The sequence below is a fragment of the Natrix helvetica genome, assembly GCF_964273705.1.
Source record: "Natrix helvetica genome assembly, chromosome: W".
In the NCBI taxonomy this organism is placed as follows: domain Eukaryota; kingdom Metazoa; phylum Chordata; class Lepidosauria; order Squamata; family Natricidae; genus Natrix; species Natrix helvetica.
Window position 1 is genome coordinate 57098643 of NC_138555.1, and position 144179 is coordinate 57242821.

The window sequence follows — 144179 nt, forward strand, 5'->3', positions numbered from 1 at the left end:
ATCATTAACTCATTGAATTATGAATGGAAAGATGCCATTGCAAAGATTAATCATGTGCCTATTGCTCAACGCACAATAGATAATGTTTGCAGGCTCTTAATTGAAGAAGGATCACTCATGTTAGCCACACCACATTTGCAATGGCCGCCCGCATCAAAGGCTCCAGCTAGACGTCCCTTCCAAGGAAGAGCCTATGCTCCAAGGATGCCAAGATGCTACATCTGCAACCGTATGGGACATGACACCCGGGATTGTCCCCAACGAGTTCCAGCTCCTGTCACATACCAGCCCAGAGGAACAGACTCCAGAGGCAGAGGTAGAGGCGGAAGACAAGGTTGTCATGGTCCAAGGCATGATCCACAAGCTCCACTCGCAACATTGGCCATAACCAACGTTCCACAACCTGATCCAGAGTACGACAGACGTCTTTTGTGGACTTTGGACAGTGGCGCAGCTTTACACGTTACCTACAGAAAGGAACTTTTCACAGAGATGCGCGAGCCGGAATCCGAATTCCGAGAAATGTACTCCTTCTCCAACCACCCTTGTAAGGTCATGGGAAAAGGAACTGTTTACGTTGAAGAGCTCGATACATTCATCCCTGATGTTTATTACATACCTTCAGCAACCAGTAATTTGCTTAGTCAAAGTCACTTGTCTAGAGAGTTAAAGTTCCAGGTTCACCACCTCGAGAAAGCAAGTTACATAGTTAAAAATGGAGATATTGTTGCTGAAACCATGCTAATTGGTGGTGTTTATTACTTAAAGCCAAGAGCACAGGCAAGTATGCAAACTCCAAAAAGGGACAGCATGGGCCCAGAGAGAGTTGGTTCAGAGAGAGAACCCGTTGCTACTCCAAAGTCTCCTAAAGCCAACAAACAAAAAATAAGGAAGCAGGTTGCTCAGAGCAAGCCTGAGGTTCCTCATGAAACTGTTAATGTTGAAAATTCACTAATTGGTAAACCTTTGCATTCCAGGTGTATTCACAAGTGGCATAGAAGATTGGGGCACACCAGTTTCCGTGTTCTTAGAAAAATGCCGGAGTTCGCAAACGGTTTGGATCTAAAGGGGTTTAAGGTGTTTTTGGATTGTGCAGTTTGCAGGAAAGCTAAATCCAAAGCAGCTGCCATTCCCAAGCATGCTACATGCCTGTCAACACACATTTTTGATTTGGTACACAGTGACATAGTGGGTCCTTTTCTACCAACAATTGGTGGTAAAAAGTATTTTCTAACAATTGTTGATAATCATTCTAGATATGGATTTGTATATCCTATGAAAGAAAAATCTGAGACCTTTCAGGTCTTTAAAGACTTTGCAACTTTTGTTTCTACGCAATATCAAGTTCGCATCGCCAGAATCCAGAGTGACCATGGTGCAGAATTCATGTCTCAGCGTTTCCAGGACTGGATGCGTAAGAATGGAATTCTTCATCAGACATCTGCTCCATACACACCGGCTCATAACGGAGTTGCAGAACGAAGACAAGGGGTTCTACAAACCATGAAGCGTTGTCTCCTAGAAGACGCCAATCTCAGTAACATATACTGGGGTGAAGCAATCAAATATGCAAATTACATTGTCAACCGTACTTGGAGCAGTGTAATAAATCAAACTCCTTTCTTCATGATGTATGGCTACAAGCCCGATCTCAGGAATCTCCATGTTTTTGGTTCATACGCTATGGTGAACATTCCCTTAGCTCAAAGAAGAAAAGGAGGTCCAGTAGCAAAGAGACTGAGATTTATGGGTATTTATGATAATTCAAAATGGAGTAAATTTATTGATCCTAAACATGTAATTGTGATTTCTCAATCTGCTAATTTTGAGGAAGGTATTGACTGGTCCAGGATTCATTCCAATGATCCTGGAGTTTATTTTCCTAGAGATGATGTTGCAGATGCCACGCAGCCTTATGACCAAGATTCACAGGCAGATATTCCTTCTACCAGTTCTTCACAACCTGAAGCAAGGAAAAATCAAGCTGCTAACAAAGAAACCTGCCTGAGGCTTATTCCACATTCCTGCCAGATAGAGATAGTGAGATAATGAGCCTATAGAAAGTTTGGCTCCATTCACACAAACAGGCAAACAGATCCATAGAACACCCATTTAACACAGGATATTTTGACATTTCCCCATGGCAAGATTTGGCAGCTACAAAACAGAGTAATAGAATCAGAGTAAGCAGCCCCACACTCAAGATCCGACACAGGACAAAAGTCATTTAGCCACAGTGGGAATCATCCAAACCCTTTAAGAAATACAAAGCCCATATTGCACAAACCCCAAAACTTCAAAAACATAGAACCATATAAGATTCCTTCCTTTTATCCAGTTTGTTGTTCAACTGACCCAGAAACAAACTGCTGTATGTTTGCAGCATTAAGACTCGTGGACTTCAACTCCCAAAATTCCGCAGCCAGCCATGCTCAGTTTGGAGACCCTGATTTAAAGCAACAGCATTTGTTTTTCTACTTTGCTGAATCTCCTGGCTGAAAAGTGAGTCCTCTTTCTTTCTTTTACTTTCTTTTTCTTTCTCTTTCTTTCTCCCTTTCCTTCCTCACTCCCTCTCTACCTCCCTCCCCCCCCTCTCTCTTACTTTTTAAAGCCTTTTTTCCCTTGCCTGAACGGGCAGGGAAAAAAGCCTTTAAAAAGTTTTTTAAAAAACAACTTCTGAGGATTGCGCATGTTCCGTTTTTGTGCCTTCAGATGGAGCAGAGCACAGAGCCAGGATGTCGTGCTTCCCTGCACCCAAAGGCACAAAAACAGAATGCAAAAGGAGGAACCCGGGGAGGGGGAGTGCCACACGTGACTTCAGGGCACAAGCACCCCCACCTAGCCACGCCCACAACACCGGTGAAAAACTGGCCTGTCCTCCAACACTCCGTGCAGCAGGGGCAGTGAGGGAAGGGTGCAGCAGCGGGGGCGGCTGGAAGCCAGTTCTTGGAGGAAAGAGGCAGGGACTTGCTTCCCTTAATGCTCTCCACCCCTGCCCCTGCAGGACAGAGCATTGGAGGCCAGGCCAGTCTCTCCCACCTGCCTGCTCGCTTGCCGCTTTCCCTGACAACCACCCAGTTGACCAGGTTGGGGGGGGGGGGATAGGCTAGCGCAAATGCTGCTTACCTGTGTGTAGGCAGGAGCCAGGAGGAGGCAGTTCTATGGATCCACATAGTGAAGGTGAGGCAGGGTGAGCGTTGGAGCGGGCGGATGTGGTCAACCAGGGCAATAAAAATTGCTCTGCGCATGCAAAAGCAAAACCCAAGGCGCCACCAGGAGAACTGGTTTGGGGGCATGGCCAGGCTGCCATTACTACCAGTTCGGAAAAGTATGCCAGTTTTTTAATACTTATTCGGCCGAACCGGACCAAACTGGTAGGAACCCGCCTCTGATCCCGGGTCGCATCTGGCCCATGGACCTTGAGTTTGACACCCCTGCGCTAAAAGAATGCAAATGAGCAGCTGTCTGCAAGGAGTATAAATCCATTCCCTGCCATCCAGTCAGAGCTGAAGAAGCTTCTTGGATGAGAAGTGAAACGTCTTCAAAGAAAAACCAGAAAGTTCAGTTGTCTCTTAAAAAAACACATTTGGGACATTCCTGGAGGCTTTCACCATCCAGGGGGGACAAGGATCTAACGGACAGGTGGTGGCACTGTCCACATCAAGGACCCTGTCCACTTCATCAGGGCCAATCAGCTCAAGCTGTTCCCAGTTAACAGGGCAAGATCTCTCTCCAGGCATCTCATATGAACTATCTTCATGCATGGGGTCCAACTGAGAACAAATCTGGGTGGCTGTGTCTATCAGGTGCTGAACAAACTCCTCTGCCCGGCCCTGCAAAAGATTGCCTGAGCCCCCCTGACCTAGGAGGGAATGGGTGACCTGAAAAGGGCCTCTGGGCAGCACTCTGAGGACACGAGCGGAGAAATACTGCTGTTTTGCTGCTTTTACAGCCACAAGGTAGGCCTTAATAGCGGCTCTAAGTTGTGACTGGTCAGAGTTAATTCCTTGTCTTCCTCCAGAAGCTCTCTAGGCATCTCTTGGCCCTTTTCAGAACCCATAGCGGGCGGGGCCCTTGCGCGAGCCATGTGTAGCCGAAGGCGGGCGGGCGGGCGGCGGCGGCGGCGGCGGCCTAGTTTTGCGCGGGAAGGCCTTTGGCCTTCCCTCGCAAAAGCCGCGACCTCGCGTAGCCGATGTGGCTGAAGGCGGGCGAGCGGCGGCGGCGGCGGCCTTTCCTCACGAAAGCCGCGGCCTCGCATAGGCCACGTGGCCGCGGGCGGGCAGTGGTGGCCTAACGTGCGCGAGCCGCGACGTCGCGTAGCCGATGTGGCCGAAGGCGGGCGGGCGGCGGCGGCGGCAGCGGCCTTTCCTCACGAAAGCCGTGGCCTCACATAGGCCACGCGGCCGCGGGCGGGCGGTGGCGGCCTAACTTGCGTGAGCCATGGGCTCGCGTAGGCGATGTGGCCGAAGGCGGGCGGGCGGTGGCGGCGGTGGCCTAGTTTTGCGCGGGAAGGCCTTTGGCCTTCCATCGCAAAAGCCGCGACCTTGCGTAGCCGATGTGGCCGAAGGCGGGCGAGTGGCGGCAGCGGCGGCCACGGCCGCGGCCTTTCCTCACGAAAGCCGCAGCCTCGCATAGGCCACGCGGTGGCGGCCTAACTTGCGCGAGCCATGGGCTCGCGTAGGCGATGTGGCCGAAGGCGGGTGGGCGGCGGCGGCCTAGTTTTGCGCGGCCTTGCGAGGTCTTCCCTCGCAAAAGCCGCGACCTCGCATACGCCCCGCGGCCAAAAGCCCCCCCCCTTCTCCAGCCTTGCCTGGCCTCGCCTGGCTAGCTAGCTAAGCCTGCCAGGCGACGTGTTTACTCGATTTCTTCTCCGAATTCAGGTGTCTTACCTTTCGTGCTGCCAGCCAGTCTCGCCATCCATCGCATCGGAGTCCGGAGCGGAGTCTGATCCATCGCATCAGAGTGCTGCTGATTCTGCCTGCTGGTAAGTGACCTGTTTTTTTTTCGTTTTTTTTAATGTATTTTAAAATATATTTTATTTAAGAATTGTTTTAAAATAGTTTTACTTAAAAGTATTTAGCATAGAATATTTTAAAATGGTCTACTTCAATTTATTGTGTGTGGATCTTTTTTTAAATTGTCTTAGACTATTTAAAAAAAAGATTCTATCCCCAATAAATTAAAATAAACAATTTTAAAATATTATATACTCAATGCTTTAAAATGTATTGTGCATAGAATTTTTTAAAATAGTTTTATTGTAATTTTTGGTGTATGGAATATTTTTAAATGGTTTCCTTTTTAATTGTATGTGGTGAAATAACTTAAAATAGTTACAGTGTAAGTTATTGCTGGTGGGAATACTTAACAAAAGATTTTTTTATTTATAGATTTTTTTCTCTAATTTTTTGGGGGGAATTTTTATTTTTTATTTTTTTAAAGTTGAAATTACTGCAATAATTTATTTATTTGTTTGGGGTTTTTCAAAATGTTTTCTTTGTGATGCACTATGTTGCTTAAAAGTGTTCAGACCAGGTTTATGTGCCTCAAAGTGGCTGCTTTTCTATGGGCAGGCCAGGTGCAAGGCAGATTTAGTGTGTTTCACCCTTCTTGTTAGGTAATTCTGAGGTGGTTGATGGCTCTGTGAGCTTCATGGCACTGTCCTTTATAATTTCTCACAATGTCTTGATAATTTCTATTCCAGTGGCTTTGTCTTTCCTGTCCTTAGGGTGAGGGGAAAATAACTGGTTTCATTTGCAGTCTTTTTTTTTGGGGGGGGGGGTATTATTTTTTGGTTTTCTCCTGGCACTGTCATAGTTTGTATGGGTGTGGGTGTGTAATGTCCGCAGGTAGGCTTAATTATTGTTTTCTTTCATATTTTTTTCTGTTTCCGTTAGCAATTGCTAAGATCCATGTGACAAAGTATTCAAAGACTTCTTGATTTTAATTGTCAATTTATTTATTCCTGCAGATTGTAATATTTATTCATTTTCTTAACTCTGTTTTTCCACTGTTGTGCAAACACAATTGCAGCAACTGCTAACATGTGTAAAATTAAATACGCATTGTACTCCCTTTCAAATAGCCAACAAAATATTTCTGGTTTTAATTCCATATCTTGCTTTACCATTGCTTCTAACCACTAACTTCTGAATAGCTACTTGCATATATTCTTGTTTTTTGGAACTGAGAACTAAATCTACCTATGACATTCATTCTTGAACTGAAGACTATATCTTTCCTGTTTCTCATCCTTCCTGAAAAGACTATACATTCTTGGTTGAAATCAGAGGTCCCTTCTGTTAACTGTAGTCCTCAGCTTACAACCCTCAGTCCAATATTGTTTTATTTCTTTGGCAGGCAGTTAGTATTACTTATCATAATGAAGAGGCAACAGAGTATGACTGCTTTCTTCTCCCAAAAACCAAGAGTTGAGGAATCAGCTGATCCAAAACAGGCACCACCAGCAGCGCCAGCACCACCAGCAGCGCCAGCACCACCAGCAGCGCCAGCAGCGCCAGCACCACCAGCAGCGCCAGCAGCGCCAGCACCACCAGCAGCGCCAGCACCACCACTACCACCAGTTGAGGTCGGCGAAAGCAGCAAGTCCATCGACTCCACTGTAGTTCCACAACTTCCTGATTGCTGGAATTTGCAGCAATACAGTAACTTCAAGGACAAGTATGATGGACTGGCAGTATCCGACAAGAAGCTGGGTTGTGAGTACTGTGCAAAACCCATGTTCTCGTTAGAGCAAGGTATTCATGTTTCCAAAGAGTGGAAACATTTCCAGGTGGCACCAGCAGGGAAAAGCAAGGATGTACAACAAGCATCACTCCGAAAAAAATTAAGGGAACATTTTCAATCAAAAGCCCACCTTATTTGCGTGGAGACCAGTAAGCAACGGGAGCAGGAAGCTTTTACCAAATCCGTGGATAAGTCAACTGAGAAACATTTATCCACTACTTGCACAATATTTACTACCGTTTACGATCTGGCGCAAAGATGTAATCCCTTCTCAGACATCGAAGCGCAAGTAAATTTGCTAAATACAGTTGGAGTGGATGTGGGAGTTGGCTTGCATTCACGGAGATCTGCAGTGAAAATCGTTGAATTCATTGCAAACCAAATCAAGACCACCGTGTTTTCAAGGATTATTGCAAATAATCAAAAGGTGTGTCTAATTATTGATGAAGCCTCAACACTTTCAATGAGAGCAGTGCTGATAGTTTTCGTTAAAGTTGAGGATCCAGAGTGCCCAGCAACCATCTTCGTTGAGCTTCTGGAATTACAGAGACAAGATGCAGAGACCATATTTTCTGCAGCAATGGAAAGCTTGCATAGAGTTGGATTTACCACCGGATATCTACGCAAGAATTTAATCGCTTTCTGCTCCGATGGTGCCAACGTTATGCTTGGAAGAAAATCTGGAGTCAGCGCCAGAATAGCTCAAGAGTTCCCAAACATCATCATCTGGCACTGCCTGAACCACCGCCTGCAACTTGTGCTGGATGATGCAATAAGAGAAGTGAAGCAGATCAACCATTTCAAGATCTTCCTGGACAAAGTACACACCACCTTCCACAAATTCTGCAAGAGCCAGAATGAGCTCTTCCAAATCTCTGAACAATTGGGCATAGAAATTGTGAAGATTGGCAGAGTTTTGGGACCAAGATGGGCTGCCTGTAGTTTAAGGGCAACCATGGCTGTGTGGCGTGCTTATCCAGCGCTACATCAGTTTTTTCAGGGAAATGAAAGGTTCCCGGGCATGGCTTCCCGTTTTGAAAATTTAAACTTTTTGCAGGATTTGGCCCTGATGATCGACATCCTAAATGAGATTTCTTGGCTGTCAAATGCTCTACAGGGGAGAGAGACAAATATCATCATGGCCCAAAAGTTAGTATTGCGGACAATCGATTCTTTTGAAATCCTTAGACGGGGTAAGGGCAAATGTGAAAACGAACTTGTGGAATTGCTAAAAACAGAAGCCTTCCAAAACATCAACTTAGCTCCAAATCACCGATTTGTTGCCCTTCCTCGTGGAATACTTTTGGAAAGCATCATCACCAATTTAAAGAAAAGGCTGATGAATTGCGACCATCTAAGAACAGGTAGCCTATTGCCAACACCAAACAAATTGCACTTTATCACTTATTACAGATTACTGGCACATTGAAGATGTAGTCGTTCCATGGGCTGAGGCAGAGCAAGCATTGGATGCATTTGGCAATATTTTTAATCACAACATTAACATTAACGACTACAGAGATTTTTTGGAAAATGTAAAGAAAAATCCACAGAAGTACAAAATTCCTGCCAATATCCGGAAAGCTAGAGATATTGTCAGAACAATTGCTGTTAGTTCAGCAGAGGCGGAAAGGGGGTTCTCAAAAATGAACCTCATATGTTTGGAACAAAGAACACGCCTAACTGTACAAAACATAAGTAATCTGATGGTGATAAGTGTTGTTGGCATACCTGTTGAAAGATGGGACCCAATTCCGACAGTGAAAGCTTGGCTCAGAGCGCACCACCACACAGCTGAAGATCCACGAGTGAAGACGAAGAAAGCTGCAACAGAGGAATCTGGAAGCCTAAGAACACTATGGAGATATCAACAACCAGAAAAGCAATAAAACAAGTAAGTACTTGAGTGTATCTCTTTCATTGTGCTATTCTTATGTAAGGTGCAAGTGCAAGCAATTAAGGTCTTGCTTCCTGTGTCTGTCTTTGTGCAGGTATTTCAATACGCTTCTATTGAAAAGGTGGTGTGCAGAAGACGGGCAAGCTGGTCATCTCTCCTCTGTAAGTAGCTGAGTTTATTGCTGGCTGAGTGGTGTGGTCTGTGCTGTGTTCATCCTTGAGATGGTGAAGTGCAAGCCCTTCATGCTTCCTGTGTCTGTCTTTATGCAGGTATTTTTGGCTGCTATTGAAAAGGTGGTGTGCAGAAGACGGGCAAGCTGGTCATCTCTCCTCTGTAAGTAGCTGAGTTTATTGCTGGCTGAGTGGTGTGGTCTGTGCTGTGTTCATCCTTGAGATGGTGAAGTGCAAGCCCTTCATGCTTCCTGTGTCTGTCTTTATGCAGGTATTTTGGCTTCTATTGAAAAGGTGGTGTGCAGAAGATGGGCAAGCTGGTCATCTCTCCTCTGTAAGTAGCTGAGTTTATTGCTGGCTGAGTGGTGTGGTCTGTGCTGTGTTCATCCTTGAGATGGTGAAGTGCAAGCCCTTCATGCTTCCTGTGTCTGTCTTTATGCAGGTTGTTGGAGCAAGGTGGTGCAGAAGACGCAAAAAAGGACAGTAATTTTCCTTTTCTATTCTTTTGTGTGCTTGTTTCATCCTAATGCAGTGCATGCAATTAAGGTCTTGCTTTCTGTGTCTGTCTTTATGCAGGTTGTTGGAGCAAGGTGGTGTAGAAGACGCAAAAAAGGACAGTAATTTTCCTTTTCTATTCTTTTGTGTGCTTGTTTCATCCCAAACTGGCAATGAAAGAGTTCATTTCTGTGTGTTTTCTTTGTGCAGCCCATTCACTGGAGTCCGTGATACTGAACACTGGCAAGAACAGTCATCCTCCTTCTGTAAGTAGCTCTTTTATTGTTTTTGTACTTATTTTAATCTTATTGTAGTTCACCCATTGGGGCAAAGAATTCAGTGACATCATCTTGACCACTCCCACCAGGTCACATGGTCGGCAAGCCACTCCCACCAGGTCACATGGTCGGCAAGCCACTCCCACCAGGTCACATGGTTGGCAAGCCACTCCCACAAAGGAGGCCACACCCACAGAGTAGGTTCCAAAAAAATTTGAAACCCACCACTGGTCGGAAACTTTGAGTCAAGAGAGGCCACATGGGTAGGATCCTGTCCAAAGGTGAGGCCGCCCTTAAATTCCAAGTCGCCACCACAGCTTCAGCAGGACTATGCAGCAACACCTCCAGGATATCCCCCAATTCTTTCTGGAACCTATCAGGGTCCATCAGTTGTGGGGAGTGGACCATCTGAATGGGCCCAGCCTCCCTGCAGAGAGGGGCAGCATATGAGAGCCTCAGGGACACTAGGGGGTGATCTGACCATGACAAGGGGGATAATCTTACATCCCCCACCAGGTCACATTTCCATTGCTCTGATAAAAAAAAATCAAGTCTGACATGTGACCACTGTCCCAAGTTGGGCCAGTTATAATCTGAGATAGGCCCATGGCCACCATGTTGGCCATGAACTCCTGGGCCGCTTATCAGACCACACCCAAGGATGGCAGATTGAAGTCCCCCAGAACCATAAGTATGGGGAACTCCACCGACAGCTCGAGATGACTTCCAGCAGCTCAGGCAGGGGCGTTGCTACACAGCAGGGACGCTGGTATACTAGCAACAATTTCATATGATCCCATGAGCTCAATTTAAGGAACCAGGTCTCACAACCAGAGATTTGTGGAGCAAGGCCCCTGAAAGCCAATAAAGACTGTCTGATAGCTACTGCCACCCCACCTCCCCTGCCTTTGGCTCTTGCCTGTTGCCAAACCTGAAACCCGGATAGACACATCTCCACATGGGGAACCCTCCCCTTCCAGGATCAGTCAGGTCTCAGTAATGCATGCCACTCCTCTTCAATAAGATCTTGAACAAGAGGAGCTTTATTATTGACCGACCTGGCATTCATCAGCAGCAACCAGACCGCAGGGCCTCCAGGGTTCTGCTGTCCAGGGACTGGGGATGAGCTGGAACACACCACCAATATTAAGCATCGGGGGTGTCTTCCCCTATAACGGCCTCTGGCTCCCATAGCATCCCCTGCCCATCACCACTGTGATACCTGATCCTGGCCTATGTCCCCCAAGATAAACATTCCCTCTTCCCCCCCAACCCCCTCCTCGAAGAGCCAAGCGCTCTGCCATCCCCCTCCAATCACTCACATTCATACTCTCAAACATTCCAGGGAGTCAATGAGGTAGGGAGCCCCCACGATGCTATAGTAAAAACCAAGAATTTTTTACAAAAGCAAGGGGGCCAGTTGATTGGGAGTAGAATCATCTGACAAAATCCCAGAGCTGCTGTTTGTTTTTTACTTTAGCTGTGCCACAGCAGACAAGATGGTTGCCCCTTCCAGTCATCTCCTTGTGTTCCAAATCCATGACATCGGAGTTGGAGGAAGTGGGTAAGGATGCCAGTGAATTGCCATTTTCTGTACTAAAAATATGGAGGGGATTGTCCTTCCTAGTGCTTTTCATACTGAATTTATTATACATCCACTATCCACAGAAGCTGCATCGTATCAGAAACACAATATAATGCAAGAGCTGGTACATCTATCTTTCTATAACTTTTGTAAAAATAATTATAGTTTAGTGTGGGTGCTAACTAAAATTTGTCAGAAATACCTTTTGAACCATTTTGTATGTTGTCCTGCTGCAAAGTTTTCTGGACCTGCAAAATGTTAAACTAAAGTGGACCAAACATACTGAAACTTTTCCATACAACTTACCTTTATTGTTTGTAAGAATTAATGCATGCCAAGCTTATATACACTGTGTGCACAATTATTAAGCAGGTTGTATTTTGGAGGATTAAATTTATTATTGAACAACTACAGTGCTCTTGGTCAATCCAAAATGTTAATAAACATCAAACCTGAATGCAGGTTTGCCAAAAAAGCAGCAGCTGCCAAAAAAGCCAACACAGTTCTAGGCTGCATAAATAGAGAGATAGAATCAAGATCACATGAAGTGTTAATACCACTTTATAATGCCTTGGTGAGGCCACACTTGGAATACTGCATTCACTTCTGGTCGCCACGATGTAAAAAAGATGTGGAGACTCTAGAAAGAGTGCAGAGAAGAGCAACAAAGATGATTAGGGGACTGGAGGCTAAAACATATGAAGAACGGTTGCAGGAACTGGATATGTTTAGCTTAAGAGAAAGAAGGACTAGGGGAGACATGATAGCAGTGTTCCAATATCTCAGGGGTTGCCACAAAGAAGAGGGAGTCAAACTATTTTCCAAGGCACCTGAGGGTAGAACAAGAAGCAATGGGTGGAAACTAATCAAGGAGAGAAGCAGCTTAGAACTGAGGAGAAATTTCCTGACATTTAAAACAATTAATCAGTGGAACAGCTTGCCTCCAGAAGTTGTGAATGCCCCAACACTGGAAGTCTTTAAGAAGATGTTGGATAGCCATCTGTCTGAAACGGTATAGGGTTTCCTGCCTAGGCAGGGGGTTGGACTAGAAGACCTCCAAGGTCCCTTCCAACTCTACTATTGTATTGTATTGTGTTGTATTGTATTGCATTGAATATTTAAGAAAGTAAAAGTGAAGTTTTGACTTTTTTACGAGAATATCTATCTGTACGCAATTATTGGGCAACTATTTTGTTATTGTTTCCCCGAAAATATGATCTACCCCCAAAATAAACTGTAGCCTGATTTTGAAGAGTGTGCCTTAATACCCCCCAAAATAAACCCTAGTGAAGAGGGGGCATAGCCAGCACAGGACGCAGCGAATGCGCGCTGGGTGACACTGTCAGGCAGAGGCGGGGGGAGGTACACGATCTGGATATACCACAGGGGCCTCGGGAAAGCTGATAGGCAGTGAGCCAGAGAGGCTGGTGGGTGCAGGAGGCTTGTTTTCATGTGGCAGCACCAGCAGGAGATGGACACACAGGCGCGGGGGGTGGGGGTGGGGGGAAAGCAGGTGACCCGGATGCACCACACAGGCCATGGGAAAGCAAAGAGTCAGTGGGTAGAAGTGGGCGACCAGCCATGGTGACTTGTCTTTGCACAGCAGCACTGGCAGCAGATGGAGCAGAGTCATGGGGGGAAGGCAGGCGATGTGGACATGCTGCACAGGCTGCAGGGAAACTGAGAGTCGGTGGGCCGGAGTGGGCAGGCGGCTGTGGGAGGATCGTCTTCGAGTCTCTCAGCATGCCTTCGGCCTGCATAGCGCATCCACATCACCTGCCTTCTGCCCCATGCCTCTGCCTTCATCTGCTTCTGCTGCCGCCGTGTGACCCACTGACGTGGCTTTCCCATGGCCCTCATGGCGCATCCAGATTGCCTGCCTCCCCCTGCGCTTCTGCCTCTATCTGCTGCTTGGACAGCAAATCAACTCACATGCAGTGCCCAGGCTGCGCAGCCCCAAAGTGCAGACCAAGGAACTGGTGTGCTGCAGCTGTTGCCAGATACCGTCAGTCCACGCTCACCTGCTGCCTCTTGTGCACTGTGGGCAGGGCGCCCAGCCAGGCTGATCACCCTGAAATTGTGTTTCCCTGAAAATAAGCCCTAGTGCTTATTTTGGAGTCCCCAAAAATATAATACCAGGTCTTATTTTCAGGGAAACATGGTATTAGTGTGCAGAATTATTAAGCAGCTAAATGAAAAATGAAAATTTGCCCATCTCACTCATTTATTTGCATCTGTTAAAGTGACAATAATAAACAAAAAACTCAAAATGTACAAATAACCATTTCTGACATTTAAAAAAATAAATAATCAGTGACCAATATAGCCACCCTTCTTTTCAATAACAGTCATAAACATTCCATTCATGGAATCTGTCAGTTTCTTGATCTGTTGACAATCAACTTTTTGTGCAGGAGCAACCACAGCCTCTTAGACACTGTTCAGAGAGGTGTACTGTTTTCTTTCACCGTAAATCTGGCTAGCCACGCAGTGGAGTACTTCAATGCATGTGATGGAGCATTGTCCTGCATAAAAAATCATGGTGTTCTTAAAAGATGTAGATTTTTTCTTGTACCACTGCTTGAAGAAAGTGACTTCTAAAAACAGGCAGTAGGTTTTGGAGTTGATTTTGAGTCCATCGTCAATCCGAAAAGGTCCCACTAGTTCATCTTTAATAACATCAGCCCATCAGGCGCAGGGCAGAGGCCCATTGGACAGGGCAAATGGCTAGGGGAGGTCCAGCGGAGGAGGAAAGCTGGCTATAAATGGGCGGAGGCGGGAGGCAAAGGAGGCATGGCCAAGGGTAGGAGAGGAGGTACCAGAGTCAAACCTTGGCAGGGAGAGGTGGGGAGAAAGCTGGGACATCTCTCACGAGCGAGGAATGGCACAGCAGCAAGAGGAAACGTTCCTCAACCAGCAGCAATATACTGTATTGGTTTTCCTAGCAAGCCAGCCACATTCTGCACAGGTGCTCACTGGCAGCGAAACAATTCATCTGGTAAGCCATGGTCCCTATGCACTTTCAGCTTCTCCCAGTAGCTGATTGGCTTCCAGGACAGGTGGCTATTTGTGCCGCGTAGCCAGTTGACCAGGGAGAAATTGTCCCTCTGCAATTTGCCTGGGAGGAGGTGGTGAGGGACTAATGCTGAGTGACCAATGGCAGGGCAAAAACACCAGCCGAGGGCCAGTCGATGATAAAACCCTGATGGGTTGGCTGTGGTGGGGGCCTCACAGTGAAGTGGGTGTGGCCAGGCAGCAGCATTCAATTGTCTAGTACATTTACAGTTATTTAACGGTTTTACTTTTTATTTGGTAGAATATAGTGTGCATGTCAACTCCAAATGTTGTCATAGTGAGAGAAGGGGGGCAGCATTCCACGCATACTGTTGGCTGAAGTTGGATCTCAGATTACTGTAGCAGGCTTGGGAGGGGTGCACCTCATTGGGGAATGTGATTTATGACACAGACTGAGGGAAGGGAAGGAACAGGGTTAAAGTTCAGCTGTAACTCAAACAAAGCTTAGACCTGACTGCGAAAAGATCTTGCTTATGATGCTCCTAATAAATGACTAGTTTTGTATTAAATCTTGACTAGATGCTCATGAATCAATTCGGGCATTTTTAGGAAACCTGACAGTGCAAGCTTTTTCTTTTTTTCTACTCCAACTGCTCAAATGGCTAGGAATGTGCTTTTTTTCTATATTTAGTTTTATTTTTAATTAAAACTAGGCTTCTAACTACAAGCCTGAATAGCAGGAATCCCTAACTTGCTTCCTCGGTTCCAAGCAGCAGTAAACCACTTAAAGATTCAGTTCCATATCTCCCCCTACATGTTCTTCCTGCTGCCAGGAAATTTCTTTCAATACTACCAAAATGTAATGGAGGTTCCAAGCCTCCGGCCCAGCTATCTGACCCGCTAATGTGACTGTGCTATTCCCCCCCCCCCTTGCTATCTCCCTCCCATCATTCAGCCTCTCCTTGGAAGAAGAAAACAGGTGAGTGTCACTCATTCCCCACCATTCCACACGACCCTTGACCCACCCGTTCCTCTCTCATTAACTTCTACACCCATCCCTCCTCTGCACACTTTCCTGCCCCATGCTCTTATCCATTGCTGCCACCCGCTTCCATGCACACAGCTCCAGAAGCTGGTTTTCTGTGACACATCATCACCAGTTTGCATGTTGCATTCCCACTATCCTTCCCTTCTGTTGTTTCTGCAGATTATGAGCCAGCGATGGGCACTGATAAGAAGCAGACTGTCTATCAGATGGCTTTGAGTGAGTCACAAACATATCTCAGCACAGTAACCTGGTAGCAGTGGTGGGTTTCAAAAAAATTTGGAACCTACTCTGTGGGTGTGGCCTGCTTTATGGGAGTGGCTTGCCGGCCATGTGACCGGGTGGGAGTGGCTTGCCAGCCATGTGACCAGGTGGGAGTGGCTTGCCGGCCATGTGACTGGGTGGGAGTGGCTTGCCAGCCATGTGACTGGGTGGGAGTGACTTGCCAGCCATGTGACCGAGTGGGAGTAGCTTGCCGGCCATGTGACCAGGTAGGAGTGGCTTGCCGATCATGTGACCGGGTGGGAGTGGCCAAGACGATGTCACTGAATTCTTTGCCCCAATGGATGATCTACAAAAAGAAGATATAAAAAAGGAAATTTATTATTTTGTGCACTTACTACTTAAATAAGATTAAAATAAGTACACAAAACAATAAAAGAGCTACTTACAGAAGGTAAGTAGCTACTACTTACTACTTGTATTTCAAAGGGAATACAATACATATTTAATTTTACACATGTTAGCAACTCCTGGAATTGTGTTTGCACAACAGTGGAAAAACAAAGATATGACAATGAATAAATATTAGAATGTGCAGGAATGAATAAATTGACAATTAAAATCAAGAAGGCTTTGAATATTTTTTCACGTGGGATTTGTTTTATCAATTGCTAACAGAAACAGCAATTAGAAATCTAAAAGTATGAAAGAAAACACCAATTATGTAAGGAAAGGTCACTAAAATGTATAAGGAAATATTATTAGTACTAGATCATTATTAATGTGTAGATAACTGTGGGACGTTACACACCAAACACACAATGGCAGTGCCAGGAAAACACCAAAAATCAACAATTTCCCCCAAAAAGACTGCAGATGAAACCAGTTTTTTTCCCTAACCCGAAGGACAGGAAAGACAAAGCCACTGGAATAAAAACCGTCAAGGCATTGTGGGAAATTATAAAGGACAGTGCCAGGAAGCTCACAGAACCAGCAACCACCTCACAATTACCTAAACAACCAGGTATCACACAGAAACACACAAAATCTGGCAAAGCTGCCTTGCACCAACCTGGCCTGCCCATAGAAAAGATGCCATTTTGAGACACAAAAACCATGCACCAACCTGTACACTTGAAAGCAACATATTGCATGACAAATAAAACATTTGCAAAAAGGAATAACATTTCTTGTAATAAACTTTCTATAAACAATAAATAAATAAAAATTCCCTAAAATAATTTTTTTAAAAGATATTCTACACATAATAAATTAAAATAAAATCATTAAAATATTCTATACACAATAAATTAAAATAAAACCATTACAAATATTCTATACACAATAAATAAAATTTGAGATTGTGGAGATGTAATTCTAAGGCAGGTCATTGTGGAAGGTCCTGATGAGGAGATCGTGATGACCACGAGGCAGGAGGCATATAAATTTGATAAATGAAGAAATAAATGCCCTGTGGTCTTGATGGCTTGCTTGCAGATATTTTATTGTCATTGGTGTGATATACCTAGCTGGGTGATGAAATGTCTGCAAGAAAACCACCAAGCTCAGGGAACACCAAGGACCCCACTGTCGTCTCCTTCCTCCCCCCCCACCCCTCTTCCTCCTCTCAATATATTCCACTCTTTCTAGCACTGATGATGTTACCTAGTTTAGTAATGAAAAGTCTGTAAGAAAACCACCAAGCTCAGAAAGCAGCAGGGACCCCACTTTCCCCCACCTCCTCTTTCTCCCTCTCTTTCTCCTTTTCGTCCTTTATCCTCCTTCCCCTCCCCCACTCCCTTCTAGCACTCATGATGTTACCTAGGTTAGGGTTACTGGGCAACGTGTGTGTGTGTGTGTGAGGCTGGAGTTACGCCCCCCCCACACCCTCCCTCCAGGGGGTCGAAGCGCCTCAAAGGGACAAGCAGGCTGCCACAGCTCCACTGAGAAGACATTTCTGAGAAGAAAAACCTCTCCGGTCGGGCTGCACCGGAGCTGGTGGAGCACTGGCAACAGCCTGCCTGTCCCTTTCAGGAACTCTACTGAGAAGACATTTCTGAGAAGAGAAACTTCTCCAGTCGGGCTGCGGCTGTGCGATTGGAGCAATCACATGGTTCACCTCACTGACTGTCTCCCTGGTGACGGGCCGGCGATTGCCAGTGCTCCACCAGGTCAGCCGCGACCAGATAAGTTTCTCTTCTCAGAAATGTCTTCTCAGTAGAGTTCCTGAAAGGGACAGGCAGGCTGTTACCGGCGCTCCACCAGCTCTGGTGCAGCCCGACCGGAGAGGTTTTTCTTCTCAGAAATGTCTTCTCAGTGGAGCTGTGGCAGCCTGCTTGTCCCTTTGAGGCGCTTCGACCCCCTGGAGGGAGGGTGTGGGGGGGGTGTAACTCCAGCCTCACACACACACACACACACGTTGCCCAATAACCCTAACCTTCGCGCTCTTATCCGCGCTCCTCACAACTGCAATAGATGTCCAGAATTGGCTTTTGGGGCGAGGGTTTCTGGCCCCCGCTGCTTCTGGATGTCTATTGCCATCGCGAGGAGCCAGGGAGAGCACGGAGAAGAGCGTGAAGGTTCTTGGCGCTCTGGGAAGCCGCGAATTGGCTGGGAGAGGCGCGGGGCTTGGTTTAGCCTCCCTGGACATCACAGCAGCAGCCCCAAGTGCGCCGATCTCGCCATTTTTTGCATCGGGGCATGCTGCAAGGCGGGGGGGGGGGGGGGAGTAAAGACCTTTTCCAGTTGGCACAAAGGACTTCCCTGGACTTGCTTAAGTGAGCACGGGCCCGCACCTCCACCACCAACAATCCGGAAAAGGTCTTTACTCCCTCTCCCTTGCAGCACGCCCCGATGCAAAAAACGGCAAGGCCTTGCAAGGTCCCCGAACTTGGGCCGGCCGCGCCGCGTAAGCTCCCCCCACCGTCCCCACTCCCGCCCTTTCTGACGGCCCTGTGGCCCTGCGCTATAAGCGAGCCCGGGATCCTTGCAAGGCCGCAAAAGGTCACCGGACTCGCTTATAGTGCAGGGCCACGGCAGCCCCCCCTCCCCATGCTTAGTTGCAGCTTACTCCGGGAAGCCACGAAAGTGGCTGGGAGAGGCACGGAGCTTGGTTTAGCCTCCCTGGACATCGTAGCAGCAGCCCCAAGTGCGCCGAACTCACCATTTTTTGCATCGGGGCATGCTGCAAGAGGGGGGAAGTGAAGACCTTTTCCAGCTGGCGCAAACGACTTCCCCGCACTTGCTTAAGTGAGCACAGGCCCGCACCTCCACCACCAACTGTTGTGGCCCAGCCGGTGCCGCTGTCACCAGACTCCGAGAGTGATACTCCATACGAATCAGCTCCAGAGGAGATGGGCGATCCTGGACAGGATTCGGAGGCTGAGCAGGAATCCGAGAGTCTGGTCGGCCACCAGGTTGCGCCAGAGGCATGGAGCAGCGGTGAGAGCCAGAGGAGGAGGACTCCCGATGTCCTGCCTTGGAGCAGCGGAGAGGACAGTGACTCAGGACTTAGTAGGGCGTTTCTAGATGCCCGTTTCCAGCGCGCCCACAGACGCAAGGAGCGTGGGCGTAATTATAGGCAGTAAAGAGCTCTCAGGTGCTGTTTGGGAGACGCCCTTTTTAGGTTATAAAAGGGTTGACTCTGGAGAGGCTCTGCGTAGCAATCAACAAAGGACTTAAGCCAGCAACTCTAGTCTGGGATCCTGGCAAGCTGGATAGCTGCTTTTGTGTGTTCTGTCTCTGTGAGTTCTGTCTTGGTGGCTTGCTGCCACAAAACCTCTTGTCTGTTGGTGTAATAAACCTTGTTCCCTTGTACTGTTCCGGAGTGTGTGTGCTGTGTGGGCAACGGAGGAAGGGGGGTCAGAACAACCAACAATCCGGAAAAGGTCTTTACTCCCTCTCTCTTGCAGCACGCCCCAATGCAAAAAACGGCAAGGCCTTGCAAGGTCCCTGAACTTGGGCTGGCCGCGACGCATAAGCTCCCACCGCCATCCCCCCCCCCGCGCTTTCTGCCGGCCCTGCACTATAAGCGAGCCCGGGATCCTTGCAAGGCCGCAAAAGGTCACCGGACTCACTTATAGTGCAGGGCCACGGCAGCCACACACACACACACACCCCGCTTAGTTGCATCTTACTTACCTCCTCGGAGTCAGCAGGCAGCAATAGAGCGCCAAACAGAAAAAAAAGGTAAGTGGGTTTAGATAGGGTTCTTAGAGGCAGGTGGGGCGATTGGTGAGGTAGCCAATCAGTGAGTGGTGGGCGGGGCTAGGATAGTGCAGACGGGCGGGGGGAAGCGAGCAATGGAGCGGCTTCTGGATGGGCAGGGGCTAGCGAGCGAACGAGTGAGTGACAGGGGCGGGGCAGGAACTTACTTCCGGGTCCATTGACCATCCTGTTCGCCCGATCCGGTGCGAACCGGCAGAAACCCACCACTGCCTGGTAGTATATGGAACAGGCAGGTGAGGGTCTGGGGATAACTGTAGTATATCTGTTTCAGTCAGCATTGCTGAAGGGAAGAAAAGAGGCACCAGTTCCTAGTGATACCAACTCCATGCATGTATATACTACCAGCCTACTATCTGATACTTCAAGTAGACTTCTGGCTGAAAAGATTGAAGAATAATATGCAGTGGCTGGGTTCAAATGTTGCACTAAGTTAAATCACAGCAACTAGATTCTTACTGTCTACCTACTTGCTATGAATCAAGACTACATTTGACTTTAGAGTAGATTGCCCAGGAGTTACATGCTGAAAAAGCAAGTTAATTCAGGACATAACCTACATTTGATTTATTACTGGCTTAGATGCTCACATGGTTTGTAATAACATGAGAGAACAGGCACCCTTTGGTTCAGTCCATGGAGTTACAAACTATGAGCCTATTTACGGACCTACCTTGTGGCATTGAGAGCGGCCAAACATAGACATTGTGCCGCTCTTATTGCATCCGCGGATAACCGCCCTGCTGCCCTGTTTAGGGTGACCCGCTCTCTCCTGTCACAGGGGACGCGGGGGGCACCCTTGCAGGGTAGAGCAGAGGAGTTTGGGGAATATCTGGCAGGGGGGCAGAGGTCGACCCTGAGGTCACTCACTTGTGGGGTGCCACAGGGGTCGGTCCTCTCGCCCCTCCTGTTCAACACATATGTGAAGCCGCTGGGGGAGATCATCCGTGGTTTTGGGGTTGAATACCATCTGTACGCTGATGATACTCAGCTGTACGTTTCAACCCCAAATCACCCCAGCGAGGCTGTCGAAGTGATGTCCCGGTGTTTGGAAGCCGTCGGGGTCTGGATGGGGGACAACAGACTCAAACTCAACCCCTCGAAGACTGAGTGGCTGTGGCTACCGGCACCTCGGTTCAGTCAGCTGACTCCAACGCTGGCCATAGGGGGCGAACAACTGCCCCCTGTGGAACGGGCGCGCAATTTGGGCGTCCTCCTAGATGCCCGGCTGTCAATGGACGACCATGTGGCAGCCGTGGCTAGGGGGGCGTTCCACCAGGTTCGCCTGGTGCGCCAATTGCGCCCCCTTCTGGACCGGGATGCCCTACGCACGGTCACTCATGCACTGGTGACGTCTCGCCTGGACTACTGTAATGCTCTCTACATGGGGCTTCCCTTGGGACGCGCACGAAGACTGCAGCTAGTCCAGAACGCAGCCGCGCGGGCAGTCATGGGGAGTACTAGGTACTCCCACGTAACACCGCTCCTGCGCGAGCTGCACTGGCTACCTGTGGTCTTTCGGGTGCGTTTCAAGGTTTTGACCACCATCTTTAAAGCGCTCTATGGCATAGGGCCTAGTTACCTGCGGGATCGCATCCTCCCACACACATCCCTGCGGCCAATTCGCTCTCACAGGGAGGGGCTTCTCCTGGTGCCGTCCACTAGGCAATGCCAATGGGCGACACCAAGGAGTAGGGCCTTCTCTGTGATGGGCCCAACCCTCTGGAATGACCTCCCCCCCGACATTAGAACCACCACTGACTTCCGCTCCTTCCGGCAGAAACTGAAGACACACCTGTTCCGACTGGCTGGCCTGGCATAATTCTTAACGTCACCTCCTGGCATATATATTTCCTACTGGTTTTTTAGGGGACTTAATTTTATAGGACACTGGGGTTTTAAATTTTGTATATTTTAAATTATTTATTTAGCAATTACAGTTCTGTCTATTTTATCCTCCTCTTATTTATGTATTTATCCATCTAATAATTTTAATTGTTTTTATGTATGATGTTTTTGATATGGACTGTACACCGCCCTGAGTCCCTTTTGGGAGAGGGGGCGGTCTAGAAGTCCTAATTAAATTAAATTAAATTAAATTATTTGGAGTTGTATTTGCCAGTGATTACAGTATTAGATTCTCTGTAGAAAAATGCAGCCTGGAATATCTGAACCCCAATGGCAACAGCTATGCCATCATTGCAAGCAATCCCCTGTATTGCTTCTCATTTCCCAAGAACATGTTTGAAAAATACAATGGTAACCAAGCAGGGAACTTTCCTTGATATGGCAACATTACAAATGTATCTGAGAACTATGAGTAAAAAATAAGATTTTTCAAGAATTCTTAGAACTCAAAGAAAAAAATGAACAATTACAAGGTGAGCTGACAGGAAACCTGTTCATCAGTGGAGGTTTCTAGAACACAGTATTTTTTGTAGCAAGCCTAATTCTTTCTTGTATGAATACTTTAAATATGGAAGCCTTATTTGGCAAGATTTTATTGTGGTTTGGCCATGTTTAGATGCTTTGCCAAATAGATGTCAATGATGCCCATGTAATATCTGTAATTCTATAGTAAGAATATTTATGGTCTATTTTATCTGTTCATTTGGACTATAAACTAGATTTCTAATACTGTAATCCTTTTTATTTATACCAGGGATGGATGGCATGGGGGAAGCCACAACACTTTCCCAATAAAATTTCACGAACCACAAAGATTAATGAGGCTGTGACACATCCACCGATCTTCTACCTTGAATGTCCTTGAGTGTTCTCTTTCATTCTTGTATATCCATTCTGTTGTATGCTTACATACATACAATGTGGGATTGCTGAAGAGAACAGAGAGCTTTTAACCTGATCCTCCTCCTCCCTTCCTCCACCTCCCAGCAAGTGAGGATCACCATGTTCTCCACTGTTAATAGCTGTTAGTAAACAGCCATTTTTCCAGTGGTGGGTTTCAATTTTTTTTACTACCGGTTCTATGGGTGTGGCTAGGTGGGGGGGCATGTGACTGAGTGGGCATGGCCAACTTGACATCACTCACGCACACACACACTCAGTCACATGCCGCCCCCCCCCCCACCTAGCTACGACCATAGAACCGCAACAATTTCTGTTTTGCCAGCTGGGAGGCTGGCAAAGAAGCCTCATTTTCCCTGCCACCCACAGCTCTCGGAGGAAGGAGTCAGGGAAGTGAGCCCCGGGTGGCATCTCTGCCTCCTTCCTCGAGAGCTGGCTTCAGGGATGGCCAGCCTCTCCCGCCACTTCACTTGCCTTCCACCCGGAGGCTCTGGTGGCGGGGCGCCTCCCATTTCGCCTCCTACGAGACTGGGTGCGGCGGAACATACAGCGAAGATGCATCCATGTCTACTATTACTATCACCATCAGCAGCAACAGCGGGGTAGCAGCGACGGCGGCTGCTCTCTGCTTCTGTGGCCGTGGCTGCTCTCTGCTCCGCATGGTTTGCAACCTGGCTGAAGATAACCACCACTGAAGTGGCACTTCTCTTGCTGCAGCTCGGACACCGTGGAGGCAGAAGTAGCGCTGTCCAGGTTTGGGGAATGGCGGCCAGGGCCGGGCTGCTGCAGCCGATCCTCCACTGACCCCTAAAGAAGAGGAGGCAGCAGATGATTTGCTCATACAACCAATTATACGCCACCCTGGCACCCCCGGGAGCTGAGTGGGCCGAGTGTGGCTTGGGAGGCTGAAAGGGAAGCTGCAGCCCCCACCCGCCAGGCACCCCCTCCCCTTCTTGCCAGACATTTGGAGCGTCCCATATCTTCCCTTTGGAGATATTTGGCCATAATGCACAGTGCCATGTTTGGCAAAAACCAAACACAACATATCAGCACAAACATCTCATATCAACCATCAAGCACAGCAGTGGAGGGGTGATGATTTGGGCTTTTTTTGCAGCCATAGGACCTGGGCACCTTGTAGTCATTGAGTCAATCACGACCTCTGTATACCAAAGTATTCTAGAGTGAAATGTGAGGCCATCTGTCCGACAGCTAAAGCTTAGCCAACACTGGATCATGCAACAAGAAAATGATCCCAAGCACACCAGCAAATCTAGAACAGAGTGACTGAAAAAGAATAGAATTAAGGTGTTACAATGGCCCAGTCAAAGCCCAGACCTCAACCTGATTGAAATGCTCAAGAGAGCTGTGCATAAAGCTGGGCCAATATTCCTCCACAACGATGTGAGAGACTGATACAGAAAACAATTACTTCAAGTTATTGCTGCTGAAGGTGGTTCTACAAGCTATTGAATCATATGGTGTACTTAGTTTTTCACATGTGACTTCTCCATTTTGGCTTTCTTTTTGTAAAATAAATGATGACATGGTGTAATATGTCATGTATTGTTGTTCACTGTGGTTGTATTTACCTACTTTTAAGAACTGTTAAAGACCAGATGATTTTTACTATGTCCTGATATTTAAAACCATAGAACTCAAAGAGGGTGCACTTTCTTTTTCACATGACTGTATATCAATAGGACTTGGGGATTCTAATGAATAGTAATTATACAGTGAATAATAACAGATTACATGGAAGTGAAATCTTTTTACTTTAGCATAGACATAGAAGTTTAGAAGGAGAAAAGGTAATAAAGTATGGATTCTGTTAAGTAGCAGTGTAAAAAAAGGAATTCTGGCTAAAGCGCTGACAATCTTGACCTCTTATGATGACTTTTCTCTTTTTTGCAGATAAATTAGATGAGATTCTGGCAGCAGCTCAACAGACAATTAGCATGGGATATGGGTGTGGAAGTGGAGGGCTTCCTTCCTTGGGGAAGTTACTTGTTGATGTGAAGTCCAAAGCATTCTTGAATCATATTTGAAGCATTCAGTTATACATGGTCTCTTCTCTTCTCCCTCTTCTCCACTTGTCAATATCTTCTTGATTAAAAATCAAGAGTGGAAGAATTTCACTAGAACTTCATGTAATCTTGATTCTATTCCTCTATTAATGCAGTCTAGGATTGCATTGGCATTTTTGGCTGGTACCGCACAGTTAGCTCATATTTAATACAATACAATACAATACAATAGTAGAGTTGGAAGGGACCTTGGAGGTCTTCTAGTCCAACCCCCTGCCTAGGCAGGAAACCCTATACCGTTTCAGACAAATAGCTATCCAACACCTTCTTAAAGACTTCCAGTGTTGGGGCATTCACAACTTCTGGAGGCAAGCTGTTCCACTGATTAATTGTTCTCACTGTCAGGAAATTCCTCCTCAGTTCTAAATTGCTTCTCTCCTTGATTAGTTTCCACCCATTGCTTCTTGTTCTACCCTCAGGTGCTTTGGAGAATAGTTTGACTCCCTCTTCTTTGTGGCAACCTCTGAGATATTGGAATAATGCTATCATGTCTCCCCTAGTCCTTCTTTCTCTTAAGCTAAACATACCCAGTTCCTGCAACCGTTCTTCATATGTTTTAGTCTCCAGTCCCCTAATCATCTTTGTTGCTCTTCTCTGCACTCTTTCTAGAGTCTCCACATCTTTTTTACATCGTGGCGACCAGAACTGAATGCAGTATTCCAAGTGTGGCCTTACCAAGGCATTATAAAGTGGTATTAACACTTCACGTGATCTTGATTCTATCCCTCTGTTGATGCAGCCTAGAACTGTGTTGGCTTTTTTGGCAGCTGCTGCACACTGCTGGCTCATATTTAAATGGTTGTCCACTAGGACTCCAAGATCCCTTTCACAGTTACTACTACTGAGTATGGTATCACCTATACTGTACCTGTGCATTCCGTTTTTGTTGCCTAAATGTAGAACCTTACTCTTTTCACCATTGAATTTCATTTTATTAGATAGTGCCCAATGTTCAAGTTTGTCAAGATCCTTCTGTATCTTAAGCCTATCTTCTGGAGTGTTGGCTATTCCTGCCAGCTTGGTATCATCTGCAAATTTGATGAGTTCCCCATTTATTCCCTCATCCAAATCATTGATGAAGATGTTGAAGAGTACTGGGCCTAAAACAGAGCCTTGGGGTACTCCACTGCATACTTCCCTCCATGTAGATGCAGTTCCATTGAGAACTACACGTTGAGTGCGGTTGGTCAGCCAGTTACCAATCCATCTGGTGGTGATGCTGTCTAACCCACATTCTTCTACTTTATCTAGTAGTAGGTTATGGTCTACCTTATCAAAAGCCTTACTGAAGTCCAAGTAAACTATATCAACGGCATTCCTCTGGTCCACTAATTTTGTCACATTATCAAAGAATGCAATAAGATTAGTCTGGCATGATCTGTTTTTGACAAATCCGTGTTGGCTTTTGGCTATTACTTTTGGCTATTTAAGTGATTGTCCACTAGGACTCCAAGATCCCTCTCGCAGTTGCCATGGTTTGCATTACCTATATGAAGGGCTCCTGGCAAGAGATGGATTACACTTCACAAGAACTGGAAATAATATATTCAGAAAATGACTGGCTCATCTTATCAGAAGAGCTTTAAACTAAAATTGAGGGGGGATGGGGGAGCAATCTTCATGACTTTAGAACCTGATTCCAAGCAAAAACCACTAGATAACCAATCATGTAAGGAGGTAAGGAGAAAAACTCAGATGCAAAGTATGAGATATAGGAAGCATACCAGGGGTGGGTTTCTGCCGGCGTTACTGCCAGTTCAGTGCATGCTCGATTTTCGTGCCTGCAAATAGGTCTGCGCACGTGCACAAAATCAAAATTGTCAAAAAAACATGCCGCAGCGACTGGGGAACCGGTTTGGGGGCATGGTGAGCCTGCCGTCCCTACCGGTTCGGCACCCCAGTCGCAATTTCCACTACCATTTCGCCCGAACCGGTGCAAACCGGTAGCAACCCGCCTCTGAAGCATACCCAGGATCAGCCACAAAGGACTCAAATGTCTATACACTAACACTCAAATTTTAGGGAACAAACAGGGTGAACTTGAAATACTAGTACACAGGGGAAGTATGATAAAGTTGCCATTACAGAAACTTGGTGGCGTGAAACTCATGACTGGAATGTACTGGTGGAAGGATATAAACTATTTAAAAGAAACAGACCTAATAAAAGAGGAGGTTAGGGTTAGGGTTATTCCAGTCATGAGTTTCACCCCACCAAGTTTCTGTAATGGCAACTTTATCATACTCCCCCCCCCTTCTCCTTGCACAAGAAGACCTTCGCAGCTATGGTAACATTTTATTTGCTGGAGGCGGTGGCCGGAGCAGCACTCACAAGGCACCTGTTCTGTGGACAGAATTGCCTGCTGCGACCATCACCGTTAGTTAAGGAGGGTGCGAGGCTCGTGGGGCACGTCACTTGGCCTCCTGCTGCTTTTGTGGCCACAATCGGCTGCAAAAGTGGCCACGCTTGCTGGAGGCAGTGGCCTGAGCAGCACCCATGAACCAGCTGTTTTATGGATGGTGGGATGGCCTGCTGTGACCCTTTGGGGAAGCTGACGCGAGGGGCCACTTGCCCCACCCTCTGCCTCATACAGGTACATGGGGGGGGGGAGAGAAATAAGGCCTAGCACTTATTTCAGAGGTCAAAAGAAAATAAGACCCGGTCTTATTTTCGGGAAAAACACAGGTAGAATCTTTTACATGGAAGAGTGACCATTTGGCACACACACAGAGCTTGAATTTAGTAACTGTTAGCTTGTCCGTTGAAGAGGAACTGAGTTCAAATCTCTGTTCAGTCACGAAATGTATTTGGTCAAGTTGGCTTCAACAATCTGCTGTGAAAATAAAGTAGGGAAAAAGGAGAACTGTTGACTGGGCAAGTAGCTCAGCTCCAGGGGCTTGCTAACCCCCCCACCCCCCAGCCAAGGAGGAAATGCCCAGTGGCTACACCAGACAAGTTTGATTGCAACCAAGCTATGTTTGCAGCATTCTTGGGACAATGCCAGCTGTTTATCAGCTTGAGAGTGGAGGACTTTCCCACCGACCAGATGAAGGTGGGATTTATCATCAGCCTGCTCTCAAGCACAGCTGCTCGTTGGGCTACTCCGTTGCTATCTCAGCCTAGCCCTCTGCTGGATGATTTCCAGGGATTTTGCAATCATCTCAGGCTGATGTTTGAGGAGCTCATTAAGGGGGAAACAGCAACCAGACTACTCGTCGCTACAGCAGGGTCGTGGCTCCTTGCAGGATTATGTCAGCGAATTCTGGCTGCTTAGTCAGGACTCAGCTTGGAATGAGCCAGCCCTCATGGACACTTTTCAGGACGGGCTGTGCGATGCCTTGCAGGATGAGCTGGTGAGGGTGGACAGGCCACTGACGTTCGACACGTTGGTCCACTTGTGCCTCCAGATAGACGCCCAGCTGCAGAGGCGGAGGCCTCGCCACGCGTCCCAGGAGACCACTAGGGTGCCGGTCCCTCAGGAGACTACAGTTGCACGGGAGGAGCCCACGGAGTTGGGTGCCACCAAACCCCGCTTGTCGCACACAGAGAAGACAGACGGCGTGCAGGGGGGTTGTCTTTCTACTGTGGGGATTCTGGACACCTGGCTTTGGTTTGCACCAAGAAGGGTAGGGGGGCTGCGTGGCCTGCGGCCTCCCCCTCAATCCCGGAACAACGTGTCGAGAAATGGGCGGAGCCCGATCTGAGGGAGACTTTAGGTCGGACGCAGGCCGAAACAGAGGTGGATGGCCCTCCACGGCACATGATCTTAGCAGTGCACATCTTCTTGTCGGGTAGTCGGCAGGGAATTCCGCCCCATGCCTTGGTCGATTCCAGGGCTACCACAAACTTTATGGATGCGGCGTTTGCTACAAAGTACGACGTCCCTCTGTGTCCGGTGGACCCACCAATGTGTGTTGAGACCATTGACGGCTGGGTGCTTCTGTCTGGGCTTATCAAGGCCGCCACCTGATCCTCAGGGAGCATGAGGAGCCCATTCAATTTTATGTGGCTTTGGGCCTGCATTTCCCCGTGGTCTTGGGCTTGGCATGGCTGCGGGTGCACGACCCTCAGATCTACTGGTCGCAAAATCTGATCACGTTCCTGTCCCTGCAATGTGTCGACCACACCCGGCAGGTCTGTGCAGCCCAGGTACCCAGCTCGCCCAAGGTGGCCGTGCCGCCGGGTTTAGCGGAGTTCGCGGATGTCTTCAGCGAGCAGGAGGTGGATCAACTGCCGCCACACCGGCCTTATGACTGTCCCATCGACCTGGTACCTGATGCGAAGCTCCCTACGCGTCGTCTGTACTCCATGTCCGAGCTGGAGTTGGCCGCATTGCGGGACTTTCTTGACAAGAACCTCGCCCAGGGGTTTATCCGGCCTTCGTCCTCGCCCTTGTCTGCCCCAGTTTTGTTCGTGAAAAAGAAGACCGGGGATCTGAGACTCTGTTGCGATTACTGGCCCCTGAATGCCATCACGGTACGTAACCGTTACCCGCTGCCCCTGATTCCTGAGTTGTTGGAGTGGCTCCGGGAGGCAACGGTGTTCACGAAATTGGACTTACGTGGGGCTTACAACCTGCTCCGAGTCAGGGTGGTGGACGAATGGAAAATGGCCTTTGGCACCCGGTATGGACATTTCTAGTACACGGTCATGCCGTTCGGGTTGACCAATGCGCCAGCGGTCTTCCAACATTTTATGAATGATATCTTCCGGGACCTTTTGGATCAGTTTGTCATCATTTACCTGGATGACATCTTGATCTACTCGATGTCCCAGAAGGATCATCAACATCACAAAGCTGGAGAAGTGTCAGTTTTGGCAGACTACCATCGAGTTCCTGGGGCACCGTATCTCCCCTGAAGGAATTGCGATGGAGCCGGGCAAGGTGGAAGCATTGCATAGTTGGCAACCTCCTCGACGTATGAAGGATGTGCAGAGACTCCTCGGGTTTGCCAACTACTACCGGACCTTCATCCCCTGCTTTGTTTTCTTGACTGCGACCCTCACTCGGCTCCTACAAAAGAAAGTGCCATTTCGCTGCGAGCCCATGGAGCAACAGGCGTTCGTGGCCCTGAAGTGCGCTTTTACGAGGGAGCCAATCCTGAAGCACCCTGATCCCCATCATCCCTTTGTAGTGGAGGCGGACGCGTCTGACATCGCGGTGGGGGCAGTGTTACTGCAGGCTCATGCCCCTGATGGTACCCTTTTCCCTTGCGCTTACTACTCTCGGAAACTCAATCCTTCCGAGCGCAATTACACCATCTGGGAGAAGGAGTTGTTGGCTATCAAGGTGGCGTTCGAGGCCTGGAGGCATCACCTGGAGAGGGCCAGGCATCAGGTCGAGGTCCAGACGGATCATTGGAATTTAGTGTTTTTGACCAAGGCGCGTAAGCTGAACCAACGCCAGATCCGTTGGTCTCTGTTCTTTGCCCGGTTCAATTTTAAACTGACGTACATCCCTAGTGCGCTGACTTACGGTCTCTGATACGGGATGCGCAGCGGGGTGATGAGTGAGTAGAGCAACGGAGAGCAGAGGTAGGGCCGGATTCCCCATGGACCTTCGACAAGGACCTTTTGAGATACCGGGACCGGCTCTATGTGCCCACAGGGCCTCTCCGTGGACTTGTGCTTTCCCAATGTCACGACAATCCAGCGGTGCAGATGTACATCACGTCGTGTGTGCAGTGTCAACAGGCCAAGTCAGCAACGGGAGCTCCTCCAGGCTTGTTGCAGCCATTGCCGATCCCGGACAGACCCTGGGGAGCCGTGTCCATGGACTTCTTGACAGAATTGCCTCCGTCTTCAGCTTTTACCACGGTCCTCGTGGTGGTGGACATGCTCACCAAGATGGCGCATTTCATCCCCTGTCAGAGATTGCCGACAGCCCGCTCCACCGCCCGCATGTTCATCCAGCACATGTTCCGGCTGCACGGTCTACCTGACCGGGTCATATCAGATCGTGGGACAGAATTCACGGCCCAGTTCTGGAAAGGGCTGATGGCGGCTCTAGGTGTCCAGGTTTGTTTGTCCTCGGCGCACCATCCCGAAACCGATGGAGGGGACGGAGAAGGTGATTGGGATTCTGGAACAGTACCTGCGCTGCTTTGTGAACAAGCAGCAGAACAACTGGGCGGAGTACCTAGCCGTGGCGGAGTTTGCGTTTAACAACTCACAGCATACCTCCACACGGATGACGCCCTTCATGGCGAACGTCGGGTACCACCCTCGCTTTTTCCCTCTCACTCCAGTGGACTCTCTGGTCCCCACAGCGCAGGACTTCCTCTCTGAGCTCCAGGCGGTCCACCAAGTGGTGCGCCGCTATCTGAATCAGGCAAAAGAGGACTACAAAAGGGTAGCAGATAAGTCTCAACGTGTGGTGCTGGAGTTGGCGGTGGGAGATTGCGTGTGGCTGTCCACGCGGCATCTTCCGTCCCACCGCCCGACTAAGAAGTTGGACCACCGGTATCTTGGGCAGTTCCCTGTGGAGGCCATCATCAACCAGGTGGCCTATCGCCTAACCCTCCCACGCTCGATGCGAGTGCACCCGGTGTTCCATTGCTCGCTCCTGATTCCTGAACGGTCGACTTGTCCTCTCCGCCAACCCTCTTCCCCCCAGCCATCATCGCGTGAGGTGGACACGCGGCCACCGCGAGAAGTGACCCAGATCCGTGACTTGAGATGGCTCAAGGGAGTATTTCAGTATTTGGTAGACTGGACGGACGAGGGGTTGGACAGGGGGACCTGGACCGATGCGACGGCCTTGCATGCCCCTGCTCTGGTGCGAGCCTATCATGTGCAATATACCTCGACGCCACATACGGAGCATCAGACCCAGGGGAAGGGCCCTGCGGTGAGGGATAGTGTTGTGGCCCAGCAGGAGCCGTTGGAGCTGCCACCAGACTCCAACAGCGAGGGTCCCTATGAGTCGGCTCTGGAGGATGTGGAGGACCCTGGACAGGGTTCCGACTCCGAGCAGGGCGCAGAGAGGCTGGTTGGCCACCAGGAGGCGCCTGAGCCTTGGACCAGTGGGGAGGAGACAAAGGAGTGTGATCCGGATGTCAGCAGTGAGTTGTTCCTGGATGCCCGGCACCGGAGAGCTAATAGGCATAAGGAACAGTTGCGCAGTTACAGGAGGTAATTGCACTCGGCTGGTGGTAATTAGGCTCCTCTCCAGACTATAAAAGGACTGCTTGTGCACACGCCCCTTTTGCAGAAGTCAACGCATTAACTAATGTTGGACAACAGTATTGTGACCTTGGCAGGCTGGATTGCTGCCAAGGCTTGTCTGTGCCGGTTTGCTGCCCAGGCTTGTCTGTGCCGGTTTGCTGCCAAGGACCTGTCTGTCTGTTAATAAATTCCGTAAAGTATCTTTGGCTCGGAGTGTGTTGGTGTGGGACGAGGGGGGGTCAGAACAGAGAACCATATATAAAACTTTGACATCTTGGAAAAGGTGTCATAAATATGTAAATTAGTTGTTAATGTTAGTAAGCAGTGCTAATAATAATAATAATAAGGTAAGAATTGTTGACATATTGTATATCAAAGCATCATTGCAATTATTTTATATTGGGGATATGTAAGAAAATATTGCAGTATATTCATCTCCTAATGGCAACACTCTTATTGAAGATTTTAATCATTGTTTCCAAGCAGGCTATTAAACTTTTACTCCACCACTCTTTTCTTGCTTTTCCAGAAAGTCATTCTGAAGGAGGCAGGGGTTATGTCTACATTTGCCAACTGAATTCACTACTAGTAAAAGACATAATGACCATGGTAGTTCCTAATTCCCATAAATATTTTATTATTTCATCTTACCTGTTCTTGGCCTTTTTCTCTCTTGATTTTTTTCTTTTCTTTCAGCCCAGTTTTGAACAACACCATCTTGGTCAGGCAAGTTATGTGCATCCATCATACTTACCAACTAGCCATCCCCCTGGCATGATGCTTCACCAGAAATGTATTGGTGAAATGGGGTCTAGAGGGTGTGAGATAGGAACTGCATTTGAGCCTGGAGGAGAAAGTTAGAAAGAGAAGGACTGTGGCCCTCTAAGGACTGCGGCCTGCCACAGACACCCCAGTTATTCTCCCTTTCCTATTTGTCTGCCTTTTTCTGATGGATCAGTATTTAATCTGCTGCCAATTTCCTTCAACTTCCTTTTCAGGGAGGTCTAGCAATCAGAGCCCCCTCAGTATGGAGGACAGATTGTCTGACATTTGTTCCCTTATACTCAGTGGGTCTATTCGTACTGAGCTGTGCACTTATTAGGCCTTGCAGGAACCAAGAACATGGGAAATCAGTCCCTTCCTGAAAGGTTTGGTGTCCATGGAGCCCTCTCAGACAGAAGCTAGACCATATAACACTGGTTTTGGTACTAAAATAAGTCTGTCGTCACTGGCCTTGCAGAGACAGGACTTTCTAGAAAATCAGCAGCTCCAACCTCATTAAGTTAGTAGCAGTAGTGGGATTCAAATAATTTAGCAACTGGTTCTCTGACCAGATGGGTAGGTGTGGCTGGGTGGTCATGTGACTGGGTAGCCGTCACCAACTTGACATCACTCACGTCGAGAGGGGCTTCACCTTGCCCAGCCTCGTGACTGTGGGGATGCTGCAATGGTCGTAAGTGTGAAAAACGGTCATAGGTCACTTTTTTCAGTGCCATTGTAACTTTGAATGGTCACTAAATGAACTGTTGTAAATCAAGGATTACCTGTACAAAAATACAAAAAGCTTCTTTGCTTGTAAAAAGCTGCCCTAAATACCAATCATTAGATTAGAAGTACCTGCAAGCCAGAGTTACAAATCAGGCAGGGTGCCAGAGCACCTTGAGGAATTAAAATAGTTAAAATGCAATGATAACTATCAGCAGCCAACTCTTGCTCATAAAGTGAAACCCTTTAGCAGAGAGGTCATTTAAGCTCTCCAGAAAGTGGGTGGACATATTTGGGCTACAAAATGCTGAGCTAAAGAGACAAATTAACAAATTATATAGGGGACCCAGCTTCAAGCCTCCCAAGCTTGTCAGGATCACAATAAAATTAGTACATGCCACAGATATCTAAATAAATTTCAAGCCTGGTGCCATGTTACTAAGCCTTATTATCATGAGCGAAAACTAAAACAAATTGGAGGATCCACACCCCTGCCTCCTTTTTTAAAAAAAAATTACTATCAGTGAGCAATCATGTGCCTTGGCCATGCCAAAGCAATGCAAAAGCTCCAAAGGTGCTTTTTCAAGAGGTAACTGGACTTTCTGGAAACCAAGAAAGTCCAGTTGCCTCTTGAAAAAAGCACCTTTGGGGCAGCCATGACCTGGATGACTGAAGAATCCCCATAGACAAGAGACTCCTGTGCTCAGTGAACTGACAATGTACCCTTTCACAGACAGGAGAATGTTCTGACCTAGGCTTCCCAAAAGCACGAAGCCGACTCCTTGTCCCAATAAAACCCCTTTTATTTAGTTTAAAGTGAATTCCTCTCCAGAAAATTCCCGGCCAACAGTCTTTCAAGAGATTTCACAACTACAGACCTTCATCAGACTTGGAGAGCTGCCAGGCCGATATCTTCCAAATGCCACTCTGTAGCAGACAATACTTGGCAAGAAGTCAGGAACAGATCTTCACCCTAATGAATTGAACTAATTGTCTCCTGCAGACTCCACTCCCCTTTTGCTCCACTATATTCCCTATGGGAGGGGCCATTCACCGTCCATGTGTGGCTTTACTCCTGTGTTGACCCTTGTTCCTTAGTTGTTCCCTTCTCCTGGCAGCTCTGAGCATGCGCACATTGGGAACAGGCTCCAGCTGTTCTTCTGCCCCAGTGATGTCTGACTCCGAAGGCAGCTGATAACTGTCAGACGGCCCTGGCCCCATCTCTGCCTCCGACGCAGAGCGCTCATCAGAGTCTTCCCCAGACTCCAGGACTGGCCCATGTTCCTCCCCAACCTCCTCACTGTCTGAGTCTGCCATCAGCTCCACTGTTCGCTGGCAGGCCACAACAGAGAAGCAAGTCTTAGATCCATTTGCACCATTTAAAGATACCACCTGGTCTCACTTAGCTCACAAGATATCCTTAGGCAGTGATGGCTAACCTTTTTCTAAAGGTGTGCCAAAATTGTGTCCACCCATGCACACACAACACCCCCCGTGCATGCAGTCCCTCCCCATGCAGGGGGGAGTTTTCACCCTCCCCAGGCTCCGGAGGCTTTCCTGAAGCTTGGGGAGGGTGAAAATGGCCTCTCCTGGCCCTCCAGAAGGCCAAAAATCAGTTGATGGGTGCGCACATGTGCACTGGAGCTGAGGGCTTCCGTGCTGGCAAATATGGCTCTGCATGCCACCTGTGGCACGCATGCCATAAGTTCACCAACACGATCCTAAGGACATCATCCAAATTTAGGAAAGATCACATGCCTCCAGAAAGGCAGTAAAAAAAATCAGTGCCAAGCTTGCATCCTGCCTCTTGGAAGTACACCCCAAAAGGACAGTGCCAGGAACCACTAAAGCACTGTAAAAAGCTTTAAACAACCCTTACTCTTTAAGAAAGTCAAACCCCTAATAAAGCCAAGCAAAGTACCAGCAAAGAAGAAAAAAAAAGACTCCGGATAAGGTCAGGCGACAGGAAGTTTGGGCATACTGCCAAGAACCTTTAGCTGTTACAATGTAATAAGGCTTAACTGGAGAGGCAGTTTCTGTAAGCAGGTCAATAAAGATAAGGATTAGGCTAGAAACAACACTGGAATGTTTCCTTCCTGCCTTCTTGACAGGATTAGCCCTGCAAAGTGGAAAAAAACAAAAGGCTGTTGGAAGTTTTCTTCCAACAACCGGTTCTCCTAACTGCTCAGAAAGTTAACAAACTGTTCTCCTGAATAGGTGCGAACCAGCTGAATCCCACCACTGGTTAGTAGGCATTTTGCACCCTTAGAAACACTGACATCACCCCAGAAGAGGGGAAAGGGGGGAACTTTTGTGCCTGTGGATTCCTGCACATGTGTAAATAGAAAATGCATATACTGTATGTAAGCTGTGCAATGTTACCAGCTTCCATCTGGCCGCAGTGAACAAAAAAATGTGCTGCTGCTGCTGCTGCAGCAGCAGCAATCCAATGAGGCATGGCCATGAAACAATAATTTTCACAGAATAGTCTAACCACTTGAAGAATTTATCATGTGGTAGGTTGGTGTGAACAAGTTTTTTATGGCTTAGGAACAAAAACAGTCAGTAAAAGAAAACATTCCTGTGGGATTAGGTTATAGTGAAATATGCCAACATCACATGTAAATAAATAAGAGCTGAGAGAGGAGGGAAAATAATCTCTTTTAGCTGGATGCAGTGATGGTAGCATTCCTTCCCTCCACAGGAGCAGCTGAGGATGAGAAGCCCTACCTCGCTCCCTCTGTTATGAAATTCAGCTGCAGCCTTTCAGTTCCTGGTTCTGAAGACATTCCCCCACCTCCAACCACCTCCCCTCCTGATCCTCCATACAGCAGTACTTCACCCTCTGCATCTATTCAAGTTACTCCCTCAGCCCCTTCAACCTTCAATCCCAGCACTGAGGCCAAGTTGTACTCAGCTTTTCTTCATCAGGAATCACCATATGAGCCACCTCCCCATGTCCGTGACAAAATATCTCTTTACCACCAAAAGCAAGGAGCTGAAGGGTCTACAGCACGTGGATGGAGGGGCCACACCCCTGACCTGCATTATTATAATTTGCCCCCTCAGGCTTCCAGCACCTCCATGTATGTTCCCACCAAGCCCATGCACCGCAAAGGTCCACTGATCAAGCAGACCAAAGTAGAGGATGAGCAGCGCCAGCAGCAGAGTACCCCATCTTCCCAGGTGCAAGCATCATCTTCATCTCAGTGTTCTGCACCATCCAAGAAAAGCTCCATCCCAATACCCACCATCATATTAAAGCTCCTTTGACCAGCACCAGGGGGCGTAGTAGTCAGGGAAGCAGCATGTAGACAGAGACCGAGCTAGAGCCTGTGGTGCCTGTCCCATCACTCCAGCTTCATAACAGCATGGATTTCACCAGTGATTTTGGGGCTGCCCCAGTTGGGGCAGCCTGACAAGACTGTGAGTGGCACAGTGAGGCTTGCCGCAAATCTGCCCTCTTCCTGTCCACTGAGCAACCAGATGATGAGTCCCAGCAGATGCTTATTCCCCATCTCCACCATTCCAAATCCATTGATGAAGGTATGCTTTCCAGAAAGCCATACATTCAGCTAAACATTGCTTCTGGCTTTGGCATTAGCAGCAGCAGTGGGAGCAGCCCTGGTTATCTTCTGTCTCACAGCGCTAAAACACATGGAACCAGCACTACCAGTGCTTTCACTTCAGTTTCTTGCCACAACTCCAATCCAATTCAACTCCTCTCATTCACCCACTCACTGGCAAGATTTTAGATCCTGGATCCCCCTTGGGATTAGCATTAATTGCACGTGAGTGGGCTTTAAAGGAGTCCCAATCCCAACAAGAGAGCTGAGAAGAGAAGTACTCACCCCCATCTCCCCAGTTTGGGGAGGCCCCTAAAACTCCTGAGTCTCCCAGCAGTTTCTTCTTGCATCTCTGGGAGACATCAGAGCAGCAGCCTCTTAACCAGCAGCCTACATCATCTCAGAAGGAGCAGGAAAGCCTCCAACATCAACCACCTGAGCAACCACCTCCCAATTCAGCCAGAATCGCTCCTTGGGTTGACCTAGTTACTTGCGGGATCGTATTCTGCCCCATACATCCCTGCTACCAATTCGCTCACACAGAGAGGGCCTCCTCCAGGTGCCGTCCACTAGACAGTGTCGTGGGGCGGCGCCTAGGAGTAGAGCCTTCTCTGTGGTGGGCCCAGCCCTGTGGAATGACCTCCCTCCGGATATTAGGAATACCTCTGACCTCCGCTCCTTTCGTATTAAGCTTAAGACCCACCTATTCCAAGCAGCTGGCCTGGCTCAACTTTGATCTAACCATATCGCTCCTGACGGGTTTTTAATTGGGTATTTTAATTATATTTAATTTCTAGGGGTTTTTAAATACTGTATTTTAATTGTTTTTATTTATCAGCCGACCTCCTCCTTGTGTGTGTCTCAGTATATGTCTCTGTTATATGTTTGTTTTGTCCACATATTTATTTCATATGTTTCATTGTACGCCGCCCCGAGTCCTTCGGGAGAGGGTGCGGCTAAGAAATAAATATATTATTATTATTATTATTATTGGAAGAAGCGGCCTGAAGAAGGAGAGAAGTTGGAGCTACTGTACATATGCATTTTGTGGAGAACTGCTGCCCAGCAGAGGAGAAGGAGAGTAGCCATGAGAGTGGGAAAGTTGAACTGGCTGCCCCAGCAATGGAGCTAGTGGCAGAAGAGAATGGACTCCCACTGTTGGTGCTGCCTCCACCTGTCCCTTCCATTGATGTGGATGATGAATTTGTCTTCACGGAGCCACTTCTTCCACCCCTTGAGTTCTCCAATAGTTTTGATAAACCTGAATCTCCCCCCAAAGCTGCTAATGAACTGCCCCTAGCAGTAGCCACTCCAGCCGCTCCATCTGCCCCTGCCTCTTTAGATTCTACAGCGTCACGCCTGACCTCCCATGACAGTGAGGTGGCCACCTTGTCTCAACCTGGTACAGCAGAAACCAAGGAATCCCCTCACATCAACTTTTCTTCTGTTGTCTCATCCATTGCCATCCATTGCCATCCCTGCAGCAGAAGCACTGGAAGCAGTAACTGACTCAGGGATTGAGGAGGTGAACAGTCGAAGTAGCAGTGACCATCACTTAGAGACCATCAGCAGTGTCTCAATGATGTCCAGCATGTCTGGGGAGGGCACAGAACTCATGGACACCTACATCACCTACTTGGATGGTCAGGGTTGGGGGGGAAGCAGCGGCAGTGGTAGAGTAGATGGTGGCAGCATAGACAAAAGTCCACTGCAGACCAAACTATGTTCCCGGACATTCCCAGACCACTTGCTACCCCTACCAGCTCCACCATCTCAGTTTCGGCATGTACTCAGAACATGTTTGCCCTCACACCTGTTCCTCCATACCACCAGCAGCCAGCAGCCATTAAGCTTGGCAAAGAGCTGCCACAGAAATCTCCACTGCCATGGGAGGAGCCTAAGGCATCACCCATGTCCACCATTAAAAATAGCATCATTAGTGAGCTGAGCACCAAACTGCAGCAGATGGGTGGGTTGTCATGGTCATGACCACCTGATGCTTTGGCTCCCTTTGGTTCCAAGAGACCCAGCTGCCTGCAGAGGCAAAGGTATTAGTCTACTGGAGCAGGAGGAGAAGGGACAAAAATCAAGAAGTCAGCCCCATGCATGCTGCATCTCGTTGATTGTGTACTCGGACTGGATGTTGTAGATGTCGGGGCAGAGGCAGCAAAGCCGGGCTTCCCAGGAGGTGGTTTTTTAGGAGGCATTGTTTGTGAAATAAAGAGTTCAATCAATGCAGAGAGTGATCAGTCAGAGGGGTAGGACAGCCAGGAGAGTCCAGGGGACAGAAGGTCCAGGCAGAAGGGGATTTTTCTAGTCACACTGGCAATAGGGTAAAGTTTTTTCACGCCAGGGAGTCCAAAAGGTAGCAATCAACAAGAGATTTGTCTGAGTAGCACGGAGACAAAGACCGGAAGCCTGAAGTTTTAAAGGTGGAGTCAATTTTCACAGTTCATAAAGACAACGGAAGTGTGCCATCTTGCCCTGCCAGCTTCGGGTTTGGAGGCATAATAAAGTTTTCAAAGTTTCCCAACTTTCCAGATCATCATTCCATTGTGGATTTAAGTTCAAAATTCGCCATTAGTAGGAGCGCGACATCATTAGTTGGCTCTCCCCCCTCCTCCTTCCCTTGGGGCTGAGAGCAAAATTGTTTCAAGCCGCCTGTCCGAGGGGGGGGGGAAATCCCCCTCCCTCCAGCCGCGCTTCTCCAGCCAAGCCGAAGGTGAAGTTTAGACTGCTGGCAATTTTTCCAAATTAGTAAAGGGAATGAGAGGGAGTTTTCGCCTCACCGCACCGCAGCCGCGTCCTTCTGCTTGTTTTTTTCTTCCGTCAGCCTCACAGCGAAGACGCCGGAGCGTCCCCCATCATGCTCCCCAGTGCCTAGAGCGAGGCGCCCCCCCCCCGGCCGCCACTGATCCAGGGGATCCCCCGCGGTGCCACTCCTCTGGCAGGAGCCTCTACGGGGCGTCCTGTGCCCCCCAAGGAGTGGGGAGCCCACCGGAAAAGCGCGGGGCGAGCAAAGCTTGCCCGTCACCGTCAGCCGCCGGAACCGGAAGTCGCATGCTGCATCTCGTTTTTCAGTTGGGTTTGTCTCCTTTTCTCATTCTCTGTCAGTGCTTGCTTTGTTATGATTTCTGTTCTGGGTTTTTTCTTTTCTTTTTTGGACTACCATTGCATCATTTGGTACGCTGGCAGCACAAGGCAAGGTTGTGCCAAGTACAAAGCACTTCATACTTCATGTCCAAATAATGATGCCTACTCAAGGTACCTTTTTTACATATGTTTGCTGTATAACTCTGGTTTACAGCTGTGTGCACATGCTGAACATTTTGTGCATTCCTCTGGTTGCTCTTATTCACAGGCAGAATAGATTTCAAGTTCTTAGCTACACATGGGTCATTCTATGTGCAATCAAGCACTCATGGCCAAAATGGCATGATTACAAATGCATCTGTGTATTTATAAAGTTCCCCTATATGCATGTGTTCACAGCTTGCACATGCAGCGTAACTTTTTTACTCTCTGTGTGTGGACATACAGTATTTAGGCAAAGGTGACTTCTAACAGAACAACAGAAAAAAGAGTTGGAAGGGACCTTGGAGGTCTTCTAGTCCAATCCCCTGCTCAAGCAGGAGACCCTATATCATTTCAGACAAATGGCTGTCCAGTCTCTTTTTAAAAGCCTCCAGTGATGGAGCACCCTCAACATCTGGAGGCAAGCTGTTCCACTGGTTTATTGTTCTCATTTTCAGGAAATTTCTCCTTAGTTCTAGGTTGGTTTTCTCTTTGGTTAGTTTCCAACCATTGCCTTCCAGTGCTTTGGAAAATAGGTTAACCCCCTCTTCTTTGCGGCAGCCCCTCAAATATTGCAACACTGCTACCATGTCACACACACACACACACCAGTCCTTCATAGTTAAGTTATTGTCCACTAGGACTCCTAGATCCCTTTTGCAGTTACTGCTATTGAGCCAGGTTCCACCTATTCTATACCTGTATGTTTGGTTTCTCTTGCCTAAGTGTAAAACTTTACTTTTCTCAAACTGAATTTCATTTTGTTAGATAGGGCCCAGTGTTCAAGTGGATCTTCAGTCTATCTTCTGGGGTGTTGACTATTCCTGCCAGCTTGGTGTCATCGGCAAATTTGATGAGTTCCCCTTCTATTCCCTCATCTAAAAGGAATTATGAAGATATTGCAGAGTACTGGGCCTAAAATGTAACCTTGGGTTACCCCACTGCTTAGTTCCTTCCATGTAGATGTAGTTCCATTAAGGACTACACATTGAGTGAGGTTTGTCAGTGAGTTACAAATCCATCTGTTGGTGATGTTGTCTATACCACATTTTTTTAGCTTATCATGAAGGAAGTTGTCTACTTTGTCAAATGCCATACTTCCATCCAATTATACTATGTCCAGAGCATTTCGCTGATCCACTGATCACTTTGTCAAAGAACAAAATAAGATTTGTTTGGTATGATCTGTTTTTGATAAAGCCATTTTGGCTTCTGGTTATATATTTGTTTGCTTTGTTTGGGGGAGGCAGGCGATCCTGACATGCAGAGTGGAAGGTAGGCGATCCTGGTGTGCTGCGTGGGCAGCAAACAAGGCAAGAGACGTGAAGATGAGCCTCCTGTGGCCAGGCGCTGCTGCTCCAACCCACCGCTGTTCAGCTTTCCCGTTCTGCTTGTGTTGCAGCAGGTTGAGGCTTGCGCCACAATGCTCAATAAAAACGGGACGTGAGACCATGAAGGTGCAAGAGAAACAGGTTTATTGATGCATCGAGTTCAGCGTGTTCACACACCAAAATCTGAACTGCCTGGGCTCCACCCAGGACGCTACTTTTATGCCGTGTTCCACACTGAGCATTCTCAAGGCGTTTCCATACATGAGACAAACATGACATTTCGAAAAGGAGAAGTTCATTTTGGAATGTTACAAACAGAGAAGTACATAGGAAAAATACAAAAAGAGAAGTTCCTATCATGTCTTAAGCTATCGGCAATTTCACCTCTGTTCTATCTTACACTCACACTTGGCTTCCTGTGCCCCTCCTTTACAGCGTCTTACCACACTGTTCCAGTAAAATTTGTAACAATTTTGAAGAAGAAAGAGATCAGAGTTTAATCAAAGTGCTTATTGAGGACATATTACTGATTTAAAGTATAGAGTCTGGGGGCTCCTATACCCAGGTGATATGGTGAGATTTTGGCTGTTCTCTCCCGGCTGCCTCACTTGCACAGGTACTCAACTCACCTGTGCTGCGGGGGCTGCGGCTGCTGCCAGACACGGTCGGCCCGTGTGCACTCGCTACCTCCTATGCTGGCCACAACCATCCCCTTCACTAGGGCTTAGTTTTGGGGGAGGGCCTATATTAGGCACACGTATAAAAAACCAGGCTGGGGGTTATTTTTGGTGTAGGTCGTATTTTCGGGAAAACACAGTATGTCTGTATACCTTTAAAAAGATACAATTAATTCTCCTTAGTGAAAGACAAAATCTTATTATGCCTGATTACAGTAGTCTTTGACTTACAACTAATTGAGCCTGGAATTATGGTCATACGTTGTGCTGGTTCTTAAGCAGGTAATCACTTGACTGACCCGACTTTACAACATTTTTTTGCAGCAGGCATTAAGCAAACCCATTGTTTGCAATGGGCGTTTTTTGCCCGAAAACAGAAGTAAATGCTTGTTTCTGGTAAAAAAACAACACTGTCAGGATTCCAAATAACACCCCCAACGAAAGAAGATTCCGAGGCTTGAGATTCCTTAAAGTTCCATTTTATTAGAGATGTCATATTGGCACATCTGGGAAAACCCAAATCTGAAAGTTTCCAGGTTTTCCCCACCCAAATGAAAGTTTAAGTCCCTGCCCAGCACCCACATGTCCATCACATGATCCAATCAGGTACCATCCAAAACTGGAGATGCCTCCCAGTCACACCATTGCAGCTGCAGGGCAAGGTTTCCTTGACTATCTGAGAAAGGAATGTTATTTAGACTATATATCACTCATACTCCATATAATCCCCCCACCCATTTTCCCACAGCAGAAAATGTGGCAGGCCTGAAGGCTCAATGTAAAAGATGGCTTCCAGGTCTGACAGGCCGCCCCCGCCCCCCCACCAGAAAATTGTCTCCTGTAACAAGAAATCATACATCTAACCACCTCTCCCCCCACCCAGAGGGACCCTTTGGCTTATCAGGATACTTGTCGTGGAATTGCCTAACCAGTCTATCTGCCTTTATATTCCAACTTTTAACTGAGGTAGCTTTAGACAAAGGGTACCCTTTCCAATGAACTAAATATTATAAATGACCTCTATATAACCTAGAGTCTAATTTTTTTTTCACTTCATAATGGGTTTCTCCGTGCACTGCTATAGGTGGAGGGGGTGGCTGGGTCTGAGGTCTTAATTTAGACCCAAGGACTGGTTTCATCAGGCTACAATGAAACACAGGATGCACTTTTCCTAGAATGCGGGGGAGGCTACGCTGAACTGTCACTGAGTTAATTACTTTCACTATTGGAAATGGACCTAAAAATTTAGGTCCCAGTTTTTTGCTAGGCAGTCTCAGTCATATGTATTTGGTTGATAGGAAAACTCTGTCTCCCACTCGGAAGGGGGGTTGAAGAGAACGGTGCTTGTCCGCCTGCTTTTTATATTCCTCAGCAGTGTCTGCCAGTGCTTTTTTCATATTCTCCCAACCATTCCTCAGAGACTCCATCCACTCTGTCAAACTTTGAAAATGGTCAATCCGGTGCTATGCACAGCGCTGTAAGCCACTTCTGCAAATGGCAATAGGTTCGCCCAGTTCTCTTGCTGGTAATCCACATAGCATCTTATGTATTGTTCCACCATTGCATTTGCTCGTTCTGCCACGCTGTTCATACTTGGATAAAAAGGGATGTACTTCAGTTTGAATTTGAATTGTCTGAAAGTATTGTGCCCAATGGACATGTTTTGGAGACACTTTTCTAGGGATTTTAGAGCTTCGAGGTTTTTGTGATCAGTCTGCGAAGTTCCCAGAAGAAGACCTAATTAATTTACGAGCCTCGAGACAAAGTTCAAAAGAAATCCAATCATTTATTAGGATCAACATTCTGGCATGGACTCCGGTGGAGTCAAAACTGCTTTTGCTTAATTGCATTTGAACTTTACCCCTGTATCCCCTCCCTTCTGTCCTGCGTCATAACTCATATTCTCTAACTAGGCTGTAGACATGAGATCCGACTATGGCCGAAGGCATGCATGGAATTTCCCCTTCCATGCCAGCTTGATAATAGTCATGGCAATGCTTTAGAAATTGACATCCGGCTCCCCTCACTTCCCGAAAGCAACCTGTGTGACACAAGGACAATTTGAGTACACGTATATAACTTAGGGATGTGTCCCTTCCCCAGGCTTGCTTGGATTTTCTGCATGGAACTTTTCTATGAGGTGATCAGCCTGGATATTTCTACTTTTCACCCAAGATGCCTCCGATAATGGGTAGCCCTTCCACTTGATTAAGTATTGGAGTTCTCTCCTGTGCCACCTTGAATCGAGGATTCATTGAACTTCATAATGGGTTTGTCCCCCAATGACCATAGGGCCCGGGGGTTCCCGGGGTAGTGGTCTCAGAGTGGATCCGATCACAGGTTTTAAGAGGTTACTATGAAATGCTGGGTGTATCTTCCCCAACAATCGAGGTAGTTTCAATTGCACTGTGACTGGGTTGATGATCTTTACTATGGGGAATGATCCCATAAACTTCGGCCCCAGTTTCTTGCTAGGCAGTTTTAATCTCAAATATTTTGTGGAGAGGTAAATCTTCTCTCCCACCCAGAATGGCTGTTGCGGAGCCCGGTGTTTATCTGCCTGTTTCTTATAGGTTTGTGCCGCTTTAGCCAGTGCCTTTTTGACATTTTCCCAGGTTGATTTAAGCATCGACATCCAATCCGTCAAACTGAATGAGGAGGGGGGATCCCTTGGATACTCAGGCATTGGGACGAACTCCATACCGCTCACTATTTTGAACGCTGTGAGTCCTGTGCTACTGTGGACAGCATTATTGTAGGCGACCTCAGCAAAAGATAAAAGGTCTGCCCAATTGGACTGCTGATAGTTCACGTAACACCTCAGGTACTCTATCATGGCATTCAGTCTTTCTGCTGCACCATTGGTGCTCGGATGAAAAACTGAACTAAGACCCTGAGATGACCCAATGGACCGCAGGAACTCCCTCCAGTACTTAGCCGTGAACTGGACCCCTCTGTCTGAGATAATTCTTCGAGGTACTCCGTGCAGTCGGTAGATATGCTTCACGAACAGTTTAGCCAGCTTGTGAGCCAAGGGTAGTCCTCTACAGGGTATGAAGTGTGCCTGTTTGGAGAACAGATCTATTACAGTCCAAATCACTGTGTTTCCCCCACTTTTTGGCAACTCTACTATAGTCCATTGCGATCTCCTCCCACGGCCTCATTGGTTCTGCTACTGTTTGCAGCAGTCCAAGGGTTTTTCCTGGTCGTCTCTTCATTGTGGCACAGATGGTGCAACTTTTCACATAACTATCCACATCTTTCTTAATGCCAGGCCACCAGAATTACCTCCGGGCTAAGTGTGAAGTCTTTAGGAACCCAAAGTGGCCTGCCGGTTTGGTGTCGTGACTCCTCTGGAGAACTAGGGTACTTAGGGATTCTGGGACGTAGAGTTTCATCCCCTTCCATGCAAGGCCATCTCTTTTCGTCAAGATGTGTTGGTTGTTTTGGAACCAGGGGTCTGCTAACCGTTCAGTTTTGAGTCTTGTGGTTAGGTCGCTTGCGTGTTGGTCTTGCCGGTCATGGCATTGCTGCCTGGTGGTTACTTGGGCAGCTGTTTGAGTAGAGGGAATGATGGTGTCCACTCCATGCTCCCGTTCGCATTTATACTGAGGCATGCGGAAGAGGGCGCCAGCTAGAAAGTTCCTACCCCCGGAATGTGCTTTAAGACAAAATCAATATGGTTGAAGTATTGAGCCCATCGGACTTGTTTGGGTGATAGTTTCTGTGGGGTCCTAAGCGCCTCCAGATTTCTGTGGTCAGTCCAGACTTTGAATGGTTTCTGGCTCCCTTCCAACAGGTGTCTCCAGGTTAGCAGTGATCATCTCACTGCGAAAGACTCCTTTTGCCACGTGGCCCATCGTCTCTCTGTGTCTGTGAGCTTGCAGGAGGTGTAGGCGCAGGGTTGTAAGTTTCCTTGGTTGTTTCTTTGGAGTAGCACCGCTCCCACTGCCACATTGCTGGCGTCTGCCTGGATCACAAAAGGTTGCTCGGGGTCAGGATGCTTCAGAACTGGCTCCTTTGCAAACATTTCTTTTAGTGTCTCGAACGCCTCTTGGCAGGTTAGGTCCCATGGTAGGGGTTGTCCCGGACAAGGTTTCATTCCTGGGCTCCATGTCTTCAGGAGGTCTGTCAGGGGTTTGGCAATCTTCGTAAAGGAGGGGATGAAATGCCTGTAGAAGTTCGTGAAGCCTAGGAAGCTTTGTAGCTGTCTGCAGGTCCGAGGGGGATGCCAGCTTAGGGCGGCTTGCACTTTCGCTGGGTCCATCTCTATTCCCTCATTTGACACTCGGTAACCCAGGTAGTCTAACCGTGCACAGTGAATTCGCATTTTGATACCTTGATGTACAGGTTGGCTGCCAGAAGTTTCTCCAGTACTTGGCGGACCAGGGGCACGTGGTTGTCCATGGTCTCCATGTAGATAAGGATGTAATCTAGGTAGACGAGGACCCCCTTGTATAGGTGCTCATGCAGCACCTCATTTATTAACTGCATGAATACCTCTGGGGCCCCCGGCATCCCGAAAGGCATCACTTTGAATTGAAAGCTCCCTAGGGGGCAGTTGAACGCTGTTTTCCACTCATCTCCCTCTCTGATACACACTCGGTAGTATGCTTCTCTGAGGTCTAGTTTGGTGAAGACTTTTCCCTTGGCCAGATGAGACAGCATGTCCTTCATGAGGGAGAGGGGGTATAGGTTGTCTACGCACACCCCATTTATCCCTCAAAAGTCCACACACAATCTCATGTTTCAATCTTTTTTTTCTTTGAAGAGGACTGGTGCCGCAACCCGTGGCTTGGCTGGCTCAATGAACCCCCTTCCTAGGTTTTTGTCTATGTATTTCTGCATCTCTTGCATTTCCCAGGGCGTCATTGTGCACAGTTTGGGCTTGGGTAGTTTTGCCCCGGGGATGATTTCGATGGCACAGTCTGTGTCCCGGTGGGGAGGCAGAACATCACACTTGGTCTCGCTGAATACTTCTGCGAGGTCCTGATATTCTATTGGAATCAGTTCGGCCTCTGGGGTTTTGTCGGATGTGGTTGCCAGTTGTTCTCGTGGGCTCTCTTGGGGAGTTTCCAGTGTGGGTGGTGTTTCTGCTTACTGGTGTGGAAGGGGTTGGGGGTCCCTTGATATCCTAAGTCTGCAGGTACCCCCTTGCCACCAGATAGTTGGTCCCCACTTGTCTAGCCAGGAAAGTCCCAGTATGACTGCGTCTGTCATTTTGGGGGCTATTATGAATTGAATTACTTCCCAGTGATCTCCTAGCTCTAGCCTCACTGGTTCAGTCAGGTGGGTGGCATTGGCTCCTCCCATTAGGGACCTGTCGACCTGCTCGAACCGGATCGGGTGGGCCATTTTTTTTGCTCTGATCCCCAGTTTCAGGACTGTGGTTAGGTTGATCAAGCACCTTGTGCAGCCTGAGTCTATTAGGGCTTGAAAATCCCCCTGGTTTCCTGTTTTTGGGGCTGTGAGGCGTATTGGAGAAAGGAAAGGGTGAATTGGTTCACTCACCATTGGGTCATTTTCTCCCTCGTCCTCGCTGTCATATGGTTCGGGTGACTGGTTGTTGTTGCCTGGGGTTCCATCACTTTTGCCTGAGGGGGAAGGGGCCTTTGCAGCCTGGAGGGCTTTCCTGGATGTGTTGGTGGTCCGTTTAGGCCCTCGTTCTGGTCATGCCCTGGGTGGTGGGTCTGGCCTTGGTTTTGAGGCTGGGGTTGGGCATACAGCTGCCATGTGGCCCATCCCCCCGGATCTGTAGCATTTCAGCAGACTTCGAAGGAGGGCTGGTCTCAGAGCCTGCTGTGGTGCTGTGGTTCCCCGCCGGCTGGGTGGTTTCAGGTCGGGTTGACCTCTCTCTTGTGTTTCCGGTTGCTTTGTCATGTCATTGGGGCGCAACCCGCTGTCAACTTTTGTTGCTACTCGGAACCACTCAGAGAGTTGATTTGCGATGTCGCAGTATGCAGTTACCTGGGCAATTTGCTTGTCCATGCTTGTTCTGAAAAAATGCACCAGCAGCCGCTCTGGTAAAGGGGGTAGCCTTCCTATGACCCTGCTAAATTCATGGATGTGCTCTTTGATGGGGCGGCCCCTTTGCTTTAGGTTGCTGAATTCCTCTTCTGCATATGGGTCCTCCTCTACCTCCTCAAATCTGGCCTCTAGCAGTTGCAGGAAGTCATCTATGTCTTGCAGTTGGGGGGGCTCTCCTCTTGTGTGGGGGTGGCTAGCCATTCCCTTGCTTCTCCCTCTAGACCCTGTGTGATGGTATTCACCATGGCTTTGGGGGATGGGTAGAGGTGCCTATAGCGATCTAGGGGGATATCAGGTGAATCAAGGAATAGGGCTAGCTGGTCTTAGTCTGCGTCAAACTTTCCCCTAAATTGGGGTGTGTCATTCAGCCCTAATCCCCCAGCCTCCTGTCGGCCTTGGTATGATTGCACCTGATATGGCTGGTCATCTTCTTCACCCCTAGTTCAGAGAGAGGGAGGGGGTTGCCTGCTCTTGGCAGCCTGCCTGCTGCATGGGAGAGGCACTGGTTCCCGTTTTGGGCTCCTTCTCCTTCTATCAGGAGGGGGAGGGGGGCTGTGCTCCAGTTTGCATCTCCTCCCTTCAACAGGATTAGATGTCCCTCCCCTCTCTTTTGGGTGGCATGATGGCCCCTCATCATGAAGGGTGGCTTGGTAAAAATCCTCCCTCTGTTGCTCTTTTGCACTCCCTCGGGATTCCATCTGGGGCTTTTGGAGCCTGACTTGTTTCCAGTCCCACCTCCAGTCCACCCTTGCCAGCTTGCTTGAGACCCTTCCCCTGTATCTGGAGACCAGGGCAAGGGAATTTCCACCAGTACTTATCTTCTCTTGCTTCTGCTTCTGAGAAAGGCATCACTGCTTGGCTTTGCCGCATACCTCCAGCCGCAATCAATCTCCTGTTGCCTGATTTTCCCTCCAAGCAGCCCAAACATTGGGGGAGTGCTCGGAGAGCCTGGGCTTCAGGAAACCCAGAATGTTTTTTTTTTTAAGTCAGTTTTGGGTCTCTGTGAAGTTCCCAGAAGATGACCTAATTTATTTATGAGCCTCGAGACAAAGTTCAAAACAAATCCAATCATTTATTAGGATCAACATTCTGGCGTGGACTCCTGTGGAGCCAAAACTGCTTTTGCTTAATTGCATTTGAACTTTTCCCCTGTATCCCCTCCCTTATGTCCTGCGTCATAACTCATATTCTCCAACTAGACTGTAGACATAAGATCTGACTCCGGCCGAAGGCATGCCTGGAATTTCCCCTTCCATGCCAGTCTGATAATAGTCATGGCAACACTTTAGAAGTTGACACAGTCCAGACTTCAAAAGGCACTTTTCCCTCTTCTAGGAAATGTCTCCATGAGAGAAGTGACCCACCAGACTGCGTAGTCTTCCTTTTCCCAAATGGCCCACCTTTTCTCAGTGTTGGTGAGTTTTTTGGACACATAGGCACAAGGCAGGAGTTGTCCTTGTGGGTCCTTTTGCAGAAGCACTGCTGCCATGGCTACACAGTCCATTGTCCAAGCGAGTGGCTGCTTTGGCTTTTGTGTCATTGGAGGAGACCCCATATTCAACAGTTCTGTTAGGGGTAGAGTGACTTCTGCAAATGCCATGATAAATTGCCTGTAAAAGTTGGCAAATCCCAGGAAGCTTTGAAGTTGTCTTTGAAGTGGGTGCATGGGGGCTGCCCGTCCAGCACTGCTTTCACTTTCCCTGGGTCCATTTCCACTCCTCCACTGGATATTCAGTAGCCTAGGTAATCTAGGAAGGTTTTATGGAATTCACATTTTGACAGCTTTGCGTAGAGCTTTGCAGCGAGGAGATTTTTCAGCACTTCCCACACTAGCTTTACATATTCTTCAAGGGTCTCACTGAATATGAGATGTCATCTAGGTAAACTAGGACCCCTTTGTATAGGTGTTCATGTAGTACCTCATTGATTAGCTGCATGAACACTACTTGGGCTCCCTGCAGGCCAAACAGCATGACTTTAAATTGGAAGGTACCAAGCGGGCAGTTAAAGGCGGTTTTCCATTCATCTCCTTCCTTAATTCTTATATGGTAGTAAGCTTCTCTTAAATCCAATTTGGTGAACACCTTGCCCTTGGCTAAGTGGCTTAGCATGTCCTTCATGAGGGGGAGGGGGTAGGTGTTCTCCACACACAGGGCATTAATTCCACAAAAATCTATGCAAAGCCTCATCCCCCCCCCCATCTTTTTTTTCTTTAAAAAGTACTGGGGCAGCCACTTTGGACTTCGCGAGCTGGATGAAGCCCCACGCTAAGTTGGCATAAATGTAATTTCCTAACTCCTCCATTTCTTTAGGAGTCATGGAGTACATTTTTGGTTTGGCCAGTTTAGCTCCTGGCACGAATTCGATCACGCAATTGGTTGCGCAGTGAGGAGGGACGAAGTTGCAATCTCACTTGCTAAAAAACCCCGACAGGTCTCAGTATTCTTTTGGCACTTGCGGGCTACTGGGTGGTCCATCAGTAGCGGAAACTGCAGCTTTGGGTTTGCTGGCACTGTTGGGGTTCATGGCCTTCTGGCACCGGTCTGGCTTTATGCGTGGCAATGGGCCAATGCCAATGATTATTTTTCTATAGCCGTCCTCCCACGTGATGGTTGGTCCCCATTTGTCTAGCCATGCAAGGCCTAGTATGATTGATTCAGTCATTTCTGGAGCTATGACAAACCGGATAAGTTCTCAGTGATGACCCAACTGAAGTCTGACAAGCTCGGTGACTAATGTGGGAGGGGCCCTGCCAATTAGTGTCCCATTGACCTGCTCAAAGTGGATGGGGTATGCTAGGGGTCTTATGCGTATGCCTAGCTGCTCAACTATGGGGAGATTGATTAGGCATCTGGTGCAGCCCGTGTCTATGATGGATTCTACTTCCCCTTAGACCCCCATTTCTGGCACTACTATTCTGGTTTTGATAGTAAAGGGGTGGATGGCTGCACTTACCATCGGGTCGTCATTGCCGCTGCTTTCTTCTGAGGGGACTGGAGGAGCCTCTCTGGCTGGAGTTCACTCAATTTCATTAGGAAGGAGTAGAACCTCTACAGCCTGCTTAGTGATTTGCCCTTTATCAGGTGGCTTCTGCGGAGTCCTCCTCGCCCCGGCTGTGGCAGGAGTCTGGGCTTGCGGGAACAGGGGTGGAGCACCGGTAACATTTGACAGTCCCGTACAGTGTGGGAGGCAGTGTCTCAGCCCATTTCACTGGGGTTCAGCGGCTCAGGGGTAGTCTTGTTGGTTTCTCCACAGTTGGTTTTCTATGGGGTGGATTTCCAGATCCATGGTGACAGCTGTGTTGTACCATGTTTGTATGTATTCTGGTACACCTCTGATGCCACAGGCTTGCCTGAGGTATGGCTCGAGGGCCTCCTTGAAGTGGTAGACAAGGAGGCATTCCGGCCAGTCTCTCAGCTTCCCAGTTAGTCTCCAAAACTCCCAAATTAGTTCTTTAGGTGGCCAGCCAGCTTGCTTCAGCGCTTTGATTTGGGACTCGGCTTCCACTTGATGGGCCATGTCCTGGAATCGACCCCACATCAGTTGGACAAACTCATCAGCATCCCCTAGCTCAGGGGCTTCCTCATCATGAAGTTCCGCTATCCATTCCGTCGCTTCTCCTTCATTCATGCCTTCAGCGATGGCAGAAATCAATTCCTGATTGGATGGGAATTGATCTCCATACTGATCAATGTGAGCCCAGACTCAGTTGACAAATTAGGCTAGCCTCCCTGGAGTCCCGTCAGTCGCTCTGAACCATGGAGGGGGAGCAGCTGGTGAGACCTGTTGGTGAGCCTGTGCTGGTTGCTGGGCTGGCACCTGTTGCAGGACCATGGCCTGGGGTTGAAGTTGCAGCTGCGGCTGGACCGGTACCTGTGGCGGAGCAATGACTGGCAGCTGGAAATGTCCGAGCAGTTGGAAAGGCATTGTCTGCGGGATTGCGGCTGGCGTCCACTGATATTGCACCCTCCCTTGGCTGGTGTAAAATGTCCATCCAGGAGGGATCTGGCTCTCTGGAGGCATCCCAAAGACCAGTTGCGGTGGGGTAGTGGGACCCCAGAAGCCTTGTTGGGGCCCCTGCATCACCTGGCCAGGCTGGTTCAGCAGGTTTGGTTGTTTCTTCATCTGCATTCCTTTTTTAAAAAAAACATGTTTTATTTGCAGTTTTCTTTTCACACCATACATATTTTGTGGACTGGGTTGAACCTTTTTTAAACAACGTTAACAATAATAATACAAATAAGTACATGTAATCCTAATCTTCCAACTTCAACAATACTATTTTCTCTTTATAATTCTTTATCATTTTCCCCCATTAATTCATTTAAACATAACTTTTTTTGCGCCATGTATTTGTTATCCCCTACTAAATTACTAATATTTAATATATTAAGCATTGCTCATTATTCTACCATAACTTCAATATTTCAAATGTGTAGGATTACTAATAAAGCCAAATATTAACAATATTTAATTCATCCCAGGAGTGTACCTCAAAATCCCCACAATTTCTAATCCTTAATATTTTAAATTCACAATATACTTAACACACTATTAATGTTGATAATGCAATTAGATTACCTAAACCTAAATTTCCATCTACTAAACTTAACTTCTTTTTAGTTATAATAAACTGTATTATCTGTTAATATATATACTACTATTTTCCCTATTTTTATTTTCCCATTTTATTAATATGTTTTCTTATTATCCATCATCTCTTAACCTTTTTAAAATTCCATCATTTATTGACTTTTTAGTCAGCCTCTTATCTCTCTCTCTTGGAATCTTGTAGCTCTTTTTGATATATTTGTGCCTACTGAACATTCCCTTCTGGGTGCCCTTTGTCTTTTTCTGCTTGTCAGAGTTTGTTGCAAAAATCAAATCCAGAAAGCACACACAGATAACTGATTCAGCAGGATTCATTAACTTCTTTATATACATAATAGCACATGGGTAAATGTACAATACCAAAAGTGGTTCTTCAGTTTCAGATTTCAGAGCAACCGTTCCAGACTAGTTTCATTTCCAGCACACAGCTTAATACAGGCAAAGAGAACCTCCTCTATATAGGGCAGTTAAACTAAGCCTAAGGCATGCCCAGGCACCTAGCTGTCTCCAGCAAATACTGTTTCAGTTTCTTTTCTTTTTTTTTAAGAAATTTTTTAATTGTTTTAATTAAACAAAAACACAAAAAAACCCCATTCTTCATTACATCTTGTAGAAAGCATGTCGATTGGTTAAAAAAATGTTTCGTGCGTTACTATACATCCTTCATATTTTTAATTTACATTTTAAAATCGAAAATCTTTATGTATTTTACCATCAATATACCATCATTCTCATTTAGCTATAATTATTTAAACATGCTTTTATCTAGAATCATTTGTATTTAAAGACACAACCACCTACTGGCATTCATTAGCTATTCCTATAAACCTCCAATAATTACCCTTTTATAGCATATTCCCTTTTTCCCCCAACTCACTATTTAAGGCTTATATCTAATTGCTTTTACCAATGCCAAGACATATAAAACAATTAAACATTGTCCATTAACATTTCCTTATTGTTATTATAGTTATCTAAAGAAAAAAAAGAAAAAAGAAAAAAAAATTCATTTATGTCACATCTCCTCCCCTCCGACCCAAGAAAAATTACATCTTTATAATAAAATCTAAACAAAAGTTTGTTAGTAAAGTTTATAAGTGCCCAAGAGAAATTACATCTTTATAGTAAAATCTAAATTTATCTATCAGTTCACCTCCTCCTTGTATATGTCGTATATATGTCTTGGTATATGTTTTGTTATATGTATGTCGATATATTTATTTCCTATGTTTTGTTGTACGCCGCCCCGAGTCCTTCGGGAGAGGGTGCGGCTAAGAAATAAATATTTATTATTATTATTATTATTATTATTATTATTATTATTATTATTATTATTATTATTATTATTATTATTATTATTATTATTATTATTATTAAACAAAAATATATTAGTGAAATTAATAAATCTTTTCCCCAGGTCGCAATTTACAGTTTATATCCAAATTATTTTTACTAATTGAGAATATTATTTCATTATTATTATCATAATGAGTTATTAATTAACGAATAAACATTTTAAAGAAAACATTATAAAAGTGTCTAAGAAATCCTACTTATTAATCACCAAAGGTTAACTAAGTTTTGAGTTATCAACCTTCATTATCAGCCTGTGTCTTTCCAGTAACAAAACAGTCTTATCTCTTTAGCCAGTTGTTGCGTCAATTCTCTTATGAACTTCTTTATAAAGTTTTTAAAAACTTCTCTCCGCACTTTTTTGCTTGAAAGATCTCTCATATAGTCTTGTTGCCCTTGAACTGGTATTAAAATTAACATGTCTTTGATTATCAGATGTCTTTCTAAAACTGTTTCTCTTCTTAATTCCATCATCAAATCCATATCTTGACAGGAGGGATAGAGCTCCAAATCATCAAGTATATAATAATAATCAGATTCACTTTTCCATGTTTCCTCCTTTCCACTTTCACTCATAGGTGCTCCATTATTAGGTTCATCTGTTATCTTGTCTTTATCTTCTATATCTTCACTCTCTTCTTTAATTTTTGAGGCTCCAGTCCCTTCATCTTTTATTGAGCCAGACAATAATCTATCCAACTTCTTATCAAACCTCTCAAATCCTTCCAATATCTTTAGAATTCCATCCAAAAAATCCTGGTAACTTAGGGTTTCTTCATCTGTATATAAATGCATATTTCCCATAAGAAAAGTGAAAGTTTAAAATCCACTGTCACTCTCGCCTTCAATGTCTCTTTTATGTATAAAAATATTTTTGTTTTGAATTTGCTTAAACATAAGATCCTTTTAATTTTTTCAAAAAAGTGAGGGATCTATCTTTTCTTTTCTTTCACTTCCCTTGTCCAAAATATTCCACAAAGACACCTGCAAGAAAACAGTCCATGTCCTTGAGTTGTTATCAGTCTCTACAGACCAGCTGCAAACCCTCTAGTTACAATGTCAACAAAATCAGAGAAAATAGAGCAAAGGATACTTTGTTTCAAAAAAAGAAAAAAACCAAGTTCTGGCTTCCAAATGGCAGATTCAACTTTCTCTTATTTGTATCAAACTTAAGGAAAACAAAAATCTCTAAGTGTCTTTAATAAAATTTAATAAACAGTAAGTGGAAGGATTGTTAAAGTAAAAAAAAGTTTTAGATCAACCAAAAAATAAAGGCAGCACAGAGTAGGAGAAAAAAATTCAATTCATTCACTTAAGAGGAGAAACGGGAAGCGTTCTAATCACTTCAATCCACAAAACACTGTTACATAGAAGAGGGGGAAAAAACTTTCTAAGGCAGTCCAATAAAGATAAATTTGGCCGCTTTCTTCTTTTGCTTAAAGGACTAATTTATCTTTTTAAAAAAATTATTTGGGCAATCATTCTCAAAGAAAAAAATCTCACCAGCTGGACTCATTTTCACTGCCTTCTTTCTGGAGCCGTCTCCGACTTTGTCAGCCTGGGGGCTGTCTGTTTACTGCTGGCTTGGAGAACTTCCCTTGGGTCGATCAGGGACTTTGCGGTGTCCCTGAGACCAGCAAGTATTTGTCTCCCTGTCACTGTCTCTCCGGGACTGTTTAGGTCCATATGGACCATGCAGCTGGTAAAAGAATCAACGGCGGTCTCGGACTATTAAGACCGCACGTTGTGTCGTCGCGACATCTGGCTCATTCTCCCACTGTTTCAGTTTCTAAACAGCCCTCATTGGCTGACTTAGTTGTTATGCCAGGGCTGGGTTTCACCCAGTACGCACTGGTATGCTCGTACCGGATGGTCAAATTTACCATGCCTTTCTATACCCGTTGGTCCGGTGGCACCATACCAGAACACTCCCTCCCCCCACTTGCTCCCCCCTGCCCGTCCGGTCGCTGCTCACTCGCTCGCACCGCCCATCCGCACCATGCTTGCACCGCCCACTGCTCACTGATTGGCTGGCTCACCAATTGCCCCATCTCTGAGAGCCCTATTTAAACCACAGCACAGATGGCCCACTTACCTCTTTTCCTGTTTGGCTCTCGCGTCATCGCTCACTAGCTGATCGGATCCTTGCTTGCCTTCCCTGATGCTATTGCTGCCTCCCTCAGGTAAGTAAGCTACAACTAAGCTTAGGGGCAGGGGCGGTGGCGGGAAGCCAGCTGGAGCGGCCTGCCGTGGCTCTGTGCTTTAGGCAAGTCTGGGGATTTCTTGTGGCCATTTTGCGAACCCCAGGCTCGTTTAGAGCACAGGGCTGTGTGGCCGCAAGTAAGCATAGCAGCGGTGGCGGCGGCAAGCCAACTGGAGCACCCTGCCGCATCTCTGTGCTGTAGGCGAGTCCAGGGATCTCTTACGGCCTTTGTGAGAACCCCAGGCTCGCTTTGAGTGCAGGGCCACGTGGCCATGAGCAAGCACAGCAGTGGTGGTGGCAGCAGGCCAGCTGGAGCACCCTGCCGCATCTCTGCACTGTAGGCAAGTCCAGGGATCTGTTACAGCCTTTGCGAGAACCCCGGGCTCGCTTAGAGCGCAGGGCCACGTGTCCTCAAGTAAGTGTGGGGGTGGGGGTGGCAGCAGCAGCAAGCCACCTGGAGCAGCCTGCTGCAGCTCTATGCTGTAGGTGAGTCCGTGGATCTCTTGCGGCCTTCACGAGTATCCAGGGCTCACTTAGAATTAACAATTAAGCACGGGACGGCAGCGGCAAGCAAGCTGGAACGGCCTGCCATGACTCTGCGCTGTAGGTGAGTCCAGGGATCTCTTGCAGCCTTCGCGAGAACCCCACTCTCACGTAGAGCACAGGGCCATGTGGATGCAAGTAAGCACGGGGGGGGTGGCGGCAGCAAGCCAGCTGAAGCGGCATTCCATGGTTCTGCCCTGTAGGCAAGTCCGGGGATATCTTGTGGCCTTCACGAGAACCCCGGGCTCGCTTACAGTGTAGGACCGTGTGGCCACGAGTAAGTGCAGGGTGGGGGTTGGGCAGCCGTGATGGGAGTTGTGTGCTGCTTTGTGAGCTCCTGCAGCTTGATGGGTTTTGATGGTTTCTGATTGCCCTGCTTTTGTTTTCCTGATTTCCTAGGTTAATCTTGGTCCCAGGTCGTTCCTGTCCTGGGGGTTAGTTCTGCCAAGAAACAGGAAAGGGGGAGTTCCAGGTGAGCTATTTTTAGCCTTTGTCTTAATGGGTGTATTTAAAATTTACCTTCCAACTGATGTTTTTGTCTGGTGGTTTCTGGTTCTGTGAGCTTCCTGGCACTGTCCTTTATAACTTCCCACAATTCCTTGATGGTTTTTATTCCAGTGGCTTTGTCTTTCCTGTCCTTAAGGTTAGGGAAAAAACTGGTTTCATCTGCAGTCTTTTGGGGTAAAACTGTTATTCTTTTGGTGTTTTCCTGGCACTGTCATAGTTTGGGCGTGTGTGTGTGTGTGTAATGTCCCGCAGTTATCTACACATTAATAATGATCAAGTACTAATAATATTTCCTTATACATTTTAGTGACCTTTCCTTACATAATTGGTGTTTTCTTTCATACTTTTAGATTTCTAATTTCTGTTTATGTTAGTTAGCCATTGATAAAACAAATCCCACGTGAAAAAGTATTCAAAGCCTTCTTGATTTTAATTGTCAATTTATTCATTACTGCACATCTTAATATTTTCTTTATTCATTTTCATAGCTTTGTTTTTCCACTGTTGTGCAAACACAATTCCAGCAGCTGTTAACATATGTAAAATTAAATATGTATTTTATTCCCTTTGAAATACCCAACAAAATATTTCTGGTTTTGGGGGGGAGGAGCTGACGACGCGACGATATGACGTGCGATCTTGGGGCTCCAAGATTGCAGTCAATATCTCTGCCACATGATGGTCCTTTTGGACCTAAACTGTCCTGTAGAGATGGTGATAGAGGAGGGCACATCCTGCTGATCTCAGGGATATCGCAAAGTGGGTGGGTGAAGAAGATTGGACCATGTGATGGATTTATTGGGTGTGGGGATAAGATCATGAACTTTCAACAGGGTGGAATCCCAGGAAACTTTTAGATTTGGGATTCCACAGTTGTGCCAACATGTCTGTCTTATTAAATTGGAACTTTGATGAAAGCTATGTCTTGAGCACTGATTTAATTCTGCATGATATTTGGAACACTGACACCGGCCTGGCCTCACTTGCACGCGAGCGCTTCCCTTTCACCGGGACCGTCCCTGCCCCCAAGTGGTAAAGTCACAACCTCTGGCAGCACGAGCACCGGCAGTGCTGCTGATCTCTCCCCCTGCCCTCAACCCTTCCTGAGCACGGATAGAGGGAGGAAAGAAGGAGGAGGGAGGGAGGGAGGGAGCGAGGGAGGGAGGGAGGGAGGGAGGAAGGAAGGAAGGAAGATGGGATTGAGAAGGGCTCACATGGAAGAATCGTTTATTGAAAGGTTTGCCCACATATACAAATGGAAATGTTATGTGAATGCTTGCCTTTCAAACAGGAGGGTAGACAAATGCTTGTCATTAGAAACATTTCCATGCATTTATATTAGGTTGTCCTCTAAAAGACTTTTCAGAAAAATATGTTGTCAGAGTTTTGGCAGTGTGACTAGTATTATGAGATAAACCCAGGAGCAAAACAGATCACACAGCATACAGAGCCTTTAAACAATTAACAGTGGTTTATGTATACATATATACAGACATGCACATGTGGTAGATAAATTCCTTACCACTCAGCTCAGACACAAGGAGAGAAGTGAGATACACAAAGAGAGAGTGAGAGAAACACCGTCTAATGGCCACCTGTTCTGACCCCCCTTCTTGTATACCAGTGCTTCTCAAATAGTGGGGCGGGCCCCCCAGGGGGGGCGCGAGGCTCCGTAAAGGGGGGCTCAGCTCAAATTATTTTATATATTTTTGTTTTGCAGGTTAAAGTTTTTTTAAATATTGTGTTCCTTTAAATCCTGTGCTCCTTTAAATCTTTTCTGCTACAGTTAATAAAGCTATTCTTTGTTGTAAATTGATCCACATTTCTTTCTTTTTTTATTCTCTTATAAGTTAATAAGGATACAGGGTTATGCAGAGGTGTACTTATAACAATTTTATAGACAAATGATACTATTTACAGTCGTGCGGGGGGCGCGAAATGTTTTCTTCTTCCTAGGGGGGGCATGACAGAAAATAATTGAGAAGCACTGTTGTATACCAAAGCACTCCGAAACAAGGTCTCTGCAAGATGTTTTATTTACACACAGTTTAATTTTTGGCAGCAATCCAGTACAGACAACACCTTGGCAGCAATCCAGTACAGTCAACACCTTGGCAGCAATCCAGCCTGCCGAGGTAGGACATAGACTTGAGAGCGTCTCCAACTCTAATGATAAGTTGATTCCTGCAAAACAGCTTTTGGAAAGTCCTTCCTTAAATAGCCTTGAGAGGAGCCTGATTACGATCACCTGAGTCCAATAATCTCTTGTAACTTCGTAGCTGTTCTCTACGTCTATCAGCTCTCCCTTGCTGGGCATCCACAAACCACTCCCTTGTCTCCTCCCCACTGCTCCAAGGCATGACGTCAGGAGCACACTCCCTTTGGCTTTCACCACTGCTCCATGCCTCAGGTGCCTCCTGGTGGCCAACCAGCCTCTCTGATCCCTGCTTGGAGTCGGAACCCTGTCCAGGGTCCTCCACATCCTCTAGAGCCGACTCATAAGGCTCCTCACTGTCGGAGTCTGGTTGCAGCTCCAACAGCTCCTGCTGGCCCACAACAGCCACCTATATATAGACACCTCTTAAAGCAGTAAATAACTTGTGTGGACCACATCAGAGTCTTACAGTGGTGATACATGTATTGCTGAATCATCCTCATTGCATCAGATTACAGTTTACAGCCTTCCTTCAGCTGGCAGCTATTAAATCCGTATTACCTGACACTCCTCCCATTTAAAGCTGTATAGCTGATAACCCAAACGCTTTGACATAGTCTTTATACTTTTCCACAGACACAGGTTTTGTTAACATATCAGCTATGTTACAACCACTGTAATCTGATCAGTTTCTCTTTTACAGCTTCTCTCACGTTACAGTATTTAATGCCTACATGTTTACTTCTATTTCCTACGAGCTCTCCTGTTGCCATTGTTATACATACAGCATTGTCTTCAAATACTAGTACAGCATTTTTTACATTAACATTTACATCTTTCAGTAATTGCACATACATACATACATACATACATACATACATACATACATACATACCATGTTATCTCTGAACAAACCTCAGACAAAGCTATGAATTCCATCTCAGCGGTAGAGAGTGCTACTGATGGTTGCTTCCTAGATGTCAGCTAAATTGGATGGCTAAATTGGCCATGCCCACCCACTCACATGACCACATAGCCACACCCACCAAGCCACACCCACAGAACCGGTAGCAAAAAAATTTGAAACCCACCAGTGGTCTATGTATGCTAACAGCAAACACTTTGCTCCTTCATACTGTGCCATATATAAACAGGGATCTGCTTTGCTGCTCTTAAATCCTAGGTTCTTAAGAGAGGTATCTAAACATTGATTCCAATTTCTGGCTGATTGTTTCAATCCGTATATGGCCTTATTCAATCTATATATATATATCCAGGTGTCGCACTTTCATAACCTGGAGCTTGAGCCATATATATCTCCTCTGCTAAGTCAGTGTTCAAATAAGCAGTAGAAATATCAAAATGATACATAGAATATTTATATGAAGCTGCTAACGCTATTGCGTTACCTTATGGTCTCACTTTTCACAGTAGGTGCAAAAACTTCATCATAATGGATATTCTTTCTTTGTGTGAATGCTTGTGCAACAAAACGTGCTTTATATTGCAATTCATTATTGTGTAACAATTTCGTCTTATATACCCATTTACACCCTACTGTTTTTTTCCCTTCTGGCAGTCTCATAGGTGTAAACACCCTATGTACATCCATAGATTTCATTTCCTCATCCATAGCATTCTTCCATTTATCTTGTTCTACCTTGGGCAATAACAACATTTCCTGGTGTTTCTGAGGTTCATACCTAACACTGTATGCTCTGACCTCGCTCGCAGTAAACCATTTAGGAGGTACACCTCTCAGATTGTCTTGGAATTATGTGTTTCTGTGTCACTGTTTCCAGTCTCTCCTCTTCTACATCTATGTCATCTGTGCTTTCACATTTTATCAAGGTTTTATCCTCTTCTACATCTCTATCTGACTCGGTCTGATCTTCCGACAGATTATAACTCTGTATTGTCATGAATACCTCATGATTAGCATCTATCTTGTTCCAATTGTTCTGTTCTGCAAAACTAGCAATACTTGATATCACTACTCGCTTAGTACCATCTGTAAACCTGTACCCCTTCGTTCCTGGCTCATATCCAACAAACCAAAGTTTTCTGGCCTTTGTCTGACCTTTTCTCCTAGTAGCTTTTGGGATATGCACCCAGGCATAACTACCAAACATTCTTAAATGAATTAGAGAAGGTTTCCTTTCATGTATCAGGAAATACGGCATTTCCTGTATTGCCTCACTCCATAACCTATTAATGATATAATTTGCTGTCTTTACGGCTTCTCCCCAGTATGCTTTACTCACACCTGCATCAACAAGCAATGTGTCATTCATTGTCTATAGAACACCATTTCTTCTCTCAGACACACCGTTTCAGATGATGTTTTTCTATGCTGAATGCCTAGACTGCTTAACCACCTTTGAAACCCCTCAGACATAAACTCTGTTCCCCTGTCTGTTTGCAGCTGGCATACCTTACATCCATGCTGTCTTTCTACAAGTGTTACCCATTTCCTGAAGTGTTGCAATACTTCAGTCTTATTTTTCAGTAAATAACAATATCCATATCTACTGTAATAATCTACTATGACTAAGGCATATCTCGCTCCTCCTAAAGAGGTTGCCATAGGACCAACCAAATCAACACGAACTAATTATAATACTCTGTAGTTCTTGCACTTTTCTTACTTACAGGATACATTTTCTCTTTTGATGTCTTACACACAGTACAATCCAAATATACATTACATTTCTTTAACTTCAGTCCCTCAGATATGTCTGCCATCTTTTTCAATATGTTAAAACTTCCATGCCCCAATCTTCTATGTAACAGGTGTATACAATTGTCATGTGTAGGAGTATTCTTAAGTACACGTGCACAATTATGTTCTTGCATTCCTAGAACATACAGACCAGTGGTGGGTTTCAAATTTTTTAGAACCTATTCTGTAGGTGTGGCCTGTTTTGTGGGAGTGGCTTCGCAGTCATCTGACCGGGTGGCAGTCGCTTGGCGGTCGTGTGACCAGGTGGGCATGCCCAACTTGGAAAATGTGGTGAAACTCACTTAACAAAGCTCTTGCTTAGCAACCAAAATTTTGGGCTCAATTGTGGTGATAAGTTTTCTTTCTTCTTTCTTTCTTTCTTTCTTTCTTTCTTTCTTTCTTTCTTTCTTTCTTTCTTTCTTCCTTTATTTCTCATTCCTTCTTTCTCTTTTTCTCTCTCTCTTTCTCTTTGTCTCGCTCTCTTTTTTCTCTCCCTCTCCCTCCATTCCTTCCTCCATCCTTTCTTCCTTCCTTCCTTTCTTGTGTGCATCTCTCCCTCTTTCTTTCTTTCTTTCTTTCTTTCTTTCTTTCTTCCTTCCTTCCTTCCTTCCTTCCTTCCTTCCTTCCTTCCTTTCTCTCTTACTTTCTCTCAGGCAAGATGCGCATCTTGCTTCTCCCCCGCCCCACCCCACCCAACCTGCCACCCCCAAGTTGCATCCATAAAAGGGGTGAAGTGCAGAAAGCCCTGCCGTGCCCAGCAAGGGGGGGGGGGGGAGAAGAGACAGCAAGAATCGCGGCTGCTTTTGCAGCTGATTGAGGCTGCAAAAGCAGTAGGAGGCCCCACATGCCTCGCGCCCCCTTCAAAAACAGTCTTACCTCAATCGGTTACCAAGAGCTTGGCCCCAATTGTTTGTTTGTTTGTTTGTTTATTTGGATTTATATGCCGCCCTTCTCCAAAAGGACTCAGGGCGGTGTACAACATTAAAAAACACACATCCCAAAAGTTAAAAAAAATTAAATCCATATCCAAAAAAAACAAACCGAATTTAAAAGACAATACATTTAAAATAAGTTAAAATTAACAGGCCAAGCCAGCTTGCTGGAAAAGCCAATTGAGGCTCCTTGGGGTGGGGCCTGCAGTCCGGTGCTTGAGAGGGTCTGGGGTGGGGGGAAGCCACTTTATGCAACCCAGTCTCTCTTTCAAGTGGACAAGAAGCTCCCTCCTACCATGCAGGCAGCTGGTTGAGAATCAGTCATTGGAACTGCCTGCAGAGGCTGCACGTTGCAAAGAATGGAGCAAGACAGTGGGGGGTGGGGGTGGAGGACAAAGCAAGGCAGGAGCTGCGGAGCTGCCCCAAGGCCCCACACCGGCTTACCTGAAAGCCCTTCAGCCAGGCCACCCATGCCAAACCCTCCCCGCTCCCCAGGGGAGCCACATCCCTTCACTAACCTGCTTTCCAGCTTTGTTCTCCGCTGCGGGTTCAGAACAAGAAAATTGGTCTGTGCGACCACGGTAAAAAAAATACCAGAAATTCAGACCTTCCAACTTCTCACAAAAAAAAAAAAAAAAAAAAAAAGTCTCGCAAAGTTGGAAGTAGTCCCACAGACTACTTTTCTTGCCCGCACATGGCGGTTGAGAATGGAGCAGGTAAGCAGGTTAGTGAAGGGATGTGGCTGCCCTGGGAGGGGTGGGTGAGGGAACTGTGTGTGTTTGTGTGTGTGTGAGAGAGGGGGGGGAGACAGAGAGAACATGGCTGCCAGCCATGGATAACTCTCTGAAGTTGGATCAGAACACTGCAGCTCTGCCAGAAAGGGGGGGGGGGAGATGGGGCACAAACACACAAACCATTTCCCTCATATCTGCCACTGACAGCAGTCAAAGAGGAGGAAGGGGCAGAGGGAGGCTTTTTCAGGAGCCCAGAGCAGTGCTGAAGCCCAATCCAGCATGGGATTCCCCCCCTCCTTCTCTTTGAGAAGCGCCCTGTTTTGGAAGCTGTTTGTCAAAGAGGAGGAAGGCGCAGAGGGAGGCTTTTTCACGAGCCCAGAGCAACACTGAAGACAGGGGGAGGGAGCGTTCCGGTACTGGGCCTCTGGAAGAATGGGTGCGGGGAGGCACGCTAAATTTCACCAACCGGTACGCCCGTACCGGTGCGTACCTGCTGAAACCCACCCCTGATATAGACCAGGGGTGGGTTTCAAAATTTTTAAAAACCATGTAATCCTATCCCACGTTTCACCTATGAATGGCACAAATTCAATCTCTCACAGCTGTGCATGTCAGAATATGGAGGCAAAGGAGTGGATGACCGGGAAGAGGAGCTTGTCTTTAACCTCATGAGAAAGAAGGAAGGAAGGAAGGAAGGAAGGGAAGGAGGGAGGGAGATTGGAATGAGGGAGGGAGTGTCTGATGGACACTTGGCCTTAGCATTTAGCACTTTGCCACCAGCAGCTCTGCTACCCTTTCACCATCCCCTTGCTCCCTCCTGGTAATCTCCCATCCTATCACTGAGGATGCTTTGGTTACAAAGCTGGGTCTTCTCGCATGGAGAGGGAGTGGGCCTCCCTCTGACCCATGCACTTTGCCCTCCCTCACCCACCATGAGCAACCTGGCCAAGGAGAGTGAGCACAGAAGCAGCCTTGAGGAGGAGGAGGTAAGCACAGCCAGGCACCCCCTTGGAGAAGCGAGGCTGGTCTTGTCTGAGGGGTTCCGGTGCTCCAGGAACTCAAGGGCCAGGCTGGGTGCTTGCCCTCCACTGCCTAGGGCTCTGGGCAGCCCGTGCTGCCATCCAGGGGTCCTCTGCGTGGCCTGAGAGGGATGCGAGGCTCCTCTGGTGGACTAAGCTTTGGCACTTGTCCTGGTACTCTGCTGGAGACCTCCGAATCCCCCCTTCCAGCCTTGCCTCGTCCCCCACAGGAGGTGGAGGATGCTGCTGCTGCGTGTGGAAGCATGAAGTAGAAAGTTTGCAGGAAGCAGTTTCCTCTGAGTCCAACATCTGCCTTGACAGATATCTGGAGAAGAGGAGAGGGTGGCGGGGGAACTGTGTGACAGAAGGCTGCCCCAACATGCCAGCATCCTTACCAAACACGATCTGAAACAGAGATTCCCCTTTGAGAAGGGCCAGCCTCCCTCGTGCAGGACCAGGGAGAGCTGCTCCCTTGCTTCTTCCTCTTGCTCTCCAGAGATCTGTCAAGGCAGAAGTTGGACTGGGAGGAAACTGCTTCCTGTAAACTTTCTCCTCCGTGCTTCCACACACAGCAGCAGTGTCCTCCACCTCCAGCTTTGCTGGGAGAGGGCACCAGACAGGGAAATGTCCATTGGTTCTTACCCGAGACACCCATTCTCTGGAAAGGTGAAGATAGCATCTAGGCATGGGTTGTCCTCATCTGCCATCCCATAGGACTGAGTCTGCAACTTTAATGTTCTGCCTCCTCCTCTAGCTCTACCCAGCCTTTTGACAAAGGCGTTGCTGCAGACTGACATGTGGAAAATGGCACAATCTCTCCTCACTAACACTGGACCAGACCAAGGAATATGGTGGGGCTGGATGCTATCTCCACCTTTCCAGAGAACGGACGTCTCAGGTAAGAACCAATGCTCATTCTCCAATGGTGGTGGCGATAGCATCCAGGCATGGGACATACCAAAGCTTGTCCTCTCGTTACGGGTGGTACGATGTCCAGGTCAGAAATTGGTGACCCTCCTGAACCCGCTGCAAAACCCTCCTACCAAAGGCCGATCAGCCAATGTGTATTGATCAATTCTATAATGGCAAATAAATGGTAACAGCGAAGTCTAAGTAGCAGCTCTGCACACCTCCACAAGTGGGGCTTGTGTTGCCCATGCTGCCGAAGTGGCCGCGCTCCTAGTGGAGTGGGCCATGATCTGTTCCAGAGGTAACTGGGATTGTAATGTGTAAGCTTTAGCTATGCAAGCCCTGATCCAATTACCCAACAACGAAGAGGATGCCTTGCGTCCCATGGAATCCGGTTGGAAGGTAACAAAAAAACACCCCTGTGCAACAAAAAGATGCTTTCCTGCACAGATAGATGCAAAGCGCCTGGCGAACATCCAGAGTATGCCCGCGCCTCTCCAGGCGATGAATGGGATCTGGACAAAAATTCAGAAGTACCAGTTCTTGAGAACGGTGGAATGTGGAGTTCATCTTCGGTATGAAAGAAGGGTCAAGCTGCAACACGACACGATCCGAGTGGAAAATGCATAAGTCCTGCTTGACAAATAGGGCCGCCAACTCCGATATCCGTCTGGCCGATGTAATGGCCACCAAAAAGGCTACCTTTTGGGGACAGATAACATAGTGATGTGTCTCTCAGAGACTTGAAAGGAGGACCCATGAGGGCCTGCATCACCAAAGACAAATCCCATGTCGGGTACCGGCGAACCACCAGAGGGCGGAGATTCGTGGCCCTGTAAGGAAATGTCGAATCAGTGGCTGGTGAGCCAGGGACGTGGGCGAATCAAAATGAAGCACCGACAAAAGGGCTGCCACCTGTCTCCATAAAGTGTTGGGAGACAGTCCACTATCCAAACCTTCTTGTAAGAAGTCCAGGATTTGGTGCGTGAGAGCCTCAGAGGGAATGATGTCCTTGGGTCGACACCAATGACAGAATGCTCTCCACATGGCATCATAAATACCATTAGTGGAAGGGTGCCTCAATGCTTCTATAGTTCCTATAAGGGCAGGCGATAACCCCTCAGTGGTCTTTTTTTTTTGTTTGCCAAAAGTTTATATGTATTTTTAACATACATATTATATAATCCAAAGTATACCATTACATCTTAACAAACATTTTTTGAATATTCAATAATATATCAATTGATCTTGCCATTAAGCCTCTTCAATTTTTATTTGCTCTTCTGCTTTCCATACACCATATTATAGTCTATTTCATCTTCAACTCTTCTCCTCTCCCTCTCTCCTCCTCCCTACCTTCTTTCTTCCCTCTGCCCTCTCTCTCTTCTCTACTTCCCCTTGCTTTCTACCTCTCCTCTCCTACTCTTTCCCTCCCTTCTACTTCCCTCTCTCATGTCTCCTTTCTCTCTCTTTCCCTCTCTTTTTTTTTGCCTAGTAATTTTTATTGTTTTTCTCTTTTCAACATGTTACAGTCGTTATGTCAACATTTTGTACATTGTCATATCGTCTTATCTATACATGTTTTTCTCTTTTCACCATATATTACAGTCATTATGTTAACATTTGTACCTTGTTATATCATCTTATCTAGGGTTCTATTGATTTGCTCAAATCATCCATTATTTTATACCATTCTGCTGGGAATCCATTTGGGCCTGGTGTTTTGTTGTTTTTCTGTTTCAGGATTGCTTGTTTCAGTTCTGTTTTTGTTATTTGTTTTGTCAACGTTTCTTTCATGTCTTCCAGTATTGATGGGATTTCTTCTCCATTTAAGTATTCTTTTATTTGTTTATCATCTATTTGTTCCCCCTTATATAGTTTTTTGAAGTATTTGTGTATAATCTTTTTCTTCCCTTCCATTGTGTGTTGTAATTCGCCGGATTCCTCTTGAAGTTGATATATTAATCTTTTCTCTCTTTCTTTTCTCAATCTGTATGATAGCCACCTCCCTGGTTTGTTTGCTTGCTCAAAAAAGTTTTGTTTCGTTAATTTTAAATCCTTTACTATTTCTTCCTGGGCTAGTATACTTAATTTGTGTTTCGCTAGCATCCAATCCTTTCTAATTTTATCGTTTTGTGGCTTGTTTTTCAGTTGTATTTCTAAATTTTTAATTTCCTCCTCTAATCTCTTCTGTTGTGCCCATTTTTCTTTATTTCTTTTGGCTGAGTACGCTATAATGATTCCTCGTGTATAGGCTTTCATAGTATCCCATAAATTTTGTATCGATGTCTGTTCTTTTGTGTTTTCCTTAAAAAATAATTCCAGCTCATTCTTACATTTTTGAATAAATTCTTTTTCTTTTAGTATCCATCTTCGTCCAGTTTTTTTTCCCCCTTTCCAGATTATTTTAATGGTGTTGTGGTCTGCCCAAGTATTTGGTAGTATTTCAATTTTATGTACTTCTGCCCCAATTTCCCCATTCATCCATGCCATGTCTATCTGTGACCACGATTGGTGTGGATTGGAGTAAAAAGTAAATTGTTTTTTTTTCTGGTTCCCTTTTTCTCCAGATTTCTATCAGATTTAACTCCTCCATCATCTCAAAACATGTTATTGGTAGTATTTTTTTTCTAGTTTTTTTGTCACTTACGTAGTCTTTTTTACCATCTACTATGGCATTATAATCTCCTATTATACAAATGTTCCTCCTTCCAATTTCTCTAATTTTTTCATGTAATTTTTTATAGAAATTTTTCTGGTCTTCATTTGGGGCATATATTACTACCAGCAGTATTGGTTTTTGATTTATCCATATCTCTATTATTAATATTCTTCCCTTTGGGTCTGCGTATATTAAGCTTGTCTTTATCCTATCTTTAACATATATTGCTAACCCTTTTCTTTTTTCTTCTGCCAATGCTGTATACAGTTTTCCTAATTTTGGACATTCCAAGTATTTTGTATCTTGTTGTTTAATATGTGTTTCCTGTAGGCATATTATGTCTGCTTTTTGTTTTGTTAATTTTGTCCAGATATGTTTTCTTTTTGTTGATGAATTTAATCCATTAATATTTACTGATAATAATCTAATTTCTTCCTCCATTCTCCTAATTCTCTACTTATCTTTGTTTTTGTTGACTCTAGTTTCTTTTTTGGCTTCTTGTTTTTGGTCTTACTTCCTCCTCTTTCTGTTGTTCTTCCTATTATCTTCTTTGTCCTCCCTGTTTTCTTTCTGTTGCCTTTTGTTGTCTTTCCTCCTTACTTCTATATTCTATCTCCTCTTTACTGTTTTGTTTCTCTTCCGGATCTATTAGTTGCTCGTATAGTTCCTGTGCTTTCTCCAAGTTGTCTATTTTGATCCTCTTCTCCTGCCATGTTATCAGCATCCCTTCTGGTATTAACCATCTAAATAGTATTTCCTGCTTGATTAATTTTGTCACCAAGAATTGGTATTCTCTCCTTTGTTCTCTCACTCTTCGTGGAATTTGCTTTAGTATTTGTATCTCTTTCCCTTTGTACAACATCGGTTCGTCTCTTGTTATTTTATATACTATGTCTCTTACTTTTTTCCTTGCGAACCTGATGTGCACTTCTCTGGGCAGTCAATGTTTTCTAACATAGTTAGTACTAACTCTATATATGTCGTCCAATTCGTTTAAAATCTCTTGTTCATCTCTATTTAGTATCTCTGCTATTAGGCCTGACATTATCATTGTTAAATCTTCATCTTTTCCCTCCGTCACATTCTGAAAATGGAGGTAAAAAGCTGCACGGTCCATTTCCATATGAATAAGCGATTCCTCTAAGTTTTTGTTTGATATTTTCATTTGTTGTTCAACCTGGTTTATCTTCATCTCTGTTTGTTCTGTTCTTTTTTCTACTGCTTTTATTGATTGTTCATTTTTTCCCAAAGTTTGTTGTATAATTTCCATTTTATTATCTAATTTCTGTATGTCATTCTTGACTTCGCTTTTCATTTCACACATCTCTGATTTCATTTCATTCATGTCTGTTTTCATTTCTCCATGATTTTTTGCTGCCGTTTCTTGGAATTTTAACATGGTTTCTTGGATGTTTTGCAGCATTGCCTGTACATTTTCAGTGTTCGGCCCTGGGTTTGGTTTTTCTGTTGCATTCATTTCTTCTGTTGACCCTTTGGGTGCTGGGGAGGCAGTCAGTGCCTTTGTTGGATTTATCGCAGGATTAACGTTTGTCTTTTTTCCGGTTCTTAGTGCTGTTGATGTTATGTTTGCCATTTCTTTTATGGTTTTATCTTGTTCTATAAGTATCTTATATATATTGTCCCAGATTAGCATTCAATATCCTTCCCCCCCCTTTTTTCCCCCTTGTATTAATATATCAACAGTAGTCTTAGTCTTAGTACAATATAAGAGTCTTAAATAATATATATAGGTTATTCAATGGTGCCTAGAAATGGTAGCAAGAGGGGTTATATAGGTAGAAAGGGAGGACAGGGGGGAAAGAACTCAATACTTATTCATATCAATATCCACAGTACTATATCTTAAATATTTAAATTGTTCACTGTGTCCTTAGTGTTACTGAAATTACTAAGATTTAAGTTGATTAAACATTTGTAACATAGGTATATATAAATAGTGATTGCCACAGATTTTCAAACTTACTTATTTGTGAGTATAACAGTAAATATAAATAGAAATATTTATGTTAAATATTAATTTAAATACTTATTTATAAATATTATAACAATTATATATAGATATGTATTATTAATATAGTTAGTTCATTCACCACTTTCCTCAGAGTTTCTTTAAGTTCTTTTAAGCTCCTTTCTTTCAGTTTTTATAAAATTGTCCAGGCTCTTCTAAGTTATTTCTGTATCGCTGTTTTGTCAGCTTTCTCTTCCGTTTTGTTACTTTGTTACTCTCTTCTTCTTCCTAATTTTTTTTTAATATATATTTTTATTGTTTTTACATTTAAAACAATGCAATGCCGCGGAGTCGGGGTGATCATATATTCACATTATGTACAGCTAGTTTCAACCATTAACAGTTATTCTACTTAATACATTGTCTGTCCTTCTGTTCGATCACAATATATACATTTGTTCCAGTCTTGTCATCTTAACTTATACCAATCATAAAATCTATTCCATACCTCAAAATATTCTGATTCCCCTTTATTTTTAAGTTCCAAAGTGAGCCTATCTGCTTCTGCACAGGCCAACACTTTTCTGATTATATCTAGCTCTGATGGTGTATTTTCTTTTTTCCAATGCTGTGCATAGGTTATGCGCACAGCAGTCAGAATATGTATAATTAGATAGAGTGTATCTTTCTTAAACCCCTCCGGTATTATGCCTAGGAGAAATGTTTCTGGTTTAAACATAATTTGTTCTCCCACCATTTGTTCTAACCATGATTGAATCATTTTCCAATATTTTTTTGCCTCATTGCACGTCCACCACATATGGTAGAAAGTGCCTGGTGTTTTTTTACACTTCCAACAATTTGGAGCCAGATTTTTGAACATTTTAGAAAGCCGTGCTGGTGGGAGATGCCATCTGTAGAACATCTTGTAAAGGTTTTCTTTATACGCCATAGCCAATGTTAGTTTCTGATTAAGTATCCAAAGTTTTTCCCACTTAGCCAATTTATTATTTTATTTATTTTATTTTATTGAACTTATTAGTCGCCCCCTCTCCCCACAGGGACTCGGGGCGACGTACAGAGCAATAATCAAGATAGCACCATATATCGTGCAGAGGAGGTAAAAATAAGTTCATAAATAAGCATACTTACAAAATTTAAAACCCCAAAAATATTAAACTCTAAAAACTTTAAAAAACAAAATTTCCCATTATAAAATGACCTGGGGTGGCAAGATTGTAACGTTATGCCAGGCCGGCTTGACAAAACAGGTAGGTCTTCAGCTTCATACGGAAGGAGCGAAGGTCGGTTGTTGTCCGGATGTCTGGGGGGAGGTCATTCCAAAGGGTAGGGCCCACCACAGAAAAGGCCCTACTCCTGGGCACCGCCCTCTGGCACTCTCTAGAGGACGGCACCCGGAGTAGCCCCTCTCTGTGTGAGCGAATGGGTCGCAGGGATGTATGGGGCAGGACGCGATCCCGCAGGTAACTGGGCCCTGTGCCATGGAGCGCTTTGAAGATGGTAACCAGTACCTTGAAGCGCACCCGGTAGGCCACAGGAAGCCAGTGCAGCTCGCGCAGGATAGGTGTTATATGGGAGAATCTCGATCTCCCCATAATAACCCGCGCAGCTGCATTCTGGACCAACTGCAGTCTCTGGGCGCACCTCAAGGGGAGCCCCATGTAGAGAGCGTTACAGTAGTCCAGGCGGGACGTCACCAGCGCGTGAGTGACTGTGCGCAAGGCCTCCCGGTCCAAAAGGGGCCGCAACTGGCGCACCAGGCGAACCTGGTGGAACGCCCCCCTTGCCACGGCCGCCACGTGATCTTCTAAGGTCAGCCGATCGTCAAGGAGGACGCCCAAGTTGCGCGCCCCTTCCACCGGGGCTAATTGCTCATCCCCGATGGTCAGCGATGGAATATGCTGATTGAATCGGGAAGCCGGGAACCACAGCCACTCTGTCTTGGAGGGGTTGAGCCTGAGCCTGTTGTCATCCATCCAGACCCGTACGGCTTCCAGACACCGGGCCATCACTTCGACAGCCTCGTTGGGGTGGTTTGGGGTGGAAATGTACAACTGAGTATCATCAGCGTACAGATGGTAACTCACCCCAAAACCACGGATGATCTCGCCCAGCGGCTTCATATATATGTTGAACAGGAGAGGCGAGAGGATCGACCCCTGTGGGACCCCACAAATGAGGGGCCTTGCGGTCGACCTCTGCTCCCCCGTCAACACGCATTGCGTCTGGCCAGAGAGGTAAGAGCGGAACCACCGTAGCACGGTGCCTCCAACCCCCAACCCCTCCAGCCGGTGCAATAGGATACCATGGTCGATGGTATCGAAGGCCGCCGAGAGATCTAATAGGACAAGGATGGAGGAACAACCCCCATCCTTTGCCCTCCAGAGATCATCCACCAACGCGACCAAGGCCGTCTCCGTGCTGTGACCGGACTGGCGCGGGTCTAGATAATCAGCTTCCTCCAGGTGGCGCGGAAACTGCTGAGCCACCACACTCTCAACAACCTTCGCTAAAAAAGGAAGGTTGGAGACAGGACGATAATTTGCTAGCTCCTTTGGGTCCAGAGAAGGCTTCTTGAGCAGGGGCCTGACCACCGCCTCTTTCAAGGCGGCCGGCATCAGGCCCTCCCCCAACGAAGCGTTCACCAGTCCCAGTAGCCAGCCTCGTGAGCCCTCCCAGGAGGCCAGCACCAACCAGGAGGGACACGGGTCCAGTAAACATGTGGTGGCCCGCAGTCGCCCGCGCAACCTGTCCAAATCTTCGATGACAACAGGGTCAAACTCCTCCCAGCATGGTCTCTCAAGACTAGTCTCGGACGTCCCCACTGGAGCACTGGAGTGGGTCCAACCTCTCCGGATATGATCGATTTTATCCTGCAGGAACTCTCCAAATTCCTCTGCCCTGCCCTGCAATGGGGGGTCCCGCTGCTCCTGTGACAGAAGGGAGCGGGTCACCCGAAACAGGGCGGCAGGGCGGTTCTCTGCGGACGCTATAAGAGTGGCACAATACTGACGTTTGGCCACTCTTATTGCCACAAGGTAGGTCCTTATGTAGGCTCTTACCTGTGTTCGGTCAGCTTCGGAGCAGGAGGATCTCCACTTACTCTCCAGGCGTCTCCTAAGGTGTTTCATCGCCCTTAGCTCCCCGTTAAATCAGGGGGCCACCCGGTCCAAGGCACCGGCAGCCGCACTATTCCATGCGGCTACCAGGTCCTCAGCCCGGGGGCGGGACAGGTCAGCAGGAGGTGGCCCAAGCTCCGCCTGGAACCTATCCGGTTCCATCAGGCGCCTGGGGCGGAACCATCTAGGATAATCTGGTTCCGCCTCCCCGCGGTGGGGAGTAGCGCCAGGGAAGTCCAGCTGGAGAAGTGAGTGATCTGACCATGACAGGGGCGTGATGACTAAATGCCCTCTTCCCAGATCACTCGTCCACTGGTCGGAGACAAACACAAGATCCAGAATGTGGCCTCGCTTGTGAGTGGGGTCCTGAATTACTTGAGTCAGACCCATGGCTGTCATGGAAGCCATGAATTCCCGGGCTACCTCTGATGCCTTTCCCGTCGACGGCAGGTTGAAATCCCCCATCACTAGTAGTTTGGGGGTCTCAACCGCCATCTCCGCGATCCGCTCGAGGAGCTCGGGCAGGGCCGTTGATGTATGGCGGGGAGCCAGGTATACTATCAACAGGCCCAACTGACTCCCTGGGCCCCACTTTACGCCCAGAGACTCACAACCAGATGTCTGCGACACAGTGAATTCTCTCGGTGCCAGATCATCCCGGATGATAATTGCTACCCCCCCACCCCTACCTTGGGCCCGTGGCTGGTGGAATACACGGTAACCTGGAGGGCACATTTCCCTGAGGGGCAACCCCCCTCTCCGGGCCCAACCAGGTTTCCGCTATTCCTGCGAGGTCCGGCTCCCCCTCTGTGATCAAGTCACTGATGAGGGGGGCCTTGTTAACCACGGACCTCGCGTTACATAACATCAGCCTAAGGCCCAGGCTCTGCTGATCCTGTCCACCTAGTCTCCGGGGGTTGGTACAAGCGGGGGTTGGTACAGTGGCCCCGGTCTCCCAACCGACTATACGTTCTTCTAGTGTCCTCGCGCCTGCCCCTCCCTACGACCGTCGTGATTGGAATTCCCCTTATAGGAATGTTATTTCCTCCCACCCGCTCCGCTTCGCTTCCTTCCGTCTTGACCCTCCCTTCCGTCTTGACCCTACCTGTTGGCCTGGTTGTATCCATGCCCCAGGGCCAAACCAACCCTCCCCGCTCCCTGGAACCCCTTAAAAGCTTTACAAAACATTTTCCTAAAAAACCCCTAATCCCCCGCTTCCTCCACCTCTCTGGGTTAATAAACCCCTCATTGAGGTGGGCCCTCGTCAGGGCAGGGGGGCATGCCTGCGAGAGGGGGGACCCTCGCAGTCGAAGGATGTCAGACCTTGAATAAGTTGGGATGATGACCAATCCATGATTATGGCTATGGCAGGGTCTCTCTTTGTAGCAGGTCTAGGATGTAAGTTAACATAGAATGAAGTAGAGAAATATTTAAAAGGCAAATAATAAGATGGGAGGGGACAGACCTCACAGTCCACAATAGTCTACGTTCCACCAGTGAGGCCCAGGGCAGTTCTTTAGGCAGTTCTTTAGGCCCAGAGGCCCGGAGGCAGTTCTTGGAGTGTGAAGGAATCGCACCTCAGCGGGGGGGGGGGGGGGTAGACGAGGTGCCAAGGCCAGCTGCTCGGCCTATTGCTCTTCCGGGGTCGCCCCGAGCCTCCGGCGACCCCCCCGGCTTCCCTCTTCGGTCCCTGCAGCTTCTCTCCCGACCCCCAGCCCCCACTGGCCTCTCCACCTGGCAACGCACCGCGGTCCGAGAGATAGCTGGGAAGAAATATGGCGCCCGATATTCCAGCGCCGTCTCTGCCGCTCCGTCGCCATCGCCGGTAAGATGAGCTCTCCCTACACGTTGTTCTCTCTCTCTGGTTCGCTCCTCCGCTGTCGCGCTGTTCCGCCGCCTGGCAGCCGCCCAAAACGCCTCCTTTCTGCTCTTTCTGTTCTTTTACTCATTTTGCTGCCGCAGCTGCCGCAGCTCAGCCTCTGTGTTCCTGTCCCTTAGCTGTCCTCCGTCTCCCGTCCTCCTGGTTAGCGGGTCCATCCGGATCCCAGCTGTTCACCATACAAGCCAGGGTTGCCACTTCATAATTCTAGGCCCCCAGGATGACCAACGGGGGCCAATAACGCCTGCTATCCCTGCCAGAGCGCCCCATCGTTTACGGAGCTCTGGGAAGGTCCGCCATTCCCCCCGAAAGCGCTCCTCCTCCAGAGTTGGCTGGATGGAGTCCACATTGTAACCGAAATTACAATTCCACATTGTAACCGAAATTTTTCGCCCAGGCGACCATAGTTTCTTTGACATGTTCTTCCTCTAGTTTATATTCCACCAAAAACCTATACAGCACTTTGATCAGTCTGTTTTCTGTCTGTATCAACAGTTTATCTAATATTGTGTAGTCTTTGGCAATACCTTCGTTCTTCCTATCCTGTGCATAGCTTGATTGTATCTGTAGATAAGACCACCATTCTACTTGTATTCCTTGTGATGTCAATTCTGATCTAGTTTTGATCTCCCCCTGCCTGTTCAATAGCTCTTTATATGCGACTATATTTTCCACGTTAATTAAATTTGGGTGTATGTATGCTTCCATCGTAGATAGCCAAATAGGTATTTTGGTATAGTGGTCATGTTTAATTTTGTTCCATATTATTAACAGAGATTGTCTAATGTAATGTCTACTAAAATATTTGTGTGCAGATCCTTTTTCATACCAGAGGAAGGCATGCCAGCCTGCTTGGAGGTCATGACCTTCCAATTTGAGTAATCTTTTATTTCTCAGCATTATCCATTCCCTTAGCCATGTTAATATGGCCGCAGTATAATAGAGTTCCCAATCTGGTATGCCAAATCCTCCCTTTTCCTTAGTGTCTTGCATAGCCTTAAGTTTTATTCTTGGTTTTCTTCCCTGCCAGATAAATTTCGAAACCAATTGGTTCAAATCTTTGAAGACACCTTTTTCTAATTTAATGGGTATATTCTGAAATAGGAAAAGAAATTTTGGTAATATATTCATTTTTATAACTGCAATCCTGCCCATCAGGGACAGTTGTAGGTTTTTCCATCTTTCTAGATCCTTCTTAGTTTTATTAATCAGATTGGTATAGTTGTCTTCTTTGATGGTCACACACCTCGCAAATAAATGTATACCAAGATATTTAACTTTTTTGACAATTTGGATACCCAATTTCTTCGTTAACTCCTCTTTTGCTTTTGATTTCATATTTTTAGTCAGCATTTTGGTCTTTGTCATATTTATCTTTAGACCCGCTATTTTCCCATACTCTGTCAGTTCCTCAATGAGTTTCGTACCAGACTTCATAGGATCTTCTAGCACAAACACTAGATCGTCCGCAAAGGCCTGTAACTTAAATTGCTCCTTTTTAATTTCTAGTCCCTTTATCTGTACCTCTTAACGTATATTCCTGGCTAGTACTTCTAGGGTTAGTATAAACAACAGGGGGGACAGGGGGCAACCTTGTCTTGTACCTTTCTGGATTACAATACTTTGTGTTAGTTCACCATTGATTATTACTTTGGCTTTTTGGTTTGTATAAATTGCTCTGATCGTGTTTATAAATTTATCCCCACAATCCATGTATTCTAATTGTTGGTGCAAAAATTCCCAGTTGACATTATCAAATGCCTTTTGGGCATCGAGAAAGATTAGTGCAACCTGTTTTTCATTGTGCACTTCATAATATTCAAGAATGTTCAGCATAATTCTCATATTGTTTTTAATTTGTCTTCTGGGGAGGAATCCGTTTTGATCTGTATGGATGAACGATGTAAGAAATTTTTTCGGCCTTTCTGCTATTATTGAGGCAAAGATTTTGTAATCTGCATTTAGCAGTGATATTGGTCTGTAGTTTTGTATAAGCACCTGGTCTGTATCTGCCTTAGGTAATAGTACAATGTTAGCCTCCGTCCATGATAACGGTGTCTTCGCCTCTTTCAACACAGCGTTGTAAACTTCCAACAACGTTGGGACAAGTATATCCTGGAATTCTTTATAAATTTCCGCTGGCAACCCATCCGGCCCTGCAGCTTTATTATTCTTTTGTCTTTGTATGGCCTCGGTTATCTCTGATGTTTTAATGTCTTCATTGAACATGTCCTTAATCTCCTCTGGTACCTTTGGCAGATCTGACTTTTCCAAATACTGCAATATTCCTTCCTTTGTATAGTCTCGGTTTTCTTTATATAATTGATCATAAAACTCTTGGATAATCTTTTTCTTTTCCTCTAGTTGGTAGCAGATCTCGCCTTTTTCATCTTGTAGTTTATTGATCCAGTTCTCTTGTTTTTGCTTCCTCAACCTATAGGATAGCCATCGCCCCGGTTTATTTGCATTCTCGAAGAAGTTTTGTTTTGCTTTTTTATAGTTTGTGCCAATTTTGCTTTTTCAAATATCGCCAATTCGTGTTTAATCAGTTCCATATTTCCTTTTATACTTCTGTTCTGCGGTTTCTTTCGCAGTTCACTCTCTAAATTTCTATACCTTTCTTTCAGCTCTCTTATTTTTAGATTCTCGGTTTTTTTCTTCCTGGCTGTGGCTGATATTGTGACCCCTCTTATAAATGCCTTAGTCGTATCCCATAGGTTTTGTATGGATGTGTCTCCTGGTCCGTTTTCTTTGAAAAAGAATCTTAATTCTTAGTTGACTCTTTTAATATATTCCTGGTCTTTTAGAATTGATCCGCCCATAGATTGGGTTCTATATCTATCTCCTTCACTTCTGAGATTAGCTCCATCGGCAGCCAGACCATATCTATCCTTGACCAGGATTTGTGTCTATTCAAGTAGAAGGTATATTGCTTACCCTCTGGACATCTTTCTCGCCATACATCAAACAGATTAAGTTCTTCAGCCATTTGGAAGAATGACCTTGGCAAAGTTCTCCTAGCTCCTTTTCTCTTCTTTCCACTTTTATAGTCCCGTTTCGGGTCAACTATAGCATTGAAATCACCCAGTAAACAAACATTTTCGTTTCCCATCTCTCGAATAATGCTATGTAGTCTATGATAGAAATTTTCCTGGCCTTCATTAGGTGCATATATTACAACCAGTGACACCTTTTTTTGGTTTAACATTATTTCCACGATTAGTATTCTCCCTTCCTCGTCATGATAGATTAGTTTAGTCTGAATTGTATCTTTGACATATAATGCTATTCCTCTTTTCTTTTGGTCAGCCAGTGCCGCGTAAAGTTTACCCAATCTAGGACATTCTAAGATCTGGATCTGCCTTTTAGTCATATGGACCTCTTGCATTGCAATTATATCATAGTTCAAATGTTTTAATTTATTAAATATTGTTTTCCTCTTCTGGGGTGAGTTTAGACCATTAATATTCAATGATAGAATCTTGATTTCTCCCAACATACTTCTATGTGTATTTGGGTCGTGTGCTTCTTGTTGCCCTTATTTCTCTCACTTCCTTTGGTTCTTCCCCTTTTTCATCTAGAACGACTTCTTTCTCCTTTCGTATCTCCACTGGTTCCTTTTCTCTTCTTATCTGTACCCTGGATCCTTGCCTCCTTGCTCCCGCCTGTTCTCCTTCGTCTTTCTCCTCCTCCTGCCCAACAAGGGTATTGTAAAAGTCTTCCGCTTGTTCTATTGTGTCTATTCTAAATCTTCTATCTCTCCAGGTTACCAGTACGCCGTCCGGCATCAGCCATCTAAAGTTAATTTCAAATTTGTTCAGGACAGATTTTAAAAATTGATAGGGCCTTCTTAATTCTCTAATTCTCCTCGGTACCTGTTTTAGAACTGTTAGTTGTCGTTGGTTGTAAATTATCGGGTCGTCTCTAGTTCTATTCAGCACCTCGTCACGTATCGATTTTTTGACAAACTTTACATGAACTTCTCTTGGTAGATTATTCTTTTTTGCGTAATTTGTCTGTATTCTATACGTCTCATCGATCTCACTTGCCATCTCATCCTTTTCTATTCCCAAAGCCTTTGCCATTAGGTCTGCCATCGTGTCTGGTAAATCCTCACCTTTTTCTTCCTTTACATTCTGGAACCGTAGGAATTGGGCTGCTTTCTCCGATTCTAACGCGAGGACCATTAACTCAAGTTCCTTGTTTGCCTGGATCAGCCTAGAACTCAGCTGCTCCATTTTTCCATCCTCCTTTTCCAACCTTCCTTCTATTACATTTATTCTTTGTTCGTGTTTATTGATCTGTTCCTGGAACTTCTCGAATTTATCGTCCATCTTCTGCATTCTCTCCTTTAATTCTACCGTATCACTCCTTATTGCTTTAATATCCTTTTTAAGTTCTTCGTGATTTTTAGCCATTGCCTCCTGCATGGTCTGTAGTATCATCTGCAATTCCTTAGTTTAGTTGGATCTTTCTCTCTGAGGCATATCCTCCGAAGATCTTTGGTTCGAGGGACTGGCAGCCGCTAGGGATGGCTGGGGTGCTGGCTTCCTCCCCGTGCCAATTTTCGTTAAATTTGTACTACTTGTCCTTTTTGGGAGGAATTGGATCCCTCCTTTAATTTTTTCCCAGAACTCCCACTTACTTCTCTCCCTCGTAACTTTCTCCAGTCCTCCTTCTTTCTTCCTTTCTTTCTTTCTTTCTTTCTTTCTATCTATCTTTCTTCCTTCCTTCCTTCCTTCCTCCCTCCCTCCCTCCCTCCCTCCTTCCTACCTTCCTTCCTTCTTTCTTCCTTACTTCCTTCCTTCCTTCCTTCCTTCCTTCCTGCCTGCCTGCCTGCCTGCCTGCCTGCCTACCTACCTTCCTACCTTCCTTCCTCTCCCTCTCCTCTTCCCTCTACCTCTACTCAATTATCAATTTTAAATAGTGATAGGGGGTAGTAAACTCTATATATCGATTAGTTCGTATGTTATATAGGAACAGCTGTCATAGGATAGTGAGATAGTGTGAGAGACTTATCGGTTTATCACTGTATATATATGTGTGTGTATGTCACATTTATAATACAATCTATTAATCTATTTTGATAATTTAAGAAAATCTAAGAGTAGAATGGAACTCTGGAACACTGGAACTAATGACCTGTAAACATCCCTAACCAAACTGTAGCCCTGTTGGAAATGCAATCTTACCATGTACTCGAGGGCAGTCCTCATCTTACTGCGGGAGTCCCCCCTCTTGCAAGTATGGCCCCCCGCCCTCTCGAGGGCCCACCTTGATGAGGGATTTATCAATCCAGAGAGGTGGACGAAGCGCAACCTTAGGGTTTTTTTAATTAGAACTTTTATTCGTCTCTTAAGGGGTTCCAGGGCGGGGGGTGGGTTCAATCAGGCTGAGGGAGGGACTAGTGCCAGGCAGACAGGTGGGTTTAACAAGGGAGTGAGCGGAGCGACTAAGAGAAGGGGGAATGGTGGTGTTCCAGAAGAAGGTCTTCCCATTCTATCGGTCGTGGGGAGGGGTAGGTGCGAGGGTAGGCCGAGATCTTTTAACCGGTTGGGAGACCGTGGCCATTGGATATGGCCGGTCATTTGTCCCAACCCCCGCAATCTAGGTGGTCAGGACCTACAGAGCCGGGGCCTGAGACTGATGCTATGCAACGCCAGGTCCGTTACCAACAAAGCCCCCCTCATTAACGACTTGATCTCGGAGGAGGAGCCGGACCTGGCAGGGATAACGGAGACCTGGCTGGGCCACGAGGGAGGTCTCCCCCTCATGGAAATGTGCCCACCAGGCTACCGTGCATTTCATCAGCCGCGAGCCCAGGGTAGGGGTGGCGGGGTAGCGGTTATCGTAAGGGAAGGCCTTGAGCCAAGAGAGTCCACTGTGCCACAGATAACCGGTTGTGAGTCCCTATGTGTGAAATGGGGCCCAGGGAGACAGTTGGGCTTGCTGATTGTATACCTGGCTCCTCGCTATGCATCAGCGGTCCTGCCCGAGCTCCTCGAGGTGATCGCCGAGATGGCGGTTGAGACCCCCAGGCTTCTAGTCATGGGGGACTTTAACCTGCCATCGGTAGGGGAAACATCCGAGGTGGCTCGAGAGTTCATGGCTTCCATGACAGCCATGGACCTGACCCAGGTAATTCAGGGCCCCACACACGAGGGAGGTCACACACTGGACCTTATTTTTGTCTCTGGCCAGTGGAGGAGTGAACTGGGAGTAGGGGATTTAGTTATCATGCCCCTGTCATGGTCAGATCACTCACTTCTCCGGCTCGACTTTCCAACCGCTACGCCCCATCGCGGGGAGGCGGAACCGGAATGTCCTAGATGGTTCCGCCCCAGGCGCTTGATGGAACCTGGTAGGTTCCAGACGGAGCTTGGGCCATTCCCTGTAGTCCTGACCCGCACCCGGATGGAGGACCTAGTGGCCGCATGGAATAGTGCGGCCGCCGGGGCCTTGGACCGGGTTGCGCCTTTGCGGCCTCTCCTGCGGCATCGAACCACCCAGGCCCCTTGGTTCACCGAGGAGCTGGGGGTGATGAAGCGCCGCAAGAGACGCCTAGAGAGCAGATGGAGAGCGTCACGCTCCGAGTCTGACCGAGCACAGGTGAGAGCCTATTTACGGACCTACCTTGTGGCATTAAGAGTGGCCAAACGACAATATTGTGCCACTCTTATTGCGTCCGCAGATAACCGCCCTGCTGCCCTGTTTAGGGTGACCCGCTCCCTCCTTTCACAGAGGCCGCGGGAAGCCCCCTTGCAGGGTAGAGCAGAGGAATTTGGGGAATATCTGCAGGACAAAATCGCTCAGATTCGCAGCGAGTGGGTCTCCGTTAGCGGTCTAGAAGAGACGTCGGAGGTGGGTCTTGAGGTGCCATCCTGGGAGGAGTTTGACTCTGTTGCTTCCGACGATATGGACAGTTTACATGGACGACTGCGAGCCACCACATGTTTACTGGACCCGTGTCCCTCCTGGCTTATACTGGCATCCTGGGAGGTCACACGAGGCTGGCTCCAGGAACTAGTGAACGCTTCACTGAGAGAGGGGTTCTTGCCGGCCGTCTTGAAAGAGGCGGTGGTGAGGCCCCTACTCAAGAAGCCTTCTCTAGACCCAGCTGAGTTAGTAAATTACCGTCCGGTCTCCAACCTTCCCTTTTTGGCAAAGATTGTAGAGAGTGTGGCGGTGCAACAGTTCCCACGGCACTTGGAGGAAATTGATTATCTGGACCCGCGCCAGTCCGGCTTCCGGCCCGGTCACAGCACGGAGACGGCTTTGGTCGCGCTGGTGGATGATCTCTGGAGGGCCAGAGATGGGGGTTGTTCCTCCATCTTGGTCCTATTAGATCTCTCGGCGGCTTTCGATACCATCGACCATGGTATCCTACTGCATCGCCTGGAGGGGTTGGGGGTGAGGGGCACCGTTCTGCGGTGGTTCTCCTCCTACCTCTCTGGTCGGGTGCAATGTGTGTTGACAGGAGGGCAGAGGTCGAGCCTGAGGCCGCTCACCTGCGGGGTGCCGCAGGGATCGGTCCTCTCGCCTCTCCTGTTCAACACATACATGAAGCCGCTGGGCGAGATCATTCGTGGGTTCGGGGTAGATTACCACCTGTATGCTGATGACACTCAGCTGTACATCTCTACCCCGGACCACCCCAGCGATGCCGTCGAAGTGATGTCCCGATGTCTGGAAGCCGTACGGATCTGGATGGGAAATAACAGACTCAAGCTCAACCCGTCGAAGACGGAGTGGCTGTGGCTACCGGCACCCCGGTTCAACCAGTTGCGCCCATCACTGGCCATTGGGGGCGAACAGCTGGCCCCCGTGGATCGGGCACGCAATTTGCGCGTCCTCCTGGATGCCCGGCTGTCAATGGATGACCATGTGACAGCCGTGGCAAGGGGGGCGTTTCTCCAGGTTCGCCTGGTGCGCCAATTGCGTCCCCTATTGGACCGGAACGCTCTCTGCACAGTCACCCATGCGCTTCTGACGTCTCGACTGGACTACTGTAATGCTCTCTACATGGGGCTCCCCTTGAGATGCACCCGAAGGCTGCAGCTGGTTCAGAATGCGGCCGCGCGGACAATTGTGGGAGCTACTAGATACTCCCACGTAACACCTCTGCTGCGCGGGCTGCACTGGCTACCTGTGGCTTTCCGGGTGCGTTTCAAGGTGTTGGTTATCATCTTTAAAGTGCTCCATGGCACAGGACCTAGCTATTTGCGGGATCGTATCCTGCCCCACACATCCCTTCGGCTGATTCACTCTCACAGGGAGGGACTCCTCCGGGTGCCGTCCACTAGGCAATGCCAGCGGGCGACGCCCAGGAGTAGGGCCTTCTCTGTGATGGGCCCGACCCTCTGGAATGACCTCCCCCCGGATGTCAGAACTACCACCGACCTCCGCTCCTTCCGTAAGAAGCTTAAAACCCACCTGTTCAATTTAGCTGGCCTGGCCTAATACCAATCTTAGTCCCCCAAGTCTGTGTTTTTAAATTTTTAGGGGTATGTTTTTTAGTTGTTTTTAACTTTTATTATTCTGTACAGTTGAATTTAGGTTTAATTCGCTTTTAAGGGAATATATTTAAGGGCATTTATCTTTTGTACCTGTTTTTAATGAGATGCCTGTACACCGCCCCGAGTCCCTTCGGGGAGAGGGGGCGGTCTATAAATTTTGAAAAATAAAATAAATAAAAATAAATAAAGAATGCTTATAGTTATTACTTATATTGTAATCAAACAATCTCCTAGATTAATTAGTACTAGTGCCAATAATATCGAAAGGAGTTAGGATTAATAGTTTTACAACAATAGAAATAGCAAAAACAGTACATTCCTTTGATGGTAGTATTATCACATTAATTCCTATTTTTTAAGTTCAACCTTAGATGCGTCCCTCCGGTGTTGGATAATTATATGAGAGTGTTTGGGTTCCCCTGCTCCGATAGATCTTCTTTCTCTCTCTCCAGATAGTAGTATCCAACTGTTATCCAGAGAATATAGTCAGCAAAAAAATCCTGTTTTCTCTTAGGGTATTAAGAGGGGAGGGAATTCCAGATTTCGCCAGTAGATGTCGCTCTTCCATTTGTCCAAAAGCTAACCAACTGCAATCATATATATATGTTGCTAAGATATATTTATTTTTCCCTTCAAGCCATCAAGACTTGTATAATTAACTCAAAACCCCCTGAAGGTATCTGTATAGTCAAAGTTATTTGCAACCGGCTTTGTTATGTTAACAGATTAGGTTTAGGTTCAGCTTATCAGACAGTTCAGAGAGTAAAAAGATAAAGCCTCCATTTTTCACTCAGCATATTACTTCTCGCCGCTGTGATGGGGGAGGGTAAGCAGCCCCCCCACTTCTTCTTGGAGCCCTTAATCTCTTGAGCTGTTTTGGGATAGAATTACCTTCTCCAAGATCCGGAAACTGTTAGGTCACTCGCAACTCCGACAGCTTCTCTGTAATAAATACTCGCTTGCTTTGAACTCTTGTCAGCATTTTGGGACGGCCATTACTGTCACCCTCTTCCACATCCGGGGATATGAAGGAGATTTCAAGCACAGACCATGGATTGCTGTCCTATGGTCATGTCAAACCAACCTTCTCTCTTTAGTCTTCCCTCCAGGAAGGCTTGGCTTATCAAAATCTTTTCAGCAAACCTCCTCCGGACGTTAGTTCTGGCTGCTACTAACAGAGCTCTCTGTCCGAGCAGCCATTCCTGCTGGCAGCAAGTTCTTCTTCTTCCTAATTAAAGGCCGCTGCTTTCCGGTATAACACAGTCCACCAAGATCTCCCTCTGGCTCTCTTTCTTCTCTACCCGAGTCTACAGGACCCCGGTCAGTTCGTATTTTTTCTCCTCGTTTCTTCAGGTTTGTTTTTACCTTTGAAGTTGTCGCTCTCACCTCTTCCAGTGGCCTTTCAGTTGTAGGGCTCTCTCATCCGGTCTCTGGAGACTACCTGTTTGCCCGTTTTCCTCTGCGGTCTGCGATCCGTCTTTTTCCAGCCTATACTCTCCGCTGCTTTTGCTTGTAAGCCGGTCTGTTGATTCTCACGGCATTATAACAATGTAGCAACAAGTTGAAACAAGTTAAATCTTCCTTCCTTCTCCTATTAGGTGGTTTGCTGAGGCTTCAGGTCCGCCATAAAAGAAGAGCGGCAGACGCTTACACGCTGGGTTGAAAAGGGTATCCCCAGTCGTAACGGGCAATTGCCTTCCGCCTCGTTAGTTCTGGGGTTTCCCTACTTCTCCACGTCTCCCTTCAGGATCAGTGTATCTCCGGGGGGGATCCTCCAAAACGCGCAAATCGGGGTTCGAAGACAGAGCCCTGTTTTCTTCCCCGCACTTGCCTCGACGTCACCACCGGAAGTCTCTCTTTCCCTCTCTTTATCTCCCTTCCATTTTCTATTTTACTTGGTGTATTTACACCTTTTAGCAAACCCCATTTAATATCGGTGGCATTAATAATTGTATCCCCAAAGAAAAAAGTAAAAAATAGTTTCCATATTGCTAGTTTTTCTTTTAAAGGTATACCTTTATATGAATTCCATTTATTTCTGTCAGGGGAAATATTTCACCCTGAACTAAATGAGGTCTAGGAGTCGACGGCTTTTCCAAACAGCTTATTCTTCAAGAAGCGAAAATGAAGTCCAATAACAAGTTCTAATTAAAAACAAACTTTAATACAAAAATAAGAAATAAGGAAATAAACAAATCTATCTAATTGTTACATTTTGGCAGAAGCAGTTTGTCTCCCAGCTTCCTGGCAGATGAACAAAGATCAAAAGGAAAAAAGGCTCTGGAATGTATGATGTATATAAACATGTTAAGCATGCGCAATAAATCATTGCTGATAAAGGCCTATGGCCTGCGCAATAACTCTTTCAGTTCAGCTAGCAAACATTTAACGCAGTGACACCCCTTCTTTTGCTAGTTGGGCTGATGTCATCAAATCATCAAATAAGGCACATCTTCTTTCGCAGATACTCGTGTTGAACTGCTGAAGGTGGTTTGTTGAGCATGTCAGCAATCTGATCATGTGTAGAAACATATTGCAATTTAACAAAACCTTGCTTAACTAATTGCTTTGTGTTTTGATAACGAATGTCAATGTGTCTGGACCTAGAACCTGTAAAATGTGACTCAGAAATATAAACCACCGATTCATTATCTTCCATCACGGTGATTGGTCGAATCGGACGTGTCCAGATATCTGTGATCAAAGCATCAAACCACGTTAGAGAATTACAAGCATCTGAAACACAAGCATATTCAGCTTCAGTAGATGAACATGAAACAAAACTCGGTTTTCTCACTTGCCAGTAAACAGGACATCCATTCAGGAACATCATGTAACCTGAAGTACTTTTGCGTGATTTCTTATCACTTGCCCAATCAGAATCTGCATAACAACATAACTTTGGATGATCAGTGTGTGTTGGTTCTAGCAATAACTTCATGTGTTTAGTGTGTTTCAGTGTGTAAAAGTCTGCAAATGTGGTTAACTGTGCTTTGGGCAATAGGCACGTAGTTAATGTTTGCAATGGCATCTTTCCATTCATAATTCAATGAGTTAATGATGATGCTGACCATTTGGATATCATCAATTACATGGCCACTTTCTCTCAATTCACTTCTCATTCTTTTCAGTTTGGTCAAATGTCCACCAATTCGTTCACCAGGTTTCAACTTCGAACCACGGAACTCAGACATGAGCAAACATGAAGATTCAATTGAAATGGGCCTGTAGCAATCTTCCAAAATAGCCCAAATTTGTTGGGCTGTTGCATCAGGTGGAAAAGTAACCTGCAGTTCAGTGTCCATCAACATGAGCAAAGTTGTACACGCCCTATTCTCTAGGTCTCTTATTGCAGGAGTCCACGGTTGTGTAGGAGGATTAACAACCATGCAGTGTGTACCTTCTCTGCGAAGCAAGAGTGCAATCTAACTGAGCCAGGCTTTATAATTCTCTCCTGACTCCTTTCATTTTGACTCACCAGTCAAAGGAGTGACAGAAAATGCCTGCTGAGGGATATGCATTTGAACAACTTGCTGTGCAGGTTGAAAAGCTGGTTGTTGAACCAGGGGGCGCTGTAATTGCACCATTGGTCTTTGTGTGGCAACATTAAATTGGCTTGCTTGAGGGGGTGGCATTTGCCTTTGGCTTTGCCTTGTTCCATCTATGGAAAATCCAACACCACCAGGGGGAGTTGAAGACTTAACCTTTGGAAGTATTGCAGCTTGGACATCTGGACGAGCTACAGGTAGCCAAGGCTGTTGCAATTAATTTAATTGTTGCTCTAATAAATTTTTGCCATGAGATGGCAGTGCAGCTTCACTTCTTGGCTGCACCAGACCTTTGTACGTGACAGAAGAAGTAGAACAAAGGAGATCACGTGACCTCGGTGACGTGTACATATCTCTCTGTTCTGATTCGCCTAAGGCAATGTCCTCTAGGGGGTGTGTCTTAGGTTGTTTAGAAGAGGCAAGATGGCGTTCTCAGACATTTTGGAAGTGGGGAAACCCCTCCTACTTGCCTCTAGCCTTTTATAGTGTTTTCTAGCTTGAAAGACTTGTTTTTCAAAAAAGTCTATCTGGTCACGATAGCTTTTCATATCTTCCCCAGGGCCTGAGAAGGATTCATAAGTTTCACTTTCTGCGTGGGGGTGTTTTTCCTCTGCCGGTAGTTGCCGCGAGGGCTTTGGCCAGACATCAATTGTTTGATAATCTCCAAAAGTTTGGGAGTGAATTTGCTCTGGCAACATGGAACGTTTTGGTTTTGCCCCGAGTATGTCATAATCTCTTGGAGGTATTTGGGAACGTGCATAATCAGAAGGGAGATTTACTGACCTCGGTTCGTAGATTTCACCTCCTGTAGCAGCTTCCCCCACAGCAGGGTCTTCATCCAGTCCAGTTACTGGAGTTTGGGAACTTGGAAGCCAGCGTGAAAAGTCTTGCATTTCTGTGTCTGAGGGAATGGATTCCTGCGAGCGCGTTTCATGTCTGTCTTTTTTCTTTTTCTTCCTTGGCATGGCTAGAAAGTTGATTTTTAAGCGTACCTCAGTAGCTAGACCATTCTTTCTAATTAGCCTGGTCGCTTATCTCTTGAAGATAGCTTGGAAGGAAAAACCATAAATTATAAACCATCCTCTGCTACCATTAATTGTCAGGGGAAATATTTCACCTTGAACTAAATGAGGTCTAGGAGTCGACGGCTTTTCCAAACAGCATATTCTTCAAGAAGCGAAAATGAAGTCCAATAACAAGTTCTAATTAAAAACAAACTTTAATACAAAAATAAGAAATAAGGAAATAAACAAATCTATCTAATTGTTACATTTTGGCAGAAGCAGTTTGTCTCCCAGCTTCCTGGCAGACGAACAAAGATCAAGAGGAAAAAAGGCTCTGGAATGTATGATGTATATAAACATGTTAAGCATGCGCAATAAATCATTGCTGATAAAGGCCTATGGCCTGCGCAATAACTCTTTCAGTTCAGCTAGCAAACATTTAACGCAGTGACAATTTCCTCCCCCCCCCCCCCCCCCGGTAACAACCTCTTTTTTGTATGCAGTGCAAGACGGATTCAAATTTCCCTCTATCCTCATAATACTGTTACATACTTATACATCATTAAGCACCCATATTTTTGTCTCATCTTATAATTTTAACTCTATATTATTAGGCGTATTTCCAAATTTTCCCTGCATTTCCCCCTCCCTCCTCTAGTAACTTTCCCAACTAATATTTTTCTTATTTGTAACCCGGCATAATCATTTCACCTTCCATTATTAATACATATCAGCTAGCCTACTATCTATATTCACCTTAGTTAATTTACCTTTAATTCTTTTTTGCTTGCAATCCTTTCTATACCATACACACATACTACATTTCAGTGTTACAGTTAATTAAAGTTCACAATAGCATATGCTTTACAAACATTCTCCACCTTCCCCCCACCCCGGTTTTTATTATCTATGTGCGTATTTCCCTTCTTCCTCTCATCTACCAATTTTTATTTCCCCTTCCATTTATTTTTAAAGAATGTTAAATCCAAATCTCTGAACTTCTCCTTTCTCTTTCTGCTGTTTATATATTTTTTCTTCCCAATGTTTTTTGTAACTTCTTGCTGTACCATTCGTAGTGCCCTCTTCAGGATTTCCTTTTGTCTCCTCAACCTATTTTCCCTTTTTCTTTTCTTATTATATTTTCCCCCTGTAATGAACTCTTTTCTTTCTTTCATCATGCTGCCTATCTGCTCCATTTTTTTCTCTTCTTTTCCTTTCTTTTTTCTTTTTATTGGGACACCATCTTCCCTTTTCTTTGTGCCCCCTATTAAATCCAATGAGATCCTATATCTGCTTATTATTTCCCTCACTCTCTCTTGCTTTTTCTATATTTTGGCTTCCATTTCCGCTTCTTTCCATAATATCCAAGCTATCATCCTTTCTCAACCCAAATGATTCACACATATTTTTCAACATTTCACATATTTCCTTAAGATCCCACCCTTCAATAATGCTCGATTTTTAATTTGCTATTTTCTTTCTTCAGATCGTATCCCAATTGTTTATACTTCAAAACTCCCACTTTTTCTTATCCAACTTCAGTCCAGTTCAAATTTTCCCCTTCAAACAAAAAAGGAAAAAGATTTCATTGTAAAAGAACGTGGTCAAACCGCCTGTGCCTGATTCAAAGTTCCAAGGTCCTCACCTCAAAATCAGCTCTTTTGTTTTCTTTGTTTCTTCCAAATGAGCATTCTTTCTGGTAGAAATGTAAATGTAACCTTTAACTCCACAAAGACACAAAATGCAAATTGTAGCAAGGAAGTAGGGGAGGGGATTTCTTCTTTAGTTTTAAATCGTGTTGAAATTGTGTTGAAAGCAAGCCTCCTGGTCTTCGTTGTTGAACTCTGGCTACCAGCTTTTTCAGCTCCCAATTTCGTCTCTTCCTGGTGATGGTTCTTCTTTCTGGTAGGTGCCTCCGCTTCTTAGTTTTTTTTCCCGCTGTCAGATATCTTAAATCTTGAATGTAATCTTTAATCTTTAATTCCACAGGCGCACAGAATACAAATTGTAGCAGAGAAGTAAGGGGGGGTATTATTCTTCAATTTTAAATTGTAGGGTTTTTTCCTCCCCCCACCCCTTCAGCTCCTTTGTAAAGTTTCCATGGAGTTTGGGGTTTATCAATTGAAGCAAAGTCTTTCCAGGTTATACGTTCAACTAGAAAGAATATATTTTTTCTGTATTAATAAAATATCCAGTCTTTCTTTTAATTCCGCCTCCTAAGCTAGATAAACAGTCCGTTCTCTTTGGGCTTTAATGTTTTTAAACTGCCATCTTTTTTCCTTTTCTCCTTGTTTTACCACGCAGTTCCCAATTCCTCCATTTATGCTAATTTACATTTGAATTATCTCCTAATTACAACTCCACTCTTATTCTATCAGTGGGTTCTAAATCTCCTCACCCGATCTTGTCACTTTGTCCAGCCATCGCTCCTGCACTTGTGTTTAGCCCCATTGCCTCCAACTTTATGACAGATATTTTGCCATGTCTGCCCCCCCCCCCCCCCCCATCACCAGGTCATAGAGCTAGTCTCTGGCTTTTGAGGAACTAGTTTCTTCCCTTTTGGCCATTTGAGATGCAGCTCTTTTTTCACCTTCTCTCCAAGAAGGCTCTGGTCTAAAAGACCCCCCGGCAATGGTTTGTCAGCCCTGGATTTCACTGGATCCCTCTGGAGCCCGCTTTTCCAGTCTGTCTCATTGCAGCGCTAACCGGAAGCTCCTTTCCTCTCAGCGGTCATTGAGCACCGCTCAAACTCCAGGCGGTCAACTTGAGCCACTGAGGATCTGGACGTGACAGTGACCCCTGGGCAAGGGACAACTTGGTTGATGGAATCCGCCATGGTGGAGCCACTGAGAGAGCCTTGAGGTCGGCGAACCACAGATGGCGTGGCCAATATGGTGCCAGAAGCAGTAGTTCCGCCCGTTCCTCCAGCATCTTCCAGATGACCTGCTGAATCAGGGGAAGCAGACGGAAGACATAGAGCAACCTGGCAGGCCACGGGGAGCAGAGGACATCCATGCCCTCTGCCTCTGGATCTGCGTGCCTTACGAAGAAGCGCGGAACCTACCTGTTGACTTTGGTGGCGAATAGGTCGACCGCCGGGCTCCCACTCTGCCTGATCCACCTGAGTGCGACTCAACCAATCTGCCATGACATTGGTTGTCCCCGCTATGTGCTCGGCCCGTAGGGAAAGTAGATTGGTCTCCGCCCAGTGGCCCAGGCGGTTGGCCTCGTGCATGAGGGCCCTGGAGTGCATGCCCCCTTGCCTGTTGACATGAACCTTTGCAGTTAAGTTGTCCATGAGGACCAGGACGCACTGTTGCTGAACGCCTGCCTGAAGATGGAGAAGGCCAAGGCAATCGCAAAAAGCTCCAGCCAGTTGATGCTGTGATGAAGCTTGTCTGGCATCCACTAGCCTTGTGCCATAACTGACCCCATGTGTGCACCCCATCCGAATAAGCTGGCGCCGGTAGTGATGGACACTCTGGGAAGCTCCCGAAACATTGAGCCCTTTGTCACAGTCAGGGACATCCACCAACGCCAGGGAGCTGGATACTTCCGGGTTCAGCCCGACCGTGACCGATGAGCAACTGTTGAAGCAACCCTTCTGATGGGGCAGCAGAAACCACTGAAAGGGTCGGTTGTGAAGTCGGGCCCACGGAACAATGGCAAAGCAAGACACCATCTTGTCTAGGAGCTGGGAGACCATGATCAGTTGGACCCAAAGGCTGTCCTGGCGTTCCTGGGAGAGATAAAGCCTGCCCTTCCTTGTGTTGATGATTGTGCCTAGATGCAGGAGACGCATGGCCTGAACAAGGTGGCTCTTTGCCAGATTTATTGGGAACCTGTGTTCTCACAGGGTGTGGAGAACAACCTCCAGATCCCTCGTGGCCTGAGTGGGAGACCTGGACAACAGGATAATGTTGTCCAGGTAACATAAGATCCTTATCAGGCGCACCCGTAAATGGGCCACCACAACCGGTAGCAACTTGGTAAACACCCTTGGGGCTGAGGACAGACCGAAGGTGAGGGTGCAATATTGGAAGTGTCTCCCCCGACAGCAGAACTGGAGGAACTGTCTGTGGGCCTGGTGAATGGGGATGTGGAGGTAAGCCTCTGTTAGATCCACTGAGGTGAGGAAATCATCCCTCCAGATGCCCTCCAGATGCCCTCCAGAATGGTTAGAAGGGAGTACATCTTGAACCACCGGTAGACAATGTGGCAGTTCAAGGCCTTGAGATCGAGAATTTCTCTCCAGCCCCCCAAGGCCTTTGGGACAATGAAAAGTAGGGAGTAGAATCCCTGTCCCCACTGATCCTCTGGGACAGGCTGAATGGCTTGAATCTCCAGGAGGTGCTGGCTTGAATGGCTTGAATCTCCAGAACCTGCTCTACAAGGCACCTTTTCTCCTGGCTCTGAGATACGGGGCAAAGGAGGAAACGCCTCGAGGGGGGGAGGGCAAGACAGAAACTCTAGGGAGAGACCGAATTTCATCGTCTCCCTGACCCAGGAGTCAATTGTCACCTCCACCCACCGGTTGGCAAAGAATGCCAATCGGCCGCCAATGAGAAGGTTCTCCTGGCAGTCACTTTTGATGGCGGAAGGTATGACCAGTTCCTGTACCTCTGAAGGAGTGCTTGGGAGGGAAGAGTTGATTACCCCTATTGCCTCTGTCTTGCTGCTATCCCTGCCTCGTGTTGAAATGTCTAAACAGATGGGAGAAACCGTATCCCCCGTCCAATCCTCAAAAGGGCACCCAGAGCTGATAGGGAGAGGACCTGGTCTTGGACCTGCGAAAAAGAGAATGGAGAATCTTATGCTTATCCTTAGACTCAATAAGCAAGGGCTCCAGAGGTGCCCCAAACAACCGATCCCCAGCGAATGGAGCCGAGGCCAAACATCATTTATTTTGGGTATCAGCCTGCCACTGCCAAAGCCAAAGAAGGCGTCTGGCCGCAATGAAAGAGCCAATGGCCTTGGATGTGAATCTATCCACATTCAAATAGGCGTTAGCAGAAAATTGCAATGCAGCCTTCAACTTGTTGAGGTCCTGGTAGGACCTGGCATCACTGGCTGGGAGCCTACCCTGGAGTTGTTTCAACCACAAGAGAGCAGCCCTATTGATGAAGGAATAGGCTGTGGAGGCATGGATCAGCAAAGCAGCGGCCTGATGACCCTTGACTAGAGTGTGTTCTGATTTCTTGTCCTCTGCCTTAAGGGCTACCTCAGGGTTGCTTGGGACCACTGAGGGAGAGGACAATGCAGCCACTGGGGTGTCAACTCAGGACCCACGTTGTAGAAACGCTTATCCTGATTAGAGGGGAAAGGTCCCGATCCCGGGGAGGTCCATTGCCTTTGAACCACATCTAGAAATAACTTAGGCGAAGGTACCACCTCCTTCTCTACCATGGGTTCAGAGAATAGGAGATCAGCAGAATCCTCTGAGGTCAAGGTACCGGGTTGAGAAGATTGAGAAGACAGAGAAGACCCCATATTAGTCACCCACTGAGCCTTAAACAGGAGAGACTTGAAAAAGGATGGCCGAAAGAGACCCACGAAAGTGGGTTGGTCAGGATTGAGGCCTTCATCATCAGAGAGTTCCGAATCCCTGGGCGCTTTGTCCTCGCCTGACAAGGACAATTGACTTGGAGAATGCGAGGGGTGTTTGTCACCACCTGAGGAAGTGCCCGCAGATTGTTTATTATTCCTGCGGCCAGATCACCTGCTCCACTCAGAAGAAGACAGAGAGGCACATTGTTGGATGCTGCAATGCCCTGCCAGATGGACTCTGTGATAATGGCTGCGATATCTGGGGATTGGGAGGCCTGACCCAGGGGCAGTGTGAAGCCAATTGGCGAGGAATGTGCTGGAACTGCAGGCCTAGGACTGTTGCTCCCCCTACTCGTAGGCCTGGATTGGGCCTGTTCCAGCCTCCCTTCCCCCACTTCTGCGAGCAGGAGCTCCCCCTCACTGTCTGGGGACAACTCCTCTTCAGGGATGGGGTCCCCATCCTGGGGCCGATCCCTAACTGGGGAAGGTCCTGGCTGAGTCAATGCAAGTTGTTCAGCCACCCTCTTGGCTGCCTCCTATTGGGCCTTTGCGAATTCCCTATCCAGGGCCCTCTGTTGCCTGCTCACCTCCTTCTGGGGTGACTTAGGTGTCTTCTCTTTAGCCTTTCCCCCTTTTTTTGAAGCAGGAGCAGCCCTTTTCCGGGGGGGGGGGCACAGTCCAAAGGGCCTGTTAGGTACTGGTGCGATTAAGCACTAGCAATGAACCCCAGGTCGAGGTTATAACAGAGCAACCCTGTAAAGTATACACAGCGTGCGATAGATAAAGCAACCACACTGAATAATGGATAGTAAAGTAACAAAATAAACTTTACTTTTTGAAGAATATAGCAAAATCCATAAACACAGCCAAAAAGTCATACACAGAAAAAACAGTCCAATACTACCAAGATAACTTGGATACAAGTAGCAAATAACTTACACACAGTAAGTAGTAGCAACAGTAGTAACAGTTAGACAGCAGTTATCATACATCAATCAAGAGAGAGAGAGAGAGAGAGAGCAACAACATCAGCTGCAATTTAAATGCTGTAATCTACTAATTAGCAGAGCTCCTCTCTTAAAGATACATAACATGCCTTGTGCAATATATTATCTACCCAACTTGTTGGTTACACCCTAACAGGGCCCCTCAAGGGGGTCATCGAACAAGGGAGAGCACTGGGAAAAGTCAGGCCCCAACAATGGCATGCCTATATTCTCCACTGCCATGGTTCTGAAAATACCACACCACTCCCACACTGAGGCCTGCCAATGAGGGAGGGTTGTTGTAATGCCAGCTGATCCAGGCATGCCTGGACCTGTTCAGCTATGGGCATCCGTGGCCTGGTCAGAACAATGAGGCATGCCTGGGCCTTGCACGTTGGAAGCCACAGAGGTAGTACTCCTGGGCTCCAGTGAGCAGTGGTGAGCTGGCTGTGCCCACCTGGCCGTGCCCACCTAGTTCTGTCGACCTGGTTACTGGTCCTTTGAGGGCAACCATAATGCTGATCCGGCCCCCAATGAAATGTGTCTGGGTGCTTTATCCTTGGGGTGGACAAGCTTCTGCCTTAGTGTATTCTTGGGTTTGAAGTGTGCACATATGTTGTGTTGGCTGAAGATCCTCCTGAACTTTTCCAATATTCCTGTAATGTATGGAATGGCAAGATTGTTTTGTTTATTGTTCTCTTCATTGTCTGTTATGGAGGAGCTCCTGTAGGGTCTTTTTTGAGATTTGATGGAGGCCCATTTGGGATAGCCACACGTTGTGAGGGCTTCCTTGATGTGTTTTAGTTCTTTTTCTTTCCCATCATTGCTGGTAGGCAGGCCCATAGTTTGGAGGTGTAGTGTTCTGATAACTCCCATTTTGTGCTCCAGTGGGTGGTGGCAATGTAAATATTGATCTGTGTGTGTAGGGGGGGGGGGGGGTTGTAAACTTCAGTGTTAAGGCTTCTGTCCTTAATGTGTACGGCACAGTCCAGGAAGGCTAGACTATTTTCCTTAAACATCTTCCTGTGTGAATTTGATGTATCTGTCCACAGAGATGATATATTTGGTGAACACTTCCAATTCCTGTGTTTTGATCTTGACCCATGAGAACATGTGGCTATTCCAAGTGGGTCTTCATCAAATCTCAAAAAAGACCCTACAGGAGGTATTTTTAATGACGGATATGGGGATTGTGGTAAAAGTCCACAGGTTCCCTATTCCTGCATGCTGTCTTACCTTATTTTGAAGACACATTAACACCACAAGAACCTTCCTACCTGCCATGTAAAATCATTGTTACATGCTTAAACTGGCAAAACTATTAGCAGAAAAGCATTATTGTATCACCACCAGATGGATTCATAACTGGCTGACCAACCCCACTCAACGTGTAGTCCTCAATGGAACTGCATCTACATAGAAGGAGTATGCAGTGGGGTACCTCAAGACTCTGTTTTAGCCCCAGTACTCTTCAGCATCTTCATCAATTATTTGGATGAGGGTGTCAGGGGTAAATTCCAGCCCTGTAATTAACGAGGTATGAAATTGTGGCTTCTCCTTGAAGTATACTTCTAAATAAGCAAAATAAACCCGAGATATATTCTAAGAAAAACATTTTATTGTAAAGAAAGTAAAAATACAAACTTACTAAGCTAATGATTACATCTTGGCAAAATTCCTGTCTGCCTTGGCAGACGGACAAAAGAAAAGAAGTAAAGTAAAGGTATGGAATGTGTGACATGCGCAGTGAAGCTTAGATAAGAAACAGTTCATTCTACCGTATAACTCAGAATGTGGGCACAGCTGGCAAACCAAATAAACGCAGTGACAGAGGGGATAGATGGGGAACTCATCAAATTTGCAGATGACACCAAACTGGCAGGAATAGCCAACACTCCAGAAGATAGGCTTAAGATGCAGAAGGATCTTGAAAGACTTGAACATTGGGCGCTATCTAACAAAATGAAATTCAATGGTGAAAAAAATAAGGTTCTACATTTATGCAAGAAAAACAAAATGAACAGGTACAGTATATGTGGTACCTTGTTCAATAGTAGTAGCTATGAGAGGTATCTTGGAATCCTAGTGGACAACCATTTAAATATGAACCAGCAGTGTGCAGCAGCTGCCAAAAAAGCCAACACAGTTCTAGGCTGCATAAACAGAGGGATAGAATCAAGATCACATTAAGTCCTTCCTTAATGACGGAGCTTGGGATCCCGAGAGGTGGCATGCGAAGAAGAGATTTCTTTGGGGTTTTTTACAGGGGTTTTAAAGTCAAATTTTAAGGGGGGGCAGGGGGGGGTTGATTTGGATGGCTCAGACAGGCTTGGGGGGGAGTCTGCCAGGGCACAGGCCAGAGCTAACTAATGGGCGCGGGTCGGGAGTGCTGGAAAGGGTTGGGATTCCGGGGGAGACATTAAGCCATTCCATTGGGGGGTTTACTATCTCTACTGTCTGTGGGAGAGGCAGATATCAATCAATCAATCAATCCAATTTTATTTGATTAGCCGCACCCCCTCCAGAAGGACTCGGGGCGACGTACAATTAAAACACATAAAATATACAAATATAAACAGTACATAAACATATACATATACATGGAGGAGGTAAACAGATGAATAAAATAGACTTAAAATTTCAATTTAAAATCCCCTCAATTAAAATATAAAATACACAATTAAAAAACCCGTCAGGAGCGATATGATAAAACTATGGTTGAGCCAGGCCAGCTACTTGGAAGAGGTGGGTCTTGAGCTTTGAGCGGAAGGAGCGGAGGTCAGAGGTGGTCCTGATATCAGGGGGGAGGTCATTCCACAGGGCTGGGCCCGTCACAGAGAAGGCTCTGCTCCTAGGCGTCGCCCCCCGACACTGTCTGGTGGACGGCACCTGGAGAAGTCCCTCTCTGTGCGAGCGAATTGGTCGCAGGGATGTATGGGGCAGAATACGATCCCGCAAGTAACTAGGTCCTGAGCCATGGAGCGCTTTAAAGATCATTATCAAAACCTTGAAACGCACCCGATAGACCACAGGAAGCCAGTGCAGCTCGCGCAGGAGAGGTGTCACATGGGAGTACCTCGTACTCCCCATAATCACCCGCGCGGCCGCATTCTGGACCAACTGAAGTCTCCGAGTGCATTTCAAGGGAAGCCCCATGTAGAGAGCATTGCAGTAGTCGAGGCGAGACGTCACCAGTGCATGAGTGACTGTGCGTAAGGCATCCCGGTCCAATAGGGGGCGCAATTGACGCACCAGGCGAACCTGGTGGAACGCCCCCCTTGCCACGGCTGTCACATGGTCATCCATGGACAGCCGGGTATCCAGGAGGACGCCCAAATTGCGCGCCCGCTCCACGGGGGCCAGTTGTACGCCCCCAATGGCCAGAGATGGAAGTAACTGGTTGAACCGGGGGGCCGGAACCCACAGCCACTCCGTCTTGGAGGGGTTGAGCTTGAGTCGGTTGTCATCCATCCAGACCCGTACGGCTTCCAGGCACCGGGACATCAGTTCGACGGCCTCGTTGGGGTGGTTCGGGGTGGAAATGTACAGCTGAGTATCATCAGCGTACAGATGATATCCCACCCCAAAACCACGAATGATCTCACCCAACGGCTTCATATATGTGTTGAACAGGAGCAGCGAGAGGACCGACCCCTGTGGCACCCCACAGATGAGGGGGCTTAGGGTCGACCTCTGCTCCCCTGCCAACACACGTTGCGTCCGGCCGGAAAGGTAGGAGCCAAACCACCGCAAAACGGTGCCCCGAACCCCCAACCCCTCCAGACGGCGCAACAGGATACCATGGTCGATGGTATCAAAAGCTGCCGAGAGGTCTAATAGGACCAGGATAGAGGAACAACCCCTATCTCTGGCCCTCCAGAGATCATCCACCAACGCGACCAAGGCCGTCTCCGTGCTGTGTCCGGGGCGGAAGCCGGACTGGCGCGGGTCTAGATAATCATTTTCCTCCAGATGTCGTGGAAACTGATAAGCTACCACACTCTCTACAACCTTCGCCAAAAAGGGAAGGTTGGAGACAGGACGATAATTGGCCAGCTCCGTAGGGTCCAGGGAAGGCTTCTTGAGTAAGGGTCTCACCACCGCCTCTTTCAAGGCGGCCGGGAGAGACCCCGCACTCAACGAAGCGTTCACTAGGCCCAGGAGCCAGTCACGTGTAACCTCCCAGGATGCCAGTACAAGCCAGGAGGGGCATGGGTCCAATAAACATGTGGTAGGTCGCAGCCGTCCACGCATTCTGTCCAAATCCTCGATGTCAACCAAGTCAAACTCCTCCCAGACTGGTCTCTCAAGACTCGCCGTGGACGTCTCCACTAGACCACTGAAAGGGACCCAATCCTTCCGAATTTGAGCGATTTTATCCTGCAGATATTTCCCAAATTCCTCTGCTCTACCCTGTAAAGGGGCCTCCAACGGCCTCTGAAACAGGAGGGAGCGGGATACCCGAAACAGGGCGGCAGGGCGGTTCTCTGCGGATGCAATGAGAGCGGCACAATATTGACGTTTGGCCGCTCTCAATGCCACAAGGTACGTCCTTAAATGGGTTCGTACCTGTGTTCGGTCAAATTCGGAACGAGAGGATCTCCAATGACTCTCTAGGCGTCTCTTGCGGCGCTTCATCACCCTTAGCTCCTGGGTGAACCAAGGGGCCAGGGTGGATCGTTGCCGCCGGAGAGGCCGCAAAGGCGCCACCCGGTTTAAGGCTCCCTGGTTTACTGAGGAACTCCGGGAGATGAAAAACCAGAAAAGAAGCCTAGAGAGTGGTTGGAGGGCCAGCCGGTCCGAATCTGATCAAACACTAGTAAGAATTCATATTAAATCCTACTTAGTGGCAATAAAAGTGGCAAAACGGCAACATTTTTCCGCTCTTATCACATCCGCAGATAACTGCCCAGCCGCCCTGTTTAGGGTGACCCACTCCTTACTTAACCAAGGAACTGGGGAAGACCCCTTGCAGGGTAGGGCTGAAGAATTTGTTCAGAATCTGCAGGATAAAATCGCTCAGATCCAGACAGGCTTGGACTCTAACTGGGTAGATTCGGGCGAGCTGACGGGGATGAATCTTGTGGAGACAATCTGGGATGAGTTTGACCCTGTGACCCCCGAGGGCATGGACAGGATTATGGGGAGACTCAGTGCTGCCACTTATGTGCTGGACCTGTGTCCTTCTTGGTTAGTTTCGGCTTCCCGGGAGGTGACACGAGGCTGGCTCCAGGCGATTACCAATGCTTCATTGAGAGAGGGGTTCTTTCCCACTGCCTTGAAGGAGGCAAAGGTTGTCGAGAGTGTGGTAGCATGTCAGCTTCCCCAGTACCTGGATGAAGCTGTCTACCTGGATCCGTTTCAGTCAGGTTTCAGGCCCGGGTACAGCACGGAGACAGCATTGGTCGCATTGGTCGATGATCTCTGGCGGGCCCAGGACAGGGGCTGCTCCTCTGTCCTGGTCCTATTAGACCTCTCGGCGGCTTTCGATACCATCGACCATGGTATCCTAATGCAACGACTCGGGGGGTTGGGAGTGGGGGGCACAATTTTACGGTGGTTCTCCTCCTACCTGTCAGATCGGTCGCAGTTTGTGTTGACTGGAGGGCAGGGATCGACCCCCAGGTGCGTCACTTGTGGGGTGCCCCAGGGGGCGGTTCTCTCACCCCTCCTGTTCAACATATACATGAAACTGCTGGGTGAGATCATCCGTGGTTTTGGGGTACGGTATCATCAATATGCTGATGATACCCAACTTTTCATCTCTACCCCAAACCACCCAAACGATGCCCTCGACGTGATGTCCCGATGCCTGGAGGCTGTGCGGATCTGGATGAGGAGGAACAGGCTCAAGATCAATCCCTCCAAGACTGAGTGGCTGTGGTTTCCGTCATCCCGATTTGTGCATCTTGTCCCATCTTTGATGATAAGGGGAGAAATTTTAGCCCCCTCAGAGAGGGCCCGCAATCTGGGAGTCCTCCTGGACACATGACTTAGTTTAGAAGATCACCTGACGGCCGTGACCAGGGGGGCCTTTTACCAGGTTTGCCTGGTACGTCAGTTGCGCCCCTTCCTGGATCAGGAGGCTCTATGCACAGTCACTCATGCCCTCGTCCTTTCTCGCCTGGACTACTGCAACGCTCTCTACATGGGGCTGCCCTTGAAGAGCACCCGGAGGCTTCAGCTGGTCCAGAATGCGGCCGCACGGGTTATCATGGGGGTACCTAGGTGCTCCTGTGTTACACCCCTGTTAGGCGGCCTGCACTGGTTGATGGTTGTTTTCCGGGTGTTATTCAAGGTACTAATTATGACCTTTAAAGCGCTCCATGGCTTAGGCCCAGGGTACCTGCGAGACCACCTACTGCCACCATTAACCTCCCACCGTCCAGTGCGATCCCACAGAGTTGGCTTTCTTAGGGTGCCGTCGGCCAGACAGTGTCGGCTAGCGACTCCCAGGGGGAGAGCCTTCTCTGTGGGAGCGCCTTCCCTCTGAGATGCCCCCAGAGCTTCGCATAATCCCTGACCTCCGGTCCTTCTGACGCGCCCTAAAAAGTTGGCTTTTCCAGCAAGCCGGCCTGGCCTTTTAATTTTATCTAATTTTTAAAATGTTAGTGTTATATTAATTGGGTTTGGGTTTTTTTGGATTGTTTCTAATTTCCTTTTAACTTTTGTAATATGTGTTTTTTAATGTTGTACGCCGCCCTGAGTCCTTTGGGAGAAGGGCGGCATATAAATCCAATAAAAACAAACAAACAAACAAGTGTTAATACCACTTTATAATGCCTTGGTAAGGCCACACTTGGAATAGTGCATCCAGTTTTGGTTGCCATGATGTAAAAAAGATGTGGAGACTCTAGAAAGAGTGCAGAGAAGAGCAACAAGGAGGATTAGGGGAATGGAGGCTAAAACATATGAAGAACGGTTGCAGGAATTGGGTATGTTTAGTTTGATGAAAAGGACTAGGGGTGACATGATAGCAGTGTTCCAATATCTCAGGGGCTGCCGCAAAGAAGAGGCAGTCAAGCTATTCTCCAAAGGACCTGAGGGCAGGAGAAGAAGCAATGGGTGGAAACTAATCAAGGAGAAATGCAACCTAGAACTAAGGAGAAATTTCCTGACAGTTAATAGAATTAATCAGTTGAACAACTTGCCTCCAGAAGTTGTGAATGCTCCAACACTGGAAGTTTTTAAGAAGATATTGGATAACCATTTCTCTGAAGTGGTGTAGGGATTTCTGCCTAGGCCGAGGGTTGGACTAGAAGACCTCCAAGGTCCCTTCCAACTCTGTTATTCTGTATCTTAGGGTACAAGAAGTTCCATCCACCATCTAGAAAACTTCAAAAATATATAGCAATTTGTCATATAAAGAGTTAGACCACTGGTCCATGGAACCCATCACTATTTCCATTGGCTAGCTATGACTTTCCAGCCAAGAATCTTTCCCATCTCAAATTATATTGAAAGATGCCATAATTAATCCTAAATATCTATGCATGCAATCAGATCTCATCCCCCTTTTCATATTCAGCCTCCGCAGGATCATTGACAACTACCGTACTTAAAAACCCCTTCCCCACTCAAGACAACCAGAATAATCTTAGAATGGTACCTTTCTTCTTCATGGGCTCTTCCATCTCAGGATTCTGTGTTACCATGACAACCTTCACCATCAAGCTGTTGCTCCCTTGTCAAATCATATTGACAACTTGCCTGTGACCAATTTTTACCACATTTTGTCTATTTACCTGAAACAAAACTCTGACATTACCCATGTGGGTGTGGAGGTTTGGGAATATCAGAGAATACCTCAATACTGTCATTTCTGAATTATGTGTACTCATTACCTTATTTCTCTTTACCACTAACACCCCCTTCCCATGTATTCTGACGCTACACAGAAATATATTAGTGTATGCAACCTTTGGCACTTACGCCTCCTTTACGCATCAGGGTAAAACCCTTTCACCCTATAAGCAATTAATTGATATGCATAGTCAAAAAAACCCAGCAGCAGCTACCTTCGGTTTAGATTATGTTAAATAAGCTTTAGGCTGAATCACAAGGAAAATCCATCAATGGTATTACTCATGGAAGCCTTTTGAAACTTCCATGTTAAGGAACAGTGTATTGCTGGTACTAGCTCCTAAGGGAAGCAGGATAAATGGGCAAACACTGTAAGAAACAAAAGGCTGGAAGTAGATGGAATGGAATTCTCACTGGTGGGACGATCATGCATGAGTGTGTAGGAAGGATGTAATGAAAAGCATGAATTTGCAGTGCACTGATTAATCCATATCCCTCGTGAAGCATTACAACCCCCTCCAAAGGGGGGAAAAACCTTCCCAGCATCTACCATGCAAATGTATACTTTTAGTGAGGTAAACTTAAGACACCTCATAGAAATAGCAAAAAAGAACAGGATGTTTAAAAATGTGGGATCCTATACAGTTGCCCAAATAAGCACTGATGTACATCCATGTATCTGTGTCAACACATGTGACACTACTATATGGAGGGCTGGAAAGCACCTGCAGCACTATGCATTGTTCTTTTTTATATAGAGTAGCATTTCTTAACCTTAGGAACTCTAAGATATATGAACTTCAACTCCCAGAATTCTCCAGCAGCAGCATGTCTGAGTCCCCAGACTCAGTCACAGAGAAACAAATGCAGATGTATAACTTCATTCCTTTACACATTCACACAGCCATGCAAAATCTGAGGGGCCAGGTGTGAGTTTGAAATAAATACAGGTGGTGAAATTTGTATGGTGCCTCTTTCTCTGTGATTCTCCAAAGGATTACAGTTTCCACACCTTCAAACATCACTTGATCAGTTATACCTTTCAATAATACTTGACCAATCCATCAAAGCTTGGCCAATATCACCTTTTCTCAAACATCCTGGCACTTTTCTCCCAGTGTGCTAGTGTTTCATCTATTTCATATGGGAACCCATCTGCTGTTTGGGGAATCATCTTTTGTTGTGAGATCCACATCTTGTTGTCGCTTCCAAATTCTGGGACAATTCCAAATGCTTTGCAAGCTTAACCAGAACAAACCTTTTCTGCATTTTTCATATACATCCATCCTAACATATACACAGCATAAAACTGTATGATACTGTAGGAAGTTATCACCCAGCCCTCTCCCAGACAAATGAAATATCCTAGGAAATATTGAAAAGGCAGAATATTTCTCTGGCTGTGAAAAGAAACATGTTTCAAAAAGACAAGGTAACTCTCCCTGCAGCTTCCTGCCCCCACCTTTTGTCCATGAGCCATTAAAGGCCAAGCTACTCCACTTTACATAATAAAGAGTTCTCCTCTTCAGCTCCAGAGTGATGGGATTAAGGCAGTGTTGCAGAAAATGACAGGCTTAGACTTCTCAGGATACAGGAAAAGTTTATTTGGCAACCAGGTTCAGAAACGTTAGCCCATGGCTAACATTGCAAATTCTGAACAATCTTTATTATCGAAGCACGCATTCTTATACATTCTCAAAGACAGTGTAACACGGAAACACTTAACTCATTTCTTATTGGTTACCTTGAGGGAAAAGCCTTATAAGGAGATGGGGGTCTTACTTCTCCTTTTGTTACAGGTATGGACTACGTGCCATTAACGAACTTTAATTGAACCTTGTGGTTTTGGACTTTTGACATAGGGACATTTGCTGGAACATGTTGTGGTTGAAGGCTGATGTCATTTCCCTGTCCCTTTAAGCAAGCTTCTAACAGTCCCTTTTATACCACGTCTTAATTCTTATATTTTAATCCATATTTTATTCTACTTTATTTCCCCCCTTCTAGACTCTATTAAGGCCCACAATTGAGTCTAGCCTGTTAGATTAACAATATAAGCATGCAGGATACAGAATAGCAGAAAAAGCAAGAGTACAAGCAATACACATCTTAGGGCTTATCTTCCGGAATCACTTTCTCTACTTCTAAGAGGGCAATTTGAATATAGGAACTAGTATCTGAGACTTCATCTTCCTTGAGGGTATGTGGAATTAGGCTTTCCATTAACATTAATTACTTTTCACCCTGTGTTTCCTTTACAGACCTCATAACGAGTTGTTTAAGCAAGGGTATTATGCAAGGGAGGAAGGCTTAACTTGTGATTCCACATAATAAAAGAAATAGCATTTGCTTGATCCAACCTGTTCCCGGTAGCCAAGAGAACCACACATCTGTTCCTTGTACTTTTTGACCAATAGAGGAAGCTCAAACTCGTAGTTCTTGGACCATCCTCCAGACTTTCCCTGATCTATTCATATGAAAACAGCAAGCTTTTCTCACATAAGAAGAAGACTCCATTTTCCCCTACACACACTCCTATGTTCATAAAAAAGGCATGGGCTCCGAGGTTCTTTTCATTAGTCCAGACCTGTAAGGTTCCTGCCAAGTACATACCAGTTAGGGGCTGTAATGGAACTTCTTGGTTAGGGTCCATTTGCCTATCCCTGAGAACTGGTCCTTCAAAGAGATAGTGGGAACTGGTGTTTCCAGGGGGAAAATGAACACAAAATCCCATGGTGGATTGTATTGAAAGCCAAACGGGAAGTCGGGGTGGCTGGAATGGCCTTGGGGCAGCTTCCAGTGGTCAGATTCCCCTCCCATCGATTAAAAACAAGTGGAGGTGGGAGCGAGAAAGTGACCCTCTGTTGGAAGAGCTTGTGAGCAGAGGGAGAAATGCTGTGAGTCAATTTCACATTTACAAAGGTTTTCCTGGGGGCAAGGTACATTTCAGATGGGCATTGTTCCTCTGATAGTCACCCCACAGGAATGCCAGGTTCCTGATATCGTTTGATGCACAAGGACTATCGTAGCTTTGTTGTTTTCAAAGATCTTGCTCAACTGAAACAGCATGATAAGGTAAAGATCCAGCAGACAGACACAACCAGTATTTTTGACCCACGGCAGGATCAGACTGATTGATTAAGCTTTGACCTAACTCCAGCACTCTTTATAGTCCCCTTTTCTCAATTGTTGCAGGGGTCTGTTTTCCCTATGCTTTGCCCTTTTTCTTACAGGTTTGTCAAATAATTGACTTTGGGTGTTGGGATTGGCTTACGGTTCTGTCCCCAAGCATAAATGATGCATCGTTGGTGGAAGCAGACCTGTACCACATCCTGTAACTTGATTCCACCCTGTTCTTCGGGATTTATAGCATCCACGGATCTTTCTTCAAGAGCAATGGGGGTTGCTCGGGTATTTTCGCAACATTCAAGACGTTATCACTTAACAAGCTCATTGCCAATAACAGCCAGAGCCACAAAAGGCTCATAATTGTCCCTCACGCAAAACTTCTCCTAACACAATTCTTTTAGCCCACTGAATCACCATGTCAGGGAGAAGGCAGGGGTTATATATAGTTTGAGGAAGGGCAATATGAGCTGAGGGCAATCCACAAAACCAAATCTTATTTGCTAAACATATCACCCACAATCCGAAAACTCCTATTTCCACAGTTCCTCAAACATAAGTGTCATCAGATGATTTATTTTCCTCTTGATTACAATTAATGATCTTAGCCTCAGCACCTGTCTCCCTCTGGAGGGGACAATTCCTGAGGGATGAATATGCAATACAACAAATAAGTACATTCACTAAAGCGAGAGATAGTACAGTTATGACTATGAATACTTGGCTTGCCATTTCCTGACAGGTGCTCAACCTTTCTAATACATCTTATATCTAATAAATGGAACGTTGTCTTCCTCCTCCAAATCTTCAGCCATACGTCAAGAAACCAGCTTCCGGTTGTGGTTTCAGTAGGGCTTCTTCTGCCCCGTAAGAGCTTACCCGTTACCGGTAGGGAAGCTTATAGGAGGCGTTTCTTTAAGCATATCACTAGAGGACGGGCTTCTTCCTGGTCTGCCTCCCAATACTCATCAGCAGTTGGCTTAACTCGATTCCAGTGAATCCAAAACTTGGATTCCAACACTTTTACTGCAAGTGGAGAACACATGACCACAGTATATGGGCCCTTCCATCTAGGTTTCAAATTCTTCCCTTTCCAGTGTTTTACCACACTCTGTCCCCTATCTGAATATTATGACTGGAAGTTGTTAAAAATGGTGGGGATAAGGGAGACACAATACTGTTGGATTACTTGTATTTACTTATTCAATTCTCCCACCATTTGATTCACCCATGAGGACCCCAGCTGTCCTAGGTCCCTTATATGATTTTTCAAATTATGGCTTATAACTGGTGGCCGTCCAAACATCATTTCAAAAGGAGATAATTTAAGTTCTTTACATGGAGTACATCTCACAGAGCAGAGAGCTAAGGGTAAGGCATCAAAACACACCTTATCTTTTCCTTAACAGTGCAATTCACACATTTGCTTAATTTCTTTCCTGAGGCAGTTAAAAGACCTCTTTCCCTATAATCAGCAGTATTGATATGCAAAGTAAGGAAGGCATACAGAGTCAGTTCAGATGTTCACCCTTTCATTCCATGTCCTCTCTAATGCACGGATTAAAGCCCATAATTCTGCTACTTGGGCAATAGTGCCTTTTGGGAGAGGTCCACTCTCAAAGACTTGGGCAAGGGAGACTACTGCAGAGCCTGCATAATGTTCTCCCATAGTAATGAAGCTTGATCCATCAGTGAACAAGTTATAATCTGCAGATTTCAACGGCATGTCCGTTAAGTCTGGTCTGCATGAAAACTGACTCTCAATGATTCTCATACAATTATACTCAATTTTGGGTCCTGGTATTGGCAAAAGGGTGGCAGGGTTTAGGGCATTTGTTTGCTTCAAGGTAACTTGTGGATTTTGAGTCAGGAGTGCCTGATATTTGTAAATGTCCCTTCATTTCTAAAATTCCTTGAATTGGGTGGCTAGTGTAGATATTGGTAGGCTGTAAGTTAATTTATTAGCTTCCTCCATTAGGAGAGCTGTGGCGGCTAGAATTATAAGCAATGTGGCCAGCCTTTTGCAACAGTCCAGTTGTTTAGATAGATAAGCCACAGGTTGTTGCCAACTTCCTTTTTCTTATCAGAGCCTGAGATAATTCTGACTTTAGGGCTTTGTACGCCTGTTTCTGCTTTAAACCTCAAGCAAGGGTTCTTCTTTTTTTTTTCCACCCCCCTTCGTAGATGCGTAAGTAGATTTGGCTAGAAGCACGAAATTTGAAATCCTCATTCTGCAATATCCTGCTGTTCATGGGTTCGCAATTTGGCATACAGCTTCTTTTCACTCACATATTATTACTCTTAAGTATTTAACTTGGGGCTTTTTGTCCCTGCCTTCCAGCTTTTTTTGCCTTGGGGCACGGTGTCCCTTGTCCATTAACAGATGAAGCAATTGATTGATTGGTATTTTTTTCAACAAATCTCCTTCGTCTGTTTGGTTACTGGGATATTATCTACATATTGGAGTAGCACATTTCCATCTTTGCAAGTCTGGGAATTTTCTAGGTCTGAGGCAAAGACTTCACCAAAAAGGTAGGTGTACTTTTAAATCCTTGGAGAAACCTAGTCCAAGCAAACAGCCTATTTTGACCCGCTACTTTTCCTACTCAAAAGCAAACAGTTTTTTGTTGTCTTTATGTATTTGAGATGATGAAGAAGGCATAGGCAAACAGGCATGGCTAGAGGCTTTACTTGTATAATTATTGGTGCATGATGATACGCATGGCCTGGTGGATTCTTGAACCACCATTGCCATATCTCATCTGGGGGAGTGCCTCATCATTAGAGCCATTTTATCTTCCTCAAAGGACAGTGTAGCTCCCATTTTGCATAGGATATCATGACCCAAAAGAGGAACTGGGCATTCAAGCATGTCTTGGGACATTCTTGTAGCCGGTGGCCTTTTTTTTCTTACACCAATTACATTGACCTCTGCTTTGGGCTTTGGAATTATTTGACAATGCAACTGTCAGCAATTCAGCTTTACGTTGCATCCTGTCATCTCTCTTTCTCTCTTTTACTTTTCACAAAGACCTTTCATGCAATTTCCATTTTATTCAATCCACACAGACTTACATGCACAAATACCCTGAAACAACACTTTCAGACCTGGGGGAGGTTCCGTCCCTTTAAATCTCCAATTTTATTTCCTTGGAAAACATGTGGGTCATTCTCCAAGCATGGGAAAACTTAGAGAGCAGTTTAAATCCTACCGTTCCCCACAACTTCAAGTCCAAGCTGAGAAGCTTACTTATTTTGCCCGCTGGTCAAACATATCAAAATCAATTGAACAACATTCAATTCTACATGTTATTAGTATAGATACACACCTAAGAATTACATCAAATTAATCAAGTCCAATTACCTAGATAGTCTTTACCTTTTTATGACCTGCTAAATTTCTTACTTTTGCTTGAAGTTATGCCCATTGTTCTATCTCCTTAAGCACTAGATTGTTAATACCTGTCTCTGTCCTGGGTGTTCCGTTTCTAATTTGGATCTCTAATTTTTAAAGATCCAAAACTTTCTTGATCTCCCAGCCGCGCTGGCATATTTTGAAAGATCAAGATGTATAGAGACAATGTATAGAGATGTTTGTCCATATATTGTTTGCATTCGGCCAGGGTTCTAGGTTGGATCTCCCAGCAGTGCTGGCATATTTTTAAAGATCCAGATATATGGAGACTTTCATTAACACATCGTTTTCATCTGGGTGGGGCTCTTGATTCATCTGATGGTGGCCAGAATCTGAGGCTCTATTCAAAGGCACCCCAAACCTTGGCATAATGTCTTTTAGTACACACAAAACCAAGAGATCTCTAAATCTCACTTTCTGGGAAAATTATGGGGACATCTATTTGCCACAAAGCACCTGAGAGCCCTGTAGAAGGACTTCCAAAGGAAGTTTCCATCCTGTCTTTGGGTTGTTTTGTCACAACAGAGACATGCTGCAGCAACCTGATTAACAACAGCATGTGTGCCTCTAACTACCGATCCCCACAACAACCTCCTTGACAATTCTTCCGGCAGGTCCCCTTGCCTCCCACTCTATCTAAGAGACTTGGCGAGAAAAAATGTGTTTCCTCTTGCTGTCAGTGTTCCAAATATCATGCAGAATTAAATCATTGTCCAAGGCAAAGTAGTCCTTAAAACTCCAATTTAATAAGACAGGCATGTTGGCATTAAGCTGGTGAATTTCAACTCTAATGTACATCCAGTGAATTCACCCAGTTAAAAGTTCATCATTTTTCCCCACACCCCATAATTCATCACATGGTCCAATCTTCATCTTCCACGCTGGCATGTACACCCCTCTTCTTCCGGCCAGGTGTCGAGGTGCGGAGACAAAAGACGACCTTGAGCTTCTAAGAAATTCATAACAATACATTCCACAATCCTACTCCTTTCTATTCCCCCCTCCCAACTACTATACCAATGAAACAGCATAATATATATATGTTTTAATTATGTGGCAGGCCAAAGATCCTAAAAGGAACAGAATTACAGGCCTGACAGGCGGCCTCTCCTCAAGAGAAAAACGTTTCCTGAAAAGAGAATAACATAAATGTTAACCATCAAAATTTAACCACCTCTTCCTCCCCCAGGGGGACCCTTTGGCTTATCAGGGAATTTCTCATGGAATTGCTTCACTAATTTATCTGCTTTCAGATCCCAACTTTTCACCCACGTAGCTTCTGACAAAGGGTATCCCTTCCAATGCACTAAATATTGTAAACGACCTCTATACAGCCTGGAATCTAATATTTTTTTTCACTTCATAATGTGTTTCCCCTTCTAACACTACGGGAGGAGGTGGAGTTTGGGTGGATGGTCTCGTGCTAGACTCCCTTACCGGCTTCAATAAGCTACAATGGAATACCGGGTAAATTTTCCCTAAGAGTCTGGGTAGGCTGAGTCGAACTGTAACTGGGTTAATTATCTTTTCTATTGGGAAAGGACCTAGAAATTTTGGACCTAATTTCTAACTAGGCATCTTTAATCTTATGTATTTAGTAGACAAAATAACTTTGTCCCCCACTCGAAAGGGGGGTTGTAGGGAACGATGTTTATCAGCTTGCTTCTTGTAGGCTTCTGCCGCATCTGTTAGCGCCTTTTTGGTATTCTCCCATCCCTTCTTTAGTGCCTCCAGCCATTCATTCAGGGACATGGATGAGGGAGGTTCCTTAGGTAGTTCAGGCATGGGAACGAATTCCATGCCACTGCTAATCTGGAAAGGAGTTAATCCGGTACTGCTCTGAACCGCATTATTATATGCTACTTCAGCGAAAGGTAGCAAGTCCGACCAATTGTCTTGCTGATAGTCCACATAACACCGGATATACTGTTCCACCATCGCATTGGCCCTCTCTGCTGCCCCATTTGTGCTGGGATGAAATGCTCAGCTGAGTCCCTGCGTGGACCCGATCGATTTTAGGAATTCTCTCCAGAACTTGGCGGTGAATTGAACTCCGCGATCTGAAATGATCCTTTTTGGAACTCCATGTAGGCGATAAATGTGTTTCACAAACATTTTCGCTAATTTCTTTGCGGATGGTAGGCTTGAACAAGCGATAAAGTGTGCTTGCTTGGAAAACAAATCAATAACTGTCCAGATTACTTTATTACCACTGCTATCTGGAAGTTCGACAATGAAGTCCATTGCTATCTCTTCCCATGGTCGGCTAGGGTTGGCCACTTGTTGTAGTAGTCCAGGGGGCTTTCCCGGACGGGTTTTCATTGTTGCACAAGTAGCACAGCTTCTTACATAATCTTCCACCTCCGACCTCATCTTTGGCCACCAAAATTGACGTCTAGCGAGGTGGAGAGTTTTCAGGAATCCGAAATGACCTCCTAGTTTCGCATCATGACTCCGCTGTAGCACTTGCAATCTCATTTCTGCAGGGACGTACAGTTTGGATCCCTTCCAGGCTACGCCATCATTAATCGTTAGGATGTCTTTGTTGTTGTTGAACCATGGGTCTGTCTGGAGGGCTGCTTTCAGTTCGGTTCTCAGTTTATCTTGGCTTCGACTGATGACTTGAGCTGCCTTTTGGTGAGAAGGAGATATGATGGGGTGGAAAATTTCTTCCTTCTTACTGTCAAACTGGAGTTTTCTCGACAGTGCATCTGCTAACAAGTTCTTCCCTGCGGGGATGTGTTTAATTTCAAATTTGAACCTTTTGAAATATTGGGCCCAACGGACCTGTTTGGGGGATAACTTTCGATGGGCAAGGAGAGTTTCGAGGTTTTTATGATCAGTCCATACCTCGAACGGTATATCCCCCCCCTTCCAGGAGATGCCTCCAGGTGAGCATGCTCCACCTGATCGCGAATGCCTCCTTCTCCCAAATGGGCCACCTTCTTTCCGTAGTGGTGAGTTTCTTGGAGATGTAAGCGCATGGTAAGAGGTGGCCTTCTTTATTCTTTTGTAGTAGCACCGCGGCTATCGCGACATCACTGGCATCCGTTTGGATTATGAAAGGTCGCTCTGGATCGGGGTGTTGCAATATGGGTTCTTGGGCAAAGAGCCGTTTTAATTTCTCAAAAGCCTTTTGACAGTCGATTTTCCATTTTAATGGTTGGTTTGCTTTTGGTTTAGTAGGAGAAGGCCCCGTTCTTAATAGGTCAGTCAATGGTAGGGCAATTTCAGCAAAGGTTGGAATAAACTGCCTATAAAAGTTTGCAAATCCAAGGAAGCTTTGTAATTGTTTGCGAGTGCTTGGAGGTTTCCAATCTAACACCGCTTTCACTTTTTCTGGGTCCATTTCTACTCCTTCATTGGAGATACGATATCCCAGATAATCTAGCGAGGTCTTGTGGAATTCACACTTTGACAATTTTGCATAAAGTTTGGCAGCTAGAAGTTTTTTCAGGACTTGCCGTACCAGTTTCACATGTTCTTCCATGGTCTCAGAGAAGATCAAGATGTCATCTAAATAAACGAGTACTCCACGGTACAGGTGGTCGTGTAGCACTTCATTTATGTACTGCATGAATACTGCGGGTGCTCCTTGTAGTCCGAAAGGCATGACTTTATATTGGAAGCTGCCTAAGGGAGTATTAAAAGCGGTCTTCCACTCATCCCCTTTCCGGATTCGTATACGGTAATACGCCTCTCTCAAATCCAGCTTGGTGAAGATCTTGCCCTTAACCAAGTGGTTCAACATATCTTTCATGAGCGGGAGGGGATAGGTATTCTTTTCGCATACCGCATTCAAAGCTCGTAAGTCCACACAGAGGCAACCCCCCCCCCCCCATCTTAATTTTCCCTGAAGAGCACTGGGGCCGCTACTTTTGATTTTGCTGGTTCAATAAACCCTCTTTTCAAATTGGTGTCGATGTACTTCCTCAATTCTATCATCTCTTTAGGCGTCATAGAGTACATTTTGGGCTTTGGTAAGGTTACCCCAGGTTTGAACTCTATGGCACAATCTGTGGCGCGGTGAGGTGGAAGGTAGTTTCCGTCTTCCTCACTGAACACCTCCGCCAGATCCCAATAGATCTTTGGGACTCGTTGGATTCCCGGAAGTTTAGTGTCTGCTGCGGTTGCTGCAGGTTCTGGATGGGTTGGGCTATTAGGTTCCAATGTTCCTGGGTGGCCTTTTGGTTCCACCGGTGGTAACGGCCCAAGTCCAATAGTCACCTTTCTAACGCCATCCTCCCACTTTATGGTAGGTTCCCACTTGTCCAACCATGCAAGCCCTAGGATAACTGACTCCTGCATTCCCGGGGCCACGATGAATCTGAGGAACTCATAGTGGCGGCCTATCACCAGTTTTACTAACTCAGTGATCTTTGTAGCCGGAGCTCCCCCAATTAGGGTTCCATCCACTTGCTCAAACGGAATGGGTTGTTTCAGGGGTCTGGTGCGTATACCTCGTTGCTCCACTATTGACATGCTGATTAAGCATCGGGTGCAGCCGGTATCTATAATCACCCCAACTTCCCCTTCTACCCCCGTTTTCGGTATTTGGAGTTTGGCTTTTATTTGGAAGGGGCGGATAGGTGCACTCACCATTGGGTCGTCTTCTGGGTTTCCTTCCTCTTCCTCCTCTGAGGTGGCCAGGGCGTTTTCAGTGGCTCCGCTCTCTGCCCCTGCTGGCTGTTGTGCCAGACGACTTTTTTCTGGTGGTTTTCTGGTGGTTTTCTTGACTGTGCTGGCAGGTGGTTGGCGTGGTTGTGGAACTGGGGCTGGAGCCCAGCATGTAGATGCCCGGTGGCCACGCTGACCACAATGGTAGCACTTTATTTTGGGGCCCCAGGAACGCGGGGTTGGCAGGAGCTTTTCAGTTTGCTGCCTCTGCGTTCGGTGGGCTAACGTTTTTTTTTTCAGGGGTTCTGGTACCTGGCTTTGGATAGGTGTTAATCTCGTGGTCCAGTATGATTGCAGTGGTGTACCATTCTTGGATACGATCTGGGGTCCCCCTTACGGCACAAGCTTGTTTCAGTTTGGGATCTAAGGCCTTTTTGAACGTATAGACCAATAGTCTCTCTGGCCAGTAACGTAGTCTTCCAGCTATTCTCCGGAATTCCCAAACTAATTCTTTGACCGGCCGACCCCCCTGTCGTAATTCCTGGATCTGGTCTTCAGCATCTACCTGTTGGGCCACATCGTAAAATCGGGCCCGCATCAGTTGGATGAACCCCGTTATGTCATCTAACTCAGGAGCTGCTTCTTCATGGAGTTCCGCTATCCATTGTGCTGCCTCTCCTTCATTCATCCCCTCTGCTATTTCTTGGATCAGTTCTCGATCCGTCAGGTATTGTGGGCCTACTTGGTCAATGTATGCCAACACTCGATTCATAAAGTAAGCTAGTTTGTCTCGGCTGCCATCATAGGTTGCACGGAACCTTGGGGGTGTGGGAGGAGGAGGGGGTGCTGGTGGTTGAACCGGAGCAACCTGTCGGCCTGCTGCTTGGGGTGGTAAGCTTCTTTGTGGGGCCACACCCATCGGTTGGGCAAAAGCCTGCTGAGGCATTGGTGGGGGGGCTGGGCCCTGTGGTGGTCCCAGTCCCTGGCTCTGCCTCTAAGCAGCTATTTGGGGTGGCGCCATTAGTTGGGAAGGGGCAGGCGTCCACTGGCATTGAGCCCATCCATGACCCGGGAAGAAAGCCCAACCTGAATTGGCTTGATTGATGGGTCCAGAGCCATCGCTTTGCAGAGGGGGGGAGGTGAAAGTGTTCCAGGCCCCTTTCGGCTGGTTAAGTTTTACTTCCCAACTTTTTTTCACTCCAGGAGGGGGGGGTGCTGATTCGCTGATGGCTGTGTGGAAAGACCCAAGGTCTCCGCTCCACTGCGCAGCAGTTTCTCTGCTGGGAAAGGATAATGTGGGCTTTGCTAGGCTCCACACGGGTGGTTCTGGGGGCCCCAGGGGTTTTTGTTCACTCACATTTAGGCGTCAGAATTGGTCCGGAACGCCCATCAAAGACTGGCTGCGTGAGAGCGACTGAGATCTCCATTCATTTGCTCTTCTTCCCATGCTCCAGTCGTCTGTCAGAGCCCCCTTGGGGGGCCCCTCTTCTTCTAGCAAGCATTCCTGAGAAGCAATAAATCCTGAAACTTCCTCCCGTAGGTCTAACTCCGTCTGTGAGGGAAATCTTGGTTTCGGTTCCTTTCGCCGGGCGCCCTGCTGAAGCCCCCTTTGCTTCGCCTCTGCTTGTTGAACTATTTCTTTAGAAGGTGCATAGATGGTTTCGACAAAAATAAGCGATCCATCATCCTTAGCTTTCTCTGCTGCATTCTTTCCTTCCTCCATCTTCACTGAAATTTTGTCCTGCCCAGGGTTGGGTCAGAGCTGGGATTCAGTACCCCGATGAAAGAAAAAAAATTTTAAGGGAGAGTTGAAATAATGTCAGCGTTCCAAATATCATGCAGAATTAAATCATTGTCCAAGGCAAAGTAGTCCTTAAAACTCCAATTTAATAAGACAGGCATGTTGGCATTAAGCTGGTGAATTTCAACTCTAATGTACATCCGGTGAATTCACCCAGTTAAAAGTTCATCATTTTTCCCCACACCCCATAATTCATCACATGGTCCAATCTTCATCTTCCACGCTGGCATGTACACCCCTCTTCTTCCGGCCAGGTGTCGAGGTGCGGAGACAAAAGACGACCTTGAGCTTCTAAGAAATTCATAACAATACATTCCACAATCCTACTCCTTTCTATTCCCCCCTCCCAACTACTATACCAATGAAACAGCATAATATATATATGTTTTAATTATGTGGCAGGCCAAAGATCCTAAAAGGAACAGAATTACAGGCCTGACACTTGCCTTTTGAAGTTCCTTCTTTTCTGAGGTTTTGAGCCCTTGTATGCTCATTCCACAAGTTCAGAGGTGCCTTTCCTGCCCCCCCCCTTTTTCCCTAATGTCATCTACAGAGTGACCAATGAAGATACAATACAATGCAATAGCAGAGTTGGAAGGGACCTTGGAGGTCTTCTAGTCCAACCCCCTGCCTATACCGTTTCAGACAAATGACTATCCAACATCTTCTTATAGACTTCCAGTGTTGGGGCATTCACAACTTCTGGAGGCAACTTCTGTTCCACTGATTAATTATTCTAACTGTCAGGAAGTTTCTCCTCAGTTCTAAGTTGCTTCTCTCTTTGATTAGTTTCCACCCATTGCTTCTTGTTCTACCCTCAGGTGCCTTGAAAAATAGTTTTTGACTCCCTCTTCTTTGTTGCTCTTTTCTGCACTCTTTCTAGAGTCTCCACATCTTTTCTACATCGTGGTGACCAAAACTGAATGCAGTATTCCAAGTGTGGCCTTACCAAGGCCTTATATAGTGGTATTAACACTTCACGTGATCTTTATTCTATCCCTCTGTTTATGCAGCCTAGAAATGTGTTGGCTTTGTTTGGCAGCTGCTGCACACTGCTGGCTCATATTTAAATGGTTGTCCACTAGGACTCCAAGATTCCTTTCACAGTTACTACTGTTGAGCAAGGTACCACCTATACTGTACCTGTGCATTTCATTTTTGTTGCCTAAATGTAGAATCTTACTCTTTTCACCATTGAATTTTATTTTATTAGATAGTGCCCAATGTTCAAGTTTGTCAAGATCCTTCTGTATTTTTAGCCCATCTTCTGCAGATCATATTGACCATTCTCTTATTTTTTTCAACCTCAGGATCTAATGTGGTATATTGCCTAAAGGTTTGATAAATGCATTCTAGGAATTCCCCTGGATTTTCATCCTGTTTCTGTTGAATTTAATAGACCTTCCCTAAATTCTTAACTTTTGTTTGAATCCTAACAAAACTAAGGTCCAATAGTTTTGCAGCTGAATGTACTAGGTTCCTAATCTGGTTCCTTCAGTAACCATGTCCAGTCTGGATTTTTTTTTTACATGATCCTTCTGCAAAGGCTTATTCATGGTTACCTTTACCAGCCTTCTTTTCTCTGTGGTTAATAAAATTTCCATCAGACTTTTTATGTCAGCCCAAGCAGACTGGTGAGTTCAGAAAAATGGATGCAAAAAGGACATGCATCTCATCTGGATTTTCTCTATAAGCAGGAATTTGATGTTTCCAATTACATAAATCAGCCATTGAGAATGGAGCATATATCCACACCTTACGTAGCTCCCCCTCAGCTTCTGGCAATAAAATTCCCTTAGGGGCAATTTGAGTTTTTATCTCAACTGCTCCCTTGGACCAGGTTTGTGGTCCACTTGATCTATCCCTTAGATAACCTTTTTGGTTTTCTTTCTCCTGGCCCCACCTAATGGGACCATTTGTTCTTTCTTTTTAACAAGACAAAAAAACACTTAAACACATCATCAAGGACAACCATGCAAGTTCAAACAGACAGGAACTAAATGTTTCGTTGAGACTCTCACTGATTGCCTAGATTATTGCCTAGATTAGTTTCATTGAGACTCTCACTGATTGCCTGACTGATTGCCTAGATTAAAAACAGCTGGGCTCAGAATGCCCCCTCCACCCACTAAGGATCCCACATCTGTAATTATATCTATCCTCAACCACCTTAGACTGGTTCCCATTTTTATGACATCTCTGCCTTGCTCCACTTTGGGAATATTTGAACATTTCCCCCCCGCCCTCTTTCCAAGTACTATCTGGATACTAAAGCCTCCAGCTTTAGTATCCCATTAAGACCTTAGCCCTCCGGCTATTGACTTTTACTACCTGCACCCTTACCCAATTGGGCTTTAATATTCTATCAATTTATTCAAGGTTAGACCTGCTCCGCCTGCGGGAGGCCCCTCTCTCGCAGGTATGGCCCTGCCTTGATGACGGGTTTGTGAACCCCGAGAGGTGGAAGAAACGGAAGCTGAGGGGATTTTTAGTTAAATGTTTTACATTGTTTTTAGGGGGTTCCAGGGAGGGGGGGGTGGGTGGGTCAGACCAGGAGCCATGTGAGAGCCGGGTCTCCAGGTGTGGTCGCGAGCAGAAGGGGCAGAAGGGAGGAGGAGGGGGAGGACACCATTCCTATACAGGGCTCTTTAATTCCAACGGTCGCAGGGAGGGGCAGATACGAGGACAGCTTAAGAATCTACAGTCGGTTGGGAGACCGTAGTTGCTGGTTACACCCGGTCGCTTGTACCAATCCCCGCGTTCTAGGTGGTCAAGAGTTACAGACACAAGGCCTGAGGCTGCTGTTATGCAATGCGAGGTCCGTTGTTAACAAGGCCCCCCTCATTCACGATCTAATTTTAGAGGGGGAGCCGGACCTCGCGGGAATAACGGAGACCTGGTTGGGCCACGAGGGAGGTCTTCCCCTCGTCGAAATGTGCCCACCAGGCTACCGAGCATTTCACCAGCCCCGGGCCCAGGGAAGGGGCGGTGGGGTGGCAGCAATTATTCGGGAGGACTTAGAGCCGAGGGAGTCTACTGTGCCACAGACGTCCGGATGTGAATCCCTTGTTGTGAAATGGGGGCCTGGGAGACAGTTGGGCCTGCTGATAGTATACCTGGCTCCTCGCTATACATCAGCGGCCCTGCCCGAACTCCTCGAGCTGATCGCATCGGTGGCGGTTGAGACCCCCAAACTTTTAGTGATGGGGGATTTTAACCTGCCATCGATGGGAGAAGCATCAGAGGGGGTTCGGGAGTTCATGGCTTCCATGACAGCCATGGACCTGACTCAAATGATTCAGGGCCCGACACACGAGGGAGGACACACTCTGGACCTTGTTTTTGTCTCTGGCCAGTGGCTGAGTGATCTGGGAGGAGGGGACTTAACCATCACTCCCCTGTCATGGTCAGATCACTCACTCCTCCATCTTGACTTCCCTGGTGCTACCTCCCGCTGCGGGGAGGCGGAACCGGAAAGTTCCAGATGGTTCCGCCCCAGGCGCCTGATGGAACCTGATAGGTTCCAGACAGAGCTTGGGCCACCTCCTGTAACCTTGACCCGCCCCCGGGTAGAGGACCTGGTGGTCGCGTGGAATAATGCGACTTCCGGGGCCTTGAACCGGGTGGCGCCTTTGCGGCCTCTCCGGCGGCAACGATCCACCCTAGCCCCTTGGTTTACCGAGGAGCTAAGGGTGATGAAGTGCCGCAAGAGACGTCTAGAGAGTCGTTGGAGATCCTCTCGCTCCGAATTTGATCGAACACAGGCACGAGCCCATTTAAGGACGTACCTTGTGGCATTGAGAGTGGCCAAACGCCAATATTGTGCCACTCTCATTGCATCCGCGGAGAACCGCCCTGCCGCCCTGTTTCGGGTGTCCCGCTCCCTCTTGTTTCAGAGGCCGCGGGAGGCCCCCCTACAGGGCAGGGCAGAGGAATTTGGTAAATATCTGCAGGATAAAATCGCTCAAATCCGGAAGGATTGGGTTCCTGTCAGTGATCCAATGGAGACGTCCATGGCGAGTCTTGAGGTATCGATCTGGGAGGAGTTTGACTTGGTTGCCATCGAGGATTTGGACAGATTGCGTGGACGACTGCGACCCACCACATGTTTATTGGACCCGTGCCCCTCCTGGCTTGTACTGGCATCCTGGGAGGTTACACGAGACTGGCTCCTGGGCCTAGTGAATGCTTCGCTGAGCGAGGGGTCTCTCCCGGCCGCCTTGAAAGAGGCGGTGGTGAGACCCTTGCTCAAGAAGCCTTCCCTGGACCCTTTGGAGCTGGCCAATTATCGTCCTGTCTCCAACCTTCCCTTTTTGGCGAAGGTTGTAGAGAGTGTGGTGGCCTACCAGTTTCCACGACATCTGGAGGAAAATGATTATCTAGACCCGCGCCAGTCCGGCTTCTGCCCCCGTCACAGCACGGAGACGGCCTTGGTCGCGTTGGTGGATGATCTCTGGAGGGCCAGAGACAGAGGTTGTTCCTCTATCCTGGTCCTATTAGACCTCTCGGCGGCTTTTGATACCATCGACCATGGTATCCTGCTGCGCCGGCTGGAGGGGCTGGGGGTCCGGGGCACCGTTTTGCGGTGGTTCGGCTCCTACCTTTCTGACCGGACGCAGCGTGTGTTGGCAGGAGAAGAGAGGTCGACCCTACGCCCCCTTACTTGTGGGGTGCCACAGGGGTCGATCCTCTCGCCACTCCTCTTCAACACATATATGAAGCCGCTGGGTGAGATCATCCGTGGTTTCGGGGTGGGATACCATCTGTACGCTGATGATACTCAGCTGTACTTTTCCACCCCGAACCACCCCAACGAGGCCATCGAAGTGATGTCCCGGTGTGTGGAAGCCGTACGGATCTGGATGGATGACAACCGACTCAAGCTCAACCCCTCCAAGACGGAGTGGCTGTGGGTACCAGCTCCCCGGTTCAGCCAATTAATTAATAATAATAATAATAATAAATATTTATTTCTTAGCCGCACCCTCTCCCGAAGGACTCGGGGCGGCGTACAACAAAACATAGGAAATAAATATATCGACATACATATAACAAAACATATACCAAGACATATATACGACATATACAAGGAGGAGGTGAACTGATAGATAAAAACAAGTAAAAACACAATGTTTAAAAACCCCTAAATAAATTGAATGCAATTAAAATACCCCAAATAAAAAACCCGTCAGGAGCGATATAGTTGGATCAAAGTTGAGCCAGGCCAGCAACTTGAAAAAGGTGGGTCTTGAGCTTTACACGAAAGGAGCGGAGGTCAGAGGTATTCCTAATATCCGGGGGGAGGTCATTCCACAGGCCTGGGCCCGCCACAGAGAAGGCTCTACTCCTAGGCGCCGCCCCTCGACACTGTCTGGTGGACGGCACCTGGAGGAGGCCCTCTCTGTGCGAGCGGATTGGTCGCAGGGATGTATGGGGCAGAATATGATCCCGCAAGTAACTAAGTCCTAAGCCATGGAGCGCTTTAAAGATTGTTATCAAAACCTTGAAACGCACCCGATAGACCACAGGAAGCCAGTGCAGCTCGCGCAGGAATGGTGTCACATGGGAGTACCTAGTACTCCCCATAATTACCCGCGCGGCTGCGTTCTGGACCAACTGTAGCCTCCGGGTGCATTTCAAGGGAAGCCCCATGTAGAGAGCGTTACAGTAGTCCAAGCGAGACGTCACCAGCACATGAGTGACTGTGCGTAAGGCGTCCCGGTCCAGTAGGGGGCGCAATTGGCGCACCAGGCAAACCTGGTGGAACGCCCCCCTTGCCACGGCTGTCACATGGTCATCCATGGACAGCCGGGCATCCAGGAGGACGCCCAAATTGCGCGCCCGCTCCACGGGGGCAAGTTGAATGCCCCCGATGGCCAATGATGGAATTAATTGGCTGAACCGGGGAGCCGGTACCCACAGCCACTCCGTCTTGGAGGGGTTGAGTTTGAGTCGGTTGTCATCCATCCAGATCCGTACGGCTTCCACACACCGGGACATCACTTCGATGGCCTCGTTGGGGTGGTTCGGGGTGGAAAAGTACAGCTGAGTATCATCAGCGTACAGATGGTATCCCACCCCGAAACCACGGATGATCTCACCCAGCGGCTTCATATATGTGTTGAACAGGAGTGGCTAGAGGACCGACCCCTGTGGCACCCCACAAGTAAGGGGGCGTAGGGTCGACCTCTCCTCCCCTGCCAACACACGCTGCGTCCGGCCAGAAAGGTAGGAGCCGAACCACCGCAAAACGGTGCCCCGGACCCCCAACCCCTCCAGCCGGCGCAGCAGGATACCATGGTCGATGGTATCAAAAGCCGCCGAGAGGTCTAATAGGACCAGGATAGAGGAACAACCTCTATCTCTGGCCCTCCAGAGATCATCCACCAACGCGACCAAGGCCGTCTCCGTGCTGTGACCGGGGCGGAAGCCGGACTGGCGCGGCTCAGCAAGGCGTTCACTAGGTCCAGGAGCCAGTCTCGTGTAACCTCCCAGGATGCCAGTACAAGCCAGGAGGGGCACGGGTCCAATAAACATGTGGTGGGTCGCAGTCGTCCACGCATTCTGTCCAAATCCTCGATGGAAACCAAGTCAAACTCCTCCCAGGTCGATTCCTCAAGACTCACCACGGACGTCTCCATTGGACCACTAACAGGGACCCAATCCTTCCGAATTTGAGCGATTTTATCCTGCAGATATTTCCCAAATTCCTCTGCTCTGCCCTGTAGAGGGGCCTCCCGCGGCCTCTGAAACAAGAGGGAGCGGGACACCCGAAACAGGGCGGCAGGGCGGTTCTCTGCGGATGCAATGAGAGTGGCACAATATTGGCGTTTGGCCACTCTCAATGCCACAAGGTACGTCCTTAAATGGGCTCGTGCCTGTGTTCGATCAAGTTCGGAACGAGAGGATCTCCAACGACTCTCTAGACGTCTCTTGTGGCATTTCATCACCCTCAGCTCCTCGGTAAACCAAGGGGCCAGGGTGGATCGTTGCCGCCGGAGAGGCCGCAAAGGCGCCACCCGGTTCAAGGCCCCGGAAGTCGCATTATTCCACGCGACCACCAGGTCCTCTACCCGGGGGCGGGTCAAGGTTACAGGAGGTGGCCCAAGCTCCGTCTGGAACCTATCTGGTTCCATCAGGCGCCTGGGGCGGAACCATCTAGTGCTTTCCGGTTCCGCCTCCCCGCAGCGGGAGGTAGCACCAGGGAAGTCAAGACGAAGGAGTGAGTGATCTGACCATGACAGGGGAGTGATGGTTAAGTCCCCTCCTCCCAGATCACTCAACCACTGGCCAGAGACAAAAACGAGGTCCAGAGTGTGTCCTCCCTCGTGTGTCGGGCCCTGAATCATTTGAGTCAGGTCCATGGCTGTCATGGAAGCCATGAACTCCCGAACCCCCTCTGATGCTTCTCCCATCGATGGCAGGTTAAAATCCCCCATCACTAAAAGTTTGGGGGTCTCAACCGCCACCGATGCGATCAGCTCGAGGAGTTCAGGCAGGGCCGCTGATGTATAGCGAGGAGCCAGGTATACTATCAGCAGGCCCAACTGTCTCCCAGGGCCCCATTTCACAACAAGGGATTCACATCCGGACGTCTGTGGCGCAGTAGACTCCCTCGGCTCTAAGTCCTCCCGAATAATTGCTGCCACCCCACCGCCCCTTCCCTGGGCCCGGGGCTGATGAAATGCTCGGTAGGCTGGTGGGCACATTTCCACGAGGGGAAGACCTCCCTCGTGGCCCAACCAGGTCTCCGTTATTCCCGCGAGGTCTGGCTCCCCCTCTAAAATTAGATCGTGAATGAGGGGGGCCTTGTTAACAACGGACCTCGCATTGCATAACAACAGCCTCAGGCCCTGGGTCTGTAACTCTTGACCACCTAGACCGCGGGGATTGGTACAAGCGACCGGGTGTAACCAGCAACCACGGTCTCCCAACCGACTATAAGTTCTTAATCTGTCCTCGTATCTGCCCCTCCCTGTGACCAATTCCATCATTGGCCATTGGGGGCATTCAACTTGCCCCCGTGGAGCGGGCGCGCAATTTGGGCGTCCTCCTGGATGCCCGGCTGTCCATGGATGACCATTTGACAGCCGTGGCAAGGGGGGCGTTCCACCAGGTTCGCCTGGTGCGTCAATTGCGCCCCCTACTGGACCGGGACGCCTTACGCACAGTCACTCATGCGCTGGTGACGTCTCGCTTGGACTACTGTAACGCTCTCTACATGGGGCTTCTCTTGAAATGCACCCGGAGGCTACAGTTGGTCCAGAACGCAGCCGCGCGGGTAATTATGGGGAGTACTAGGTACTCCCATGTGACACCGTTCCTGCGCGAGCTGCACTGGCTTCCTGTGGTCTATCGGGTGCATTTCAAGGTTTTGATAATAATCTTTAAAGCGCTCCATGGCTCAGGACCTAGTTACTTGCGGGATCGTATTCTGCCCCATACATCCCTGCGACCAATCCGCTCGCACAGAGAGGGCCTCCTCCAGGTGCCGTCCACAAGACAGTGTCGGGGGGCGGCGCCTAGGAGTAGAGCCTTCTCTGTGGCGGGCCCAGCCCTGTGGAATGACCTCCCTCCGGATATTAGGAATACCTCTGACCTCCGCTCCTTTCGTATTAAGCTTAAGACCCACCTATTCCAAGCAGCTGGCCTGGCTCAACTTTGATCTAACCATATCGCTCCTGACGGGCTTTTACTGGGTATTTTAATTATATTTAATTATCTAGGGGTTTTTAAATATTGTATTTTAATTGTTTTATTTATCAGCCGACCTCCTCCTTGTGTATGTCTCGGTATATGTCTCTGTTATATGTTTGTTTTGTCCATATTTATTTCATATGTTTCATTGTACGCCGCCCCGAGTCCTTCGGGAGAGGGTGCGGCTAACAAATAAATATTTATTATTATTATTATTATTATTACAAAGCTTTTTCTTTCCTCCTTGAGGCTTTTGTAATAGGGGTGAGGATAATTTCTCTGCCAGAGACTTTTTACTAAAACTCTCTAAGCTTTTTTCTCCTCAATATGCATTGGAGAGGCATTCGAGGAACGCTCCCCACCTTCCCATGTTCTATTTCTAAGACACTGTCACCAACCTGGGGTGCCGGAACACCACGGTCGCCTTCAGGAACTGCAACGACTTAACCACCCACACAAACCTAGAGCCTCATTAGGATATGCCGGTTCCATTTGGAAGGGACGCTATCCCGGGCTCAGGGGGGTGATCGGTCCCCCTCTTCCACTCCTAACCGAGTGGGTCTACAATTCTTTTGATACTTGCCTGCAGGCGTCTTCTTTCTCAGCCGGCGTAATTTTTATTAACTTGTCCTGATCCTGGTCAGATTCTTGGATCGGTGGTGTCCTCCGGATGCCCAAGAGGGGTCATCGGCCCCCTTCCAGAGAAAGATCTCTGTGGTGCCTGAAGAAGGGCGAAATGGCCTCGATGGAGCACCGGTCGGTCCGTTCCGTCCTCAGCGAAATATCGCTCTAAGTCCTGCCGCGGTCGCCAGAATTGTTGCAGAAAATGACAGGCTTAGACTTCTCAGGATACAGGAAAAGTTTATTTGGCAGCCAGGTTCAGAAACGTTAGCCCATGGCTAACATTGCAAATTCTGAACAATCTTTATTATCGAAGCACGCATTCTTATACATTCTCAAAGACAGTGTAACACGGAAACACTTTACTCATTTCTTATTGGTTACCTTGAGGAAAAAGCCTTATAAGGATATGGGGGTCTTACTTCTCCTTTTGTTACAGGTATGGACTACATGCCATTAACGAACTTTAATTGAACCTTGTGGTTTTGGACTTTTGACATAGGGACATTTGCTGGAACATGTTGTGATTGAAGGCTGATGACATTTCCCTGTCCCTTTAAGCAAGCTTCTAACAGTCCCTTTTATGCCACGTCTTCATTCTTATATTTTAATCCATATTTTATTCTACTTTAGCAGGATAATATTGCCTTTTACTCAACTGACCACATGGCATCTGAGAACTCAACCAAACCTGGATTCAAAACTCAGCCTAGAGGGTTGCCCTTGCACGGGCCCATGGGAGTCTGGCAACCAATCAGAATACATTTCTTACACAGGAACAGGAAACAGATTGGTGGGGCCGAACAGATTATAAAAAGCCCTGCAAGCCCTTCTTCAGTCTCTTCTCTTCTCTTCCCTTCTCTTCCCTTCTCTTCTCTTCTCCACCAACATTGAAGCATGTGATCACCTTTTCTGTTCAGGACTCAGGCCATGTTGTCCTGTCCACCATTAAAACCATCTTTCCAAGCGGCCTCCATGTCTCCAGTGTCTTTTTCCCCACTTGGAGCCGAACCCAGAAGGACATTTCTTTCAACAATACTATATGTAAAGTTTCCTAATGATGCCTGATTCATAATAAGCGAGCCAATATTGTAATACAAAAACCAGTGATTTATTAACAGCTTCATTAGGCATTCTTCATTAGGCAATTCTTATTCGCAGCCATTTCTTTGCTTTCTTTATCTACTTCTGAACTTTGCCCCTGTTCCTTTCCTCCCTTCAGTCTGTGTCATAAATCACGTTTCCCAATAGATACACCCATCTCAACCCAGCTACTGTAATCTGAGATCTGGCTCCGCCGACCATATGCGTGGAATGTCAACACGGAGAGTTAACATCCAGCTCTCCTCACTTTTCAAAAGTAATCTCTGCGAGCAAAGAAATTTGAGTACAAGTATAAGATTCAAGGCTACATACTCCCCCCAGGTTTGTTTGGATTTTTTTCATGGAATCTTTCTATAAGGTGATCAGCCTGGATATTTCTACTCTTTACCCAAGATGCCTCTGACAAGGGGTAGCCCTTCCACTTGATTAAGTACTGGAGTTGTCTCCTGTGCCACCTCAAATCAAGGATGTGTGGCACCTCATAATGGGTATGGCCCCCTATGACCACAGGGCCTGGGGGGGTCCTGGGGCAGTGGTCTCAGAGTGGATCCGATCACGGGTTGTAAGAGGCTACTATGGAATACTGGGTGTATCTTCCCTAGCAGTCGGGGCAGTTTCAGTTGCACTGAGACTGGGTTGATGATCTTTACTATGGGGAATGGTCCCACAAAGTTTGGTCCCAGTTTCTTGCTAGGGAGTCTTAACCTCAAATATTTTGTGGAGAGGTAAAACTTCTTTTTTATTGTAATACAAAAACCAGTGATTTATTAACAGCTTCATTAGGCATTCTTCATTAGGCAATTCTTATACGCAGCCATTTCTTTGCTTTCTTTATCTGCTTTTGAACTTTGCCCCTGTTCCTTTCCTCCCTTCAGTCTGTGTCATAAATCACGTTTCCCAATAGATACACCCATCTCAACCCAGCTACTGTAATCTGAGATCCGGCTCTGCCGACAGTATGCATGGAATGTCAACACGGAGAGTTGACACTATATATTGGCTAGCAACCACATTCTGACATTACTATACTGACAATTCATGGTTCATTTTCTAACATAGCTAAGATTTTGTAAGAAGTCCAAAAGGAGCATCAGCATTGTGCTAAGCCATTACCCTGATGAGAAAATCACCCATCCTGAGACCAGCTCGCCAAGCCTCCTTTGTCCACTGATTCCAGGTACTGTAGAGCAGGGAAAGCAGGTCTAGGTATGAACACCTCAATTGGGGTCTGTACTGTAAAGAGAGAGAGGTGTGAAGATTCTTCTGGAAATGAGTCCTTGAGAAAATGGAGAAGACTGACAGCCGAAGGAAAGTGCATGGGGTTGGAACCTGGCTTTGGAATTCTGTCATACCAACCCTCTAGGAAACAGAATCCAATTTGTTTCAAGCACAGAATCTGTTTCCACTGCCTCAGAACACAGGCAGGACTTTTGTCCTCTTATTTCTGATCATCCAACACTGAGCTCCACACATGTTATCTGGGAGAAAGGGAAAGGCTCTAGCCAAGTGTCCAATTTTAGAGTAGACTATATATTTGGACTCCCCTGTGAGAGAACCAAGTTCCATACTTGGACAGTCACATCTTGTACCCACTTCTCTTGATCCTGAGAAATCTGCATACACTCTTACTACGCATGCCCAAGATGGTGTCCTGAAGCGTTTGAGGAGAGCTTCGGGGAGATGATTGTCCTTCTTGGGGCTTGCAGGGGTACCCTATCCCATTGTTGGTTCCAGGTCCAGCTATGAGAACTTCCTGGAACCTCGGGGATACCCTTGAGCTGTGATGTCCTGCCTTGTAGCCGGAACATCGTGAGTGAAATGGGGCGGTTGGCGGTGAAAGGAGAATGGAGAGCGTTGGCGGCTGCCGACGTGGGTGTGGTCAGCAGCTGCAGCAGGATGCCCGGCCTGGGGTCTCTGCAGCCGGCGTGGGTGTGGTCAGCGGTGGCGGCAGGACGCCCGGCCTGGGGTCTCTGCAGCTGCCGCTCCCCACGCCGTGATGTTATCCTGGTTGCTCCCCCCCTCCACCTTGCTTATGGACATGATAAATTGGATCAGCGAGGAGTGGCTGAGGCAGCTGGCATGGATATTAACGCCAGCGGAAGATGGCTTCGGTAGTTGGCGTGGGTGCGGTTGGAGTGGGGGTGGTGGTCCTTCGTTGTGCCCCCCTCCGGTATCACCATCGTTGCCTGGGCCACCGTACTGTGCCATTTGGCCATTTGCCCCCCCCTCCTATGATATTATGGACTGGGTCAACGGAGTGCGGCCCTGGCGATGGATATGAGTGCGGCTGGTGTGGGCGGAGCTAAGCTGTTGGAGTTGAAGTTGGAGCAGCCGCCGATGCCCCCGCTGTCCTCGTTGCCGCCATCACTGGCCGCTTCACCACGTCGCAAGTTAGTATCTGTTGCGATTTTGACAGCTGGCCGTTACTCTTACATATTGTCCTCAACACCGACTATTTTTATGATGGACATAAGCTTCCCGCTACCCCCTTGAACACTGCCGGCTGCTCCCTCCCGGACATGTCATCTCCTCGTTCCATCTCCCCATGATGTCATCCCGTTTGGTTGATGCCACACTCTCCTCTATGTTATATTGCGACAGAACTTTACTCCCTCCGGGAACTCCCCCTTTCCTGGGGATGGCCTTCTTGCCTATCAAGACACTTCCTTAATGACGTATCTTGGGATCCCGAGAGGTGGCATGCGAAGAAGAGATTTCTTAGGGGTTTTTTACAGGGGTTTCAAAATCAAATTTTAAGGGGGGGAGGGGGGGTTGATTCGGATGCCTCAGACAGGCTTGGGGGGGAGTCTGCCAGGGCACAGGCCAGAACTAACTAATGGGCGTGGGTCGGGAGTGCTGGGAAGGGTTGGGATTCCGGGGGAGACATTAAGCCATTCCATTGGGGAGTTCACCATCTCTAAAGTTTGTGGGAGAGGCAGATATGGTGGGGGCCGAGGGCCAAATTATGTTCGGAGGACACAGGTTTGCTGTTTAAGAGCGATCGAGCGTTCTGACCCTCATTGCCCTTCTCGCACCCCCGGGTGCTCGGGATTACAGGACCCTGGTCTCTGGCTGGTGTCGCTTAACGCCAGGTCCGTGGTACATAAGGCTCCCCTCATTTACGACCTCATACAAGAGGGTAGAGCGGACCTGGCGTGCATTACGGAGACCTGGTTGGGCCATGATGGGGGTGTTGCCCTTAGCGAACTATGCCCACCAGGCTTCCGGGCGTTTCACCAGCCAAGAGCCCAGGGCAGGGGCAGGGGGGGTGATGGTGGTTATTAGGGAAAGTCTCAGACCTCAGGAAGTCACTGTTCCTCAGATAGGCGGGTGTGAGTCCCTTTTTGTGAAGTGGGGCCTTGGAGCTCAGGTGGGCCTTTTTGTTACGTACCTGTTTCCCTGTTACGTTTCATCGGCCCTGCCGGAGCTGCTGCATGTGTTAGCTGGATTGGCGGTTGATTTCCCCAGGCGTATGGTCCTGGGGGATTTCAATCTGCCTTCCATTGGCGAGACATCCGATTCAGCTCGGGAGTTCATGGCTTCCATGACAGCTATGGACATAACTCAGTTAATTCAAGACCCCACCCATAATGGGGGACACACGCTCGACCTGATTTTTGTCTCTGGGCAGTGGATGAATGATCTAGATTTAGGGGATATTTCTATTCAACCCTTGTCATGGTCTGATCATTTCCTCATCAGGCTTGACTTCCATACTGCTACCCCTCGGCGCAGGGAGGCGGAACTAAGTAGATGGTTCCGCCCCAGGCGCCTGATGGACCCCGAAAGGTTCCTGATGGAGCTTGGGACTTTTCCTGAATCCCTTGCTCACAACTCGACCAAAGCCCTAGTGGAAGCCTGGGATAGGGCGGCCACTGAGGCCTTGTATCACGTTGTGCCTTTGAGGCCTCTGACCCGGTGTCGATCCCGGGTGGCTCCCTGGTTTACCGAGGGGCTCCGGGAGATGAATGGCCGGAAAAGATGCCTAGAGAGTGGCTGGAGGGCCAGCCGGTCCGACTCTGATTGAACACTAATAAGAATTCATATTAAATCCTACTTTGTGGCGATAAAAGCGGCAAAACGGCAACATTTTTCTGCTCTTATCGCATCCGCAAATAACTGCCCAGCCGCGCTGTTTAGGGTGACCCGCTCCTTACTTAACCAAGGAACTGGGGAAGACCCCTTGCAGGGTAGGGCTGAAGAATTTGTTCAGTATCTGCAGGATAAAATCGCTCAGATCCGGACAGGCTTGGACTCTGACTGGGTAGATTCGGGCGAGCCGACGGGGATGAATCTTGTGGAGACAATCTGGGATGCGTTTGACCCTGTGACCCCCGAGGGCATGGACAGGATTATGGGGAGACTCAGTGCTGCCACTTGTGTGCTGGACCCGTGTCCCTCTTGGTTAGTTTTGGCTTCCCGGGAGGTGACACGAGGCTGGCTCCAGGCGATTACCAACACTTCATTGAGAGAGGGGTTCTTTCCCACCTCCTTGAAGGAGGCAGTGGTGAGGCCCGTCCTTAAGAAGCCTTCCCTGGACCCAGCTTCTTTGGCCAACTATCGTCCGATCTCCAACCTTCACTTTGTAGCGAAGGTTGTCGAGAGTGTGGTAGCACGTCAGCTTCCCCAGTACCTGGATGAAGCTGTCTACCTGGATCCATTTCATTCGGGTTTCAGGCCTGGGTACAGCACAGAGACGGCATTGGTCGCGTTGGTCGATGTTCTCTGGCGGGCCCGGGACAGGGGCTGCTCCTCTGTCCTGGTCCTATTAGACCTCTCGGCAGCTTTCGATACCATCGACCATTGTATCCTAATGCAACGACTCGGGGGGTTGGGAGTGGGGGGCACAATTTTACGGTGGTTCTCCTCCTACCTGTCAGATCGGTCGCAGTTTGTGTTGACTGGAGGGCAGGGATCGACCACCAGGCGCGTCACTTGTGGGGTGCCCCAGGGGGCGGTTCTCTCACCCCTCCTGTTCAACATATATATGAAACCGCTGGGTGAGATCATCCATGGTTTTGGGGTACGGTATCATCAATATGCTGATGATACCCAACTTTTCATCTCTACCCCAAACCACCCAAACGATGCCCTCGACGTGATGTCCCAATGCCTGGAGGCTGTGCGGATCTGGATGGGGAGGAACAGGCTCAAGATCAATCCCTCCAAGACTGAGTGGCTGTGGTTTCCGTCATCCCGATTTGTGCATCTTGTCCCATCTTTGATGATAGGGGGAGAAATTTTAGCCCCCTCAGAGAGGGCCCGCAATCTGGGAGTCCTCCTGGACACATGGCTTAGTTTAGAAGATCACCTGACGGCCGTGACCAGGGTGGCCTTTTACCAGGTTCGCCTGGTACATCAGTTGCGCCCCTTCCTGGATCAGGAGGCTCTATGCACAGTCATTCATGCCCTCGTCCTTTCTCGCCTGGACTACTGCAATGCTCTCTACATGGGGCTGCCCTTGAAGAGCACCCGGAGGCCTCAGCTGGTCCAGAATGCGGCCGCACGGGTTATCATGGGGGTACCTTGGTGCTCCCATGTTACACCCCTTTTAGGCGGCCTGCACTGGTTGACCGTTGTTTTCCGGGTGTTATTCAAGGTACTAATTATGACCTTTAAAGCGCTCCATGGCTTAGGCCCAGGGTACCTGCGAGACCACCTACTGCCACCATTAACCTCCCACCGTCCAGTGCGATCCCACAGAGTTGGCTTTCTTAGGGTGCCGTCGGCCAGACAGTGTCGGCTAGCGACCCCCAGGGGGAGACCCTTCTCTGTGGGAGCGCCTTCCCTCTGGAATGAGATGCCCCCGGAGCTTCGCATAATCCCTGACCTTGCGAGGTCCCCAAACTAGCCAAAGTTGCCAGCCACGCCGCGTAATCTCCTGCCGCCATCCCCACCCCCGCGCCCATACTTGCTGGTGGCCAGGCATCTTAGCCAAGTCCAGGGACAGGTGGGGGGAGCAAGCGGGGAGCAAGCGAGCAGTGACCGGAGGGGCAGGGGGAGCGAGCAACAGGGCCGGGGCCAGTTCCCAGGGCCCAGAAGTTACTTCAGGGTTCGATCATCAACCGGTTCGCACGGACCGGTGAGGACCGGCAGAATCCCACCACTGGTGCCGCGGCCAGACAGTGTCAGCTGGTGACCCCCAGGGGGAGAGCCTTCTCTGTGGGAGCACCTTCCCTCTGGAATGAGCTGCCCCCGGAGCTTCGCATAATCCCTGACCTCCGGTCCTTCCGACGCGCCCTAAAAAGTTTGCTTTTCCAGCAAGCCGGCCTGGCCTGTTAATTTTATCTAATTTTTAAAATGTTATTGTCATATTAATTGGGTTTGTATTTTGGATATTTATCTAATTTCCTTTTAACTTTTGTGATATGTGTTTTTTAATGTTGTACGCCACCCTGAGTCCTTTGGGAGAAGGGCGGCATATAAATCCAATAAAACAAACAAACAAACAAACAAGCTCCATAACATCTAAAGATAAAAGACATGGTTCCAACAGGAACTATTTATTCTCTATCAGCTCGTCCTAGAGACATCCAAAATTGCTGTAAGCTTTGTAGGTTGGTGGGGAATCATTGTGGAAACAAGTCCATTTGCATAAGCAGTCTAAGCAGCTAGGGACAACCATAGTCTCCAAAGTTGTCCTTAAGTTCCCCTCTCACCCTTAGCCCCTCTTAGCACAAAGCCAAAGCCTTCGTTGTCCTTCTTCTGAAGCAGCACTGCCTTCTCTTTAATGATGTAATCACTGCAAAAGAGATGATAGGACAGGTTAGAAGCCAGTTAGCTGTTAAAGGGAATTCCCAATTCAGAGTTGCCTGGTGCATAAAGAATCAGAAGAGCATAATACATGGGCCCTGTATTATTCTTATGTTGTCAACACAGCATCATTTGTGCAGGGAATCTGTAGTGTACCGGGCCTGCACAACTTGCAGGCGCCAATTCTCTCTTCCTCCTCCTCCCTATACTAAGCCTTGACAGTGCAAACATAGCAGGTACCTGCTCTCTGTAACAATAGCATCCATGGGCCAGTGCCAATGAAGATTGCATTGCTCTGGCCAGAATTCTAAAGACACTGCACACAATTTTGGCTGCACTAAGCGCCATGCTGCAAATGCATATATTGTATTTGTTCACCACCCAAGGATGAAACAGAGAAGCATGAAAGAGAAATTTTACAGAACAGGCAAAACTAAGAGGTCAGGAAGCTAAGCATGAACTGAAGGACTGATTGTTCTAGCCCAGGGCTGTCAAACTTGCGACCTACGGGCCAGTTTCGTCACACGCTGCCCAGGCCCAGTTTAGTAAAAAGGGAAAAAGTCCCGATACCTCACTTGATGTTGCCATGACGATGAGAGTTTGACACCCCTGTTCTAGCCTATACAGGGGAGTACGGTCAATTAAATAGAATCCCTCCTTAACATTATGCATAATACATCCAGCACGTCAGGTTGCATTTGCTTTGGTAGATCACCAGTGATGCAGTCTGCTTATAGAATATTCTCTTGAATCTGAATTAAAACATAGTATTGAGGCATACAATAGCTCTAAAAAGCTAATATATGAGGTGTATAAGAAATGGAAGGAAGCATGTGTAGATATGCACATACCGTGTTTCTCCCAAAATAAGACCCAGACTTATATTTTTTGGGGCTCCAAAATAAGCATTAGGACTTATTTTGGGGAAAACATGGTATCAGGGTGTTCAGCCTGGCTGGCCCCCTCCCCCCAGCATGCACACAAGAGGCGGCAAGTGTGTAGGGGCTGACAGTGTCTGGCAGCAGCTGCAGCTCGCCAGCCCCATGGTTGGTGCAATCTGGGGCTGCGCAGTGCATGCAGTACAGGGGAGTTACCTGTCCAAGCAGCAGACAGAGGCAGAGGCGTGGGGGGGGGGGGGAATGACGCAATCTGGATGCACCGTGCGGAAGGCAGAAAGCCAAGAGTCAAGGGCCGGAGCGGGCATGTAGCCACAGAAGGCTCGTCTTTGCACAGTGGCACCGACAGCAGATGGAGGCAGAGGCACGGGGTGGGGGGGGAACACAGGTGATCCGGAGGCACTGTGTGGGCTGCAGGCAAAGTGAGAGATGTCTGCCTTCCCCTCCTCTGCCTTCATCTGCTGCCAGTGCTGCCACGCAAAGATGAGCCTTCCGCAGCCGCCCGCCTGCTCTGGACCACATTCTCAGTTTTCCAGTGGCCCGGGCGGCACTTCCGGATTGCATGCCCCCCCCCCCCCCGCTTGCTGCTTGGACAGGTAATCAACTCACCTGTGCTCTGTGGGCTGCGGCTGCTGCTGAACACCATCTGCTCCCACACCCTCGCCACCTTCAATGCTGGCCATGCCCACACACGATGACGACCTTAACTGGGGCTTATTTTGGGGGTAGGGCTTATATTAGGAGCATGGTAAAAATTAGGCTACGGTTTATTTTCTGGTTAGGTCTTATCTTTGGGGAAACATGGTATGTCCTCTTTGTCAAATGTATTTCACTTACAGAGATATTTCTATAAATACTGTCTAAGAAAAGCAGCAACTGTTGCAAAGAAATGAGATTTCCTGGACAGGGAGCATGATTACATGTAGTGAACACATATAAGCCTAACTCTCCCAATCTGGTTCCTCCAGAAATACTTGATTATATCTCCCATAGTTCTCAATGGTACCAGGTTGGAGGAAACTGGTAAGTACACCAACCTGCATAACAGCATAGTTCACAATGCTCAAATGTAACTGTCAGGGTTCCAAGTAATAGTCCCATAGCAAGCAAAACTCTGAGGCAGGTGGGTTTCTCAAAGAATAGCTTTATTGGTAATATCATATTGGCACAGATCTGGTGAAAACCGACTCCAAAGGTCCCCATGGTTTTCACCTAATTAAAAGAGAAAGTTTCCCCACAACCCCAAACAATCAATCACATGGTCCAATCAAGACACTGTCTGGTTGTCTGATGACCTCACTCCTCCTTCCACGGTCCAGGTGTGAGAATGTCCTTGGTTCCCAAGAGAAAGTATTTTATTGTGGCTACAAAACCCCAGCTACCTCTAATCCCCCTTCCCTATCCCTCAGTTACAGTGTGGCAACACTGAAGTTCGAAAATGGCTCTGGTCAGGTCAGCTTCAGGGTTGACAGTAACACCTGTATAGCAATAGCAATAGTACTTAGACTTACACTGTGTACACAATTATTAGGCAAGTGAGAATTTTGACCATATCATTTTCATGCATATTTTCCACCTTCACACTGTATAAACTTGAATGCTTAGTGGATATAAGCATATCAGGTGATGTGTATTTGTGTAATGAGGGATGGTGTGGCCTAAGGAGATCACGGTGTGCATAATTATTAGGCAGCTTCATTTCCTCAGGCAAAATGGGCCAAAAAAGAGATTTAACTGAGTCTGAAAGGTCAAAAATTGTAAAAAGGTCTTTCAGAGGGAAGCAGCACTCTTGAAATTGTTAAGATATTGGGGCATGATCACAGAACCATCAAACATTTTGTTGAAGTCAACAGGGTCACAAGAAACATGTTGAGGAAAAAAAGATGCACATTAACTGCCAAAGATTTGAGAAGAATCAAACGTGAAGCTACCAGGAACCCATTATCCTCCAGTGCTGTCATATTCCAGAACTGCAACATACATGGAGTGCCCAGAAGTACAAGGTGTTCAGTGCTCAGAGACATGGCCAAGGTAAGGAAGGCTGAAACTCCACCACCACTGAACAAGACACATAAGTTGAAATGGCAAGACTGGGACAAGGTTTTATGGACTGAAGAGATGAGAGTAACTCTTGAAGGACCAGATGAATGGCCCCTTGGCTGGAACAGTAACAGGCACAGAGTTTCACTTCCACTCAGACAACACGGTGGAGATGGGGTACTGGCAGTGCTGGGTTTCTGCAGATCTCTGGAGAACCGGATGGTGAAAGTTACTGATCCGGTGAGAGGATGTTTGACCTGTGGACCCGGAAGTAACATCCAGAATGCCTGCCCTGGCCCTATCGTTTGCTCACTCCCCCCCCCCCCGCCCCGCCCATCAGCACTATCCAAGCCCAATTCAGTGTCAAGTCCAAAGTGTGATAGCTTTCTACTGGATTCCCCTCTGTCTTTCCTCCTCTGATCTCCCAAGGTTCTTTCCCCAGTGTGTGATAGCTTTCAACTGCATTCCCCTCTGTCTTTCCCCCTCCGATCTCCCAAGGTTCTTTCCCCAGTGTGCGATAGCTTTCTACTGGATCCCCCTCTCCTGTCTCCTCAAATCTCCCAAAGTTCTTTCCCCAGCGTGAGATAGCTTTCTACTGCATTCCCCTCTGTCTTTCCCCCTCCGATCTCCCAAGGTTCTTTCCCCAGTGTGTGATAGCTTTCTACTGGATCTCCCTCTCCTGCCTCCTCTGATCTCCCAAGGTTCTTTCGCCAGCGTGCGATAGATTTCTACTGGATTCCCCTCTGTCTTTCCCCCTCTGATCTCCCAAGGTTCTTTCCCCAGCGTGCGATAGCTTTCTACTGGATTCCCCTCTGTCTTGTCCCTCCATCTCCCAAGGTTCTCCCCCCCCCCCCGCGTGCAACATCTTTCTACTGGATTCCCCTCTGTCTTGCCCCCTCTTATCTCCCAAGCTTTGTTTCCCCTGCGTGCTATAGCTTTCTACTGCATTCCCCTCTGTCTTACCCCCTCAGATCTCCCAAGGTTCTTTCCCCAGCGTGCGATAGCTTTCTACTGGATTCCCCTCTGTCTTGCCCCTCCCGATCTCCCAAGGTTCTCCCCCCCCCCCCGCGTGCCATTTTCTACTGGATTCCCCTCTGTCTTGCCCCCTCTGTTTTTTTTATTTATTTTTTTCCACATGTTTTTTTTATTTTTAAGCATCAAAGACAACATTAAAAAGTTTTCATCCATTACATACAGCATGTCGTTTGGTTACAAGTGCTTTTGCATTCGCATTTTCAATTACATATACAATCCCAGTTTTTCCATCCAATATAGCCAAAAACCTCATTTTCATTGTGCAGCTTATGTTCAATTACGATTAATATTTCTTTCTTTTCAATAAGCTTAATTCTCTTACATTCTTGATTGTCTGCTTAGCAACAACATACCTTTATGCAATCATTGTCTCATTTTAAATATTTTTACAGTATAAAAGAATTTACCAAGTGTTTATGTTTGTATATCTTTCACTGCTTTCAACAGGATATCTTTATGGTATGCACTTAGAGTTATATATTATATTACCAATCTTCTATCAAATGTACATTAGTTCATTTATTATCTTTATCCTTCATTTTATAACAAAAAATTCTAAATTATTCATATATATGTCAGTGTTTCATTGTATTATTGTTAGTCTAACAAGATTATTATATTTTTGCTTTTCTCCTTCAATTAAAACATTGTATCGTTATTAGTCTTTTTAACAACATTATTGTATTCTCACTTTTCTCCTTCAATTAAAACATAAATAAAACATTTTTCATGTCCAGGTTCTTTTTTCCAGCCACTGATAAAACAAATCCCATATCTTATAAAATTGCTCGTCTTCTTGTTCTCTAATTTCAAATGTCAATTTGCTCATTTCAGCGCACTCCATTATCTTTCGAATAACTACTTCCTGTTTTGGTATCATTTCGTTTTTCCAGTGTTTTGCAAATACGATTCTAGCTGCTGTTAAAACATTTCGAATCAAATATTTTAAGTCTTTATTATAAATTTCTGGTATAATTCCCAGTAAAAAGATCTCTGGTTTGAGGTCTATGTGTTTGTGTATCATTTTCTCCAACCACATGTGGATTTTAGTCCAGTATCTTTTAGCTTCAATACAAGTCAACCACATGTGGTAGTATGAACCTGGTATCTGATGACATTTCCAACACTTTTCCGATTTATTCTTGGACATTCTTGCAATTCTCGTTGGGGATAGATGCCACCTGTAAAACATCTTATACAAATTTTCTCTATATGCAGTTGACATTGTCATTTTATAATTTTGAGACAACAATTTCTGCCATTTTTCTAAGTCTATCCCATACCCAAAGTTTTCCCCCCAAGCTATCATAGTTTCTTTAACTTGTTCCTCTTGTAATTTAGTCTCTAATAAATATCCATATAATTTTTTAATTACTTTTTCATCAGTACCAATTAAAATTTTATCTAACTCAGTCATTTCATTGTAAAGACCTATTGATTTTCTATCTTCATTATATCTAGATTGTATCTGTAAGTATGAATACCAATTCATTTCTATTCCTTCTTGTTTCAGCTCTTGAATAGGTTTGAGTTCACCCTCTGTATTCAATATTTCAACATATCTTACTGTTTGTTCCTTTTTATATATTATTGGATATGAAAATGCTTCAGTGGTTGATATCCAGGCTGGAGTTTTTAAGTAGTGTGATCTTTTAATCTTTTCCCAGTTTAATAACAAGGCCTCCCTTATATTGGGCCACGAGGGAGCATTCCACCAGCCACGGGCCCAGGGAAGGGGCGGTGGGGTAGCGGTGATTATCCGGGAAGACTTAGAGCCGAGAGAGTTCACTGTGCCGCAGACATCCGGGTGTGAGTCCCTTGTCGTGAGATGGGGCCCAGGGAGACAGTTGGGCCTGCTGATAGTATACCTGGCTCCTCGCTATACATCAGCAGCCCTGCCTGAACTCCTCGAGCTGATCGCATCGGTGGCGGTTGAGACCCCCAAACTTTTAGTGATGGGGGACTTCAACTTGCTGTCGATGGGAGAAGCGTCCGAGGTGGTTCGGGAGTTCATGGCTTCCATGACAGCCATGGACCTGACTCAATTAATTCAGGGCCCCACGCACGAGGGTGGCCACACGCTGGATCTTGTTTTTGTCTCTGGCCAGTGTATGAGTGATCTGGGAATAAGGGATTTAGCTATCACTCCCCTGTCATGGTCAGATCACTCACTTCTGCGACTTGACTTCCCTGGCGCTACCCCCTGCTGCGGGGAGGCGGAACCGGAAGGCCTTAGATGGTTCCGCCCCAGGCGCCTGATGGAACCGGATAAGTTCCAGACGGAGCTTGGGCCACCTCCTGTAGACCTGACCCGCCCCCGGATAGAGGACCTGGTAGCCGCATGGAATAGTGCAGCTGCCGGGGCCCTAGACCGGGTGGCGCCTTTGCAGCCTCTCCTGCGGCAACGAACCACCCTGGCCCCTTGGTTTACCGAGGAGCTAAGGGTGATGAAACGCCACAAGAGACGCCTAGAGAGTTGTTCCGAACTTGACCGAGCACAGGTACGAACCTACTTAAGGACATACCTTGTGGCATTAAGAGCGGCCAAACGTCGACATTGTGCCGCTCTTATTGCGTCCGCAGATAACCGCCCTGCCGCCCTGTTCCGGGTGACCCGCTCCCTTCTGTCACAGAGGCCGCGGGAAGCCCCTTTGCAGGGCAGGGCAGAGGAATTTGGGAAATATCTGCAGGATAAAATCGCTCAAATCCGGAGGGAATGGGTCCCTTTCAGTGGGCTAGGGGAGACGCCCGAGGCGAGTCTTGAGAGACCACTCTGGGAGGAGTATGACTCGGTTGCCATCGAGGATTTGGACGGGTTACGTGGGCGACTGCGACCTACCACATGTTTATTGGACCCGTGTCCCTCCTGGCTTGTACTGGCATCCTGGGAGGTTACACGCGACTGGCTCCTGGGATTAGTGAATGCTTCGTTGGGCGAGGGGTCTCTTCCAGCCGCCTTGAAAGAGGCAGTTGTGAGACCCTTACTCAAGAAGCCTTCCCTGGACCCAACGGAGCTAGCCAATTATCGTCCTGTCTCCAACCTTCCCTTTTTAGCGAAGGTTGTAGAGAGTGTGGTGGCCCAACAGTTCCCACATCACCTGGAGGAAAATGATTATCTAGACCCGCGCCAGTCCGGCTTCCGACCCGGGCACAGCACGGAGACGGCCTTGGTCGCGTTGGTTGATGATCTCTGGAGGGCCAGAGATAGGGGTTGTTCCTCTATCCTGGTCCTATTAGATCTCTCAGCGGCTTTTGATACCATCGACCATGGTATCCTTTTGCACCGGCTAGAGGGGCTGGGGGTTAGGGGCACCGTTCTACGGTGGTTCGGCTCCTACCTCTCCGGCCGGATGCAACGTGTGTTGGCAGGGGAGCAGAGGTCGACCCTGAGCCCCCTCACTTGTGGGGTGCCACAGGGGTCGGTCCTCTCGCCTCTCCTGTTCAACACATATATGAAGCCGTTGGGCGAGATCATCCGTGGTTTTGGGGTGGGATATCATCTGTACGCTGATGATACGCAGCTGTACATTTCCACCCCGAACCACCCCAACGAGGCCGTCGAACTGATGTCCCGGTGTTTGGAAGCCGTACGGGTCTGGATGGGTGACAACAGACTCAAACTCAACCCCTCCAAGACGGAGTGGCTGTGGCTTCCGGCCCCCCGGTTCAACCAGTTGCTTCCATCTCTGGCCATCGGGGGCGAGCAACTGGCCCCCATGGAGCGGGCGCACAATTTGGGCGTCCTCCTGGATGCCCGGCTGTCCATGGATGACCATGTAACAGCCGTGGCAAGGGGGGCGTTCCACCAGGTTCGCCTGGTGCGCCAATTGCGCCCTTATTGGACCGGGATGCCTTACGCACAGTCACCCATGCACTGGTGACGTCCCGCCTAGACTACTGCAATGCTCTCTACATGGGGCTTCCCTTGAGATGCACTCGAAGACTACAGTTGGTCCAGAATGCGGCCGCGCGGGTGATTATGGGGAGTACTAGATACTCCCATATAACACCTCTCCTGCGCGAGCTGCATTGGCTTCCTGTGGTCTATCGGGTGCGTTTCAAGGTTTTGATTACCATCTTCAAAGCGCTCCATGGCACAGGACCTAGCTACCTGTGGGATCGCATCCTGCCCCATACATCCCTACGACCAATCCGCTCTCACAGAGAGGGACTTCTCCGGGTGCCGTCCACTAAACAATGCCAGAGGGCGACACCCAGGAGTAGGGCCTTCTCTGTGATGGGCCCAGCCCTTTGGAATGACCTCCCCCTCGACATTAGGATTACCTCTGATCTCCGCTCCTTCCGTTCAAAACTCAAGACCCACCTTTTTCAATTATCTGGCCTGGCTCAAGCATAGTTCCATCTTATTCCTCCTGACAGTCTTTTTAAATTAGTAATTTTAAACTGGGGTATTTAATTTCTAATTTTATTATTATTATATTATGTATTGTAATGGTTGTTACCTCCTCCGTGTAATGTAATATATATATGTGTTTTTATTTATTGTACGCCGCCCTGAGTCCCTTGTGGAGAGGGAGCGGCTAACAAATCAAATAAATTGAATTGAATTGAATAATGTCTTCTAAAATAACCATGTGCTTTCGTTCCCTTATACCATAAAAAAGCATGCCATCCCAACAATAAATCATGACCCTCTACATTCAATAATCTAGAATTTTTTAGTGTTACCCACTCCTTAATCCACATCAGGTTTGCTGCTTGATAATATAACTCCCAGTCAGGTAGGCCTAAAGTAGAATAAAATATGGATTAAAATAGAAGAATGAAGACGTGGCATAAAAGGGACAGTTGGAAGTTTGCTTAAAGGGACAGGGAAATGTCATCAGCCTTCAACCACAACATGTTCCAGCAAATGTCCCTATGTCAAAAGTCCAAAACCACAAAGTTCAATTAAATTTCGTTAATGGCACATAGTCCATACCTGTAACAAAAGGAGAAGTAAGACCCCCATCTCCTTATAAGGCTTTTTCCTCAAGGTAGCCAATAAGAAATGAGTAAAGTGTTTCCGTGTTACACTGTCTTTGAGAATGTATAAGAATGCGTGCATCAATAATAAAGATTGTTCAGAATTTGCAATGTTAGCCATGTGCTAACTTTTCTGAACCTGGCTGCCAAATAAACTTTTCCTGTATCCTGAGAAGTCTAAGCCTGTCATTTTCTGCAACAGGCCCAGTCCTCCTCTTCTTCTAGCATCTTGTAGCAATTTAAGTTTTATTCTTGCTTTTTTCCCTTGCCAAATAAACTTCAAGACTATTTTATTTAGGTCTTCAAAAAAGTTCTTGCCTAATCTAATTGGAATTGTCTGGAACAGATATAAAATTCTAGGTAAAATGTTCATTTTAATTGTAGAGCTTCTTCCTAACATTGATAGTTGCAGATTTTGCCATTTCATCAAATCAGTTGCAATTTGTTGCTTTAATCTAATATAATTATCCTCCTTAAGAGTGCTACATCTAGTTGATAGGTATATCCCCAAATATTTAACCTTATTTGTAGTTTGAATCTGCAAGGCTTCTTCCAACTCTTTCTTTTGTCTTAATGGTATGTTCTTTGTCAAAATCTTTGTTTTGTCTTTATTTATTTTCAAGCCTGCTACTTTTCCATACTCCTCTATTCTTTCCAACAATTTGGGTGCTGTCTCAAATGGTTCTTCAAGAATAAATTCCAAATCATCTGTAAATGCTTGTAGCTTGTATTCTTCTTTTTTAATTTTCATTCCTTTTATTTCTTCTTCTTCTCCAATCTTTCTATTTAAGACTTCTAATGTTAGGACAAAAAGTAATGGTGATAATGGGCAACCTTGTCTCGTACCTTTCTTTATTTCAATAGAATCTGTCAATTCTCCATCTTTGCGGTTTGTTTGTGATATATCATTTGTATAGTTTGGATAAATTTCTTACCAAAATTCATCTGTTCCAATTGTGAAAACATGAATTGCCAATTCACATTGTCAAAGGCCTTCTGTGCGTCGAGAAACATCAAAGCCATTTGTTTTTCAGGATGGGCCTCGTAATATTCCAAAGTGTTCAAAATCATTCTCATATTATCTTTAATTTGTCTCTTTGGTAAAAAACCATTTTGATCAGAGTGGATAAAGCTATTTAAATATTTCTTGAGTCTGTCTGCTAATATAAATGCAAATAACTTGTAATCTGAATTTAATAAAGATATTGGTCTATAATTCTTGGTTTGCGTTAGATCTGTCTCCTCTTTGGGTAGCAATGCAATATATGCTTCTGTCCATGGTTTAGGTATTCTGCTCTCTGATATCACTTCATTCATGACTTCTGACAGAGGGAGAGACAAGATTTCTTCAAATGTTTTGTACAATTCCACCGGAAATCCATCTGGACCTGGGGCTTTTCCATTATTTTGTTTTTTGAGTGCTTCCGTTAGTTCCATCATTGTTATTTTACTTTCCAGCATTATTCTAGTTTCATCTGGTATCTGGGGAAGATTAGCATCCTGTAAATATTTTTTAACTCCCCCCTCCTCCATTTTCTCTTGTTGATACAGCTTAACATAGTAGTCTTGTATAATTGTCTTTTTCTCCGCATTTCCATAATGAATTTGTCCTTGCTCGTCTCTTAGTTGGAGTATTTTCTTTGCCTCTCTCTCTTTTTCCAATTTATATGCCAACCATCTGCCTGGTTTATTTGCATTTTCAAAGTAGTTCTGTTTGGTGCCTCTAATTTTTTGTGCCAGTTCTTCCTTTTCCAGTAGATCTATTTTATGTTTGATTATATCCATTTTTATTTTAACATCTTTTTTTTATGGCGATCTCTGTAACTCTTTTTCCAGTTTTTTATAGTCATTGTCTAGAGCTTTATGTGTTTGTCTTTTCTTTAGGTTTCTCTTCCTTGTGTAGTCTATTATCAGACCTCTAGTAACAGCCTTCATTGTATCCCAAAGGTTCTGCATTGATGTGTCTTCTTTTCTATTTTCTTTAAAGAAGAAGGCCAATTTTTTTCCATTTTCTGTGTAAAGTCTTTTTCTTTCAATATAATATTATTTAATGTCCATCTAGATCTTATCCTTTGGCCTTTCCATTTAATTGTGATTGGATTATGATCCGCCCATGTGCTTGCTTCAATCTCAATTTCTTGTACATTACAAATCAATTCTGTTGAGGCCCATATCATATCAATTCTGGAAAATGATGAATGTCTATTTGAATAAAAAGTATATTGT